The sequence below is a fragment of the Hirundo rustica genome, chromosome 3 (assembly GCF_015227805.2).
Source record: "Hirundo rustica isolate bHirRus1 chromosome 3, bHirRus1.pri.v3, whole genome shotgun sequence".
Taxonomy (NCBI): Eukaryota; Metazoa; Chordata; class Aves; order Passeriformes; family Hirundinidae; genus Hirundo; species Hirundo rustica.
In genome coordinates this window covers 107,868,644-108,012,822 of record NC_053452.1, presented here as the reverse complement: position 1 = coordinate 108,012,822, position 144,179 = coordinate 107,868,644, and the positions used below count along the sequence as shown (strand labels likewise).

Here is a 144,179-nt window from a genome sequence, read left to right as displayed (position 1 = left end):
CTCTTTATATAAGCCAAATTTACAGGACAAAGTTTTTCAAATGCATTCAGTAAAATTCAGACTTCTTCAGAGTTCTGTACCTGTTTGGTCCTCAGACGGCATTTTTCCTGCTTAAGGAAAAGCTTTACTTTAAGGACAGCAACTGTTACTTTTTAAAATACTGGTAGTAAGAATCTGAGTTTAAAAAAAAAAAAAAAAAAATTTAGAAGATTTGCAACCTACAAAATACTTAAAACAAGACGGCATTTCCTCAAACTCAATCAGCCATGATTAGAACCCCTTTTGCCTGTTTAGATGCATATCTCTTTGTAGAACCATGAACCATGACCCATCACCATTTGAAAATTCTTATGATTTCACTGTTCAACTTTTGAAGAGTTTCTCCTGGCCTCTTTCCACACAGTACACCTGCAAATTAGTTTAGCAACATTTTACCACAGTAGAAAATCGACTAATTCTGTTTGATTTGTATTTGTATACAATTCTGCAAACTTATAAGCTATATGCTTATATGTTAAGTCAGATACAGATAGAAAGACATTCATTAAACAAATATTGACTGATTCTCATGAAGTGTAATTTAGGAAAGGGATCTGTGCTGGTGCTCTGAGGATACATTTAGTTTAATAGATAAACCAAAAAAATTCACATTAGCTCTCTACATATATCTTCAGAATATTCCACTGTATTCAAAAATTTGAGAACATATTTAATGCTATTCAAAAAATACTGAGGAAATCTAATAATTATTAAGATAATGACAACAAAAATAATTATTAAAATTATTTTTTAAATCCTTATATATTTTAATTTCAACTATTATAGTTCAATTCTGACTATATGTTCTGAATTATTTTCCTCCAGGAAGTGTCTTTGATCAAGGCAATTATTTATTTGGTTTTTTAAGTGTCTAAAATTATTTTACCTCCCTACTTATACCTGTAATATGATTATATATGGAAATCACTAAATAAGCTCCCTGAACACTTTCATATTTTTATGATAGTATTACATACTAATATAGTTATTAAGATAGTAGCCAAGAAAGAGTAGTGACCTCAGTTATTGAATACCATAAGTAATATCTCATACAAATATTATTCATGGTGTTACTATGTTAGAATCAGAAGGGCATATCTAAATACTAAAAGTTCTGTGATCTAAATACTTTTTTGTTTTTAAATAATTATGTATAGACACATGCAGGCTATGATATCTCTCACCTAATTCTAATACTAATGGATATGAGGAGTTTGTTTCAGCCATGTAAATTTAGATGTTATATACTTGGGTCAAGGGGCTGAACACAAAAAGGACAGTAAGGGACCCACAGAACTGGCAGCTCTGATGTACCACCAACAATTTTTTAGAGCTGAAGGTCAGTCAGGAAACAATAATATTCCCATTATAATCTGAATTTCTAGTTTAAGCAGTACAGTCAGTGGCACTGAAACAGCAATTCAACTCACCTGGCACACTTAGGGTAGGATTTGGTTACTTAAACAAAGGTATCTGCTGCCATTGGGAAGCATGAGAATCCTCAGGGCATAATATCCATTCATCTCATCCTAACAGACATATGCACCATAGGAGAGAGAAGGTAATCTTTACTCTTCATTGAAAATAAAGACGGTCATAAAGCTGAATTACATGGTCACTTTTGGGATTTCCTCCATTTGCCCATGTGGATCTAGGTTCATATTAGGTTTGTTGTGTCTGAGATGACCACACAGTGATGGATGCTCTGCAGCAGCAGCAGCAGCAGCTGTGAGGAAAATGAACCAAGATCCTCTGGTGAAATCCAGGCATCAGGAGCCTCTTAGATGCCATTTTAGATATCTGAAACTTCTGACAGGTATTAAACAGAACCTACAGAAAAGTCACACCCTTCACCAACTGAAAGTCAGGTGGGATCACACATATGGTGTCTCATGAATCCCATTTATACAATCTATCACCACTGTTCCACCCCTACTCTGCAATCTGAACTATAGATCAAAGTTTCTACCAAAGTAGAAGCTGTTGGTGAGAGCTCAGCTATGTGGGAATTTGCTAAATTGACTAATGAAGCCTTTCACCTCCTCCTTCATCTCCTCTGTGCTCTCTCTGGTATCTTTCCTTTTTCTAGCAGAATTTTGTCCCCAACTTTATGGAGTATGACCGGTCACTTTACATGTACTGCTGCTTTCCTGAACATCAGTCTCATTAGATGACATTCTGCAATATTTTCCTCTTATGAACAAGATCTAATAAGTAATGCTGTTAGAAATATATTAATTTTGTCTAGTTTCACCTCTAAGTCCCATAAACACTGAGTCCAGGATTTGATTTTGTGGTTCTTTTCCCTGCGTTTCCAAGGCTTCAACATTTTTACATAAGACAATTAAGCACCATTCCAAGCCTAAAAATGTTACAGAAATGGGTAAAGAGAGCAAACCTTTAGGCTTAGCCCAGTGAGGTAAAGAGAAGGAAATCCTATGAGTATTTTTTCTACATTTGAATATGTATCTAATATTTGAATCAAAATAATTTCTACTTAAAGAAGAATTACATTACAAATACTTCTAATAAAGCTGCATACAGCATCACAAAACACAAATGCCTTCATGATGCTTTGGAAAACCAACAGGAATTTAAACAAGATACAAACCAGGCATCTTCTAATCCTTCTTCAAGTTTTGTTCCTTCTTTTCTTCTTGTTCACAACATGACTCAGAAGGGCAGATCCTACCTGATATAAAACAGTCCATCCAGCTTTATCAAAGTCAAAGTAGTTACAGTCACACGAAAGGAAAATCTGGCATGATGCATCTAAAGTCCAGATTTAACATTAACTGTGACTAATTGTGAATGTTGTAGAAGTTTCTTCCTACGCAGAGTTATGTCTTTACCTGAACATCTTTCTGCTTTTTATTATTAAGCCTAAATAGGACATCAAAGGTTATTTCTTTTTTTAATCTTCATGGAAAAATGTCTCTCATTTCCATACAACTTCTTCTTCTTACTTTAATTTGCTTCTGAGGACTTCAAAACATCTTACTGTCCACAGCAGAAGAAACATCTGTTGAAGTCATACATAGTTTATTGGCTGGAATCAGTGATAAAAGACAGCATAGAGACCTACCAAAGCATTTCATTGCTATCAATGTAAAACAAAATATTACAAAAAAACAAGCTTTTTTTTTGCCTTTTTCTTTTTTAATAAGAGAAACATGGGGAAAATTTTGCAAGCCAAATAGACAAAAAAACTGATTTTAATTCATTAAGCCTCACATGACTGAATTTTGTATCCCAGCCAGCTGAGGCCTAACCACACTACAAAAGCTGGTATTTAATTAGCTAAGAAGGAGAAACAATTTATGAACAATGGTACTTCTCTCCACAGGATTTCCTGTTTAGAGAAATTGCTTTCCACACTAGAATTGATTTTTGCTCTTTCTACCTACTGATCAGTTTTACCACTTGCCTAGTGCAGCCTGATATTAATTACTGCTCTTCTTTTTTTTTTTTTTTTTTGGCATAAAACACCAACAAGGCCCCAGCCTCACACTTCAGATCTAAGCCAGCCTCCTAGGAGGTGAGGTGGGAAGTATATGCAATGAAAATAAAACTGCTATATTTTTTCCCTTTTTTATTAGTCTTCACCAGTTCAACAACTCTGCCTTAGACACAGAAAATTTGAGAAAGGAGACCACCTGGCAGATTTACAGAAATCTGACTGTCTTATTGGCATGACAATACAAAGGCAAATAACTTGAATAAAGCTTCTGGTGATGGGGAGGAAGAATTACAAGATAGTACACTGGAAACCTCGTTCCACAAAATACACTTCTTGTGTAGGAGCAAGGAAGATTGCATCATCAGAAGGAACTGATACTTAACAAGTATGGTCCCCTGCAGATATTTTGGCAATTTGATACAATTTTCTATTCAATTTCCATCTATTTGCAGGTCTACAAGCAGGTTCTAGTGCTTCTGCTCAATTATTCTTTACTCTTGTCTATTTTGCTATTCCATTCTCTGTTTAATAGTGCCCTATCTAGTTTTTCCTTTATGTTTTGGGTTGGGTTTTTTTTCTCCCTTATACCCTATAAAATTAGGATTTGGCCATTTTATCAGTAACTAGTTTCATCTTTCCCTTTGGCAGATTCTCTCTACTTTCCACCATTTTCTTTACCCTTATGCATAGTTCTGGGTGAATAATCTTTTCTCCCTCCTGATTCCTACTTGTCTTCTTTTCCTATTAGTGCTACCAATACCATTTTCTTTTACTTCACGTCCAGTTTCGTCTAGTTTATCTTATTTTTCTTTTCCTTTCTAGTTGTTGTTGTTGTGGTGGTGTTTTTTTTTTCCCCCCGGTTCTCCGCTGTACCTCAGTTTCTGTTGTACACATACATTGGCATTAGAGAGCCTTGAAAAAGGCCACAAATGAAACAAAGTCAGCTGAGGAAAGCACGGAGGTCTGGTTGTCACTTACACATTTCTTTTCTGCATTTCTTTTTTGCCTTGTCTGCATTTGCCTCAAGCTTGACGATCGTTTTATTCCTCAATGTCCTTCACACTTTTCTAATAGCATCAGTTGTTTTTGCTTGAGGTAAGCATTGTTTATTCAACAAAACTTGCTTTTCTTCTGCATATACAATTGTGAAAAAGGCGTAACTGCTAACTATGGATGAACAGATAGGTTTTGCCTTTTTGAGCCAGATTTCTTAATTCCAAGGTCCAGAGGTTTATGACTTGTTTTTCGTAGTTCCAGATCTGCGGTCAGGATGCCCTAGTACTCAGCTGGAAGCATCTATGGCTTCTTTAAATATTTTTTGTGTTTTGTTATTTTATAAAACTCTGTAACATTTACGTCAAACATCAATATTTTTTAAAAAACCATAGTACCCATAAGGATATTCCTCATAATTTTCTTAAAGCAGGTAAGCATTTGGTCTCCATTGAGGAAGCTGCGGACTATTAGAAGGATATTAAACATATTGGGATAAATTAATGATTCAGAGAAGAATCTTTATAATATATTTATATTTTAAGAACTTAAAAAGTAATATGTTATAGATACCTACAAAGTCCAAAGCAAAATGTGTAGTGAGGAGTTATTGCTACTTGTTCCTACTCAGAAAAGTTGGTTACTGCACGTGGCTGCCTTTAGAGAGGGCAGAAACAGCATAGAGCTGCTTTGTTTCTGTGCCTGAGTTTCTAATCTCTTTCCGTATTTGTGAAAAAGGAAAAAAAGTCTTAGGATATTACAGATTTAAACATAAGAGGATTATATTCCTCCTCAGAGGTGCACACTATGATGGATCTTGTGTTTCAACATACTTATGGGTACTTCTGTATTACGTAATGAGCAAAACTATCAAGATTCATAGAGTCAGAGAATTATAACCTGTATTATAACCTTACAGGGAATTTTACACTATTGTTTTTTCTTCTCAAAAAAAAAAAAAAAGTTTACCAAGTAAAGCTTGACATCATAAGCAGTATGTCATGTTTTCCAGTGAAAGTTGTTGAATTTCTGTAGATGAACTACATACAGCTGTACTTGCTAAACTGGGCAGCCACAAATTCTTCTTTCTATGACATTAGTCTTGCATATTGGAAGTTCCTAAGAATACACACCTACTATATTTATGGCTGTTATGGTGATTATCAACCACACAATGAGCAACAGCAGATAGATCAGGTCAGCAATTAAAAGATAAAATAATGCAACCCATCCACTTGCTGCTGCAAAGAGAGAAAGTTTTGCTGAAGAAATTGAATCTTGAAGGGGTTGTATGATCATAATGGTAATGGGAGGAGTTATTATGAAAAGTTAATATATAATTAAATGAAAAATATACTGGCCCTGCAAAATTCCTTACTGGTACTCCTAGGGCTCTGTAATCCTTTCTGATCCTCCTCAGCCTGCTCCTGCCTGTATCACTGCTTCCCATACAAAACAACAGCAGCAGATAATGCTTCATGGATTATACAAGCCTTGGAAGTCTGTGATCCCCAATACCAGCCTCCAGTAAGCAGCACACCTCTCCAGAGAGCCCGTCAGGCCAGGAAATGGGTGCTGCTGTACCTCCCAGAGGGGAGTTACCTATTACTGCAACCCATCACCTTCCCATATTTACACTGGTTTTTTGTACAGGGAGCAAATTTATGTTTCATTGCATCGCACAATGCTTGACCAAAGAATTAATAATGCTATGTTTGATCCAGGGCTTGTAGCCAAAAGGAAGACTTGTTTATGTTATGTTCTTATATTAATCTCATGATATTTAAATTGTTTAAATTATTAATTTTTTAAAAATAATTGAAATTAAATATTTAAATTATTTAATTATTTAAATTAATAAATCATTGAGCCTTCTGGGGTCAGAATTATTGTTCTGTTCATGAGGATTTGCTGTTGGTGTTTCCTTGATTATTGATGGGTGCCTGCAACAATCAAAATATCACAGGTAGAGTAGTTATTTCTGCATGTAAAGAAGTTGACAATTCCAGTGCCTTATACAATACCATGCAACAATGTTCTAATATTTGTCTTTTCAGGTAATCACTGAATTCAAGGAAGTCAGAAAATTACAGATATTCACATTAATTTTGTCTTCTCAATTGACATGGACTTCAAATTCCTACAAGGAACACTAATAAGGTGTTGGAGGCTTATCTGTCAAATGTCTCCGTAGTCATTAACCTCACAAATAGCCACTGCAATATTCAGAGCTGAGTAAATACAGAATACATACGCAATTCACTGAGTTTACCTCTCTGCTTTTATCAGTATGGATCTGCTTTAAAGAATACCCTGAACTGATCAGCCACGTTATCAGGATTATTTGCTTTCTGGAAATGTTAGAGATCAATGAGGACTGAAATCCCCTTACAGCAGGCACTGTGCCTTCTTTCCTTTAATAGCCAATCTCTGCCGCAGTGCTTCCAGATTTAAAAGGCAAAATGAGCTAACTCTGCTTGTAAAATGGGTCAAAGTCTACCCAGAGAGTGCAAAAACCTGTAAAATTGGATACAAACTGACAAGGCCTTCAGATGTACTGTACATAGTGAAAGAACTCTGAAAACCTGAAGTATGTGTCTGAGGTTGAAGCCTGTAAAATTGCTGCAGTTTTGCTAACAAAATATTCTCCTACAGACTTGGAAACACAAAAGAAACTTAAACATTATAGAAGAAAGATAAAATTAACAAAAAACCCCACAGATTTTACACACTTTATGGTGAATTATATTTTTAGGATCAATCCAAATGATACATTTCATAGATTATTATTATACAATGAAAAGACTCTTACTCAGTTCAAGCAATTAATTAGCCAAGATGGTGGGTTGGCCCTGGCTAGCTGCCAAACACCCACCCAGCCACTCACTCACTCACTCCACTCCTCTCTCCCCTGGGACAGAGAGAAAGTAGGATGGTGAGAAGACTCACAGACATTTTAACAGAGATAACTGGTTGCACATGCAAGAAAAACAAAGTAAATAATGAATTCATTACTTCCTGTAGGCCAGCAGATATCCAGCCTCTTCCTGGGCAGCAGGGGCCCTGAACACACAAATAGTTACTTGGCAAGACAATCGACATAACTTCCCCTTCCTCCTCTTTCTGCCAGTTTTTATTTCTGGGCACAATGACATAGGATATGGGATATCCCTCTGGTCAGTGGGGATCAGCTGTCCCAGATGTGTCTCCCTGAAATATTTTTGCCCTACCCCAGCCTTCTCACTGGGGGTAAGCAAGGGTAGAGAAACCTTCATGCTATGCAAGCACTGTTTAGCAAAAGCCAAAACACTGACGCGTTACCTACACTGTTTCAGCCACAAATCTAAAGCATAGCACCACACAGGCTGCTGTGATGAAAATTAACTCCACCCCAAGCAGAGCCAAAGGGAAATTAGAATTTGTCTGAGTGGCTGAATAGTAAATACATAATAAAGACTAACTAAAACATAACTGGGTTGATGAAGTGAGGATGGAAGAAGCAGGTAGAAGAGTCACCAACTACCCCAAACAGGGACTTGACCAAGGATCCCATTGTCCTTAAAACCACGCAGAATCATAGAAAGGCTTGTGTTGGAAGGGACCTTAAAGATCACCCAGTTCTAACCCCCCTGCCATGGGCAAGGACACCTTTCACTAGACCAGGTCTCTCAGAGTCCCATCCAACCTGGCCTTAAACAGTTTGCAAGAGTTTCAGTGAACCCACACAAAGGGCAAAAAGGGGAAAGCAAAATGTTTCACGAAGGTAGAGGATCTCATCCTCATGCAATATTACAGAACCAGCACAACGCCCATCCTGTGGGGAGAAAAGAAGAGGATGTAATGCAAGAAGTAGAAGTCAAAACATTTTCTTGAAAAAACTGCTATGTTAATAGTATGTGCAAATTCTTTCTTCTGATGAAAAGGTTTTATCAAGCCAGCAAGACGGGCAAGTTATTTCAATGTTCTTTCAGTTTTGAGCAGTTTCCATACATGTAGGCACAGTCCCTGCTTTTTGCACTGTTTTATGAGAGAAAGTGGTGATATTCTTTACATTAGCATTTCTTACAAACCCAGCCACAAGTAAGTTCACTCACCTGCTTGTGCAAATGGAAGTTGGTTTTCAAACCTGGTGTTTTACACAAAAAAAGTTTTGGAACTCTGCTCTGGCCTTGAATCCATTCAACTGTCACTGAGAACAAAATTTTTCCAGTAAAAAAAAAAAAAAAGACAAAAATATCATTTTTTTCTTTGACACTACCTTAGATCATTTTCTTCAAGAACTTGGCTCACCCTGTTGTCAATACACATTGTTTAGTCACTGTTTTGGATTTCTTGCTATGAACAAGAAGTTTTCTCACTATCTTTTGAAAACTCTTCCAAGAATTAATCTGGCAGGGTGCTGACCATTCTGGCCTGATCCAGAAAAACACTTAAGGCTGTCTTTAAGCACCCGAGTAGTTCTAACCAGACTGAGCTCATAATACTATTGTTTTACAAGATGGTGAAATATCTGTTTACTCATTAAAGTCTGAATATTAACATTCAAGATTGCTTGTTCTATCCATTACAGATGTTTTCTCCTCATAAATGACAATCAAAATTTCATTTGTTTGATGTTTATATCTTTGTTCAGTTTTCTACTCTATTGAATAACTCTCAGTGAAAAATTCCAGGCTCTTCTCAAACAATTTATTGTTATTTTCTTTTTCTTCATTATTATTAATGGGAAATTCCAAACTTTGTAGATAAGATTTATATACACTTTCAAATAGGTCAGAAAAAGAGAATATGAGAAAGGCTTAAAAAGCCTGTTTTACAATTTATGGCTTTGTTGAAAAAAATCAAAACAAAAACCCCAAACCAAAAAACAATCCCAAAAGCTTCAACTTCTTTAGAAAGTATAAAATTGCCAAAACCTCTGTGACTGATGCACCACAAAGGAATCTGTCTTGCAAACATTTATGTGCCAAATTAATTTAAAGACATGAGTAGCTTGTACACCTCACTGTATGCTTTCATTAATGACCTAAATAATAGGAGACAGAACATGACTATTAAACTTTCAGATGACACTAAGAGAGGAGAAATAACAATGCCCTGTTGCAAAAAGAGTTAGGCTTTATATTTGCTACATAATATTAGATTTACTTGCTTTCAAAGGGATTTTTCTTTAGTTTAACTAACTTTTTCTTCTTTGGTAATCACTCTCTTAATATAGATAGAAAAAAACACTAACACTGTTTTCCAAGTAATCTGTCTAGATTCTCCTGTAATTGATTACCTTCTCATCATATTACCATGACTATGTTCCAGATTGTCCTTTTTTTCCCCTAAGCACACGTAACTTGAAACATAGTTTTTCAAGCAAGTCAAGCATTTTCTTTTTTCTATGACTTTTGATTCTCCCTGCCTTGGGGATGCTTACTATCTTTGTGTCAGTGGATTTTAGTGGAAATATCCGTATATTTCTTCTGCACTCATGAATATATTTTGCTTTGGAGAGTCCATTTACTCAAGGGGAAATTCTTTCAATTTTTTTTATCCTGGATCTTCAGGCTTATTTTTGTCTCTGGAAGGAACTGAGGGTGATGGCTTCTGGATAAAAAACATCGTGATTTGGTCAGGTAACACTGATAGATATCACCTCTCTTTATGGTGCATTAAAAATGCAGCTTACTTGCATGGCCTGACATTAGATCATACAGATTAAAACATTAAGGACTATAATAGTGTGGTATTCTCAGTGATACTTTTTTGTTCTAGGATACTCATCTCTTTTTACTCACTTTTGAGAAAAGGTATGAGTTTTTGTAAAACTGCTTAAGATTTTTCTAAATCTTTTGGCTGAGTCTTTTTGAAAAGATGATTGTATTTGAACAGAACTACAATAATTTTTATCTAAGTGTGCTGTACTGTCTACAATACTGAAAGCTTCCAGCATTTGCTAGTTCAAAGAGTTCAGATGGGAAGGACTGAAAAAGATGGGGCCAGACTCCTTACATTGTCACCAGGTGACAGGAAGAGATGCATTGAAACACAAAAAATTCCATTTCAGAAGAAGAAAAAGCTTTTTTCTTTTTCTTTACTGAGATCATAAACACTTGAACAGTGGTCAAGAAAGCTTGACCACTCCCATCCTGGGAGATGCTGAAAATCCAACTGGACACAAAGCTCTGTGCAAGCGGCTCTAATTCATCCTACTTTGAGCAGGTGGATTGGACTAAAGAACCTCCAGAGATTTTTGACAGCCTCAGCCCCACTATGAGTGTATGGCTCTTCACTACTGACACTGAAATACACATTGAGGATGTGGACAGCTGTCTTTCAAAAACTACAGCAGTAGAACATTTGGTCATCTTAAAATCTGAAGTCACCCTAACAAGAAAGATTGATAATGAAACCCAAAAGCAAAGAGGAAAGAGCACTCTGCTGGGATAATAGATGCTGATGACACTGGGTTTGTTATTTATCTTAGTCACTGGACAGTGTAAAGCCAGCTTCCATAGAGTGAGCAGTGAAAACAGAGTAAATTTCAAAATCAGGGTTCCTGGTGCTTCCTCTCCTTCCAGACACCATTACTTTCTCATTCATAGAAACACAATATCTTAACTTCAACAAGAGATGTAAGGCATTAACCATCTTACTGCATTTTTTCTGTTTTCAGCTGACATTTTCACAGTTAGCAAACTTCCTTTGACTATGGGATAACTTTTCAGTCCCAATCCCAACCTTTTTTGTTAGGTACATATATTAACTATGAAACTGTGAAACTTCTATACAAAAGACATTGCTGCTGCTCTGTGGGTTGATGGATAGAGGCTTAAGATATTAAAATCTAATTGTGTGCCGACTAAGGAAGTCTTTAGTCAACCATGACTACATGTTTAATATCATAGCCAAGTGCTCTTGAGCGTTGTTCTGATAAGCACAAACGCTTAAAAATTAGTTAAGATTGGGGCTTTTTTTAAATTATTCTTTACTAAGCGAATATAATCCAGCAAAGAATTTAAGAGTTCAAACACCAGTCATAGGTAAATGAGATATAGGAGGCATGTGTATGCATAATTACAGTTTGTGTTCTGTAAAGATAATCTTTCTTATGGAACAATGAAAACAAACACAGAATCAAACCCACAAAAAATAGGAAAGAAAGATTAGACAGGAAAAGATAACAAGAAAGATTAATGTAACGTGTAGTATATTAGTCTGCTATCTGATACTCAACCTAAGAGTGTGCTCTGTAACACTGAACTATGACTTGATTGATCATATTGGAATAAAGGAGTCAATCAGTCAGTTTTTGATGAAGTGCAAGTCTTATACATTCAACCTATTTATACTAGGCAGGTCTTCTGTACAAAGCTTTTAAATTCTGGTAGAAAATGTTAACATTGCATCATAAACCAGTTCTAATAATATTAAAGGGCATTATTTTGGTCACTTTTGTAAATAATATGTAGTACACTTTTATAAATAATATGAAGTACACTTTTGCAGAGTGTGCTTCATATTATTTACAAAAAGGAAAGTAAAATAAAAAGAATATTCAATTTCTGTTTTGCAGGCATCACTAGTATTATTGTAGCATAGCATTTTTCAGAAAATATTTACCTCTCCAGGTTGTTAACTCTTCCTTATTTGTGGTGGTGCAAGTTTTCTTATTCTGCTTAATATGTTTTATATGAACTTTTATAATGGACTGTTCCTATGTACCCCCCGGTTTTCCCTAACGGTTTCTTCCCCACCTGTTGTTTGTTATATAACTAGTCATTATTTGGCAATCATCCCCACCCTCACTTGCCCCTCTCAATCCTCTCTCTCCCCTCCTGGGCACCCTGTCTGTCACTCTGGGGCTCTTCCCTGAGGTCTGGAAAGTTCCAGAGAGGGCGTCGAGCGATAGGCTGGGACCCGAGAGACACCCCTCCCACATCTTGTGATTTGTCCCTAGTTATGAAGCTGACTCCCGCATTACGCCCCTCTGACACCCCCATTGGCTGACCTGTTGTCACCACCCCTTGGTCCTCCCCCGGTTATAAGCTTGGGTCTGAGCCCCAATCGGGGCTCTCTTGAGTGGGTGTGGAAAGGTGCGGAGCTCCTTGCTGGACTCCCCCTCAATAAAAAACCAGCTATTTTCCCTCAAGAGAGTCGACTATTTTCTGGTTGCTGCAGTCATCTGGAATACCACCTAGTCCCGTTGCCGGTGTGGGGATCCAAAGTCCCACAGGGAAGAGGCTTGCTTGCCCGGTCCTGCAGCCCTGACCTTAGACACGTCAGCTGCAGTGGAACAACGGAGCTCGCCTGCGGTCTGCGCCTCATCAGCGATTCAGGGACACTGCAACACTTATTCAAGCATATTTCTCAAAATGTGTCTGGCTAAAATCACAAGACCCTGGGTATCAGTTGTCATAAGACCTGTGCTGTATGTCCTTCCAGCTTGTTTGGAAACCACTCAATAATCTCTAGTAGGACGCTGTTTAACAACTGCAAAACCCTCAACCTAAAAGTATTATGTCATCTTTGAAAATAGGACTGAACTCACTTGGTTGGTGCCACTAGAGCCTCTACTGGGATTTTTTTATATTGTAAAATTGTAGCTCAGATAGAGAATTCTGTGGCTGAGAGCCCTGTTATTCTCCTGGAGAAACAGTGGAATTTCACAGCTTTAGTATAACAGTCTAATGTCACAGTCTAAATGGTATCATCATGACATGCTCTCCTGAGGATCTCAATATATTTCCCTTCATGCAGGACTCTTCACCACTGCCACCTCTCCAGCTGGGCAAAGAGCTCCCACAGATCTTCCATCACATCTGCATCAGATCCAGATGTCTCAGAAGTCCAGGGGCATCTCAGGTGCCAGCAGAGATTCAAATGTAGATAACTGGATCAAGGCCATATAGTTTGTTCACTTATCTACGTAATTCATAGATGGCTGTACTGCAGACAACCCAACTTAGAGGCCTGCATCTGAATCTGAATCTAAATCCCAGAGTTTTGACTTTGCATCTAATATTAAGCATAAATTTCCATAACCTGAAAGAAAGTATTTTCCAAGTCAGCATACTGACCAGAATTCTACTACAGAAAGCTTAAAGGAAGTCAGGGGTAAAATCCCTAATTTTTAACTATGTACATAGAACTAGACACTTAGAAGCTTTGCAAATTCTGGTGCTGCATATCTATGCACTTCAGTATACTAAGTGACCATCAAATGACCTGATATGTGAGCATTTGCAAGCACAGGACTTCAGAAAATCTTCTGCATTCTTTTGAAAAAAAATAATTTTACAGTAAATATATTGGCCACAGTAGATGCTTTTGGTGAAATACTTCAGAATTTATAAGCAAGAATACTGACATGATGATTGCACTTTACCATTACAATATTGCAATTACATGCAAAACAGGGTTTGTGGATCTCAGTCATTATTTTAAATTGTCGCATTTATCCTTAGCTTGATTTAACATGTTTATAAAAAATTATTAACACTTTCTTATAGTACATTAAATTATCCCAGAAAAGACATGTTCATATTTCAAAGCATCAAATATATTTTGAAAAATTGGTTTCACATTTTAAGAAAAAAAATTAATTTTTCTTATCACATTTTAGAGACGTACACTGCAATAAGAACACTGGGATTCTTCTTCACATGTCAGTGGCATCAGCCATAAGTTTTCAAAACAGAAAAGCTCTAATTAAGAAACAAGCATGCACTTATAAGTGACGGATAAAAGCTTGCAGGAAAACTGAAAAGGCAGCCCACTGGGTTTCTTGGATTTTTCTTAGCAGATTTCTTTGAGGATTTTTCATTCTGGAAGTTCATCACTTCATCTGTTTTTTCATCACACATACTTTAAAGAAAATCAGCATGATTTTCTACAGTCTATTTATTGTGCTACACATCACAATTGGTAATTTAGAAAAATTAACAGTTTCTCTAGAACACATTCTCAAAGAACATGTGTTATCAAAGAACTCTTGTGTACCAGAAAAACTTTTTCTCCCACAAAATCCACTGATGCACATCCAAGAAACCCCTGGACAGAGCCTGCTGAAGATCTTTTGCACTTAATGTATAAGACTACTCAATTCAAATAATGTATGCAACGCTGAACCTAAGAGGCATTAATGCCAGAAACAACAACTGCACCATATCAAGCCCAGGAAAAAGTAATGGGAATAGAAAGGGAGATTTTCCAAAAATCAGAGTTTTTATTTCATCTGTAATATCGTTGATAAATGGAAACGCTACCATGCAAAATCTCAGCACTTTTTTGGCCGGAAAGGCACTCATGCTAATATAATGAGTCTGGATTACAGAGGTTTGCCAAGCTTAGATCATGTATAGATTAGTAATGATGCCTTTTAATGTCTTAATGACCTCTTAATGAAACACATTTATAATGCTACAATTTGGTGAGGACTCCCTTAACATTTTTCATATCAGAACATGATGTTCAAAGCTAAGTTCTTAATAATAATTAACACATGTATTGTGCTTTTACTCTTCAAAGTGCTTTAAGAACATTAGTAATTAGTTAAAAACCCGTGTGCTGGGTGCATGTTATCTGTTTAGGCTCGAAGAGGCCCACAACAATCAAACTGGAGCTAGCCAGTAAAGTCTAAGCAGAAAATAGTCACTTCTTCTGTGTTCTAAAGAATTTTAGATCAAGGCAGGAAAGACCTGTCACAAGACAAATTAAATGCAGGTGGTGGCCACTTAATACAAATAGCATTAGACAAATAATATAAACATAGACTATACTTTTTAAAAATGTACCCAGAATATTAAAACTTAATTTAAAAAAAAAAAAAAAAAAAAGCAGAGAAAGAAAAGGTAATCTCTGAAACAGAAAACTCCCCCAAACCATCTGAAACCTCATTTTGCTAATTTATGTTCTCAGTATCCAAAGTGAGCAATTTTAGCATAAGCAATGGGAGACTTGTAATGCTGATTCAAAACTTGCTAATACTCACTATCTGTGGGCTACAACAAATCCCATGTAAATCACACCCATTTGCTCCTGTGACTGATATGTGGCAGGGCAGCGGTTAACTGATCAAAGGAGGGACTGCAGCTGGCTAATTTGCAGGGGCTCATCATCTGCCAGACCAGTACAGATAGGAAAAGAAATCAGAGGTAGTTGTAGCCAAGCAAGACTCATCTTGAGCACCCAGGGAACATGGTTGCTTGGGAAGAGAGGTTTCCCTTCTCAGGTTGACAGGAATATGTCCCCCAAACCAGGGAAAACTTTAATCTGAGAACTTTTCCTCAGTGCTCGAGGAAAATGATTTTTTTGCACCATTGTACTGCTTCAGATGGAACGATTAACATGACACTAATGCATAACAATGTGAATTCAGAGACTTTGCTTTCTATCTATCATTATTATAGAATTTTGATTTAAAAAAAACCAATTCAAACACTTTTCTGAAAACTCATGCAAGAATCCAGCTATACATGAAAATCTTGTTCTAGTTAGGCTAGTTTTTAAATTGTTTTAATATCTAACGTAACTGATGTGTTTGTTTTCTAAGGAGAGACAACAGAGAGACAATTCCTAAATTCACAGGGATATCGTGAAGATAAACATATAAAAGATTCATCAGCAATGGCATTATGTGCTTAAAATAAATCTGAGACTAGATTTAGTCAGTTGAAGTTAGGAAAGATTTGGCTGTCTGCTTATGATCTCAGTTTTAAGGAGAAAAAAATGTTTATATTTAGTTGAATCTGAATTTCAGCAGTGAAAAAAAGTGTTACTTTTTATTTGCCATTTTTTGCAATGTAAGATTTAAAATAAAAAGGTACTCCAAGCTTATTTAATTTGAAGCACTATGAAAAAAAAAAAAATCTGAAATAAATCCAGTATGTTTAAGCAAAACATACACATTTTTAAATTTTATTTGAGAAAGGAAGAAATTAGGAATAGAGAAGTTGGTGATTAAAAGAATGGTACAACATATTCAAATAATAAAGAACTGATTGTAACAAAGGAAACACCTTTAGCGAAAGAGTAGAAGCTGAAAGTCTGATTATTTACATATTGCACTCACTTGGATTTCTTCCAGCCATAGGCTGGAATTTCACTTTACCTTATGTTAATTTTTTGGCAAATGGCAGTGTGATGCTTGTTAGGTCTTCAGAAATATGACCTAGGAAAATCCAATAGCAAATTCTTGAACACACTTGTTGGACTTAAATTATACAGACAGCACAAGAAACGAAGGGGAGAAGGTTCAAAAATGCTATGGGATCTCAAGCTGCTGCCTTCTGAGTCTGAAGAAAAAGTGACCAATTTCCATTCTTTTTCTTGGAAGGCGTAGCAAGGCCAAGTTTTATGGAGCAAGCCTTGCCCTACCGTAGGCACCTCCCTCCTGCCTGCTGAAGAGTCAGTCTCCCCAGTAAGGCAATTCCAATAGATCTCTGAAATCTAAGGCAGGAAATTCCTTTCAGCACTGATTTCAGCAATGAAAAGGACTGTCAAAACACCTTCCTAGAGGATTACAGGGCTCCTGCCCAGGAACTAGGGGAGAAAGTTCAGCACTTACATGAGTACAATGCCCCGAGCTCCAATTCATGTGTAACAAGAGCAGCTTTAATGCACATTTATATTAAGGCCAGTTAATACTTTCAAACTCAGTGCAAGAATGTCACTTTTGTAACATAGACTGTTAAGAACTTCTTAAAATACATTAAATGTTTTCTTCTTTAAGAGTGCATACTTTTGAGTTTGAAAAATGGAATTGTTTTCTTAACTAAATACTGTCTTTTTTATTTTGTATCTGAATAATACATAATTTTATTAAAGATCTTTTTATAGTCTTCCCTTCAACCCACTGCATATGCAATCACATTCCACATGTGCAGGTATAAGTATGAATACATGTTTCTTCTGCTCTCTTTCAGGCACAGTAACTATGAATTTACTGGTAAACTTGGAAATGTTGCTAATTTCAGAAGCTTTTTAAATACAATTGGTACAGTGGTGCTGCTCACTCCATGATGGAATTCACTCCTGACTGCCAGGACAGGATTGGGTTGCGCAAACACCTGAAAGTCTCAGCCAAGATGTCCTAGTGGAATGTCGCTTTGTCCTGAGATGTTCAGACCAGGTGCCAGACAAGAAAGTAAGTGCCTGATAGGTCCTATCTCTTGTGTGCCAGACCCCTACATATGTTTTAGGTGCACAAAAACTTGTCAAATAGCACTAGATTGCTACATGTAGGCAGCTGAATCCAGTTTCCAATGGCTTTCTAAGTAGAGTGAACAGCAAAACTGGCCACAACAGTGAAACAGCTGAGCTCTGTAGCTCCAGTAATAGTCTAATCCCACCATTGTGCTATTAAAAAAATAATTGTATTGGAAATAACAACTACTTGAAATGTTACACCCCCCCGCCAAAAAAAAAAAAAAAAAATAAACCCAAGAAAACCAAAACCCCAAAATAATAGGTTCCCATAGACTGGAAACCTATTTTCCATACAATGGAAAATAGCCACAGAACATTACAGAGTATTTCTCAAATGGAATTGTCTGGGTTTGTTATTTTACCTTGTAATTTAGCAGGAATTTGTTGTTAGTCATTGAATCACTGAATCCTAGAGTATTATGGGTTGAAAGTTCCTCTAAAGGTCATCTAGTCCAACCCCTCTGTAATGTGCAGGAACACTTTCAACTAGATCAGGTTGCTCAGACCACTGTCCAGCCTGACCTAGAACGTTTCCAGGGATGGGGCATACAGCTCCTCTTTCAGCAATCTGATCAAGTGTTTCACCAAGCTCATCAATAATTTTGTCCTTAAATGTAATCTACCCTTTTTTTTTTTTTTGTCATGTGCCAGCAATCCACAGTCTAATATTTGTATCATTGATATATTTTTATATTTTTAAACAGATAAGTATTTCAGAGCAACAGGCAAAGACCACAACTTTGGCCTCCTCCTCACCCTTTCCCCAATTATCTAGTAACTGAACCTGCCTTGGACCCAAATGATAAAACCAGTAGACACCGGAGGGATGTGTCTGTCTATAATCTAGAAGAAAAGTTCTCCATCTTTTAGAAGTTTGCAGAGAAAAAAATGGAGTAATGTTACAGAAAGAAAGAGGGAGACTCTCTGCACAGTCTGTGCCCATGCAGCATTCTGGAGAGAGGCACACAGGAAAAGCTTCTTCACTACTGCTAATTGATTGAAAATATAGTAAGCCAGAATGAGGTTCCCTTCTTCTCTGCAGGAGAAAATTATGTCCCATGAAGTCAGAAACACAAGTACAATATGAAAAGGCAGAAGAATTTATCTGAGAATAGTGGATGAGCCATTATACGTTCTTTCACAAAAAAAAGTAAGAAAATCTCATGTGCTGCAAATTGGGAAACTGACAGAAATCATGGCAAAATATCAACAACTGCTGGGTTCAAAGGGCTGTAATCAGTGGCCCCAAGCTCAGTTGAAGGCCACTCACTAACAGCACGGCCAGGGGTCGATAGTGGAACCAGTACAGTCTAACCTCCGCGTTCATGACCTGGACAATGGGCCAGACCCTCAGCAAAACTGGGAGGAGTGGGGTGAAGGAACTTCCGTGCAGAGTAACCTCGGCGGTTTGCAGAGATGGCCATGGAGGAACATCACACCTTTCCACAAAGCAAATTATGAAGCTCTGGACCAGGAAAAGAAATAATCCCACACACCCAAAGCAGGCTGGGGACCAACTAGCTGGAAAACAGCTCTGCAGAGAAGGACCTGGGGGTTCTGATGGACAACAGTTTTACTGTAAGCCAGAATTGAGTACTTGCAACAAGGAAGGCCAGCAGTGTCCTGGGGCTGTGTCAGGAGCATTGCTAGGAGGCAGACAGCAGTGATCATTGTCTTCCACTCAGCAGTGGTGAGTGGAGTGACATGTCCAGTCATAGGATCCCAATGCAAGAGAGACATGGACTTACATGGGCAAGTCTAGCAAAGGGCTACAAAGATCACCGAGGGATAGAAGCAAGAGAAGGCTTAGAGAGCTGGGACTGTTCAACCTGGAGAAATCTCAGGGAGCTCCTATCAATGTTTAGGGGAGTAAAGATACCTGATGTAGGGAAGTGAAGAAGTGGGAGCCAGTGACATAATAAGAAGAAGTGGGCACAAACAGAAATACAGGAAATAAAAATAAAAATTAAAATACCTGTCTTTCTTATGATGAGCCTGGTCAAACACTGGAAGAGGTTTCCCAGAAAACCTGTGAAATCTTTATCCCTGGGGAGATCCAAACTCAAATGGTCACAGAGCTCTGAGCAACCTGCTGCAGATGACCATGCTTTGAGCAGGGGAGTCTAGAAAATGTCCAGAGTCCCTTCCTCTGTTATCCTTCCTGTGAGTCTGTATATCAGTAAGTGTCATTTAAAAGGGCAGACAAAAAAGCAGAAAAATAACATTTTGGTTTGTCTTTCCTATGCTTAACTTCTAGAGTGAAATTATAACTACATAGGTTACATTTGTCCATGTCCTCCATTCACCATTTGTGCTAGACTCAGGAGCAGATGGGTTGACCTCTCTTTCATTTGATGTCTAAACCTCGCATTTGTTTTGGAACTACATTTCTTTCCAAAATTAAAGAAGTGAATAGAAAAATCAGTCACCTACTCTGCCCTATAAAGTACTATAACAATAGAATGGTGGGATGGAAAGGAGAACAATTGTTCTAAAACTTTCCTGTAACACATAAATTAAATGAAAATTATAATATATCATTAAGTTAAAATTCAGTCTCAGATTTTACTTCACCAAAAATATAGTTTTAGAGTATAAAGAATAATGCATTATTATCAAAGGTACAGACAAAACACTCATGACATTTTACAGGATTTAATGTAGCTGAACTTATGCAAAAGCTGTTGTAAAAAAGAAAAATTTGATATATTTAAAATGGCTGAAGCAGAAATAATTTTAATTTATTATCTGCATCGGGACTAAAACCAAAGCATTACCACAGCAGGTTTTGCATATTGACCTCAAGGGCAAAGTAGTTGGTCTCATCACTAACAAGAAAGAAATAGTGTAGAAAGGTGTTTGGAAAGTTCACCACTTCCTGGTGCTTTGTATTTCATTGTCACCCTTTAACTCTGCATATGGGTCTATTATTGCTTAAAGGAAAACCTCATACAAGTAATCATAAATAACAGTTAAGAATAAAATTCAATATTCTGCAAAAGCTAAGCAAAAATGTGATCCATGTTGATGAGGAAAAAAGTAGGACTAGAACTGACTTTTTATAAGAGTTTAAGTTCTGTACCTGAGCTGAAGCCTGTACCCTCTGAAACACCAGAAAATCTCTGATGAAGACTCTTACCCAAACACAGCTGTGACTCACAACTAACAGTTGTCATGGTCAGTTTTAGATAGCAACAGGGGAAGGCAAGAGAAAAAAAAAAAGAAACCACAACTTATTTGACTATTTCTCAAATGTACTTATAAATGGAATTTATTTTCTTGAAATTCAATGTGTTATTTCATTTACAGTTTGCAGCTATTAAATATGAGGCAGTTGCTGTGTGAGTTGTTCCAGCACACACAGCTGCATTAACAGCTAGCTACAAACACATTTTACACTAGTGGGTACTTTCAAGAACCAAATGTCTCTTCAGGAAGTTTTAGCAGCAACTTTTCCTCATGTGCTTATGCTGTTTCAGTGAATTCTGGATGTTACTTTCCCCATACATGCTTTCTTTTCTGTCTCTGCTGCCTTAAAACCGATTTCCACTCATCTGTGGGGCAACACTAACAAAGACACTTCCATCTGTTCCTCGACAGGATTTGCTATCCTGTAACTGTTGACATGTAAAGGGCATTTTCTATTTTGATTGGACATCAATTGTGCTTTCTTTGGATTACGCATTTTAAACTGAACTATGAAATAGACTTAAGTATATAGGTCATAGCAATTATTGTGTTATTTATATTACTACAAGTTTGCAGCAGATGGCCTCCAGAGGTCTGGCCAGAAGAACCTATCTCCTGCAGATTTATTTGGTGCTTAGAGATACTACCAACTAACTTCTCAAACCTGCTTGAATGCCATTGTGCCTCACATTTGATGCCAGCATAAATATTCCAGGCTTATATGTTTCAGCACCAATACTCCTCAAGGCCTTCCTGGTACCTGGCTAAATAAAATGTTCTTACTTGGGCCTTGTCAGAAGTCATGCCCCTGCTGTTAAATGAAGTAGCAGTAGAGACCCTTAGCCAGCCAAGGGGTGCAGCCTGGCCACATCTACACTTGTTAGTACTTCACTCAGTTCTCCTTTTGGAGCTGGGTGGTACCACTGTGGCCATTAGACAAAATTGTTATATTGTGTAGGGTTTTTTTCATTCATAAGTGCCTAAAAAAATACAAAGATTGTACTGCAGCCCTCCAGGGTGACTTCTCCATTTCACAAAATGTGGGCTGGATGCAGTGTGATAGTATGGGCTGGGTGAGAGTGCAAAGGCTGCTAGGACAGCTCTGGAAGACCACACGAGGCGGAGACCATCATGCTTGGTGGAGGCTTTTTCATCCTGACTACTGAGCAAGGCTTCTGGTGCAAGTCCATGCCCTGGAATGCACCCAGTACTGTTCATCAGAGTGTTCACAGGCCCAGAACATGGCAATGCTTGACCAATATGAACAACCAGTGGTTCAGCACTGAAGGACACTCACTGGTCCTGTTCATGTAGCATTAAACACATAAGCAGGGAAGTAATGCCAAATACTCATGAAAATCTGGCCTTATAAAGAACTACCCCAAGCTTTCATAACATAATTTTTTTTCCCCTATGCCTGAATAAAATGAGCCCTTAAATGTATTTTTTGTATGCCACTCTGCTCTAGAAAAAATTTTTATGCACGTGAGCCACTTTAAGATCACTGTTTTCCAGGATGCTGTTTTTTCAAGCAAGCCTATGTTTGTCCAGAAACTCTTGGGACCATTGCTCTATGTTAGATCATTCACACGCTCAAAGTTTTGTGATTGCTGTACTGTGGCTTTGTATATTTAAAAAACAGAAGCACATTAGAACAAAAAACTTTGTAGTTGTCTTTTTTAATCTCATAATACAGGAATACCTACTGAAATGTTATTACTGCCATTTATGGTAGAACCGTAACTCAAAGGCAGAAGGTCTGTATATACTCACACAATACAGCACAATAAGATAGTCAACACTATGTCAAGTTCATTTTTTTCCAAGGAGATGTGGAATAATGACATTTTCCTACTTCAAATTTCCCTTTGCCCACAGACCAGGGCAAAGTGTCTCTTTTTCAAAGTGAAAGAGCTCTTTGTGACTTCACTACAGTAACTTACCAACTCCATATCAAATGAAATACATGCATTCATTATTCTCATACCACACGTGAGCTAACCTGCCACTGACAAACCAATTTTATAAGCAGTTTAATAAAATGTACTCTGATCAGCAGTACCTCAAGCACCTTAGGTGGTTCTTCTATATATTCAGCGCACATTAGACAAACTGAGTTCTGGAATAAGAAATTACCTGAAGGATTTGATGTGAATCTCAGAAAAAAAACAATGTTAGCTGCAAATAGGAATATGAAAACTGTATTAGATCAGGCCAAAAGTCCATTCTGTCTTTGACAGCCTCCAACAGTTGTGCCAAGGAAAGGACAAGCACATTGGGCTGCTTCCCTGAAACAAGCTCTGGCAGAGTGACAGCTCCCAGGGCAACCTGAGTCTTTACAGAGTATTCTCACGTTTAACAGTCCCTGATAGGTTTTCTTTCCATGAATCTTATTTATGGAAAATCATATCATTTTGCAAATTCCTGTGAAATTTTAGGAATCTCTGACATTTCCAATTAAGTTTAAGACTACTTAAAATACTTTTTGCTTTGAAACTGCTGCCTAATAGCTTGTTTTCCAAAGGTTTTGCATTAGAAATTACAATGAGGAGCCACTGTCCATTCAACTTGGTTTCACAAATCATTGCCATTATTTCCCATTATTTCTGTTTTTCTCATTAGCTTGTCTTCCAACTTCCATTTTACTTTCTATTTTATTTTACTGTGTGGAGGAATTTCAGATCTGCGAAAAATTTTATCACAATTTCTATATCATTTGTAGATTTATTGTACTCTTTCTGAGAGATAGGAACTGCAGTCCCCATCCAAGCAGAGAACACATCATCATCACACAGAGTAAGAATCATGCCATTCAATTCCCAATACTAAATATTACCTGATTTTGAAAGCACAAGGCTTTCCATCTAAATACTCAGCTTTATCTCACATGTTCATCATTAAGAATCAAGAGGTCCTTCTTCGATCTGACGTTTTTCCTTAAATCTAAATAACTCAATGTGAACAAGATTTTACTACTCCACTGTCTGCCCCTTTTTCCAGACTATTTATGCCTATGTTGAACAGTGTTAACCTTCAGAAAAATTCCTTTTAAGTCCTACCTGTTACACAATCCATTGAAAAAGATGATAATCAATCCCTAATCTTTTCCTACCCTATCTTTCTACCAAGTATCCACCCACCTCAAGGTTGTAATCTTTATCTCACTGAGCTTGCTCACCAGCGCACATCACCAATTCACACACTGAGCTGAAATATTCCAATTTTTGTTTTGAATTTGTGCAAAGTAGGGAGCTTGGTGCTAAGACACAAAAGGCTGGCTCCCCAGCCATCAAAACTTTTCACTATATGTTTTAGACAACAATGCCACTAGTATTACACATTTTTTTCATTAATTAGTGCTCAAGCCCCCATATGCTAGTTATAGCTCTTGTTTCTCATGATAATTAGTCCACATTCTCAGTTCTTTCCTCCATTTGAGCTGGGGGTCTGTTTAGAGTAGGAGGTCAATGAGTTCATGGTCATGATCTCCTACTGCTGGACTTACCTTTCTCTCAGTTACTGCTCAGTTCTGCTGACTTCACTCCTGGTGGCTGTCATCCAGACAACTCATTCATCTTGGAATTGTCTTCCCTTTTCCTTAAAACAACAGATTAGCCAAGCATGCAAGATTCACAATGCAATTGCTTAATCATAACTGTCTAGTTATAGCAACTCATTAAAAACTAAAACAAATTGCAGTTTCAGTCAAATCCTGAGGAGCTCAAATCTTGAGTGGCTCAATAAAACATGACTGCTGAATCTTCAAAAAACCTCTAGTGAAAATTCTTGCCCAAACTAAGAGGGCCAGCCATGCCTAGTGCACCACAAGTATCGCCAGCTGGTAAATGGAGGTGATTGTCCTGCTCTGCTCTGCAGTGGTATGGCCTCATCTTGAGTCCTGTGTGCAGTTTTGGATATCACAATATAAAAAAGATATAAAGGTATTAGAAAGTGTCCAAAAGAGAGCTACAAATACGGTGAAGTTCTATAGGGAAAGCCATATGAGAGCAACTGAGGTCACTGGGCTTGTTCAGCCTGGAGAAGAGACTGAGGGATGATTTCATTTGTCTTCAACATCATCACAAGGGGAAGCCAAGACGCAGGCACCAATCTTTCTTTCTCTTGTGACCAGTGACAGAACCTGAGGGAATGGCAGGAAGCTGCATCACGGGAAGTTTAGGTTAGATGTCAGGAAAAGGTTTTTCACCCAGAGAATGGTTGGGCACTGGAACAGACTCCCTAGAGCAGTGCTCACAGCACTACTCCTGACACCGTTCAAGAAGTGTTTGGACAGTGCTCTAAGGCACAGGGTGGGATTCTTGGAGTGTCCTGTCCAAGGCCAGGAATTGGAGAGGATGATAAATATGTGTCCCTTCCAACTCAGGGTATTCTATGATTCTATGTTTCTATAATTCCATGATTCTGTGATTGTATGGTTCTACGATTCTGTGTTCATTAGCCTAGTTTGCCCTGGCAGATGAGGTCACTTTGCTTTTCCAAAGAGTCCCACAGATTTCTGAGCCACCATATCCTCCCTCCACACAAAATAAAGCTGATGGTTCTCAAGTGCATCATATCTATTCCTATTCCACTTCCTCTTGTGTTTGTTATTCTTCCCACCGATTTGATCAACATACAAAACCAACCTTAGGAACTCCTTTTGAAGCTGCTCAGGTTTTGGCTAGAGGTGGTACTCTCCAGTCCTCCAGCACCACCTGTAGCAAGTGAGCACACAGTCCAGCTGCTTCATGCCTGGATACCTGTGTAATTCCTGAATAAACACCATCCAATCTTGACAGTTTCCTACTATTCAATTTATTTCTTTTTACCTGCTACTTTGGCTTCAACTGGAAACATCTCTTCCAACCCTTCTACCCAAAAAGCAGAATTTTAGCATGAAAATCTCCCTGATAAGCATGGGGTTTCATTTATTCATTATATCTTCCCTGAGTTTCTTCACACCTTACCCAACAGGCATGCAGTCTGTCAGGTTCCTGGTGCTTAGGGAAAAAGTTTACTGCTACTTTTTTTTACCTTCACAAAATCACAGTGGGAATAGACCTCTGAGATCGTTGAGTCCAACCTATGACCTAACAGCAGCGTGTCAACTAAATCATGGCAAAGAGTACAGTCTTTCCTTAAACACCTCCAGGGATGGTGACTCCATCACCTCTCTGGGCAGCCCATTCCAAGGTCTAATCATCCCTTCTGTGAAAAATTTTTTTCTAATGTCCAACCTAAACTTCCCCTGCCTTGACTTCAGACTATGTCCTGTCCTGTCCTGTTGCTAGCTGCATGGAGTTCTTTTACAAGTTGATTCTCAACTTTTTTTTTTTTTTTTTTTTTTTTTTTTTTGATCAGGGAGGAATGTGTGTGCTTTAGTGTGTTGCTACAGTCCAGGTGCTCTGGTCCAGTTTCCTGCAGCACCCTTGGGGGTGCTGGATGACTGCTGGCTCAATATGAGCCAGGAACATGCCCAGGTGGCCAAGAAGGCCAATGGCATCTTGGCCCATATCAAGAAAAATATTGCCAGCAGGACTAGGCCCTGGTGAGACTGCACCCCCAGTAGTGCACTCAGTTTTGTGCCCCTCATTTCAAAAAGATCATTGACGTACTGGAGCATTTCCAGTGAAGAGCAACAAGGCTCATAGAATGTCCAGAAAACATTATGGGGAACAGCTGAGGGAGCTGGGCTTGTTTAGTCTCCAGAGGGCTCACCGGGAACCTCTTTGCCCTCTAAAACCACCTGACAGGAGATGGTAGTGCGGAAGGGGGTGGTCTCTTCTACCATGCTTACAGTGAGAGGACCAGAGGAAATGGCCTTAAACAGACTGGTGAGATTCAGATTAGATACTAGGGGAAAAAAAAAAAAAAAAAAAAAAAAAAAAAAAAAAAAAAAAAAAAAAAAAAAAAAAAAATCACTGTTGGAGTGGTCAGGCATTGGATTAGGCTGCCCAGGGAGGTGGTAGAGTCATCATCATTGGAGGTGTTTAAGAGGCGTCTGGATCTGGAGCCGGGTTGATGTGGGTTAGTGGTTTTGGGGTGGCAGAGGCAGCGCTGGGCTGATCATTGGATCGGATGATTCTGAGTCATTGAAAACCGATATAGTCATGGACAAAGACCCTCTAACTAGTTAAAGTTAGAAAGTGATATGTTTATTCACTTGCGGGCGGCACGGGAGTCCTCTCTGAAAGGCGTGGCCGCCCCGAACAAGGCTCTTTGCTCTCTATTTTCCAAGATCTTACATACAATACATATGCACAACCCCAGCACCTCCCATCCCCGCTCTCTATTAAAATGAGGCTCTCAGTCCTTCACACGTGCGCAGTTCTTCTCTTGAATTGGGTCGGTGGTCTCGAATTGGGTCAGTGGTCTCAAAGGATGAAGTCAGGAGAGTCTTCATCAGGTCTCTGTGACCCTCTGGCACGATCCAAGGTCCCCTGCTTCGTGATTGATTGATACCAAGTCCAGGTGCTGGCCATTGTTCTTAGTGGTTTCAATCTGTTCTTATGACGGTTCCCTTACTCCACTTTTTTCTATAAACAAGCTCATAATATAACAGTTAGCTCTAGCTTAGGCTAATCTAATAATCATTAACCTGTCATTTACTGATCTAACTTACATCTTGATCACTGTAAACTGCTTCTAACCCTTAGCTAAAATCTTAACTCTTTAAAATCATGTTTCAATTCAACCTCGGTGATTCTACAGTTCTAGCCGTCAAACATGCTGAAGATAAGCCCGCACTTCGCTGCTCCTTTATCTGCCATTTTTAAGGCAACCCAGCTCGTTCTGCTCTTTTAAAATTACCTATTCCTTTTCTCCTCTGCCAGAATTCCCAAAGAAACTGTGAGGTCTGAGAAAGAGTGAATGACAGAAGGAAACCCCAACACGCGCGTCCCGGGATGTTCTCCCCTTTGGCTCCTGCCGTTCCCAAGCGGGCGGCGGGCGCCTGACGCCGGCTGGGCAGGGCTGGGTCGGAAGGGCTGGGTCGGAAGGGCGGTCCCCTCCCTCACGGGGGTCGCAGCCACCGCCCTCACGGCGCGGGCGCGTCGGGCCCGCCCTCAGCGCGCCCCGCGGTCCCGGCGGAAGGAGCGGCCCGGCCGCCCCCGCCCCTCCTCGCTGGCTGCTTCCGCCCGGTGTCGGCAGAGACAGCGCCGGCCGCCGCCGTGCCGGGAGCCTGCGAGCGGGGAAGGTACGTGCCGCAGCGGCCCTGCCCTGCCTCCCCTGCCTCCCCTGTCCCTGTGGCGGGTCCGAGAGCCGCTCCGAGCCCGCGGGCGGTCTCCCCCCGCCGCCGTGTGCGGCTGACCCGGAGCCTCGCCCAGCAGGGAGGTGCAGCCAGCCCGGCTGTGTTGGGTGTCAGGTCTGTAAGAAACCTGTTCCGCCGAATAACGCTAGTGATCTCTAGGCAGGGTTGAGTGTGGACTGACACATCCCATGTAGAAAGAAGAGCTCCGTATGTGCTCCCTTGACTTGTTTTGTCATGGAGGAGACTTCATGAAACAAGTCCTAAGTGGTGTCCCCTTTTCTAGAAAATAACTGAGGTGATGCGGCTTGTAGTGTTTTTTCAGTGTTTCTAGCGCTTGTTCCTGTGAAGCATCCCTCGCAGCTGAGAGATGCTTGTTATCTTGGTGGTGTGTTATAAAACAAGAAATGAAGGAAAATCTGTGACCTGAAGGGCCTATAAATAGGAAGAGGGGAAAATAAGATTATAAATTCTTAAAAGTTAGAAGTGAGATGAGATTTTTTTAATTGGAAGGAGGCATATTTTAGTGGAGGAGCTACTGGTTTGGAAAAGCAGGGAGTCCTGCAGGCTCACACCCTCCTCCGGAACCTGCTGTCTGTCGGGTTTGCTGTCACTGCTGGTGCTGGGGCATCATCACTGTCAGCACCTACCTTCACGCCTGGATTTACAACACAGGAGAAGAGGTGTCTGTGCCAGGTGGGGTGAGCAGCAGGTTCAGCAAGCAAGTAAATGCTGGCATGGAAACGTGCAGTGAAAGAAATTAGGATAATGATGAATGGCTGTTTGGGGCATGACAGTTGTTGAGAGCTTTCTTAGCAGTAAGTTTTTTTGTTGTCTTGCAAAAACGAAGAAACAGATTATTTTCTTGCAACTTAACTTGAATTAAAACCTTGAATGGCTTGAATGATGCAGACTCTTATTTTTTTAGGTGTGGTATACTTGTGGCCGTCTGGGACTCTATGCTGCCCAGTTAAGGCCTGAGAGTCTATCCACATGGGCCTGTGTCAGAATCTGGATATGAATCTGTTATTGTGTGTTTCAGAGACTAGAAGCCTTCAATTACTAATTGTGATTATTGCAACTTCCTATTTTCATGTGACGTTTGCTTATGATGTCAATGAGGGAAGTGGTCACACGTTTACAGACCTGGGTAAGCGATGACACTAAGACTTTATATTTTCCATCATGGAATTACTGCACGATTTATATCAAAGCAGTCAAAGTCAGTGATTTTTTATGAATCTTAGACAGTACCCTAAGCAGATGCCTGTGAAAAAGGCAAGCATGTATGATTGTACTTTACCTAGTCCCGCTCTGTGAGTATCCACTCAGCTTGCAGCAAAGTGCAGCCCAGGAACTTTCTGGAACAGATCTTAAAGATCCGCTGTGGATTTCTTCATCAACTCATCCTTGCCTTTGACGCATAGGTAGCTCTGGTTTTCCAAACATCCAGCCGCAAGTAGTTCCGTGGGTCAAAAATCCACTAACTCACTAATGTCTGTTGGTTTTCGACACACTTTCTGCTACTTCTACATAGTATTATCTGCTTCATTTTATTCACAAGGACAATTGCAATAAACTGTGTATGGGTAATGGTAAAACAAAATCTCCAGTATGACTGCCAAGCCAAAGAACTTACCAGTAAATTTGACAAGATTTACTCTAAAGCTTCTTACTTGTACTGCTTTCAGTGCTGTTTTTTTGTTGTTGTGTTTGTTTGTTTGTTTGTTTTTAATTGATAGCTTTGATTTCTTTTAAATAAAAAATTATTTTTCCATTCTTGTGGTTTGTTATAATGGGGGCACCTTGTCTTGAAAAAGGGTTGGTCCTGATTTTGGATGATGTCTAGGTTATTTTTACTGAGTATTAGAATCAGAATTCCAAGGTTTCATCTTTAGAGCATGCATTTGTACAGAAAACACATTTCCAGGATATGAAGGACAGGTAATTTTTGCTTACTTTAAATCAGGCATGCTCTTAATAGCAATGTGACTGTATTTTTTCTGCTCCTGACAAACCACTGCGTAGATGCTGAATTCCCAGTGAAATGTTTGACAACATTGGATTCCAGCTTACATGTTGAATGATGACATTTAGATGTTTTGTGAGGCTTGTAAACAGGTTATATTGGGGGCAGTAAATTATTCATAATTTAAAAGATTATTCATAATAGGAAAAAAATGTGTAATATGAAATGTCTGAGCTTAAAGAACAACTAAGTATGAAACAAATCAAAGTTTTCACACTGAATGCAAGCTTGACTACATAGTCACTGGTGAAATGAATGAGAACTGCTTGTTTAGCTGGCTGGGGTTGCACAACCATGTCATGTAGTGTGACAGTGCTTTGTTGCCATACGTTAGGTAACCCTGATATGCCAGAACAATGTCTAACCAGTGATGCTACAACTTCAAGTTTGGCAGGGTTTCTTTGATCATTATCTTTGTTTTTCTCTTCAGTATCTTTGCTTCCTCCAGTTGCTACCATGCTGTTCTCTTGGTTATTTCCTTTTTCCATCTCATCCCCAGCTTCTCTTTAGATTCTGTTCCCATTGTCCTTCATTTAGACCAATTCTTTATTCAAATCTTTAGTTTAAAGAAGACCCGAAAACACATGTGATACAAGTGTTTTTGCAGAAGTCTGACTCCTCAAATTTTACCTCCTGAAAGAAATTGTAGCACCAATTGGGAATGATAACTGGGTTCTTACTTGAAACTGTGATGAGCATAGGCTTTGTTCCTGTATGTATTTGTTCTTAGTCATGAGTTATCAGGATTTAGCAGAGTTAACTTGATGGGAGGAGCTGGGCCCTTGTGCAAAATGCTGTAATTGAGTAACTTCAGGGGTTACTTGTGTGGTAAGGAGCAAGCTGCAGTTTTCCCAGTATGGTGAATTGTCTGTATCCTCTTGTGACTGGAATTGTAGGTCTGTCTGTCAGAGCACTGGTATGTGCAGGCTTTCCTGCAGCTCTGCTTCTGGAGAAACCTTCTGGCTCCTGCACCACGGTGTCCAGCCTGGCTGTTCAATTCCCTGTGCTGTCCTGTCCTCATGATGAGCAGAGCCAGTGCTTCTCACTGGGACTCCAGGCCTCATGTTAGTAGTACAGACTATTATATTGCTGTAGTGACTCAGAAAGGGATCTAATGCTATCTGGTGTTATTCATGTCTCCTGTCATTGATTCTCCTGTTTGACTTCTTTGTCCTTTGCACAGCGCTCCATACAGGCTGCTTTGGTTTGTTTCATGTCTCTGCTTGCAGTGCCTTCCCAACCTATGTAGGTGAGTGGATGAGTATCAGAATGTACAGCTGCTGCAGGAAACATAAGGTGAAGGTGGTAAGCAGCCAGCACAGGCTGAGGGGTTACTGGAGAATGCAGCTGTGACTAGTAAGTTGGTCTACTGTAAGCAGGTGGGATTTTGACTAATAATTTTATTCTCTCATTAGAAAGCAAAAAAGCCAGCAGCAGCTGGAGAGCTAAGCCTAAGGTGGGGTAAAAGTTGATGTTAGAACATATGTAAGTTGAAATAATAAAATGAAAAAAAAAAAAGGTGTTTTGAATTTGGAGCATATTTTAGGTTAAAGGAGAATAACTAGCATGGAAATACAGAAGAAACAAAGAAATAAAGGTTAGTTCTGTGGGAGATTTATGCTGAACAGCATAGGAAAGGACAGGGGAAGCCAAATCAAGGGCAGTGTGATGCTAATTGTACTTGTGGACTTTTTTCTTTTAAATTTGATATCTGCTTCTTGCTAGTATTCATTATGCTCTTTGAACTTTGCATTACTTGACAAGACAATGAACAGTTCTTTCCATGAGGTAGTGGATCTTATTCTGATAGGAGGTGGAAAAGGAGTTATTGAACATAAGGTGAAATAGATTTGCTTTTTTCTGCTTTTGCCTCTTATTATTGCTGCTGAGATGGATGTTTCTTCAAATGCTTGACTTCTGGGAGCTATGGTGTAAGTGGCTATGTAGGTTGCTGTTCCTTTAAATTACTGCGTTTTTATGTTTCACTGAATGTTGGGCAGATTACCTGTATTACTTAAAACAGCTGTCCAACAGAAATGTGGGACCTGTAGTTCTTTTGATGCAGGAGAAAAAATAAGAGTATAGAACATGTGGTTGAAGAGCCAAATCATTTTTGGGGAGTCCTTTTGTTATTATTATTATTATTTTTCCCTTTCCTTTTGTAAAGTTCTCATTTTCTCTAGGGGTAGTAGCAACCACATGGTAAAGAAGCATCATCTTTGTTTAGTGAGCAAGTGGGGTTTTTCCAATCTCTTAGACCACAAGCAGGCTTGTTTGCATTGGTATGTTTCCTCTCAATGCTATTTTCAATTTCTTCTTGTCCATGTGTCCTTGATGACTTGTTCCTTCACTCTTTTTTTTTCCCCCCCAGTATATTTTGATATTTCTCTCTCTCCTTTGAAGCAATACTCTGTGAAAGACCATGTCTTCTCCCCCATGATTCATGTAACTGTTCACTTTTGAATATGCTTTGGTTTGTGTGGTGACTTGTGCTGAAGTTTAAAGACCGGAGATGTTTCTTCTCTCTCTATCCAAACATAAGCATGATGAGGTCTTGTTCATGAAGTATAATATTCCCACCTCTAACTTCAGCCAGGCTTTAACCCTGTCTGTAATCATGGTGTTACATTTCAGTTTTGCCCAGTGCCTCCCAAAATACTGATGTTCAACATAACTCAAGTAAACAAATTGCATACTTTACAAACTTTACTGTATTTTTGGCAATTTTCTCATGTTAACCATTCCAAAGTGATTTATTCTCCCTTTGACTTTCTAATGCAATGGGCAGCTGGGAAAGTTTATTTACAAGATTCTCTTGACATGAGTCTTCTGTGTCTTTGAAATTTGTTGGTCAGACTAGACCTGGCATAGTGTTTTTTCCCTGGAAACCTTGCTTACCATGTAGACATTGTACTTCAGCAGCAACTTTTTATGTTCTTTCACAGAGATACTCTATTTGACTGAGGTTTTGCTAACGTTGCAGTTTAGTCTCAGGATATAAAGTATATTTATTATACCCGCATTTTATTCATGCCTACCACCTTCTGTTTATTCCCTTGTGAGATTTCAGTTTTAAAAGTCCTGTTTTTTCTCTGGATCCAGTACTTCAATATACTGTTTGGAGGGAAAGCTGTCTTTGAAAGTTACTTTAATTCACCAGTAAATTTCAGTAGTGTGTACGAATGAATGACTTTTTCTTCCTTTGAGACTAAAAGGTTTCCCAAAATCCCACTTTCTCTTCTGGAAAATGCTTCATATTAACACCAAATTAAGTCATCCTATTTGCTTTCATGCAAATAAAACCATCATTACTTCCTTGAGTAGATTTGTTTCTTTAAGCAACAACTTTTTTGCTCATTTCATTTTAGGTCGTACATTCTTAGTTTTATCATTAGGCCTGCATATTGACTGGGAAATTGGGAATTTGTTGGGAGAATAGCTACCACTTTCTTGTAATCTCTGGGATTCCCAACCTTAATTATGCTTATGAAGTTACTTTAAGAAAAAAACAAACCAAGACAAAAAATTTTTACTCATTTAGCGTCATTTTCATATTGATAGCTCTCAACAGTTCACAAACAGTTCACTTTTGAGCAAAGTGAGAGTTGCCATCTCCGTGTGATTAAATCGAATGGCATCAATTCAATCAATGTGATATGTAGGACCTCTTCCACTGTATCCCGAAATGTATTTGTTAAAGCATACTCCTCTTTTAGAACATCATGTCTTTATTATTTTGGATACATTCATAGTGGCTGGTATAGTGTCAAGCCTCAAGGACCCTTGGCCACAGAAGGGTAACTTCTCAGGGTTTCCTTTGTGTTTGCTCTCAGTCCAGTGCTCTGTATTTCTAACTAAGTGTTAAACTGTGACAGCAAATGGAGGAGCTTTGATATAGCTGGTGACAGAGGACATGGACTCTGCTCTTGGAGCACTGGGCAAGCATAATGGGTTTTGTGACCTCTGTTAAACTGGAGGTCTGTGCCAAAGGAGAAGGAGATCAGGCATCAGACTTAGTGTTGTTGCCAGAACTGGAGTGAAACATAAGATCTGCTTGCTAAAAGAAGCTTTTTTTTTTTTTTTTTTAGTCATTAGTACATGCTGAACTTCTCAAAGCTAAAACACACAGTGACCTATAAAGATTGGTTAAAAGTTATGGTGGGCCTTCCTAATCCATTTCCCCAGGGTTTTGATCATCCTATCTGTTGAATAATTTTGTGCCAGACTGATGTATCATTGTGGGATCTGAAAATGTTTTCCGATTTCTTGATTCCCTAACTCCAAACTGTTTCAAATTATTCACTTCAGAGCAAAGCACCTTTTTGGAATAAAGTTGGTGGGGAATCCATCTGTTCTTGATTTGAGTCCTCAAATGTACCTTTCCAGTCTAACAATTTTTTTATTTGTGAGGTCTGCCCTGCTTTGATGAATAGCTGTCTCAGTAATTGCTTTTATAATGTTTGGCAGTGACAAGGGACCACTTGTCTGGTAAAAAACAGATACCCAGAAGTTATTTTCCCTGCATCCCTAACACCAGGACGGTACACACTTTCTTGGTCATTGCTACAAGATTATTGATGATAATATGATGTTAAAAGATCTTGCAGGTAGGTCTAGTTCTTAAAACTAGGTTTTTCTCTCCTTAGGTCTTTGCACAGTCCCCCATATGTTGTCTTTGAACAAGGTTCTGACTTGAGGAGTGATTCCAGTTTTCGTTCTGCTCTTCATCTTCTTATCATTACAACCTTAAACATGAGAAAGCTGTACCCCATTTCCACATGTGTCACTGATATTTTTATAGTCATCAGTGAAATTCTCCTGGCTGTTTTACTCCTTGAGGGAGGGTCATGGAGGACATGACACAGGAACAAAACCAGTTGAGGACATCATATTGCTAGCTCACCAAGTGATCACTAAAAACAAGGCCTCCTAATCACTTTGTTGGTTTTAGAGGAAAGCAGTGTTATTTTTTATAACTACGTTACATTGTTTGATGTGTCCATAGTGTTAACTTTTTAGCTTTGTTCATTTTTACAAATAATGCCTAGCAGTTTTTATTTCCTAATTCAGAGCTAGAGTGAAAGGGACTTGTATATGACTTTGACAGAGAATTGTACTGGAAAGTACAATGAAGAAATGTTTCATTTTTATGTGCTACTGGCTGCTGCCACTGCTTTTCTTACACAAAATTGGTCAAGATTTGTTACTGATGTCACAACAGCTTGCAAAGGCTTTGGCCTGTGTTTATTGTTTTCCCTGGCATTCATTGTTTGTTGTTTGTCCAGATCAATCTTTGATGAGGTCTGGGCATTGTGTGTCATGTCGTACCTCATCTCTCACATCATGTAATCCCCCCTCTGTTGTTCCTCTTTGCAGTTTTCTTACCAGGTCGGTCAGTCTGTCCCTTTCTAGTTCCCAGCTATGGGCATGTAAGTTCGGCAGATCAAAGAGTTTATGTCAGGTCTGGATGATTCTTCTGTGGGAATAATGTTGTAGAAATTGTCAGAGCCTTAGAGTAGAAGGTGGCTGAAGGAATCTTGCTATTTTTTTTCAGTTATTCTTTTTCATTCTAGTGTTGAATTCTGTCACATAAAATAACCTATTAGGGCAGGGTTTCTTTATTTCTTTAAGCTGGTATATCTAATCAATAGAATACATCTACTGGAGCTTCCTATATTTTTGGGGGACTGGTCTAGTTTAGATTCCTTTTCTCTGACATAAATACTTAATTACGGTCATGTACTGTGTTCATGAAACTGCATCTGCCACGGTACTAGAAAACTTGTTTGAGATCCTTGTTGTACCTCCGGCTTTATTTTTTTCTGCTGTTTTAGGGCCATAAGAATTATAAACTGTTGATTTGTGGAAAACTCTGGAGAAAACTTAGTCCATCCTTCTGTTGAGATCAAAATTACTCTTTTGTCCAGCTGAGTCTTAAAAACCTCCAGGAGAGGTTCCGCTGCCTTCCTAGCAATCATCCGTTGCCTTCTTAGCAACTAGTTTATGATGCCTTGTAGTGACAAGACACAGCTTTGTGGCTGTTGCCTCTTGTTTTACCATCTTCCATTGCAAAGAAAGATTTGGCAATGCTGCTTTTGTTTCTCAGGTCTCCTTCAAGGGATTCTAGGTTGCCATTTGATGGGGGCATAGGAGAGTGAAAAAGCACTGTTAGTAAAGCTTTTCCTCTAGCCTAGTTATTTACTTGACCCACCCAAGTTTCCTTGTGCTCTTGACATAATGGAGTTGAACAGAGCTGGGCTCAGTGTTGCAGGTAAGTTTCTAATGAAAATCCGGAGTTTTGTAGGCTCCAGGATTCACCCAAGATTTCTTGACAGCTGGCAGACAGTAGTTGATTATCTTTTATGTTTGTTCAGTTACTTTTCAAGCTATGCAAGTCAGTTTATTCAGCCTGCATTTCCTTGGCCTAAAAGGGGAATGCAGGGGGACACAGTGCCAAAATTCTTAATAAGGCAGTGTGCATTTACATATTATCTTTCATTCTTGTAGCCAGGTATTTTATAATTGAGAGCAATTGCATTGCTTGAGCATGCTCTTGCCTATAGTGCCTTGGGCGCTCTTTCTTACCTTTTCTGATGGAAGATGGCTCTGATTTTAAATACCTTTTTATCCTTAGCCATCAAGACCTCTGCTGATTTACACTGTTTTTTGATAAACAGCATTCTTGAAATTGGCACTTCATGGTGTATCTTGTCCAGTCTCATGAATTTGTTACATGGATCCAACTTTATAGGTTATCCCAAAGATGTAGTCCAGGTTCTTTCTCAAAAAGGTCAAAACAAGTCAGATTGCTGAAAGTATTGTCCAGTTGGAGATTGTCCTACCTTTCAGGGCAACTTTCATGATTTGGTAATTGTACATGTGGAGGAAATCTTTGTTATTGGAATTTCCTTCATTTCAACTTTTGACTGTTTTTCCTTGTCCTTTGGACATATGTCACGTGCTTCAGCATCCATATCATCTAATTGGCTTTTTCCAGTATATTGATGTCTTGCTTGTCTGAGGAGTCCAAAAGTGGACACTGTTCTCCAGATGCAGTCTTTCCAGTGCCAAGCAGCAGAAGATAAACACATACCAAGATTGCAGGGTATTTCTTGTGCAGCCTTGTATACACTTGAGCTTGATGATTAAAAAGGCTCATTACTGACTCATTTTCAGCTTGTTAATCATTTGTGTCTCTTTTGGAAAGCCACTTCCTCGCTTTTGAGCCTGCAGCCTGTGCTACTGTATCGGGTTGTTGAACTCTAGTTGCAGGACTTTCCATTTGCCCTTGGCTTTCATGTAGTTTCCACCTGTCCAGCCTGGCAGGATCCCTTTGGATAGCAGCCTTGCCCTCCAAGTGTTTCAGTTGGTTTGTCTTCCTCCTCTTGACATCTTGCACAACCCTTCTGAGAGGAAGCTCCTGTCCTCTGTGCAGGTGTTCAGTGGAGGCATTGAACATTATTGCCCAGTACTGATCCTTGAAAGACATCACTGGTACGTTAGTGGTGGTTTCATGTTCCTGGGTATGGCTTCGAGCGGATTTTTTTTTAACTTTCTGTGAACTGAGATGAGGTTGGCCTAGAGCTCCCTGGACATTCTAACATGGGCATGGTGATTGCCTTTTTTTGCAGTTTTCAGACACGTTTCCCAATCATGGAATTGTTAAGGTTGAAAAAGAGCTCTAACATCATCGAGTCTTCCGGAGAACCCAGCACTTCCATGTTCATCACTAAACTGTGTCCCCAAGGACCACGTCTACACATTTTTTGAATGCTTCTGCCACTCTCCTGGGTAGCTTTTTCCAATGTCATTGTGACTTACCAGAAAGGATATAGAGTGGCCTTGCAGTAGCCTTGGCCATGGACACCTTGGGGTGTGTCTCTTACACCTCTGTGGAACCTTCTATGTCAAATCTGCTGCAGTGCTTCTTTATCCTTTATTTTGGTTTCAGCATTGTTTTATGCAGCCTTTGCCTTTGTGGCTACCATTGCATCTTTCATTGCAGCATCACGGTTCAGAATAGGTACACCAACCTGTTTGTCTTGTCTAGTGATCAAATAGTTTATATGTCAGATATCGATTTACTTACTCTGATTACATTATATGGTGCTAGTCTGAGTTTGTGATAACTCTTTCAGAATATTCTTTAAGTGTAGATCAAATTTTGCTATTTCCAAGTTTTCTTTGAAATAAAATGTCAAGTCCAAGTAATATTCTAGGCTGGAGCAGTTAAAATATGCTGTCAGTTAACATGCATAAATAATTAGCCCGATGTTCAAAGTTCATTTAACTTTACTATCAGCATTTTACATTGGGGTCAATGGAACCAAAGATAAAAAGAATTGGTCCTATGGCAGAGGTAATCTGCCCTTTGTGGATGACTCTGTTTCCAGATATTCCTGTCTGAAGAAATGACTGTTGGTGGCTTCTGGATCAGTAGTGAAACACCTAGATATATGTGTTGGTTTGCAGGTGCGAGTGTGTCTTCTTATGTTTTTACTATAAGCTTTACTTACCAGGAAAGGATTTTTCTAATCCTGAGGTGGCAACCAAGAAGCTGATCCCATGATTATTCACCTTAATCAGTTCATTGATTGGCACCCAAAGCTTTGTATCCTGTAATAGGAGTTTGTTTTCTGGTAGACACCTACATTAAGGGTGTGTTAATCTAGAGCTAAAGCCATGGGAATTGAAACCTGTATTTCGGTATGCTAACAGGAATTTTTATACTAGATTAAGCACTCTTGACAGAAACTGAATTTCTTGTAATAATCTACCTGCATATGGTTAGAGAATTTGTGTGCAGGGGTTGGAGAAAAGGAAGGAAATACAGCTTGGGATATAATAAGGTCTGATTCCCTAGGTAGTTGCATCTCTTTGAGTCTTGTTAACTTTCTCCATGATAACTTGTGAAACTCCCACCAGGCAAGTTCGTCCTTCTTGTCTCCTCAACATTCTTGGAGCTGCTGTAGCACAAACTGTGCTCTCTCTGTGGGCTGACAGAGCCAGTAGGAACCTTATCTCTCAAGACCTCTGCCTGTTAAGTATTTGGAAATTGTTAGACCATCTTAAGATATTTCATGGGGAAATGCAGGTAATTTGTGCCAAAGATGGATGCTTGTAATAGAAATACTGTTATAAAAGCTTCATTTAGGAAGAAGGAAGGAGATCCACAGGTATTTTTGGCTGTTACTGATGTCATCTTGAAAGAGATGGTCTGAATAGTATTCTGGGAGTATATCCACTATCTTTTTCTGGGTTTTCTCTTCTGTCCATTTTTATTCCCAATGGTCATAAAGTCACAAATTAAAAACTTGGATATTACATAGATATTACATAGAGCTTAGATATTAAGTAGGACTGGTACAGAGAAGCCATTTGGGATTATCTCAGGCACTTTCAGATAACTATTTCTTCTCTAGTGTGCAGTCTTCCTTTCAGGTGCTACAACACTGTGTTTTTGAAATCAGAAGTAAAGTTAAAGACTGGACCAAAGCTACAACAGTCTCTGTGAACCTGAAAATCTTCCCACACCAGTCCAAAATGTATTGCTGAGTTTTCTGTTCTCATTGCTTAACTTCTGACCTTAACATTGCAAATACTTCTTTGGAATTAGGGTTGTCGGTGGTGTTTTCATTTAGATTTGTTATGTGAAATCAATTCAGAATGAAAATATGTAACAGATTTTATTGGTTCAAGATTGGAAACTTTGTCCAAATCCTACTTTCTTGGGTAAGAACTTGTTACTTTTGCTTCTTGGATTGTAAACACCTCAGGAAAGGGGTGACAACTTATGTTTACTGTGGTTGTTGATGTAACTGGATTTCTTTGTTGAAACTGCTCTTGGCTTCTTTCAGCTTTAAATAATGAAGAAGTAAAAGCAAGGATAATGCATTAAAAATGTACCTCTTTATAGTTTGGCAAAATTCATTTTACTTACATTTCAATCACTACAAGTTGGATAATAACATGGCAAACAATGAAGTAAAGGTGTCTGCATTATTAAAAGAACTTTTTGGGGGTGCTGGGGTGAAATTGGCAGATGGGGGTACAAGGTTTCATCCAGAGAATTGTGCTGTAATTGACAGTATTAAGGAACACTTCTCCCTTCCTTCCAGAAGTGTTTTTCATTTGTACTATATTCAGTTTTTTTCCAAGGTGGTACTTGTTAGTTCAAAACAAAACATTTTCTGTCTTTTCTACCTTTTCTGCCTTGGTTGTTCTTTATCTTAGACCTTTTAAAACCCATATTAAAACTGGAGAAAGTAAGGAAATGTTGTTTCTTCAAGTGTACTTTCCCAATGTTGTCAAGTGTCATTATTTTAAATTTCAGTCAGTGATCAAAGATCAATGTAGCACTGAGAATTTTCCAGTGACTATTAGTGAAGGTATAGCCTTCCCCTTAATAGAGAGGCAGACCTTGTAGATCTTTCAGGCTTTGATTTACATGCCTGAAATTTCACAAACTGACTAGGAAATAGGAGTTGTGTCCTTGTACTGAAAAATGAATGGTCCTTTTTCACTAAGCAAAAATATTTGACAGGCATAATGTTATTTTTAACTATGCTTTTGATGGTTAAAGGTCATGGTGTTATGCTGAAATATGCAGTTTTATTACAAGGCACACAGAACTTGCAAAGACATTCATGCACTTGTTTTGTTTGGTATTTTTTCGTATGTTTGCCTTCAAACAGGTTTCAGATGAATCTTTTCAGTGGACAGTATGAACAAGAAATTAAAAATTATTTGCCTTTAAGGTAGAGTAGAGCTTATTGTCCAGTTTATCATTGTGTATTTCTGTGACAGAAACTGAAAGACGCTTTCTCTCACATAGTAGTAACATGTATCAACTTCACAGCTCCTTCAGACATCAAATACTGAGCTGGACCTCAGATTACTTGGGGGTGGGAAGGTTTGGCTGAGTTTTTTTGCAATTATCCTGGTGGAAGGCATAACAGCAAAGATACAACTCTGTAAGTATTGACCTATTATAACAGTATCTTATTCTGCTTAACAGCAAACATGAGGGCGGTGTCAGAAGAGCCAGTCCCCTTACATGAAGAATTTATCTACTGTTGTGGAGCTGCTACCCATGTCTTAAAGTGTGGGCCCTGGAAAGACCTCTCAAAAGATGAAAGTAAAAATCTACCCAGGCTCTTGTTCATGATTATTCCTGGTAAGGGACTTTTTTTGTTTAAGCCCAGAAGTTTGTTGATTGAAATGGGTATGTCCAGTTTAATTTTCTAAAATATCACTATGTAAGTGATAGATTTTGGCTCGTGCACATGGCCAAAAGATCAATAATATTGCAGTTGTAAAATTTCTTTGTTACATTCAATTGCTACTGCTACCTTTATTTTTAGGAGTGCTAGAAGGCAGTACTTAGAAATTAGGATGTCTTACTCATTTTCTTCATTGGTGGTGGTTTACTGAGAGCATTGTGGATTTTTGTTTATCTTCATTGCTCTTCTTCTATTTATCTCTTGCACCTTGATGTGCTACGGCAATGTCAGCTGTGTGCCAACTGATGATGAAAGTTACAGTATTTGAGGAAAAATTCTAAATCCAATTGTTTCTTTGGTTTTTTTAAATAGTAAAAGTTTTTTAACTTAGATTTTTGCACTTGAGTTCAAGAGGGTCAACATAAAAATTCAATAAGTATTGTACAGTTCTGCATTATATTTAAGTGTGGCTGGCTTAAAATGAGAGCTCTAAACTTGCTTTTGGCATATGTTAAAATTAATGGAGAAGTCCTAATTTCCTTAACGTCTAAATGAACTGTAGGAGTTTTGTCTTTAGCAAAAGCAGAGCTTGAGCGCACTCAGGCACAGATACTGTGACTCTTTCACTGCCTTACAGCTTGCAGATTTCTAATGCTTTCTGTAGCTTATTTGAATGCACTGAATATTATCATCATTTCCGCCAGAATGAGTGGTGCAAATAATGACTTTTCTGAGTATCCACAACTTGGTTCACTGTTACTGTACCTAGTTGCTGTTTATGGGACTGTGTGTGGCTTGGTCTTTACTTAGTGAAGAAAGAGAATGCAGGTGCAATTTTTCAGGTGGTTTTTTTTTTTTTTTTTTTTTTTTTTCCCCAGTGTTTTGGAAGGTCCATGGAATATTTTATGTTAGTTTCCTTGGACATGGTTTTATGCCTTTACCTCCAGGAGTTGAATAGTAACTTTCTAAGCCAGTGACAGTGAAGTTTAGATTCTTTCCTTAACTGAAAAGAAGAAGCCTTCTCTGAGTGTATCTTGTTCCTGTTTTGTGGGGAATAACATTTTAAGCCAAATACACTATGCAGTATCCCTTTGGTACCTCTCTGGATGTACAAGCCTGGTTTCATGCTTTTCAATTGCTGCTTTCCCTCAGTTAAGGCATTTGTGGAAGGTTTAATTGAACAGCTAAGTTTAGAGTTTCTTTTTCCCAGAAGTTATGGAGCATTCACCTGTTTTCAGGCTGATACCTTCTGTTTGGGGTGATAATAGAGGCTGTAACACGGGTAAATCTGTAAAGCTAGATTGTACAGTAGACAGATATGTAGGGGAAAAGCACAAAAGTCAAACATTAGCATCCAAGGCATGGTACCTCTAAGGGGCATGTAAGTTATTCTGTTCAAAATGCATCAAGTCACATGCATTGCATGGTCTCCATAATTATCACAGGAAACTTCTAATGCAAGAAAACGTAGTGGCAGGGCTACATGGAGCTGATTTCCTGCAGAACAGTTCTGTGAAGACTCCTTAATAACATCTTAACTAGATAAATGTTCAGAATTAGTTATCAGTGAAATGTTCACTGTGTTTCTGTCATGGTCTTCAGGCTTTTGCAAGCAGCTGATTTATAGTTTTTCCCTTATTTCAGAATTATGTTGCTAACAAGCAGGAATTTCTCTCCCTGCAAAAACAATCTAAAACCTCAGCAATCGCTATAATGCTATCTTCAGTTTGGGTGCCCAAAATCAGCAGTGACTTAAGTTACCCAAGCTTCTTGCTGTAGCTGGCAGGGAGCTTAGTGGGACCTGACATAAACAAAGTGCAGTTTTGCTTCTCATAAAACAAATGGTGGGGATTTTTGCTACTGTTACATGCCTCATTTTAGCCTTCAAGGGAAGGCTTACTGGCAGTGCAAAAAACACAGCCTTAGGAAGATCCAGACATTTGGATCACCTGGCAGCATAGCATGTTCGTGTACCTAAACAGTCAGGATTATATTCCCCTTGAGCTTTTGTAACTTCCCAAGTATGAAACGTGGAGCCCTTCTGGAGTCCAGCAATTTTCACGCTTGAAAGGCATGTATTCCTGGTTGAGATTCTTTATGGAATGAGGGAAAGAGGGGGGAAAGGACAGCTTGGTACACAAGTCAAGGAAAGCAATATCCAGACAAGGGCAGCTCTGGCTTTAAAAAGGAGAGTATTCACAGCCAAGTGTTGAGTGATCTGACTGAGGGTGGTTAGTCCAGCTGCATGTGTTACTCTGTTCTGTATAATAAACTGCTCTGATACATACTTTTCCAATCCTAATGAAATTCAGGCATATGATTTTTGTTTACATGTAGTCAAACCAAACAGAGTTGTGGGTGGATATTGAGAAAGATGGTAGAATTCTCAGCTTCTGCTGGAATCAAATGGTTGCAGGAGGTTTGAGAATAAATCCTGTATATTTATTTTCATTTTGTGTTTTAATCATGTTACTTTAGAACAGGGAGGATTCCTCTCTGGAATTAGTCTGACTTAGCCTTTTCCCACTCCCCACTTTAAAAAAAACACATAGCTCCTAAACATTCTCCTAGTTTGCAATCAATGGCAAAATTCCCATTGACTTGAAATGAGGTAGGATTCTGCCTCCTGAGCTTGAAGCAGTTGAAAAACAGAACATGCAGAGTTTAATCTCATTTAACTGCAACAAGCTAATGTTTTTATATTAGTGGCAGAGTGTGTGAACTTGTAATTTTAAAAAAGCTTTACTGTATTAGTTGAAATGTTTAATACATACTTTTTTGTTTCATGACTTTTTTTGTGTCCACAAAACCTCTAAATAGGAGTAATAATGTGTTTACTAAAGTAGTTACTATATAGAAGATCCAGGTTTTCCTCAATCCAGAATATATGCATATACTTATTTGACTTTCTTAATATGTGTTCTTTTCTATTAAAATTGATGATTTACTCATGAGAATAACATTAAATGTGTACAGTTGAAGGATCAGGTCCATGATTTTCTGGAAATGTAGGTGTCATGGAAAGGACAGCAATTACTGTTGTTCCTTCTGCATCCTAAGGGACTGTTTTCACCTTTACAGTGTTTGTTTAGTGTAAAATTAGCAGTGAATTACAAAATATTTTTTGTACAGCAATATTTAACGTTGCTTGTGATCATTGAAAACCAGAATCCACAAAGTGTAATGGAATTTATTTTCTGTTTTAATAGTATCTGTCTATTTGTTCCTGTATTTTTATGAAACATTTAGTCTTGTAAATAAATACAAATTTTAAAACCACCGTGCTGCTTAATTCATGACATTTTGCTTTTTGTCAGAGTTTTTCTTGCATTTCATTGCAGGAGTACATTGGGATACCTTTGTTCCTGGCTTCCTAATTTGTGTTACCATTGCTGTAAACAAGGCAGTTTTGCAATTTACAATCTTGTACTTGGGAAGCATATATAATGTAAATAATATTTTCTGTGGTAGTTCATGTTACACAAATTTCATTCATTAATATACAGAAATAATTTCAGAATATGGTTCTTTAGCCTGCATACAGAGTACTCCGTGTGCTTTGCCAAGTTTCTTAATCTGCCACTTTGCAGTTGGATCACCACTGGGGTTTTGCATCATCTTATTGTTTTACTGACTCATGCTATCACTTGATGTTTAAGGGCTATGAGGACTTAGAGACACATTTTTCAAGTATAAAGATCTTTCTTATGAGCTAATTCTCTGAGTCGAGAATTGCTTATGCACAACAAAAATTGCGGATTTGGACTCTCATCTTCTCTGAGGAGTAGTTACATGTACTTACATTGACAACATTGTTTCACTTGAAGACTACTGAACTATTTTTCAGCAGTGAAAACAGTGCAAACAATTTGCCTGGGTTATGACAAGTCTTTAATATATTCTCTCTTGAGATGAGAGTTTCTGTTAGTTTTTAAATCTTTAAAGTGTTGGTTTTGACTGTAACATGGGGACTCCAAAAAGCTTTCTTTGTGTTATCTGGCTTTGTCTTCACTGCTGTTTTACTTACAGTCATCAGCCTCAACACTTGCATAATAAGAATCACTATGTTATAATACTTTGCAATAAAACTAATTGTATAGCCCTGAAGCTTAGTTTCTTTGTATTTTGTTTATTTGGCTCCCACCAAAACAGCTTTTTGAAAGTTAGTAATCTTTCACTCTGCTCAGCAGTTTCTGGAATGAATTGTTCTTCAGAGGGTCTACTGTCACCACCAAAACCAAGGCTTTAAAGAATCCATTTCCTCATTCAGCGAACTGTGTAAAGCACGTTTAATTCTCTTCAGTTTAGTTTTAGAACGGGTGTTGATTTATACAAAATTTATGTGAATAAATGCCCTTGTTGGTACAAAAATCTTTCTGTTATAATTTGGTCTGCAACAGCTGAATTAGATCTAGTAAGGACTCTCAGTATCAGCAGATGAGCTTGCAGTGTGTAGCTCCTGGCACAGGATATAATTTGGAAACCTGTATGGAATCTTGGCACCTTGTGGATGGATCAGAACTGGTTATGTGAAGCAAAATCTGATTTTGGAGTCAAGACCACTGAGTTACTTGGGGAAGGTACTTTGTCTTCTCAGACACTACTTTCCAAGTCAGCAGCCAGGATCTCTTCCCCCAGGACATAGCAGTGTTCACGATTTGCCTTTGAAATGCAACTGGAGGAAAGGGAATGTTGCTGGCAATGGACACATATTAAGGGGAAAACAGTTTTCTTACCTCCTGGACGAGGGGAGTTCTGAGTTCTGGGTCATGTATGTTTTGTGCCTAAAGTCACTGAATGAGCTCCAGCAGCAATTCTGTGAATGAAGCCGAGAACCTGTTCTGTCTGAATGAATTAGGAAGTTTTTTCCTCTTTCTAGTCTTACTGTTGGTTGTTTTTATTTGGTGGTTTGTTTTTGTTTCTTTTTGTTGTGGATTTTTTTTTTTTTGAAGAATAGTACCAGAGCATCATCCAGAAAAAAGTCTGTCCTGTTCTCTGCAGTTTTGTCACTAACATCAGGATTATGAGAGCTCTTACTAAGTTTGGTCTGTTGTGTTTTCTTATTTGTTTGTTTTGTTTGTTTGCTTGCTTTTTGCTTGGCGGTTTGTTGATTTGGGGGTGTGAGGATGGGGGGAAGGTGGGGGTGGTCAGGCTGAGACCATGATGTGGCGCCCGCTTCATAAAGCAACTCTAAGGCCCAATTTCATCCAGCCTGATACTAAACAACTAATTCAGATGCTGAAGAAAGGAGCATAAATTTCTGGGTAGTTTGTAGAACCAGTAGGTAGGGATGGCACTACCATGAGCATTTCTGCCTACTGAGGCGTTAGGTTGCCCTCAGATGTGAAATCTCCAGCTGTGGAGGTAATTAAAACTTGACTGTGTGTGCAGCCTGTTCTGACTCTGAGCAGGGAGAGGCTGGGCTCAGAGATCTTAGATGATCACTTCCAAATTCAATGATCCTGCAGAAGTGACCCCTGAAGTGACCCCAGGCTTGTAGTCTTTGTGTGGATTCTGGTCTTGGTTGATATTGGGATACTTTCAAAAGGTAGTGAAATTTGTGGATATTCTTAGAGAAATACTTGATAAGAATTAAGCATCCTTTCAAAAGCTGTAGTTTTTCTTCACAGCTGTACTGAACAGTGAGAGCCTTAACAATGAAACTGGGTTTGTTAAGTGTTGGGAACCAAACAGAACTAAAAAAATTGGTAAGGAATGAGGCATGCTGCTTAAATACAGTATAAGCAGAGTGTGCCAGAAGAGGGAGCTGTTCTAAAGATAAGAAAAAAAAATAGTGTGTTTTGGCAAAGTTATTGCTACAATAGCCAGATGTACCATATTACAGGCTTCAGGCTCTCCTCTGAATGCAGAGAGGTAAGGTCAGCATTGATTGATTCTCTACTGTATTCTTATCAGAAAAAAAAAAATTAGTGGTTTTATAAGACCATGTGACAGTGATTAGCCAGTTATGGTAGTTGTTGACGGTCATATGAATGCCTTTTGTTTGCATTAGGAGGAGTGAGATAAAGCAAGTTAAATTAGAGCAGTGAATATAAGATTGGGTGTGCTGGGGCTTTCCATTGGGTTGCTTCTCAGTAGATGGCCAGTCATCCTCATAAATTGTGTCCCAAGGCACCAAACAAATCTTCATTCATATTTACAGTATTTGTAATTATACAATAACCTAAGCTTCTAAGCTAGCGTTCACTTATGATCAGCTAACACCAAGTAAATAACACAGAAGCACAGCTGCATAGAGTGAGACAATAAATACTTTCTCTCCTGGAATGTTTAAATCACTGACTAGCTCCATGGGCAGCTCCACTCTTGCTCACTGTGAAAAATTCTTGTGCCAGGGCAGGCATCACCTTCCAATGTATAGCACTATATACCCAAAGGATATTAAGGAAAATAACTCATCACAGGTCTCTTTTTAAAGGAATCGTTCATTTAACTTTGGATTTTGGGGGTTGAATTAAGTAATCTTCTACATGCAGTGAGAATTCTTAAGTGAAATTCTGAAAGTGTAACTATGCTAGTACTTACGTTGAAAAAAAGCTAGAGGTCCCCTGTTCATACACTAACTTACACTATACTTTTCTTAATCCTGTATCATGTAGTTCTGGTGACCTAAAGCTGTGGTTGTTTCCTATGTGGATGTTTTCCATCATATTAACATTGTGCTTTGTTTATCTTCACATACCTCTGCTAGTATAAGATACAAGGTTTCATGAGTCCTATTGCCTTTGCTTATTTTGATCGTACCATCCTAAGGAGAGCAGTGCTTTTGTTGTCTATCCTCAGCTGAAGCAATGGAGCGGAGAAAAAGAAAATTTTAGACGTTCAAAAGTGAGGATGTTATTTACCACATCTGGTCCAGGGAATCAACTTAAAAATCTTGGTTGATTGGAGTCTTGGCTGTCTTTGACAAGGCATGTGGAGGGTTATGGAACTCAGAATGGCATCTAGTCCAGCTGGCACACTTGAGTCACATGTGGCTAATCAGCAGGAACTAAAAACAGTCTGAATTTTGCATCTGATTTTTGTCTTGATTATATGCTGTTCATATCCAAACAGCTGAGCAGAATTCCTTCTGTGTGTGCACAGATACTTTATTTATTTAGGAATTATTTCTCTTTTACATTTTATCTCAGCAGCAGCATTCATCCATTCTGTGATATTTGCAGTGCTTGAAATTAAACTTAGTTCTGCAGATAAATCCAGTTCTACAGATGACTGGATTATTTACTATAAAACATTGTTCCTTACTGTGTGGAGAGAATGGCTGTGAATCTGCAGCCCTTTCCTGCAGAGAGGAGGAGAAATGCTGTGCTCTTTTATTGTGGCCTCACCTGCAGCATAGGGATTGAAGCAACCTCTTGATCTTTGAATGCATTTTTGCCTGCTGGGCTGCTCATCGCACTGGCACAGAGAAAACTACCTGGTGTTCCTTAAATTTTTTAAGGGTGTCTTTCCCCGTATTCCACCTCTCTGTGTTATGATCTTATGTGATCAGCATAACATAATGAGAGTTTTCCTGGAAAGTCTCTACCGTTTACCTGCTTTTATTAGCAAGTAACACCTAAGTAATTGAGCCTCTTCTTGGATATGGGCAGCCAGTGAGGAGACTGGGCCGTTCATACTGCTCTTGCCTTCACACAGCTGTTAGAACCATGATGTTAGGTATGAATCAGATGTTCCTGAGTGTAAAGCAGTGTGGAAGTTAGAAACTGTAGAGTGTTCATTTAGACTCACCAGACAATGGAAATCCAAGAGATTAGTGCTTAGAGCGCTTAAAAAACTTCCTAAGGCTGTTATTTCACAATTCAAAATGTTTGTCAACAATACTGGCATAAGGTATTCCTTTTCCCACCATGCTATGCCAGTCTACCCCTCAGTTCTGCCAGAACAATACTTTGAGAGATCGTGCTGTGAATTAAATAAATACATACATTTATTTATGGGGTCTTTTTAGAGCTGGAACAGTTCCCTGTTTGGATTCACAGCAGGCCCCCCCCAGAGTTGTGCTAGTGTAATTCAGGGGCTGGTGAGCCATGGTAGGAGGGTGGGAATGATAGACAAGGGGGAAGGTGGGAGTTCCTTCAGCTGGATTTGCCACAGAACTTTCTGCTGATAAATTATGGTGTCATTCCACAGCACTCAAGCACGTACATGAGTTCACATACTCTGTCTGGAGACTTCTTTGGCAGGAGCTGGTGCCTCACCAGCCTCTCCAGGTGGTAGTGATTCACTGAGAATGCCTCTCCCTTGAGGCTTCTGCTTTTGTTGCCATTGCAGCTCCAGCTGAAGCTGCCAGCTCATTGCATTTGACCCTGAGTTCTCAGATTCTGATGTGGAGAATTTGTATTTTACCTTGCGATGATATTTTTCTGAGTAAAAAAATTGGCTTTCCTACTCTCCAGTAACTGGTATGTGGGATGCAAAAGTCATCACTGAGAACAGACTACACTGGAGAGTTAAACGTTTGTGCAGCATAATCCAGGTAGAAGTATATAGAGTGAGATAAAATGTTTTTCCCTTTCCCTATGACTGTTCTTATCAGCAGGTAAGGAAGTAAGAGGGCAGTTTTCTATTTCAGTGAGACGTAAACCCTGCAAAGCAGTTTTCATTCTTATGCTTGTATGGGATGTGTGTCACCATATTTTGTGTATTTGCAGTTTGAACAGAAGCAAAAGCATACACAAAAACACACCCAAACCAAAAAACAACCATCCATATCTTCCTGATATTTCCAAAGCCACTCCTCCCAGCTTTTCCAGACTTTCTTTATCTCTAGTACAAATACTTGTGACTTAATTACAAGATCAGCCTTGTTTCCTCAGGTGGTCATGCATGTAAGGTACTGTAAGCTGGAGTTCTTTGTGTGTGAAAATTAAAGTATTATTAGCCACTGATTATTTAGTCTAGTTCTTATTTATAAAATGTGAATAAATAGCAAATTACCCTCCCCTTTACTTACTGAGGTAAATTGTTTGAATTCCTGAGGACATTATTTGTACCAGATAGTACTAATTTGTCTGTACGTATTACATTTTTGGTTTTTGAATCCACATAAAACTTTGAATATGTCAGTGAATTTTCCTCAGTTTTTTTTCTGAGACATAGTGGATGCCAAAGGATACCAAATATAAGTTTGTCTAGAAGACATACATGCTCGTAGAGTACCAGTACATGCCCACTGAGGGAAAAAGGTGTGTTCTATCCCACATTATATATTAAAAAATTCAGTTCTTAGGACACTGTTCTCCATTATTTTTGCTGCTTATGGACTACTTGTTTGTGACTAATATTTTAAAATATGCTGACAGTTGAGCTTTGTTTACTAGGTCAGCCAACGAGCTTCCATTGTCTTTAGAACAGAAAAAAACATAGTCTTTCATTAAAAATAAAAACTTCCTCATGCAGAGAGGAGCCTGTATGTCAGATCCAGGCTTGAAATATGCCATTTTTGTTGAATTTCCCAGTGCTCCAGAAGTACCTCTGATGGGGGCTTGGCACAGTTGAGCTTGTTAAGTTTGAGAAGGCAGGGTAATGACAGGATGGCTGAACGTCCAACTGTGCTTGACAGTGTTTCCCTCCACTAAATCTGGGTGGCAGATGTGACTTACTGAAGTGACTTACTGAGATTTCTCAATCCACAGTCTTCTTTGGGTGTCCTCTCCCTACTAATGAGGCGTTTTCAGCATGGATTCTTCCTGCCTGGCTGTGTGAGCAGCATCAGGGGAGGAAGTGATCCCTCTCCTGCAGCATGCAGTGGCTTGAGTTGGCCAGAGTTATGGAAAAGTTGTGTTCTAGGGTATTTTGCTTGATTTGAAAATTTTAAAAAGGATCTGTTTCTCTTCATGGGTTTCTCTTCTCTTCTCTTGAGGTGGGAGAGAAGAAGAAACTGCTTCATGAAGGACCTACCTATTGTGTAAATCCAGTGTTTGTATGTGCATCATGTACAAATAAAGCATTTAAAGTGTTTAAATTTACAGCAGTAATGTATACATAATGTATACATTATACAGCAGTAGTGTATAATGTACTTTCTTTCTGGGAGCTGATACCAGAAATAACCTGAGCTACTGTGAATTTTCCTTGTTATTTAATATTTTGACTTAGTTGTATCTGAAAGGAATTAAAAATAAAAATCCTCTTTCAGATTCTAGTTAACGCATGGCCTTATTTCTATCCAATAGTAACTCTTACAGATCACTGAATCTATAATAGAAATAAATATGACCTATTATGTTCAATATCTGGATTATGGAGAACAGTACGACCAGAAACTCGGTCATAACTCTTGCTCTTGTTTTCCTATTATGAGCATGATGGAAGAATTTGATCATTGTCCTGATTTCAGTTTTGAAAACAAACCTTGATTATCCTTTTTTGGATTAAAAACTCTCATAAGAATAAGTAAATACATAGTGACACATAAATACTGTCTTTCATCTTTAAGTTTTATATATTTTATATCCATTATCACAGCCTTCTCTTAAGAGGCAGAAACTCTTCACAATAGATCTTGAATGGGTGAATGAATGTGCTTGTGAAGTGACTTGTATTTTGTGTTTTCCTGAAAAAAGTGTTTCAGTTAAAGTCTTCATGGCCACGTCTATTTAGGACCAGTATTAATACCCCAACTACAAGGCCTTTTTCCTCAGTCAGGAATACAGTGGTGTCAATGCAAAGAGTCTTTGCCTAAGGTTGTGAATTGTTAAATCTTTGTTTATTTGTGTTCAGAACAGTCTGTTCTTTTATCTTGCATTTCTGAAGACTCAAGGCAGATGCAAATGCAAAATTCATTTACAAAATCAGCTTAGACTGTAGGTTTCAAATGCAACTTTCTTGAAATTTCAGTATACAAAAATTGCAGAAATACATTTTCAGCCTTTTTATCTGAAATTAACTGTCTTGGTGTTCTTTGTTGCTATTTATTTCCTGTCTCTTACTACCTTGATAAAAACAAAACAAGCAATAGCCAAACTTAATAACCTGAAAGCACCCAAACATGTCTATTTTTTAATTTTTTTTTAATTCTTGCCAGTAGTACAGCATAGGAAAATCTGATACAGATTTTAAAATATTCTTTCTGGTGCCTTTTGAGTGTATTGTTTGTTTTCTCCTTGTATATTATTCAAAAGTGATCAAATTTTCAGAGCTGTGTATCTGCATAAAACAAATAAATTGTGGTTATCTTGGGTTTGAATTACTTATTTTCCTGTCTTTGTCTTTTTCCTGCTGCTGTTTTCTCATCAGGGTTGTGTTATTCAGATATTTCGTAGGCTTTCTTGTGTAACCATTTGACATCAAGTCTCATGTTCCTCTTCATGCACTTCCTTTGTTCTCTCTCTTAATTTCAGAAGGAGGTTTGTTTTCTTCTGGTCCAGTGCTGCTTCAGACCACGAAGCTGGCTGAAAAATTCCCGCTGGGACTTCTAGACCCAGCACAGATCTCGCAGTTGCCTCTCTGCCAGCATTTGTTGTAGGATGGATTGGATCAGACCAACCACCTTTGGGATGTTAAAAGTAGTTACGTCTGTTTTCGTCTGCTTAAGAGACTTAAGTGTATGTGTAGGTGTGTACTAGGAGATCTAACTGACTGTTTTAATTTTTCATTTACTATGGGGAAAATGGCACAACAATTGTTTAATTGTAAGCACTAGGAAATCCTCGGTTCTACCATTGAAGTGTTAAAAATTAGGTATTCCCTTGGGAACTCAATTATTTCAGTTTTATGTCTCAGTTTTAACTCCATTCCAAGAAACATCAATTTACAGACACATTAAAAAAAAAATTAAAATCTAGGCTTCTTTTGTATTTATGTACCTCTTTTGGTTGAGCTAGCAGAAGTAACTACTGAAATACATTTGTGAACTTCATAACTCTTGCAATAGTGCTTAATTACAAAGTCCAGTAGGTTTGCAGTGGATGAAATCAGCATTTTGGACTTCATATCTTAACTGCCTGGATTGATGCTGTTAATTATTCCCATAGGAAAACCAGCATATACTGTCACAATTTTTAGCCAGTAATTTTAATTCACAGGCTTCAGGCACTCTTGTCACGTGGGCAAAAACAGCTGTATTAGGTTAATTCAGGTTTATCAGACTGTCTGTGGGATTTCTTTAGAGGTGAATAAACCTACGTTTATCCTAAAGGTGAAACAGCATTAGAGAACAACAGACAAGCTTGTTGGCTTTGCAAAATATATACTAAGAATGCAAATGATAAAATCCCATATGTAAATTTTATAGCTGTGTCAAACTAATAACAGTATATGTGTGTATGTATATGTAGGGAAAAAATGTGAAATGTTCTTGAAAAACCTCTCTAATAAGCTGTGTTACAGACACCTGGCTGAGTCCTTCTGAGATTGCCTATTTTCACAACCCAAGCAAGTATCTTAAGGTGCTTTCCAGCCAAATTCATGATTCCAGAGTTAGAGAGGATCAAACAGAGATTTCACATGTATTTCTGTATAATGTCCTTGTAATGTTTTGCTCCTTGGCTGATGCTGCTCCCCTAGAGTTGGGACTATAAAGGGATACAGGACAAAGAATGCCAGTCCCTGAGACGTGCAGACAGGTGAAAGCTTCATTGACGTGAGTTTATGATGGTCACTCAAATGTTATTTGACATGTTTTATATGAAATCCCTCGACCTTGCGTGTCAGAGAGACCTGTGTGTTGCCTTTTAAGGCCTGATCACCAGCCACGGTGTCAGATTCTGCAGTTTTCTCCCAAGTGTGAGAACATCATTGTGTTTTTTGCATGCACCATTTAAATTCTTCTGACATCTGCGTGGGCTGCTTTCCATTCATTAACATAGGGGAGTTGCATCTTCTTCCATGGTGGCTGGTCAGATGCCAAAGGCAGATTAAGTTTCCTTGAGCAAGGAACTTGCCACTGAGGCTCTTGAAGCTGGAGCTGGGAGCTTTGGCAAGCTCTGTGAAGAGGCAGTGAGAATCATCGCCACAAAAATGATTTTTATGTGTCCTGCTGTGCACCCCTGGATTTCAAATTTGATTTATGGCTGCTCTTTTTTTTTGGGGGGGGGTGTTGTTTTTGTTTTGTTTTGTCTTTCTGTTTTTAGAAGCTGCATTTGTTTTATAGGCGACTATAATGTAAATACTGCGGCATACATTTAATTCTGAAACTGTGAATTATTTCTAAAATTATACTTATGGCAATTGCTGGCATATTTTCCAGTTCCTCAAAGTTCTCTGTAAACCCACTGCTGGCTGTGTATTTCCCTTCTCGTATTCATGCCTTTATTCTTTATGGTCCTGCTGAGGTCCCAGAGCAAGCAAAAAGCATCTGCTGGAGAAGTGCATAAAGCACCACGGCTCAGTGCCAGCTCCTTCTCCCATAGATGGTCAAGCTCCTGGAGACACAAGTGGAATCACTGGAGAATGTCTCACAGGATAGTGCGTGGAACCCAAACGCTTGTTTCAAAGAAACCTTGTCATTGTCTGGGATGACTTAGTTACCTGTCAATTTTTTATTGACTCCCCACCACTCCTGGCTTTTACAATATACTGCTTAAATAAATCTTTCTCAATTCAGCTATCCCTTCCAGAACTGCTAAAAAATACGTAATTTCATGTTTGGGTCACAATTTCTTTTGAGTAAGCTGTATATGTTTTTGACTTATATTTTTCTGGACAGAAGGCTTCTTTCCTGTTTTGTTGAATATCTTCACTTCTAACCTGGAACATTTTTTGCATGGGGTTATCTAATGCTAGTGTTCTCTCAATTATGGTTTCCATTTGACATGAATGTGTTCTGTTGCTGAAGAATTCAAAATGCTTGACAATTTGTAAGCCATAAAAGCTGTCATTGTTTGTGAGGAGTGGCTATGGTCTGTGACTTTTTAAGTGAGCATGATGTGTTTGTCATTTTCCATTCATAATTAAACTGATTGAGTTGCACTGATGATGTGCTGTATATAAGTTTAAATTTATCAAGTCTGAATAATTTCTCTTGTGGAAGGGCAGCATCTCAAATACTAGTATTTAATTTTAAGACAGGCCAAGTTTGACTTTATGATGTATTGTATAGGAAATCATGTGAAATCAGGATAAAGGTTATTCTTTAGCAGTGATATCCTGGGGTAAATATTCTGTTTGTACAAGTTGTTCTGTCTTCACTGCTTAAGTGTCTTACTGAGGAAGCAGATGGCATTTAAAATCTTGATTTGATGGAAAAAGCATTAACAGGAAAATGTTTGAAAGTGAAAGGTAGGCAAATGCATCTTTATAAGTAACGTTCATATCTCTACTTATACGGATGACTAAATAGTAGTAGTTCTAGTTCTTAGAAGCCTGTATCTGCAGTATATAGAAGTGGATAATATTTACCTCCTAAAATAGCTCCAAGTTCCACCTCTGCACTCTAGGTTGTTCTGTACCATGTTGTGTTAGTTGTGGGTGGAACAGATCAGAAAAAGAGGCAGTGGATTCCCATCTTCAAATTAAAAGTGGAAAGAATTTGAGCTTAATGTAGAATAGCTGGGTGAAATGTCATGTATTACTGAGAAAAACAGGGAGTGTGGTAGGAGTCCTTTGGTTATTGCACCTTATGGGTACATCAGACATAGTGTTCTCATTCACTGTATAAATTGTCCCTTTGACACACTCTTTCCATGAAATGCTTAGAAATCTTTTTCAAATTAGACAAATCTGCAGTGTATTACAGTCTTGTGTCTTTTTCTGTTATGGTCACCATTTACAGCTATTGTTTAAAAGACTTCTGTTAGCAACATAAATGCTGTTGAAAATTAAGCACAGTTGAGAGTAACTGCTTAAGATGTGCTTCATGGTTTGGATGACTGCAATTTGAGATTTGTTGGCATGCATGAATGATTCAGCTGCCCTGAGGTGTCTAAGGATTGATGTGGTATTCAAATAATTGGAGTAACCTTCAAATCATGGAGGTTAATGCTGCATTTACTTATGGTTTCCATTTTTTGACACTTAGTTGCTGAGTGATAGAGCATGGGCAGCTCTGGTTTACTGTACTGGGAAATCCTTAAAAAGCACAATTGAGCACTCTGTTGCCTGGGTGCCCTTGTGATTAACCTGGTAGTTCTTTATCTATAAAATGAAATAATTTAATTTAACACATTTCAGTACAAAGATCAGTTTAAAACGTTATTGATCATAGACTGCTTTACTTACTAAGTCCCAGTTATTTCTGTTAGTTGTTACTATTACTCTGTTGTATGAAAAAAAAAATTAAATCAGTCCAGATTTTTTTGTTTCCTCCCCATAAAGTATTTTGACAGATAGCAGCTCAATTAAAAACATATAAAATTACTTTGAAGACGTGAGATATACATTCTTTGCTCATAAATATTGTAGATGCCAGCTTTCAAGAGCAGGGACTGCATTTACTTAAGTCAGGACAAATCTGGAATAACTGCATTGGAACTACAAGTTCAATAAAGAATAAATTTATAGCTGCTTTACACGTGGTGATTTCTCTGTAGAAATTTTTGCTGTTAAAATTCTTGTTGATTTTCATTCCCCTGTGTGCCAGCAGTTCTCATTCATACCCCTTGAAGGCATTTTGAAATGCCAGTAGCAGTTCTAACAGCTCAGACCTCTCATCATATCTCTTACCATGGGCATATGCTTATGAGGACTGGGGAAATGAGGTTTCTTTTGCATTTATGGATTTTCTCTTTTGCCTGCCTAAAATACACACCACATATATCATAGGATAAAAGTCCCCTTTCACTGAAACAAGTATTAGTTTCTTAGGCTTTGTATAATATTTAATGCAAAGCCTCACTGTTCTTAAACAGGTCTTACCTGACTGTTCTTCAGCTGGTGACCAAATCCTGAGCAGATTTTGTGTGTCAGGTTCACCTGGCTGATGATGGGAAAGAGCACCAAAATGTCTAAGCTTCTGTCATTTCTCCTCCATCTTGTTCTGCATTATTAAAGGAGGGAAAGGTGTAAAGAAAAAATGCTGTGATTGAGATTAATTTTGTGATTCCTTGATCTCAAAACTCTTGATGGTGTTACATTCCAGGGTAAAACATAAGGCAAGACATTGTGATAATTTGTACTACAAAAGACACAGTTGATTTTGGATTGCTGCTACTTTTTACTTCAGCCTTGCTGAAAGACAGATTTCGTCTATGTAACATCAATCGAATGAACTTGACAGATGATGTCAAGATTATGTATTATTGTCTCTGGGGCCTTTATGTTATATATGATATATGAAACTGTGATGCAATTGTATGGATGTGTGACTTTAAATTGTTTTCCTGGAAGTCAACTTGCACAAATTCAGTCATGTGTTCTGGAGTTTTTACAAAACAACAGTTTCTTTTTTTAAAGTTTCCTTTAATGACAAGCTTACAAAGAGATGCTTAGAAATATGTAAAAGCTGATGGTGATGTTTTGAGTTTGGGGATTTCCCCCCCCCCCGCCCCCCATCTGTGTAGTACAGTAAAAATAATGTTTTTCTAAGATCACTAGTTTTATTAAGATTTAAACCCCCCCAGAGACACTTACTACATGTAAGTGAGGGATGAAGTGTGTGAGATGCATTAACCTGGAAGGAAAGGCTCCTTTCCTGTGCTCATGCATCATCCCAGAGTGAGCCATGGTATCACCTTCCTCACACGTGGCTCTGCTCTGGGTGGCTGTGGGTGCCTTGGTGGCACTGGGCTGAGGGATCCTCTTGGGAGAGCAGTGAACTTACTGTGTGCTACCTGAAGAGCAAAAGGGTGGAAGTAAAAGAAGAAAATACAAAAATACCCACTACAGAAAGAGGGGAGGTGGAATTACCCTTGTTTTTGTTTCCATGCACCGTTTTCTTAGGTACTGTTTTGATTATAGGTCTAATTCTTCTCTGTCATTATCAGTACTTACACAGCTCAGCCTCTGTTATTACAATCAGACTGATACAGAGGAGTTGATAAAATTTTAATGAAGGCTTTTTTGTTTTTTGATACACTGGTGTTATTTTGGAATGTCTTTGTCTTAAAAAATGACAGCCTTTTTGCACAATACTGCTCCTGCTGCCTTTTGCTGTTGATGATATCCAAACTAAGAATTGCGTGATGTGGGAGTTGAAAGACACATAACTGAGCAGTCCCAACTGTGATGGTGAGCTTTGCTGGTGTCTAAATGATAATAAAAAATAGGTGTAACTACTCTGGAAAGTCAATAAATCAATAGGAATTATATGTTCTTATGTCTGTGTGGAATTTTTATGCATCGTATAAATTGAAATTAGGAAAGTTCTGCTTCATCTTCATATGGATGTCCTCTCCAATTTATATCACTAGTGGTATCCAAAAGAGAAAAAAGGAGGAACAGAGTATAGCGTTTTGTTTGGCAATACAGGGATCTCTTTCACAGATGTACTTTTATCTTTGAGACAGTATTTCAGTTTCCACTTCAGCGATGGTATATGACTGTTGATATTTTCAATGTTTAACAGTGGATTTTAGAGCAGGGTGGTCTGAATTCCCAGGGCAATCCATGTCCATTCAGACACCAGCCTTTTCTGAGAAGTCCTCAAATCTGCTGGGACACAAGGAGGGAGGACAGATTCTCCCGTGGCTCTAGAGCACAGGAATTGAAAAGGAAAGAGCTTCTCCATTGAAGCTCTTGAAGAAAATGAAATTGCAAGCAGGAGAAGATTCATTTGGTCCAATTTGTTTTAAATAAATTCATCCTTTCTTTTAGGGTCAGGACAGCCTTTTTGTATAGTAGGAATTTCACATACCTATTTTGAAGTGGTAACACTGAGATATTTGGAGAGCAGACATCTGGATCAAGTGATACGTGCTGTATACTTTGTGATGCTTTAATATCACATTCTCGTAACTTGATGGGATAGATAAGCAAGCTAGTTGACTTCTGATGGAAGATGTTTTCACTTGCGTTTGACTTCAATTTTAGGTTTTGCAATTTCAAAGTAAATCTGTAAAATGTTTCCCATGAGTGCCATTGGTCAGTGGAATTAAACAAGTTGAATAGCATAGCCCATAACATTGGGGAAATAAAAACTAGGAATGTACTAGAGAAAACACATTAACAAATTGCTGTGTAATGCTCTTTAGTTTGTTTTGAAGCAGATTGCTTGCTGTTGGAAGGTGAATATTGACTGGGCTTGTATGTTTTGTTTTTTTGGCAGGTAATCCTGGACTGGCAGGTTATTACAGGACCTTTATACAGGCCCTTTATTGTGGACTGAACCAGCAATATCCTGTCTGGGTTGTGAGCCATGCTGGACACTGTAAACCTCCGAGTGGGATGGAAATGATAGAAGGTACGATACTGTAACTCGTGCATGCAATTGTTTGTACCCTTCTGGTTTCAATGGCAAAACTTGTGCCTATTGAAAACAGTTTGATATGAATTTTAAATGTCTCCATTGTATTTCCACAGAACAATTTTCACAGCTGTATGAGATGAGAAGTTAATGAAGTATTTTAGGTAAATTAGATTTGCCAGACAAATATGTGCTATTAAGAGAATAAGAGAGTTTACTGTTGGCAGTCGTTAGAGACACGTTGCAGTGAAGATCTAGAATGTGTTTATGTTGAGAAGAGTAGATTAGAAAAGTACATTTTTAAACTGAATGTCCAATTCAGAGATTGAGGATGTTAGGAGAGATTTATGTATCCCCGAATTTAAAAATAGCTGTACTAAATCAGTGAATTTCCTGGAAACAAGTACGTCTTTCTGAGACTGGGGGATGGGATGTTTGCAGGGGAGAGGTTGCTTGTGTATCTGTTAGCAGTCTTTTGACATGCATATCTCCAGCAAGAGATGGTGCTCCAAGCATTGTCACATGGGAGGAGCCAGCAGTGAATCCTGTCCTGAAAGCTGATTAATGTTGGCAATCCTCTGGGCTTGGTCAAGCTGCAGTGATGTAGCAGTAAATCAGTGGTTTTGATATTTTCTTCCCCTATCACACTGTGTAAACACCCCACTTTAGAGACCACTGATTTAGAGTGCAAGCATTTAAATTGTACACTTGACTTATGAATGATGCTGCTGTAAAAGGGTCTAAAATGTAGCAAACTACTTAGGAATAATATGCCTGATTACATTTAGTTCAAGTAGATTTTGAAAGTCTCATAAAGACTAAAGCAAGTTTTCCAACAGCAGCCATCAATCACAGACCAGTTCCTAATTGACTGGAGGGATATTACTTAGCAATTTGGAAACTGAACAAAGCTACACCCTTCATTTCTACTTCTGTGTGATATCCTTCTATTTAGAGAACTATTGCAATCTCTGCTCCACAGAGACACACACCATTAATTGAACATTTCACTGCTGTAATTCTGCTCCCAGTAATCAATCCACTGTGCAAAACTATTTGAAACTTAATTTTACTCACTGAATACAATACAAAAGCCTCAATTTCAATGTACTTCTCCTCAGCTTTTAAAAAGACATTTGAACACTGCTGTGTTGAACACTGTGAATGTAAAAGAGGACAACAGCAATCCTTAGATGTAGGCAAAATTACAAAAAGGAGAGCAGATTTTTAGTTCTCTCTTATTTTGTTTAAAATTAGCATAAAACATATGCATGGATAGCAGGTGTACATACATAGCCATGTTTTAAAGTGTTTTAATTCTGTAGGCATCTGCAGTGGCTTGATGAGAAATAAGAAATAGACCATCTCAGACAGAAATAAATGTAGCATTATGGAATCATTATGTTTGAAAAAGACCATCAAGATCAAGTCCAAGGCAACCAAAACCCCCATACCAACTAAACTATATCACGTGCCACATCTGCTTGTTTTTTGAGCACTTTGAAGGATGATGGTTCCGCCACTTCCCTGGGCAGCCTGTTCCAATGCTTAAACATTCTCAGGGAAGAAATTTTTCCCAGTGTCCAACCTGAACCTTTCTTGGCACAATTGGAGGTCATTTCCCTTGTTGTATCTTGTTACCTGGAAGAGACCAACCCCTGACTGGCTACAGCCTCTTTTCAGGTAGTTGTAGAGAGCAATAACGTCTTCCCTGAACTTCTTTTTTTGAAGCTGAACAGCCCCAGCTCCCTAAGCTGCTCCTCATCAGATGTGCTCTTGACCCTTCCCTAGCTCATTGCTTTTCTCTGGACACACTCCCAACACCTCAATGTGCTTTAAGAAGATTGAAGGCCTGCTTTTGTTTGTCCTTAGAGCTGCCAATAAAATGCTTTTGGTAGCAAAGTAATACTGAGAGTAAAGAAAAATGAAATCAGAATTAAATTATTATTTTATTTGTCCTAATAGTCTGTGTTTGCCAAGTGCTACAGAAGTACGGAATCCTGTGATTCATATCTTAATCAACTACAGAGACACAATTGATATATTAAAATATCATATACCTAATAAGTAGCTAGTTAGCATTCATGACTTAATGATACAGTATTTCATCAAATGATGAATTATATTCAAGATTAATCTCTAGAATTTTATAAACTGTACAGGTGAGTATTGAGCTATACACAGTCAAATCAGCAAGGCATGTTTTTCCTTCTGAATGACAGGAAATTTTGAGTGGTATTCTTAATAATCAATTTACAAAATAAATTTCTGATTTGATCTTTTACGTTCTGTGGACTGTAAAAGATAACACCGTGTCCTTGAAATCTGATAAACTAGCCTTAGTTTACGGTTGTTGGTGAAAAAAGATAGATAATGATGGATTTCTAGTTCGTCAAAAGAGTGTTTACACTGCTTTTTCTTTACACAGGGGGAGTAGGGCCTTCAGACCATTTTGAAACTGAATTACATCCTAAGAAGCAGTATGGGAAAAGCAGGGAAGTGGTGAAGGAATAATAAATTATCTGTGAAAACATTGATTATGTGAACCCAAAATGTTAATGTACCATCAGCATGAAGTTTTGAACTGAAATGAAGTTGTGCATTAAAAAAAAATAAATTCTAGCATTACAGGAAAATTTGGAAGTGGTGTGTAGCTTAAATTTATTTGATATATTGCTTCTTGGCTGTTACAATTCACCTGAATGGAGTTTGCTTTTGCAGCCCTCTGGCTTCTAATGAAACTGCAGAACTGGCTATGAGTGAAGAGTCTGCCTCTAGCTCAAGCGATATAAATCCAGCAAAAATGACTGAAGTTGTTTGGGTAAAATTGATTTTATACTTCAGCAAGTTAATAATCTTGTTAATTGCTGGGTAGTTGTCCACCAAATGACAGACAGAAGTGTGGGCATGATTAGCAGATGTGAGCCATAAGTTTTTACCATCATGATATACTATGCAGGAAGGAGCCTAAAATAGTAGCCTGATCAAGACAAAGAGTGTGGTGTTCTATAATAGGAGGGTTACAAGTTATTTAGGACAGCGAATACCAAACTGTGATCTGGCTGATCAAATGCAGTTGGCACTCTCACTGCTTTCCACTTACAAAGTGGATGAATAGTAACTAAGAATTCTTTTCCAATAACACTTCTGTGTAGGCATTTGCTGCAGTGCCCTTGGAGATGTTGTGCCACCTTGAATGTGTGGTGCTGGCAAGGAGTGGGACTGTGGTCTGCACTGCTGCAAACAGGAGAGGAGATGGTCATGGAAGTTGGGTGTTCAAGGATGTCCTAAAAACAGGGATTTCTCCTTATTGTTGTGTATCACAGAATTACAGAATGGCCTGGGTTGGAAGGAAGCTTAAATATAATTTATTTCCAACCCCCCTGTCGTGGACACAGACACCTTTCATTAGACCAGGTTGTTCACAGTTCCATCCAGCCTGGCCTGGAAGTTAAATAGACACAGGTACTCCATGCGTTTGGTGATTTTTGCTGACTAGTGACTCATTTATTTTAAGTAGAATAGATGGCCTTAGCAATTGCTGCTGATGAAAAATACCTACATTGCTGAATCAGGTGGATCATAGATACTGGCAGTCGCCTTGGTCAGTACAAAAACACTTCCGAATTAATCTCTGTCATACTCAGAAGTTTTTTGACCAGCAAATCCTTATCTGTGCTTCAGCCCTGTATGATTGGTTATAACAGCAGATATGTGGCCACACTGAAGTATGCAGTGATAGCTGTGTTTTAAAAGCATTTTTGTCTTGCATATTTATATATACATTGGGAGAAAAACAGTAGGAAGGCAGCTGGGCTGGCATCTCACATGCATACTTTAAGCTTATGCATATACACATTTAATTCACATTACACACATTTAATTCACATTAATTTCTGTAAAATAATTTCAATTTAAACAACATTCTCTGCTTCCTAGGCATTTAAGTTAAAATATCTGAGAGTCACTGAAAGATGAATTATCTTTAATATAAGTCCCTTTGAGGTTTAATCAGTTATATTTCTATATTACATGCCTAGAGAACTCTGTAGTCATGTTTATGGCCCAGAACACATTAAAATTCTGCTTAACTTTAATGCTGATTTATGTGACACGATGTGTCCCAGTCTAGTGATAACACACTGTAGATGCAATAAAAAACCCCAAGTTTTGAGCCTGCCATCCTGGTAGAATTACGCTGGTTTCACAAGTAATTCATACCAAGTGTAGTTTTTTTAATGTATAGGGAGGGGAAGGTCCCTGTTTGCAGAGCTGGCTTTGGCACTGATTAATCAGATGGAGCTCCTTGCATGGTGTTTGTCAGCAGTGGGGGATCCCAGGTCAGGGTGTGCACAGAGGGTCTGGTTGTTTTCACAGGACAGGACAGGAGCTGTCAGCTCACTGCAGTACAGTCCTGCTGCCCCTTGTGATCCAGCAACTGCTGCTGCCCTGAAACCTTATTCCTTCCTTGTCTTGGAAAAGGCAACCTAAGGAAGGAAGCGTGTGTGCATGTGTAAAAGTTATTATGGCCCATTTAAATGTTTTTTGTCTTAGCCTGGTAAGATCTGAATTTTACTGTATAGCTTTAATGCTAAGTGTCTATTTTAAGGAAACAAATGGTCATTTCATGTTACGAACCCACTGGAATGCTTGAAACCTAGATGTGTGAAAAGTAAGCAGCCCTAGGGATGCTGCACTACTCCGTTTACTTCTTTCCTTTAAACCACATTCAGTTAATTATTCATGGAGGTCCCGTAATCATGCCCATAATTATGCAAATACATCCTTAGAGTGAAATCTTGGCATTTGGCATTGACTTTATCAGTCCTGCTTAATTTTAAGCATGTGTTTAAAAGTCTTATTCCATTCAAAATCAAAACTAAGAAAAATAAAATTTTGCCATATATGAAGTATTCCTAAGTTGCTCTGTTTTCTTTTCTGGCCATTCAAAATGTTAACCATTTTAAGTGTTTATATTATCATACTTTAGCAGCCATGTATTTATTTGTAAAGATCACTGAAACACTATTGAGCTCATTTTGGTACCACTTAATGTATCTCTATATCCCCTTGAGTTTGATGGAGTAGTGACTAATTTTTGCTGACATTACAAGGAATGGGACTTTGTCTTTACATTTCTTATGGCTATATAAAATACAGGTTCTCTGCATTCTCTATTTCTTTCAAGATTTTCCACTAATTCTGTTGACATAATATCTATTGGAATATTATTAAAAAATGTCCATATGGAGTGCTTTTTAATCCATTCTAGTACTTTATTCAACTAACTCCTTGGTTAAAAGAATCAGATTTTTTCATCCATACCTACAAATAAGAGTAATATAATTCTGTTTTGAAAGGTTTTGAAAACTTATACAATCTTCTGGATCTTTATACATGAAACAAAACAACAACAACAAAAAATAAAACCAAGAATTTATCCATTAGAGATCACAATGTCTTTACTGCATTCCAGGAAACTTTGGATGTAGGTTTTGAAATTGTTTATGGGTTGTTTTCTGCATTTCATCCCATGACGTAGGTGTGTTCTCCAGCTGATACCACCATTTCTGTTTAGATGCAGGTGGCTTTTAGTGGGGATAAAAAAGTGTTCAAGAATGTGAACTGGATGAAAAGGTAACAGTTACATCTGGTGTCTGAAGGCAGGTCACAGTTCCTTGAGATGAGCAGTGCTGTGATGTTTCAGAGTAGCTTGTTTAAATGTTTACCATACTGTTAAAGGGAAAGTTAAAACATAACATAATTTAATAAACACAGTTATTTACACAATCATGTTATTTTCCCCAGGGAGAATACTTAGGAATCTTTTAATGCAACTCAGTTTCAAACATATTCTTGCATCTGCTAACAGAGTGACAATGAAGTAACCCCCCAGCAGAGAGTAATTGTCAATCGACAAGGTGTAATAGGTCTGGATTTGTTTTTATAGTTGAGTCAAAAATTTGGCTGCAGGAAGGAAAGATGATCAATAGTTTCATTTAGCAATTCTAATTTATAATAGAGAGCTTTGATTTAATTTTAATACCCACAAAACTTGCAACAAATGGTGCAGATTGGTATGGGATCAGTCTAGTGTTTAATGACATTTTTATTTTTAATTGATAGTGATCTATAGTTGTGAGTGAGAAAGAGTGAGAAACCGACAGTAATGCACAACATCATTCCAGATTCTGAAAATAATCAGGTTTGGAACATGGTCCGTTTCTGGTTTTGTTTCAGTTTTAGGAATTTCCATTGCTGTGAGAAGCAGGGTTGGCATTTCAGGGAAATACAGGAAACTGTAAGGCAGAGCGTGCAGAAGCTCTCATATGGCCTCATTCTTAAATAATCAGTAATGAATTACTGTTACTTCTAGTGTATCTTAATCTGTAAGATCTGAGTAGGGGCAGAGTGCTTGGAGAAATTATAAAGAACAAAATGATGTGGTACTGTAGATTCAGGTTGAATGAGGGAATCTCATTGCTGCTTGCTGGATGAAGTTTTTCTTTTTTCTAGTTTTGATACCACATGACTCTACTGTCTTTCTTTAAGATAGTCATATTCTTACCTTTCTAAAGGCTGAATTTGAGGTTTTGTCAGTTAATACATATATTAAAATAATCTAATTTACTACAGTTATTGAATTACTGTTGTGGTTGTGTGACTATTTAGTTGCCAAATAATTTCCCACTGGGTTAAACATTGTAGTAGTTAATTAAAATTCTTGGGGATTTCCATTGTACTGTCACTTTTTTCAGAACAGAACTATGTCTTCAAGCATATTACTACTGAGTTTGCTGTCAGAGACTCCACTGAATTCTGTGCTATAGTTTACATGATTTGGGTGATTTTTCAGGTAATCACAAAGAGGGCAGTATCAGTGGTCCTGAATAAACTTCAGTATGAAACTGCTTGATCATATTTGGAGCTGTTTATGTTTAGAGTGCAGGTAAAACCCATTTGATGTCTTTTTGTATAAATTATACTGTAAAGCCTCAGGCAATTTGAAAGTGTTTAGACTGAGCTGTTGCTTCAATGTCTGCTAATGTAAATGAGTGAGGAAACCAAACTTTTTACAACTGTGACTCTAGAACTGCTTGTGGTGAACTGATTTACTTTCTATGTAGGACCTCTCACATGTGCAAAATGAAGACCAAAAATCCCTTATTCTTCCCCTGCCATGGGCAGAGACACCTTCCATGAGATAAGGCTGCTCAAAGCCCAGTCCAGGCTGTCCTTGAGGGATGGGACATCCACAACTTCTTGGGGCAACACCTGTTCAGTGTCTCACGATCCTCACAGTAAAGAATTTCTTCCTTACACCTGAACTAAACCTTTCCCTCTTCCAGTTTAAAGCCATTTCCCTTTGTCTTATCACTCCATGCCATTGTAAAAGTCCCTCTCCAGCCTCCTTGTAGCCCCTTTAAGTACTCAGTTTTGTACTAGTGACACTTTAGTCTCAATTTCACCTATCAGGTAAAACTCCAAGTAGAATAAAGCCATCACAGTAGTACCTTGGGCAGGTTTCCATGGTTGTGTGCTGGGCAGTTCAGGTAGGTGGCTAAGAAAGAGACCTTTACCATTTTCTTCAGAAAGGTTAAAAAGGAAACTGCCATCTTGGTAACAGAGAATTAATTTTTAAACAGTGTAACAGGACACTGGAGAAGAAAAGATATAAATCAGAATTTAAAGTAGTCATTTCACAAAAATGTGTTTCCTCCCCAAAGATACAAAATTTGCACTGCACAGCATATGCAAATGGTTATTTTAAGCATCAGCAACTGATAAAGAAACCTGCTACATTTATACAAAGTACAAGGTGAAATTCCATTTTCTCTCCTCAGTTTTACCATTGATTTTCATAAATTCGGACTTTTGCATGTTGCTCTTTTGTCCGTTTCTCTTTTGCCAGTGGGGATCAGCGCTGGGAGTCACTGAGCTGTTGTTGGTTCCCTTTGCTGTCAGGTCACACTCCTTGTGTGAAGAGGACCCTAGGCAGAGACTACAAGGCTTTTCAAGGCAGATAGCATTGGCAGTGTTGACTGAGTCCTATGAGGTAGCATTGCAGAATATTTTGCAGACATGCTGTGCTACAGCCCTCAGCACTGCTGGCAGGGGGTTGTGTTCTCTGCTGGCATAAACTGACATAGCTCTTCACAGTCAGTGCTTTGCCGCCAATTTACAGAAGCAGGGATTAGAGAATAATAATTTGAAGGCTTCTTATGATCCATCGGTTTTGAGGGATGCAGAGGAAAGATGGAAAAATGTTAATGCTTGCCTAAGTATATAGTTTACTCCATAAAAAGGATGCTTTTTGTAATTTAGATCTGGGTATTTAGCATTTCTGTGGACAAATGAACATAGAAACCTACGCTTCTCTTTATACTTCTATTGAAACAATGTCATCCAAGATGAATATACACAAGGACAAAGAAAAAGACTAAGTTTGCTGAATGCCATCCTAATGCCTATTATAGGAGCTGGTGAAACAGAAAGTGCATTACAGTTACTTTGGTATTACTCTGAAGAGTCATACTTAGTTGAACATGTCAATTTTGGTTGATAACACGGTACTGATTAAAATTTTGGGATGTATTTTCAAGAAAAAATTGGACTGGCCTAGCAAATTAAAACTTACAGCTTGAATTCAGTAGAAGTGTCAACTCCTTTAGAAAATGTCACCCATCAGTCTGTTCAATCACTGTGAAGTACAGATTCTGTATTGTAACTTGGGCTGTTGTATAGCTGCCTCTCTCAATTCCCTGCTTTTTCCCTTTTCCTTCTCTTAACATCATGGTGTGCACCTTCTCATTTTCTCTTACTTTGAAAATAATTCTTTTTATTTCCTGCCTGTGAAATAACATGGGTTGTCTTCCTTGGCCAGCTGTATTACTCTGCTCCAAACTCTGGCTGGCTCTCCCTTGTTTGCTCTCAGTTCTTCTTTCTCTATTTGTATCTGTTTAAACCTCCCAAAGCCTTGAAGTGCTGTTTTCAATAGGTGTGACTGTTGGACTTGCCTACTGTGGTGCAGCACCTCAGTTGTCATAACCGATGGAATCAATGCCTGTGAAGTGATATTCATCTATTTTTGTTCCCTTCAATACTCACACAATTTCTGCTGTCTTTTCCTTACCATCTATGCTGCATCTACCCATTCTTGGTGATGTGCAGAACATCATTATTCTGGTTTTATTTTGTTGTTAATCTGTATAAAAGCAAGTTTTGTTGAAGTGTGCAGTTTTGTTTGTGTGGACAATTGGAGGGACATTGACTCAGCCTTGCACTTGGCTTCAGTGTGTCCAGAAACATAGCATGGACAATCACCTTCCCATGGACTCAGTCTCTTTGCTTTGCTTTGCTTTGCTCCTTGAGGTCATTTTATGTTGGAAATTCAGATCTGCCCCTATACAGTGATGGGTCTCTTGCCTGTACCCTGCAAAGTGTGGGAAGTTTTAGTAAGTTTGCTTTATAGTTTGTTTTCTCTCTTTATAATTCAATGCTGAGAATTCTTACAGATTGCACTTCCTGCAGTTATTCAGCTTACTGATTGCAAAACGCAGTCATTCAAATACAGAAGTTTTTACCATATACATTATGTAAAACACCCATATGGCATTTGGGCTTTATGCCCAAGTGCTTGGAATGGAGATGTTGATTGGGGTAGAACTGTGTAATAAAACATTTTTAATGGTGTTTGCCTTGCCAAAATTGGAGACAACCAACAAAATTCTGCTTCAGAGTTTGTTCTGTAATTTCATAATTGCTTGTTACTCTGAACAGAGGGAAGCAAGACTGGGAATGTAAAATAAAATAAGTTTCTAAGAGATAATTTTAAAAGTTCGCAGTGCTCCTGTATGCTTTTAATAAAAATCTGGGGTTTAGTACTTGTCATGTTTATTAGTTCATTCTGTCAGACTACACTTGTACTAATTTAATTATAATACAGCTTCCTTTGAAAAACATATTAGGTGTTAAACAAGTGTCCCAGCAATAGGTATGTAGAAAGCAAAGGAAATCAGTAGTTCAATTTGTAAAATAAGGCCTTGTTATTTTTCTAGTAAAGAAAATAATACATATGACCACTTCAGTATCTTGAGTAAATGGTAATTTATTTGTGGAGGATACCTTTACAAAAAGTAATTGCTCCAATAAACACTAATGAGTGGTGTGTTTATCTTAAAAGATGCATGAACAGTTCCTGAGGGTGCTAGGGCCAGACTAAGGTCTAAGGGTTAATCTAAAACACAATACTTTAAGACCTGGTTCTTGGTGTCAGGCGGAGTTCTTCAATATTTAGTTAACATTCTTTCAGGGTTTCCATCCTATTTCTTTGGCATTTTACTGCTTGCTGATACAAATTATCCATGGTTCACTAATCAAATGAAAGACTGAGTGAAACATTCAGGCTTTGAGCACTATGTCTTTAGGAGATGCCCATACCTTAGACCCAGAAACCTTAAGTCTCAATTTTTAAGCTTACAGTCCTATTTAAACACTTTCAAATGACATGGTTCAGTTTTGAGGAATTATTGTCTTTTGCTATGAGAAAAAAAAAAAAAAAGCAATCAAATTATTTATTTAATTTCCAGAATTAGACTTCATATTATGCACTCCATTTTAACAGCTAATCTAAGTAAATCAGTTGTAATTTCTGCCTGTCACTACTTGAAGGAAAAGATAAAAACTTTCCAGGTGTTGCTTCATCTAAACACAACTGACTCAGTCAAAACTACTACTCCTCCCACCAGTGTCTGTCCATGTGTTTGTGGTGTAAAAAGGAGGTGGTATGTAAAGTCTAAAACACTTGCCCCAATATGTTGGTTTTACTTGGGGTATTTGGTGGGGATGCAGAGGAATTTATGTCCCTGAGCTACCCCACTAGTTCAGTGTCCAGGCACTTACTTGTCCTTACCCTGCAAAAGGTCCAGTTCTGAAAATTCTTGACCACACAAGTTTATGGAGGTGCTTGATTGAAGTTTGTCTTTAGATATCCTGCTACCACTTCTTAGAGTCAGTGGTCCATGGAAGAGGAAGATACAGTGCAGATAGACCAGTGGTTTTTACCTCCCTTTCCTTCATACTCAGTCACCTGTTGTGATCAGGGCAGTTCAGTTTGGACATGTAAAACTGTGAAATTTGGGAAGAACAAAGGTGTGCGGAAATTTGAAAGTCCTGTTAGAAAGTCAGGCCTCCAGTATCTTTTTGAATCTTCCAGTAAAAAGAAGTCTATGATTCAGCAGACTTTTTAATGAAAGGCCAACTTTTATGAATTGGCAGCCTAAAGTCTGCTCATATAACTGCTGTGCTTTTTTCCTGCGTAAGAATTTCCCTTGCATACAGAGCAGAAAAACAAACAAACACAATTCTCTGTTATTTCCCTGAAAACCAAAGTCCGCTTTCCTAGCAAGATTAACCTGTCAAGTAATCTTAGAGCAAACACTTTTTTTTGATCTATCATTGTTTTTTGCCTGTAGTTTTAGCAGAGGTTAGAAAAAGAGATTCATTAAAGTGATGGTGCGTTTGTTTTTCCAAAAGCACATCAGAAAATTAATGCTTTGCCAAAAAAAATAAAGAAAATACAGTATTTCTTTTAATACACCAGTTAAATAAAGTCTTAAAATCATGTCTTGGCCCAGATAGGATGTTTGTAGCATAAGTACAAGTCATATAATTTCTACTATCTGAAAACTGCTTAAATGAGCTCTCCTTCAGCCATGGCATGTATTCCACACCTGAAGTGAAGTCACTCTGGTCCCTTCTTTGATGTAGAGCCATTGGAGTGCTGACTGCCAGTGTGTTTGTGCAAGTCTGTTTGCTTATACAAAGAACCCATTTAAGCTTCTCCACCCAAGAAGTTCGTGTTGATTTTGGATAATCCCTGGGCAATTTTATTCTCTAAAATAAGTAAATAAATCTTTCAGACATGTGATGCAGCTCAGCTCTCGCACATTTTGGACTATTAGAAGTGTAGCATTTGTGTTGGGGAGATATGAAGTGACACGAGGCGTGGGCAATTTTATATTTGTCCAGATGTCAAATAGGATTTCTAATTCAGTAGAGGGTTACGTGACACTGGAGCTTCACCTGAGGACTGTGGGGTTGGTCCATGATGAGAATTCTCTATGGGGATTACCAGACCCCACACTGCATGCTCCTTCCCCAGTGTGACTTCTCTAGGAATAGTGCCAAGGTGATTGGGTTTGGCAATAAACCACTATTTCAGAAGAAAAGGAAAAATTGTACTAAACAGCTGAAACAATTCTCTGGGGTCAGCCCCAGCTGTCAGGACTCGCTTGCAGGCTCAGAGAGGTTCTCTGTGTGTGCAACACAGGCCAGTAGCTGAAGGAATCAGAGCATCCTTGCTCTGAGTGTGTGAGCAGGGCTGCACTGAGGCTGATTTGGCCCACAGCAGAACGACTGTCCGTGATCATCATCAATCACAACTGACCCGTCCAATTAAAAATCGCTTCTGCAGGCTCAACTCTCCCTGGCTCCCTTAAGGAAACACTGGTGCACAGGCTTCAGTTGAGTGTTCTCAAGTCTGGCCAAATGCAAGGGGAAAAAGCCATTGTTTTCACTTTATTCTCAATCCCCAGCCATGTCCTTCCTCAGGGTTATTGCTCTGGCAACACAGCTGGTTCTGAACATTTCTACTGAAGTCAATAGCTTTGGGTATGTTGGCCAGAATGTCTAAACTGCTATTTATTAGGTAAACAAACATTAAATTAGGTATTTAATGTCTTAACTAATTAACTGTATTTGTCTAACGTAGTTATCTAGACTTGGAAAATATTGAGATGGGCCTAGACTGTCTCTGCTGTGCTATTTATTAATTTCATGGCAGCAGTCTTCAGCAGCTCTTTTAGCAGATGCTGAATTCATGTATGGAAAAACCATTGACCACATGAGACTGAATAATACAAATAAAAATTGGTCTTGTTTCCTGCTTGGTTTCTGGGGTCTTGTGAACCACAAAATGTTCTCTAGAAGACTTATACAGCTACTTTGTCTCCTTTTCCCTTGCTCTAACTGGAAAAATAAGCTGAAAACACTTATTTTCAAGAATTGAAATGAAATGTAAAACATTAAAAGATGTGCCGATAAGCTACTGAGATGGCAGTGCCTGAGTAAAACAGTACAGAAGTTATAGCAAATGTTTACAGGGGACAATTGACTCACTCAACCCAACACTATATATGTTACCAACACATATATATTATAACATATGTTGTAATACATATTTACCCAATATAACTTACTCTTTCACTTGTTGCCATATCCAGTGGGCCATCATATTTCTACTATGCTGGTGGGTTTTAGAGTAATTAGAGTTGGGATGTAGACAACCTATTCCTGCATAAGGCTGAACTGCTATGTAATTTAACATAGGAAAGGCAATTATGCTAAAAATAGAAACTAAATTTAAAAACAATGTTTTTGCCTTAGGCTTTTTTTAGCGTTTTGGAAAATAGAACAAACTCTTTGTTTTCTATTACATGTAGAAAGCCTAATAAACAAAATATCATTTCTCATCTAATTTTGCATTCCTTGGGTGTGTTTTGGTAAACCCTTTTTCGTTCTGAGTAAATTGCTCTAGATTACGCTGGGAGAGGATCATTGGTAGTTTTAGCAGAAATATTAGTTTAACTGAAAAACAACTTTTTTGGACTTTGATAGTAACTATTTAAACTCAGAAAAGATCCATCTTAAACAATTATTTTGCTTCTAAAGGTTATATTTCATACAGATAATCAAAAAAGTATTGTAGTGCCACTTGGGCTACCAATTAATTCTGTTACTATCAACTTCCCAGTAACTTCACTACAGCAGTGTTAATAATCTATAGTATTTGAAGTTGCTGTCCAGTTGCCACAAAATTTACTGTGTGCGAATTAAAACACTGACAGCCATAATTTAATAAATGCTGTTCACAGTCATATGTGGTTTACTCAGTTACCTCTTTCCTCAAGCAGGTGCAGAACAATCTGAAACAACTACGATTCTGACTTTCTCTTGCAGTCTCTTTCAATGCATTTCAGTGTTTTTAATGTATTTATCTTTACAGTGTCTTTGCCTGATGGACACTTTTTTCCACATTATTTTTCACACAGGGAACAGTTGCAGAGCTCATCAAAAGATACAAAGTGAGAAGTTAAACGCCTCACTGGATCAGTTAGGCCTGTGTGTGCACTCTGTTAGCTGCTCCTGAGTTGTTAGAGGTGGGTGGCTTTTGCCAGGAACCTAGGAGCCATTTGAAGGACCATGGCTCAGTAACGAGCTGGTCCCTATTGTGTAGCCAAATTCTGCTGCCAGGAGGTTTGGCTTACTTAAGGCTAAAACTGCACTGCAAGTAAGCCTGTAAGGAGCATGAAAGATCAGAGGTTTAATCTGTGGTATGAAACTGAATCCTGAGATAATAGCACAGATTTAAGAGATTAAGTGATAATAGTACTACTCCATCTCATCTAGATAAGCTAGGGACATGCATTATTTCATTCTTTATTTTATTTTTCTTTTTAGAATTTCTTCTTAAAATCATGTCAGTAGAGTAGTCCAGCATACACTGGAGTGGTATATCCTTAACTTAGTGTTTAGTTTAGTGGGTAAAGCACTTTTCTAGTAAATGAAAGAGCTGTGAACCCTGTTAGACTGGGGAACTTCAGATACACATCACCCTTGTAATAAGGAAGTTAAAGATGCCTGAATTGCTGTATATTCTTACAGACACCAGTTCAGTTTTGTCTTGTTGACTGACCGGGGAGCAAAGAGCCAAGCCCTCATCATAAGGGATTGCCCAAGCTCCTTTAGAAGGTCCCTGGCAAAACAGGAATGAAACTGTACAGTAATCTAGAATCATGAAGCTCTAACTTAATTTTCTTCTTTGCAGCTGAATTAACAATGATAAGAACCTACATTAACAGGGATATTTTATGCAGGTACTAGTGTTCTGTGTTGATACATAGGCATTTCCTATTTTTCCTCCTTCCATGGGTCATTTTTCTGCATCTTTAAGACGGGAGATTTTTAATATCTGAAGGTTGCTAGTGCATGATGACATATGTTGTCATGATGTCATGATGACAGCTTGTCTGCTGTGAGGAGGGACTCATTCCTGGGCAGTATTGCTGTTGTAGGTCCTGATCTCTCAATGTAAAGCTGGATTGATTTAAGCTGATCCGATGCCCTGAGTTTGGTCTTGTTCTTAATGATGTGCTACAAAATCTCCATGTGTTTATGTATTCTATGCTGGTTCCCAAGCTACACATAAGGCTTTACATGCCGATATGATTTATCAGTCAATATTTTCCAGTGTTGGTAACTGAAAATTAATTTTTTAAGCCTGGTGAGGGGTTTTTTTGTGTGTTTGGTTTATTTGGGTTTTTTAAAATTAATACATGTTTTGATTTCAGTTTTTTACAAAGAAGTGGGGGAAAAAAAAGACATGCCTGAAATATCTTTCACTGAACCAAAGGACTTGCTTTCTTTTATGTTTCAGACACAGATATTAAGGAGCTAGAGGATGTTTTTGGACTTAACGGACAGGTAGAGCATAAGCTGAACTTCCTCAAAAAGAATGTATCGAAAGATATAAAGCTGGTACTGATTGCTCATTCTATTGGTTGCTACATCACCCTGGAGATGATGAAACGAGCATCAGAACTTCAGGTACATGAACCTTCTTGAATGGGAGTTGCTTAATTTGCAAAACAGTGCATGTGCTCAGCCTATGGGTAATGCTATGTATTTCCTGTGGAAACTTTATTCTGTTATACACGAACAAAAAAAAATGGCTTGATCCTAGTAACATGTAATAAAGCAGATTGATGTAATTCTGAGTCTGAATTTGGATCTTTAATGCCTTTGGAATATAAATAATTAATAATGGTGAGAAATATATTTATGACTTCCTTGTTCTCACCTTTAAATAATTTATAGGGAAATCACTACATATTTGGCAGTTCCATTATGTATTACACCAAAAACTAAGACTGGTTGTGATTTTTATAGTGGTTTCTTATCTTGAGGCGAACAGATTTCTGGTTAAACATGGGAAAATGTAAGGGAATGAACAGCATTATAAATTGTGAGGAGTACTACTACGAAAGACATTAATATTAAAATTCAATACAACTATCACTGCTTCTGCAACTCAGTCTTGGTTTGTGTAACTCAATTGAGTGTGGGAGCTGTTACTGCATGTTGTCTATGTCTGAATGTTTTTCTTTGTCACAGTGAAGCAGTAAGAAGGTTGAAGCAGGACCATATCCTTGCCCTCTGTAAATGGCAAACTGTGCCCAGTAATAACTCAGTCTGTTAGTGGCTGATAAGTGGAGAATAGGGAATTTTTATTCTTAAACATTCACCCTTACTAAATCATTGTTTCTTCCTTTACTTTATAAAATCTTCAATGGAAGGAAATGCCATGTTAGCTGTGACAAGAAATCTGGGGTTAATATATGCATGTGGTTAATAAATGTAATGTATGTGGTTAATATATGCATATCTACTGCTTCATAACCATTTCCACTGCACCTCTAACTTTATTCTTCCTTTAAAGGGAAAAGGAACTGAAAATGTGAAACTTGAGGATAACCTGATCTATTTCTACAGGCATATTTCACTTTGTGGTTATAAACAAGAACATTTTTTGAGAGAAATCTTACATATTTTCAGAAAGGAGCATTCTAGAAAATACGTGCTTTAATTTGTCAAAAAGTGCTAACTTTTTTGGAGACAAAATATGTCTTTATTGCTCAATGATTTTATCTGCTTTCAATTTAACTATAAATTGTTGAGTAACATTTTTACACCTGGCTCTCTAGATGCTGGCAGCTTTTTGTCAGTATTTTGAAATGTAGGGATCTTTGGGACACTCTTAGACCTCATGGTGCATTGTGTGCATAAAATTAATATATGACAAGCTACATTTAAGATGCATTCAACAATAGAAAATATTTGTGTAAGCCAGGGTATTGTGCAATCTTTGTCCCTTTGCCAAAAATAAGTTAACTCTTAGGTTTTGTAACATATGAAGTGTGATAATAAGAAACTTGTGTTTCCATCTCTCCCTTTATTTTTACTGGAATATTTGATTCCCACAAGATTTTGAGCACATATGTGTATTTTAGTAGCTATATCATTTTATATTTGTGTAGTTCTTGGTGATATTTTTTCATTATAAGAATTTTGGGTTTGGTCTTAAAATTCTCTGCTTCAAGAGCCTTTCATTGTTTACAGTTCATTATTCTCAGCTAGAGGATAATTTGTTGTATTTTTTATTCAAATAATCCAGTAAACATTTATATTTGGAATTTATGTTTAGCAGATTTGAGTTTTTGTTAAGTTTGAGAAAGATCTCTAAGGTCATTGTGTCCAGTTGTTAATGCAGCACTGCTGTGTTCAGCACTAAACCATGTTCCCACAGTGCCACATCCACATGTTTCTTGGACACTTCCAGGGATGGTGATTCAACCACTTCTCTGTGCAGTCTGTTCCAGTGCCTGACCCCGCTTCATTGAAGAAATTTTTGTTTCACAATTTAAAGCTCTCCTGTAGTCGAACCATATACAGACTAGATTGTCGCTCTGTTAGCAAGCATGAAAAGGAGAAAGTACATCCCCTTCTCTCTCCTCCTTGCCTTCTTGGTTCCTCTTCAGCTGTCAGTTTTCAGAGAATCACAGAATCATCAAGGTTGGAAGAGACCTTCAAGATCATGAAGTCCAGTCATCAACCCAATACCACCATATCCACCCCTAACCCATATCCCCAGGTGCCTTATCCAGTGTGCCTTTTCCATAGACAGTACCTCCACCACCTCCCAGGGCAACTTACTTATATGCCTGATCACTCATTCAGTAAAAAAAAAGATTTCTAATAATCTAATCTGAATCTCCCTTGGTGCAATTTAAGGCCATTTCCTCTTATGTTTTCACTTGAGACAGGGCAAAAGAGACTGACCCCCACATCACTGCAGCATCCTTTCAGTTGTAGAGGTCTCCTCTGAGCCTTCTTCTCTCCAGACTAAGAAACCCCAGCTCCCTCAGCCACTTCTCTAAGATTTGTTACCTAGACCCTTTATCAGCTTTATTGCCCTTCTTTGGACACAAATGCTGCTGCTATGTAGGCTCCCTGAGCTCTGCAAGTAAATGAGGTACTGCATTTTTTCCTTAAACTTGTGAGAAATAATGCTTTCCTCTTTAATTATGAGAAATGGAACAGGAATTGCTAGTTTATTACAGCATGATTTCAGTTTTGGAGCCCATTCCTATTTTCCCATTGACTCTCAGGGAGGCTTCCATTGAGGGTTCCTTCAGGAGACCTATTAACACAAACTTAGCTTAATGCCTTTAACCAAGTCTGATTAAGTAGAGAAGGGCACACAGGTTGCATCCCTATTAAGTAGGGCTTAGGCGCAGATTTTAGCACTGTGACAGCAATGTTTTAAACTTGTCTTTAAGTGACTTTTTGGCCCAAAGGAGCCAGCAACTCCCAGCCACACCCCTGCATGGTTCCAAGCTTGGCAGAGGTCCAGGACCATTCCCAGTAGTTAGTTTGGATGCTGACATCCTGTTTGGGGGCAGGAGGAGATTCATCCATGTGAGCACGCATCATCCCATGCCCTCCTGTTCAGTGGCACAGCTGCAGAATAATTCCTGGCTGGTCTTTTTTCTGGCTCATGAGTAACCACAAACACTTTCCAGTTGTCATGGTGGGCTTCAAGTCTTAACAACATTCACCTCTTAGTGAGAAGTAGAGCATCCAGATTTTGCCAGACTGCTAAAAAATTTTGGCACCGGGAAGGGAAAAAAATCAGCCTCACTTTGTGGAAAACTGCAATAATGTACAGCTTCCTTGATACTTGCTGTTAACCTCATAATCTTCTTCGCCCTTTATTCAGACAACAGAACTGAAAAATGAGGGTCAGTGACAAAATTATTTTCTCATTTGTTGGAACATGCCTCTGACTCATAAATACGATACATCCTCCAGGCATTCTCTTCTAAAATGCAAATCCTTACTTGGAGGGTTTCCTTGTACTTTACTGGTGACACTATTGAATGTTTCCTAAAACACTCCATTTGATCATTAATTTAATCAAAGATTGACAAGTTCCCTTGCTAGTGAAATTCAATCTCTTACAGCATTAGTCTTTCATTTGCAATGGTGCTTTTGAAATTGAAGCACCTTTGTGGTACTCAATTAACTCTTGTTGATGAATACAATGTAAATATTCCTCTTCCTGTAAAACTCATTGAAGAGGAAGAGTTTAAAACCTCTGAGTAATATCATTTTAAGCAAATTAATTTTCTGTAATATGTAAATTAAATCCTTGCTTTGCTACTTTGTGTCAGTGGTGTGAAGGAATATTGGGTATTGCTGGAATTTGTTGATTTCATAAATGATAGCTAAAACCACAGAACTTGGAATAGTTGTGCATAAGCCACATTCCTAACTTGGAAACCCTGACACATAATCTCTGCGCACATACTGATTATTTAGTTTCAGTTGTTGAACACTTGATTGTGAGTATGGGAAGCACTTTCATGATGTTAGGAAAGAGAAGACTGCTGTGTTTATATATGTAGGTATCTCTACAAGAAAACAAAGTTCTTTACTGTGGAACTACTGGAAATCCACAGGATCTGTGAGATTAAAAGAGAGATTTTTTTTTTAACAGCACAGGAACTGCTAAGCACCTTTGAGATAATAGGGAATATTTTCAGCAGGATTAAAGGAAGAGGGAAAGAATATAAGAAAGCAGTGACATTGATTCAGTTTCTTTTTTATTGAGATTAGACCCTAAATATGTAATCCAATACTCGTGGTGTCACCATTCCAGAAAACATCTTCTGAAAGGATGGCAATGTAGCAGGTTCTGACTAGAAGTTCTGGTGCTTTTTGGACAGAGGGAAAGATGAAAATACAACAACCTCATGAGATGAAAAAGGAATATAAATTTTTATTCCATATTTGAAAGTTTCATTTGATATAATAGCATCTAATTTCAATGTTGATTACCTGAATTAGATGTCATGGTACTGTAAACAAAGTTGGTTTATATAGCTGTTGTCTAGGTAAATTAACTTCCAATGGTGTCAGTGTCCATTATAAAATATGCTTAGCAAAGCATATTTTTAACCACCTTGAATGCTCCCTTTCAAAAGTAAGCTTATCTCAGATGTTTTGAAAAGTACAGTGAGACTGCAAAAAAATAGAGAAATATAGAAATAGATATTGAGAGAGATAGAGGGAGCAATAAATACATTAATTTCTTCTTAGTTGCAGGCTTATGAAAATGTGCAAAAAAATCAGCATAAAAATTAAAATGGGTAAAAGGCTTACAGTAGCACAATCTCAGTGACAATATCTGTAAAATTATTATGCACTGAAAAAACCAGATGGCTATGCTTAGCAGACTTCACAAGGGAATTAGTGAACATTTCAGATAAATGTGTGTCAGCTATGAATTTCTAGCCATGATATAAAACTGAGTCTGGTGTAGTTTTCTTCTTCAGGCCATCTATCGATATAAAACTAAGCAAATGGCACTGGGCTCGTATACAGCCACCTTCATCCCCCTGTGTTGAGGAAGCAAGAAAAGACATACTCTGACACAATTTTGCACAGATTTAAACATGAATCTAAGTTCAGCCTTCAGTGAGATGAGTGTGTTAATTTAACTTTTTGGATGTTTTAAGTTGGTCTCTGAGTTGGATTATTTTTATGAGAGAGAGAGAGATTTGGACGTTCTATCAGTTCTTGGTATATCAAGTCATTGGAAGCATGTACAAGGAAGCCCAGGTGGTCTGAGATAGCAATTGGAATAAAATTTTCTTTAGTTGACAGCTTACACATTACAGAGTTGGCAAAATCCACCTCACAACTCTGGATGATGCTTCAGGCAGTATCAGTCATGATGGAATGGGCAGTAAAGCAGCAATAGAAACATGGAGCATATGCAAGTGTTCTGCAGCTCACTCAGCTGGAAAAAGAGAGAAGTAGTGCAGATGATTAATTAAATCTAAATAAATAAAATAAATAAGATACTGTGCCTTTGAAGCATTGAAGAAGTTGCTATAAAGATTTGTAGAAAGATTTAGGAAAGATTTTTCCTAAAAAAGAAAATATGAAAAAGCCTTCGCATGGAAACTTAAGGCAGATATAAAATATCCTCTCTGTTCAGGTGAGAGGCTGCAAAGTAGAGATGAGTTCATGGCAAATAAAGGCTTTTGAGGGAAACACTAATGTTGGAGTCCAGGGCATTCCTTTGGCTGCCCTGGAGGGTCAGAGACCTGGACGGGGGGTCTGGGACCCTGGCCCAGAGCCCAGAGGGACATTGGCTTTGATCTCAGTCCGTGGGAAAGGCTTCCTGCACTGCGGGAAGGATTGCAAGCCACAAGAGTGTGAAAGATAGTAGTTTAGCTTATCACAAGGTGAGAAAACAGTAGATATGTGTTTTTAGTATTGAAGTGAATGGGGGCAAGATGGAGGATTTGGGGCGTTGTCTCCTGCTTCTTCTGTCTTCTTCCCTCACTCCATTTCGGCAGTGACGGTGGCACAAAGTAGTTTAAAGAGATTAGGTCAAAGTAGAGATAACCTCTTTAGTATAAGTAATAGATATTGGCAAGTAATGATAAATAAAGAATACGTAGCAATTAGTATAAAAGATAGCGACAGCCCCGCGCGAGAGGAGTCGAAGAGTCACCAAATGCCCGAGCAGTTGCACAGACCTTTGTAGGGCACTGAGAAAATTGTAAGATAAGAAATAATAAACGAAGCGCGCAACCTTGAAAAATCAGAACCTGAAGACTCTGTCTCTTTCTTGCGTTTAGCTCAAAGCTTTGTAAAAGGCAAAAAGACTCTAAAACCACCTAAATCTCGAGGAAAAAATCCAAGACACTAACTTTTGACCGAGATGCTCATAAAAGGCTTGGATTTAGAATTTCAGCAAACCTTGAAAACACCATCAGTGAAAGGCTGATAACTGTGGAATGAGGTTGAAAGTGTCAGCTCACCCAAGAGACTGCTAGCAACCGTTATTTTCACTGACTTGATGACAGACCCTAACCCTGAGGGATCCAGTTATATTCTCTTCTACCTTCCCCCTTAAAAAAAAAAAAAAAAAGCTTTAAAAATTATAAACAGTAAGAGAATGCAGCAGTCAACAGGCAGACAGGCTCTTTTGTATAGCCTTCAATGGACACTGCCTTTGTCAGTAGGAACAGGCACTGTCCTTCGCCATTGCTGTGTGGGTCTGCCAGAAATTATTTCACAACCCCACCTTGTAATATAGCAAACAAATGAATGTCAAGTGTCTCAAGGATGCAAAAAAGTAAGTTTAGGAAACTTAAAATGGAATAAGATAAACCCTGTTGAAGGTAATGGGACTTAAGATGTGACATGCCTGAGGGAAGTTTAAATTTTGAAGAATTTGCCATCCAGTGTATCCATTGGGTACCTTGTGTGGTTTTTGAAGTAGGGAAGCAGGTAGTTATCACCTGCTCACTCTTAGATCTTTATGGGCAATAATAAATTACATATAGTTCAGTACTCTCCTGAGTCAAGAAAATTTGCAGTCCAAAAATGTTGAAGGTGAGATGGGATTGGTAGAGTAACAGTTTTTGCAATTAAAAGACAGGCTTGACAGAATCAGCAAGACTGTATCTGTCAGCTTGTAATTACCAAGCAGATGAATAATAGCTTGTGTTTTTAACACTGATCACATTTTTAGGAGTGAGGATTCAGAGTTAATAACAGCATTGCCCTGATATCCTTGTTTGGATCATAAGCCTGTGATCAGAAGGCCTGAGATAAAGCTTAATTCCCAAAATTTTCTGTGAAAAATTGTGTTTTGTTCATAATGTTCACTGAAACTTCTCTCACCTTGTTTAATATACTGGTTTACTGCTCGATTAAATATAGAAACAATATGAAAAGCAGGATTTTGATCCATGATGATTAAAAGAAGTAAAACTTAAGAACAACCATTTTGATTTCAAGAGACTTGATTTTTTTCGTAACATTGTGTTTATTTCACTGCTAATGAAACATCTGATTTCAAGTGTATGTAGTCAAAATTCTAATATACCTATAAAAATTATTTTTTCTAGGAAGTTAAAAGACATTAAAGTAGCCAAATGTACAAACAGAAAAGAAAGAAAAATAAACTGAAAAGTGGAATCTGTGATCATTCATCAGAAATCCAAAGTAAAACATGAGAATGAGGCGGAAATGAAGCACTAAAAATAAAAATACGGTTAAAATGTTAAATTGCAGAATAACAGGATTTACTAAGTACTGTGAATTTTTACAGATTTTTTTAATAAAATATTATTTTGAATCCCCAGAAATTTACATTCATATTGTAACAACTGAAATGATTGTATAAAAAATGAGGGAATTGAAAGCAAGAAGTGAGTTTGAAAAACAAATAGGATTTATGGCATGTTTTAAGAAGAGCTCAACTCAACACCCTTCCATAAGCAAGATTTCCCAAAGAACATTTTATGCTGGGAGGTGAGACCTTTTGAAATTCTGCAGATGTATGTGCATAGCTCTTGAAAATCAGTCATCTCTTTGGAGAATTGGACCAAATGATTGGAATTCAGTATATGTTGCACATAGCTTGAAATTTTTTAATGTTTTTATACTGCAGTTAATGTGCTTACAGAAGACAACAGAGCCAAAAGTCTAGCAGTTCTCATGCTGTTTTAATAGTAGGCAAAGGAGAGCACAGCCAGTTAGGACATTAAAGAGTTGTTCATGAAAGGAGCAGGTGAAGGGACATTGTGAAGTTTTTGAACATAAACTTTGCAAATGTAGTTACACTTTGAGCTTGGCTTTAGCTCTAGCTCTGTTCCTAAAAGCTCTATATTAAAATGGAATTTCACTGCCAATCTAGAACCCTCAGCAAAGATCTTGGGTTACTTTGTCAGCTCTTGCCTGATGTAATATGTGATACAGTTGCTCAAGCAGTGAGGAAGGACTTGGCTTGGGACTTTATAAAAGAGGTTACTGAGGATGGACGGGGTTGGAATTGCAAATATTTCCTACTCTGCCATACTGTTCGTTTGTTCATTCTGCATGATTCGTGGTGAAGTCTAGGGGTGCTTCTGCTGCATTGGTTTCTACCCAAGAATGGTTTGTCCTTTTGAGGAGTTCACTGCAGGAGTGAAAGGAATAGGAAGAAGACACAAGCTTTATACAAAACAGTTATAACATTTCTGAGCTGAGATAGCACATCCACTGCATGGAGGCCATTTCTAATACCCTATTGAATTAAGTTCAGGCAAATACTGGAGATTTTTTTTCTGTATCTTTTTACTGTTTGATTGCTGATTATTTTATGGGAGTTTTTGCCAATTCACCATTGATCTTTTCAGATACCTGAGAATGTGTTCAATGACTATAAGCCTGTGTTTAGGGGACTAAATCAAGCCCTAGATTTCTTCTTAGGAAGCCCCATCTGTACCCTTGTGACTAAGGTTATCTTCAAAATCAAATGTAATAGAAGTCCGCTTCCTTTCCTATTTGTTTCAATGTGTAAGTGTTTGAAATACTTGATTTCTGGTGTTTGGATGCAAATCTACTTAACTGTGGTATTTTGTGGGAAAAACTCATTGAAGTTTGCTCTTTCATGTGGAATTGAGTGTTAAGTATTCATTTAAGTGGAAGTCCAGGAAGGACAATGCATTTAATAAACTTACTACCTTTGAAATCCTATAAGGAATTTCAATTGATGTTAATGAAAATATGCTTTTAATAACTTTGTTACAACATTTCTAGTCACTGGAAAATTTTAAGAACATTCCGCTCCATTTCAAATTCCAAAACAAAGCATAGTTTTGTATAAGGAGTAGAATTCACTGAATCCTAATTGTTCTTGAAAACACTGAATTTCTGCTCCTCAATTTTAAAAAAGTAGTATGACTACTGCAAGTGTATTTTACTGAGATGGAAGGTACAAATCCCAGTTCTCAATAAATATTATTTAAATTGTGACCTTTTGGTACAGTTCAAACTTTTTACCTGCCATTGGCAATTGAAAGATATTCTGCAAATCCCTGTTCTCCATTGCACTAAAACCCTTACTTACCTGATGACCAGTTTTATTTGTGTGATAAACTAGATACGATAATTTTTCTCTCTTAGCAGATTCCTGCATATATTCAATTTGTTAGAATAATTAAGGCCAGCAGTAGTCTGTAGTATTGCAAAAGAAGGAATTTCCTATTTTTCTCTTACTATTTAAAATGTGTACAATTCTGGAAAGATGAAAGCAAGGATGGAAAAACAAGCTGAGAGAATTCCTAACTCCCTTCTCTCTCTTCTTACCTTCTTCTGATACCCTGAGAAGAATCTGGGATATAAGTTCTCTCTCAAACCTCAAATATTCATGGTTTCTTTCCATTCTTTGACAAAAATACAAAGTTTATACTTTCTGACTCACTTGTCCTGTTTTTCACTGATATCACAAGGCAGAACCTTACTGTTCTTCATCATTAAGCCGCTAAGCCACTTTAATTTGTTAAAATGATAGGAGCCTGAACTCCTTGCAATTTTTAGTGCTAACTTAGCTTATCTAACTCCTAACCCTTTGAGCTGAGAAGGGCTACGGGTCTGATTTGACTGGATGCCTTTTTGAGGGTTGACTTAAGTGAGTGATAAAATAAACCCCTTCCAAATGTCTTGAGTGGAGCACTTAAAAATAGAAGTCTGGAGATCTCAAGGCACTGATGGAAAATCATGGCCTTTCCTTTTCATCAGCAGAATGAGATTATAGTTATAAAGCTGGTTTCTCAGTTACTTTGTTCAGCCCCATTTCCTTAAACGGAATGGATTGTCAATGAGATATATTGGTAGGTATGGCTGTACATTGATGACTGTGAAAGCAGTTGGTTCAAGACAACACAAGGTCTGACTCTTAATCCTTTCTTTTGGTTGAGCCACCTTTCCCCTTTAAGGGCATATTGCTGCTTAATCTCCCAGAGTGGCAAGTGGTAAATGTCCAGAGCATGTGTACCAAAGTCACATTTGGCCAGTCCCTGTGCCATAAGGGTACCTGCAGATGCAATGTGGTGATCTCATGGGAGTGCTACACTGAAAAAAAAAAACACACCCTGTACTTCCAAACTGAAAATGGAAAGAATTTCTGCTGGAAAGTGGCAGCTGCATTCTGACATTCATGTAATGGGAGCAACTGAAAGCTTTATGGTGTGTAACTGCGACACTGCATTCCAACATAAGCTTCTCCCTGCCCTTCTTCCAACCAATAAACTATTCTTCCTCTCTTTTCACTCTCACCCCTCCTAATCTTCTTCTGTTTATATGTTTTAATCATAATAGCAACAAATCCATCCCTGCTGGTATTATCACACCGTTGCAAATTTTGGCTGTCTCCTTTGGCACTTCCCTTGTAGATGGAATGACATTGCCCACTTTGATGGGGCTTAATTCTCTATGTAAAATACTGCCCTGTCAATGAATATTTTCTTTATTAAACTATTTTCAGTCCAACAATAAGATACAGATTTTTGGGAGAACAGTTTTCTCGTTATTACCTTAACCCATAAAGAGGCTTTTCTATTTTTTTTTTTTTTTTTTTTCTCTTTTTTTTTTTTTTATTTGAAACATTTTGTTCAAGTTTTCAGTTACCCAAATATTTGTAGTACAGAGTAATTTGCATTTCAGCCCTGTGAGACTTGTAAATGTAATGAAGAGCCTGTGTGTTTAATATTTTTTATATTTTTAATAATTTGCAAATAGTTCAGTATATAGAGCTGACCTGTTGAAAAATAGTTTGCAGTCTCTGTAGAGAACACTTCTGAGACTTTTGTATATTTAGCAGAATTCTGGGTTTCAGCTGGAAAAATTCTAAGAGTACTTCTTACTGGAAAATATTTCAAGTAATGTGAAACAACAGATAATTTTTTCCTGTGCCATGACCCAGTTGTAAGGTGAGGTATGGAAAGTCTCTCTCCTGTTACTGTTAAACAGGTTTCAGCATTGGAAGTCAAGTACACAGAAAATACTGACACCTGCTGAAGGGTGTGATTTGGAAGTATATTGATTTCAAAGGAAATTGTCAAAGGTCTCAATTTACTTGTCAATCCAAGAGATTAATCTCTACCTACCATGATCAATGTTTTATGGCAGCCATGGTCGTCATCTGTCTGTCCAAGAATAGATAAGAGAGTCTTGGTTTCTAGAGCTGGGAATTGTGTCTTTGGTGATATCTACATGGAGTGTAGGCTGTTACATTTAATATCTGGGAAATAATCCTTTGATCAGAATTTTTTCACAGGGCAGAATTAAGACATATTAAATTTATGAAGATTTTGCCACTATTTTCAACAGGAGATCACACACCCACCTGTACTGTAGGTGCAATCACAGAGGACCAGGGATACTCAAAGGGACATTGGCCACAGTCTCATTAGGACTTTTCCTTTTTGGCTGCTGTACTTGTGATCACTGTTGTCAAAGATGATTTCTTATTCTCAGCAGCTGAAGCTGGATACTTCTGAGATTTCCATGCCTCTCACTTGCTTATCCTCCGTTACCTTTGTCCCATTTCAGTTCTTTCGTAATTAAACTTTGCAGAGCAACTTCTAGTATTCTCCTAATAATACAGCACAAAGTTAATACTGTAGAAGCCTGATGGTGATTCATGTTTTAACAGGACTCTTCATATGGAGAGCCCAGTGAGTTTGGATGCAGGATTCCAATGTATAAGCTCAGAAGCAAATTTATGCTAAGTCAGTGGAAAGTGGCCTTAAAGTAGACATAAATTTAGTCACACCTCACCTTGGTGCAAATGACACACAGGTCCACATACCTAAGGATGTAATCATTGTATCCAGCACTGTATTTGTCATTACACTGGAGATCACAGTTTGAAATACAGATACATTAACAAAAATGCTGGTCCTTAAATTTTGTTTCCATCCAAGTGGAGCTGCCAGGAAGCACTGGAGGCTTGGGGTCTTATAGGTGTACTTCAAATAAAGTTGGATAATGTATGTTAAATAATGAAGGTGCCAGGACATGGAAAAACCATGTGATCACTGTAGAGTATTTTAAACAGATGCAAATTTTCCCTGCTATATATATCATCAGGTAGAAGCTGAAAGAAAATAGTTAAAAAAAAAAAAAAAAGTTTTAATCAATTGAAAATAATGTGTGGATTATATATATTTGAAAATAGTTGGTCAAATTCAGATGTTGAAGGAGGTATCATTTGTATGGTAATATTGGATATATTGAATGTAAGAAACAATAAGTTAAATAACTTAATAAAAATCAGTTTGTTATGATCCGTTGTATTACATTTGACCACTTCAAAAGGAAGATACAAAAACCCCTTATGGTCAGGAAATATGAACCAGCTTACCCAAAAAGGAATTTTCCCTTAGATTTACTTAACTGTTGCTTGGCTTACATTTGTGCCATTTACAAATAGTGACTTTGCCTGATATCACTGAGGTCAGCATTGCCCATACAAATTGATTCCTTAAAAAAAAAAAAAAAAAAAAAAATCTAAGTATGATCTTATCTTTTGTAACAGTTGGTACCATTACAGAACATTGTGAAGTTGTGAGAATTATGCCCAGCTTCACAAGATGGGTCTCAGTGTCGCCTGTATTTTTCATTAACTGTATCTTTCAGCTTGAAGGAAGTTAATGCTATTGAAATATTTGGAAACAACACATTTCTGAGGTTTTCAGGAAGATTTATATGTATGTTGTTCCTTAGAGAAACCTTCCAGGAAGTATGTATCTATGTACACTGTTTCCAGAAGAGCTGATATAGCTGCATAGGTCCCGGTAGGAATAGCTAAAACCATGGGATATGTGGTTATTTGAATTTGTGTTGTCCTGAAGCCTGTTGTAGTCTCTGAAGTTCTCTCTTTTTTAAATCAGAATGATGGAGACCTGTCTAGGTTGACCAGCTCCCTTAAGGTCAGTAACAGTGATGAAGTTTTTTAGAGGTAAGAGGGGTCTGCATGGGCTATACATGATGACAGAGAAACAAGAGTCGTCTCAGACTGAATTGAATATCCCAATCTATTAGAGTATGCTATAAATAATTTTAATTATAAAGACATAAAGTTAACTATGAAAAAGGAGAGTGCATCAGACACCAAGAGGCAAAGACATCCTTGACATCAAAGGTAAATGGAGAACAGCACTTGGACAGGAAACAGCCCTTGTCACACAGCCAGCCTGAGCTTAGGATGTGAATAGTTAATGGAAAGAGCTGTAAAGAAAGCTAAGAGAGTACATCTAGTATGGTGGCTGTAGTTTTTGCACCATGTAAATACTATAAATGTCATATCTATGTGTGTGTGTGTATATATATATATATATATATATATGTTTATGAAATTTATTTATTATTATAATACCTAAGCTCCTGTATATGGACTTTTCCATAGTCCAACAAATATGTTTTGTCCTGATGTGAAGTTTAGCTTCTGTGCCCCCATTTGCCTTCCTTGGAAGTGGTAAAGAATGACCACAGGTAGAGAGTATATGCAGTGTTTCCCATAACACTGTAAACCTTGTTTACATGCTCACAGTAAAAGTCATCAAATATTTCAAATCACAATAGAATTCTCCATCGATGCTGATCTCTGTGTTTTGTTTCAGTAGCATTTTCTGTTGGCTAAAAAAGTAAATCCTGGGCTTTTAAAAATATTTTAATTTAATGAGTTCCATATCAGAAAAGGGGGCCCATGAGAATGATAGTGTTGTGAGTCTGCCATCTTCTCATCCTGTGCTGTATCATCAGTTTGAGCATTTGGATCTTTTTCCAAAGCATCATAAAATATGTCATTGGGTGCTGGAGGGATTTCTTACGGCTTGGTGGGAAGGAAATGCAGAATGGTTGTGGACTAGGTTTAATGATCAGTCTTGTGCTGGAGTGTTGAAAAGTTCATCTTATTAACAGAATGCTTTGAATTATAAGTATTTTTTTCCATGGTGTTTTTAACTTCACTTTTTTCCTGGTGTTTTTTTTTTTTTTTTTTTTTTTTTTTTTTTTTTTTTTTTTTTTTTTTTTTTTTTTTGGAAGGGTAAAAGCTTTGGGAATAATGTATGATTGGTTTTCTCCTTCTGAGGGGGTATATTTCTTTCCTGAGTGTAACCACTATGCAGATATTCTGCCAGCTTGCTCTATAACTGAAACATAAATACATTTTAATTTTTGAATGTGTTAAACATCTCCACAAAAGAAGGAATAGAGGGGAAAAAATCTTCACATTTTAAGTCAATGCATTTGTTTTTCATCATTCATTTAGTCAGCATCTGTAATATGCAGTTCCAGGACAGTGTACTTGCCTGACTAAAGTTGAATATATAAGTAACATCATCAGGCTTTATGTTAACTATTTTTTTACAGCTCTCTGACACAATGTTCTGGTTTGGGAAGTCAAGGCTGTCTGTACGTCTGTGTAAGGGCACATTTCTCTTTCTTTTACCATTCCTGCTGGTAACAGTTCTGCAGCTGGGACGCTATACCCTGGTGCAGCATAAAAATTTGTGTCAATACAGACTCCTGATACCTGCTTTGGCATTTTAGATTTTTCTTTTTTTTTCCATCACATTACTTATGTTACTTGTTTCACCTAGATTATTATTGACCATCCTTTGCATTTATAGCCCTTAAATAAAAGTGTCATTTTTCTCCACCCCATTACCTTTTCACTACCATTTTGCCACAGAATTCATGTTTTTCTCTCTATGTATAAACTCCTCCAAAATTTTTATCATCCAGGCCCCTTGTTAATTTAGGTTGTCTTTGTGGCTCACTCTTGGTTGAAATCTTTCCATTTAGGATGTAGAGCACAGGATGCAATCTGCCTTGTCTCCCAGAGACAGAGCTTCCTCTGGCATTTGGAATGTGTTTCCTCACTGCGTGTAACATGAAGTTGCAGACCTTCTCTCTTGTTTGCTTTCTGCACCATATCATATTGCAAACTTGCATCTCCCACATGTCTTTACCACTGTATTACTTGCCAGGATTTTTGCTACTCATTCATGCTTTAGATTATTTTTACTTGGCATATTTAAAAATAGTAGTAGCTTCTGAGTTTGTTCTGTGAGCTGAATAATTAAAATACCAAATTTAACTTAACCTCATTATTATACTACTGCTTTCCAGTTCAGGAGTGGGGTGAAGGTGGGTGTTGTTTTGGGGGTTTTGTTGGTGGGTGGGTATTTTCTGAACCTCTGCTCAGGAAAATTACCTTAAACATTGTAAAGCAGACACCCAAGTGTACCCCATCTCAGAAAGGTGGTTTGGCATGTACTGAGGCACCATGTCCATGGATACCGCACTCTAGTTACAGAAGAGGTAGTGACAGTATGAAATATCTCTAGCTTTTTGTCTTATACTGCCTATCTGAAATTTGAAGATCAGGTCTTCAAACATTTACCTAATATCATAATTACTGCTTATTTTCAGTTGTTAATAAAGTAAAGAGTAGATTCTGGGTTTTTTACATTGCCATGTTAAGGGGCACCAGTGTATTTACAATGTTTTCAGTGCTGGAGATCATACACTGCTGTGGGCCTCTTTAGAGAGCAATTACTCAGATACTGCTTAATGGTAGCATTTGTTTCTCTCAAAATATTGTTTAGAAGTGTGCCCTGCTGCTTCTCCCTGGAGGAGGGGTCTCATTTTGTTCTATATGATGAAGCTCCCAGTTAGAAGGCATAGATCCTCTCTAATTGGTGGGAAGCAGATAATTCTACTAGAAAGCGGTTTTAGATCGCTTGATATTTTCTGAGGATCTCTGTCTGTGACTGCCTTCAGCTGGGAGTCTTGGGTGATTTAATTCCTAACTCAGACACCTCAGTTTAGAACCAGTAGTGAGCTTGGATAACACTGAGCCAAGAGAGACTCTGAAAAGAGCAAAGGTTTTTCTCAGTTATTTTCTCACCATTTCATGGTGCAATTTCAGCAGATACCTTTAACATCTATGTATGTGAACACATAGAGAGTTAGTGATGGGCTGTTCTTTCCTTGCTGAGCATCTGATTAATGATCCCTTGATAACAGAGGGGAGATCTGTTTATACTTGAGGTATACCCCACAGATTGACCCACAATGTGTTTAGAATCTCATGTAAACAAAACTGGCTATTAAATATCACTGAACAGATCCAAGTATTTCTGATTGATTGAGATAAATATGCTAAGAATTGTATTTAAATTCTTTTTTTGTATAAAACATGCCAGGGCCCACCCTGTGGCTCCTGACAGCAAGTGGCAAAATACAGTTTAGATTCCAGGCGTGAAGCCTTCCAAGACCCAACTTGATTACTTCACAGACGTCCTGTATTTAGAAGAATCCCCAGTCTACACTGTTTTCTAACCTGTGCCCAGATGTCCAGCTGCCTTTGGCCAAAATCCTGCCAGAGAACGTACTAAAAAGTGTTGGTCTTGGAACCTAGGCCCTAGCCTAGTTTTGCTTACCAGTACTGAGTTTACGATGCAGATTGGAAAATGGGGTTTATCACATATTAGGAGATAACCTTTTTTGTACTGATTTCACCTCTTTCTATTTACAGAAGACATACAAGGGGAAAAAAACACGTTGGATAGTCAGTAATGAGTGTCTCTGCTATGATAAAGCTCAGATTATTGCTGTACTGACAGAGAGAACTGTTTGTCATGCTGCTGTTGTGGCACAGCTCAGCTCTGTGCACGTATGCATACTTTACTGTATTTATGAATTTGCTCTTTTAGTGTAAGATGTCATTAATATTCATGTAACCAGAATGCTGGATGGGGATCTATCTCTAGGTATTGCTATATTTATTCAGTGAAGAATTAGAAACATGTACCTGGGTATGTGCACGTGTGTGTATGCATGTGTGCATGTGTTGGCCTTGGCACATGCCCAAGGGCACCTGCCTGTTATGCCTAACGCCTTAGAGGTAAAGGCACTGAAGCTGTCAAGGAAAATTCCATCCAAAGTTTATGTGGTAAATGGATCTATGGACTGCTTGCATGCTTTTATGCTCAGTCCTTAAAAGTGCATTTGATTTTATATAATACTCGGGTTTTATATCTTTGGCGCTATTGTTTGGGTGCATATGTGTCTATATAAAAGGAAAATAGCATCCTGACCTTGTAAATCATGTTCATCCTTAGGATCATTGCTCTCTGCTGTTGTCCTGTTGCATTTACACTGCTGTAAAACTTACATGAAAACACTAACTGGGTCATTGTATGTTTAAAGATGGCATCAGGTAGTTCTGCTGAACAGTAGTTTCTTCAGACACTGTGAGAGAATTTCTGCCTCTGTGAGTGTCTGTGCATCCTCCAAGTGCCTTCATATGTGTTGAATCCCTTAAAGAACTCAATCCCTCAGTGTGGCCATGGAAATTCTACCAGAAGGTCCTGTGATGAATCCTGGATTCTTAATCCAGTTTGTTCTCAAACTATGAAAATTCAAATACCCTTAGTGAAGTTGAGCTGACAAATATGAACATGATGCTGTTGGTGGCACTCAGAAAGTCTGTTTTTCCTAGGGAGTAAGAATTCCTTCAGCCCGTCAAAGTGTTTTAGAATGTTTCTTAGTTTTACCAGCATGTTCACAGAGTTGCATATACTAACTGCATTTGTTTGAAAAACAAATTCAGCTTTTCAGGGAGCACATTATGCTCCTCATAGAATATGACTTTCTGTAGAAAATTTAAAAATCTTTCCTTCTGTCATGTGGTCTCGCAGATTATATGTAATGAAATTAAAAATCTGGAAAGAAAGAAATAGAAAAAGATAGAATGTGTCTGATACCAAAAGGAAAATTTGGACACTAAAAAATAGGAAATGTAAAAAATTTAAACTGAAACTTTGAAATCAAGTGCACATACCTATGCCTTGTTCTATAGCTCCTGTATGTTGGGAGGGATCCATAGATGATGTTAACAGAAGATTCTCTTGTGCTTAGCAGCCGCTAATGAACTAAGCCACCATGACATTAATTGTAACAAAAAATACAGGCTTTTCTACAGAATGTTTGTTATTCACAAATTCTTACCATTTGTTTTACAGAAACAGTTTGGTTACCCAGAATAGTAAGCTTTGGTTAGAGCCGAGAATTGTAATTTACTATACAGTTATGTAAAATATTCCTGCTTTTGCAATGTATATTTTCATGTGAAGTTATCTAACTTCACAAATTTCAGTTTATTTGTCCATAAAAAGCATGCTAAGACTTCTCTGTGGGGCTGACTTTTTATAAAGCCCTTTGAAATTAACAATTATAAGATCTTCTGTTAACTGTGTTTGAGGTACTTTTGTTGCCTCTTTAATGTGCCAAACACTTGTTTGGAATTACAGGAGGTCCATAGGATGAAGTAGAAGAAAATGCATGCAGTATGTTTTGACTTCACACCAGAAGAAAAAGTGTTTTGTCACTTGTGTCCATTCTTTAGCTCTTTTGTTGTCATGAAATCCTGTGGATTTGTTGATACTGAGCTGTGACAGAGTTCACTGGTACAAAAGCCAAATGACATCTTAAACAGACAAAGAATAAATTATTCAAGATTTTAAAGTAGAACTCTATATTTTACATATTCTATTCTATTCTATTCTATTCTATTCTATTCTATGTAATTCATGAGTGAGCAAAGTGAATGGGCAAGCCCAGCAAATCCTGCTGTGGGGAGAGAACAGCCCAAGCCAACACTGTCTGGTTTGTCCTGTGCATTTTCTTGGAAATCTGCTCAGCACAGCTGTGGCAATAAAGCACAGAATACTTCCCTGATCCTTGTTGTTTTGCCTGCAGGTTTCTGCATACTGAGTAGAAGAAATTGTGTGATTAATGTGGCATTCCGTGTCAAGGGTAGACTGTAGATTACCTTTAAGTGCATCATTATGTTATCTTTGAGGAATTTACTGGGTTTCACCTGACAGATAGTAGCTTTTCCTCTGCCAACACAAGAGAGGCATAACAAACTAATACATGGGGTGACCTAATATATATCAAAAGAAGTGCTGCTTTTAACAGAGAAGCAGCTTTTCCTTTTTGTAGGGTTTTGAAGGAATTTTAAATTAAACTTCCTCACTTGTTTTCTTTCCAGAGCTGGGTGAGTGGGTGCAGTGCCATGCTTGGGGGCTCCATTACTGAGCACCGGTCAGGGCAGTGACTCCGATGTAACACATCATGGATTGTTTCCTTGCTTCTGCCCCCTGATTTGAAGTCTTAGTTCCCTGTGGGCTCTGACATGCATAACTGGTTTGGGATCTGAGCCTTGTGATCTTTTTGGGGGTGGTTATTGTATTAACCATTTCTGCCACCCCTGTGATCAAGCACAGGTTATTCAGCAGGAGCAAGTGCTTTCCAAAAACTTCCTTGCTCAAAAGCCAGTGAAAACCAGCAACCACTGCTTCTGTCATTAAAACAGAGTGAACCAGGGGTTTATTTCTGGGGAAGTTTCACTTTCTGGTATTTTCTTCAGTGGACCAGAGTGTTTTTATTCTATGGCTGTGATAGAGTTATCTGAGAATACCTGCGGTCTGTCATGGGCAGGAGTGGTCTGTTCACTGAAAGCCAAGGGACAGGACTGAGAAAGCCTGGCTGTAATTATTGTATTCACCTACTTGGAGTCTCCTCTGAAAAAAAAGCTTTGAAATGGCTCCTGATCCCTTCTGTTGGTTAGTGTCTGCCTTTTCACATCCTGACTGCTTTTCTCTCCCATTTTATTTCTCTTAGCAAAATGTCTCTGTATTAAGAGCGGGTGGCACGGTGTGACAGCCCTCTCCAGACCCTCGGCTGTGTGAGCTCAGAAGGCACACACCTGGGGGGCCTGAGTCTGCAACCAGCATTTCTTGTGTAATCAAAACTGGCTAATTTCAAAAGCATTGACCTCCTGCTGTTGGCACTGAAGAACTTAACTGCTCTGAATATTGAATCACTTCTTTGAGTACTGGTTGTAAGTGGCATCCAGGTTTTAAGCATGATTTTGCGTCCTCAGCACTGTCATTTACCAGTCCCTTAAAAAAGTATTACCCAATCAAACTTCAAATTGTAGCTGAAGAATATATTTCAATTCATTCAATAGAAGACACTAGTGGAAAATATTACTGTGAGAGTGTTTTTAACTTTATCCAATTTGCATACTTGTAGTGTTTTTTTAAGGAAACCATTTAAAGGTTTTACAAAAATCCTTTGCTGGTGTGGTTGAGACTATTAAATTGTGCAGTGTTATACAGCAACTTATTGTAAATTTCATGGTTTGGCTTTTTGTAGTCTGTTCTCATTTTATTCAAAACAAAACAACTTCAAACTTTTACTGTAAGTCCAAACCCAAGTTGACATAACCACTATGCAGTGAAGCTGTGAAGGTACTCAGTTGTCATTTGGTCATCTTGCTTTGAATCATTTTAGATAAAAGCTCAATTGAAAGCCTGGATGTACAGGAATGTATATGTTCTCTATGTAGGTAGCTTGCTGGAAGCCTGTGCTTTAGTATTTATATGGACCAGTGATCATGGGAAGTGAATCATAGTCATTGGGGATCCTTCCTAAACAAAGTACCTTGGTCAATACCATGCTTTTACGGAATGTGTATTTAATATTCTTTGCTTTGAGAGCTCACTTTTCCTGTAAAATAAGTAGTTTCTCTTCCCTCTGTGTTCTAAAACTTACTGTTCAGGTCATAACATTCCTGGAGTTAATGGACTGATTGCTCTAGATACCGAAATACATAAACAGTGTCAAAAGGGAAACTCCTGAAGTTCCCATGCCTTCCTCCTGTGGTGTGTGTTGAAACAATCAAGGGCAGAACATTCTAGGCTGGTTTGTTCTCTGGACACATGCTCAGGCCATGCCCCATTTCATTTTCTTTGTGACACATATTCACTGCTAGACGAGGGAGCAGGAGCTGCCTTGGCACCCACGTGAGTTATGTGAAGAGTTTGCAGGTAATGATAGCCTTTGGTTCTTAACAAAATGTAGAACTTTCTGAGACACTGCATCAGATTGTAGGCCCTTTAACCATTCAAGGCTTGAGCCCAGTGAAATGTAGAGTTAAAAATTAATGATGAAATAGAAGCAGCTGCACTGGTGACTAACTGAAAGAGCATCTGTGCCTTGAATAGTGAACTTTAGTGTATGTGCCATCCTGAGTGTTGAAATTTCTCAGTTCAATAGCACGGTAAGTTAATGACTGGTAAATAAATTTAATACTGTTGTACAAATACTGTTGATTGTCACAATCATCAACAGTGACAATTCCAGTATAATTTAAGAGTACTTGTACTATATTTAGTGGGTTGACCAAAGCAGAGTCAAGGATAGTGGACTCCTGGACACGAGCTGTGTTTGCCTTCAGTGGAGTCACTGGCCAAATTTCTGTAGTCCCTGGATCCACTCAAGTCTCTGTTTCCAGAGTCTCTGCTTGCTCAGCTCTCAGCCTTTCCATGTGCTTAACACATAAATATTACTGGACTTTGAATTGGGGGTAGTTTAAACTAGGTGAATCTGAATTTTACTCTTTAATATTTTTAATATTTGTGCATTATATCTAAACTTACATATATGTATGGATATACTTTTTATTGTATAAATAAATATTTGTAATACTTTTTGTGTTTTGACTGATGGGTTTCTCAAGAAACTTCATTAATTATGAGAAGGGTTTCCATAAATAAGATCATTAACCTTTGCATGTTATTTAATGGTATTTATGTGTAATTCATAGTTGTGACAATACCTGGTGTTTATGACAAGCAATGTCCTCCATTTTCAGAATAATTGGTCTAATAATAATTCTGAAAATTTTAATTTGAATATAATTATGTGCCATCTACCTGATTTCATCTAGTATAAACTGTGTATAGATAGGATCCAGGCATTTGAAAAGTAAAAACAAAAAATTAACTGATGTTGAGCATTTCAATCTTACTCATTTCCTTAATTTTACCTATTTCTACTTCACTTATTTCAAGACACAAATATGACATACTTTTTTTTTTTAATCATTATATGTGTCATTATAACAAAATCGGTTAAATCTGTCACATCTATGCTTCTGTTGCAAAGAAGTTAAACTAAATCTTTTAAGAAGTTCTGCAGCCAAATGCACATTTCAAGATTCTGGTTTGGGAATCCAGCAATAAAATAAGAGATACTGGATAAATGTTAAAAAAATATGAATTTTACATTTTTCTGTTATTGTCTGCAAAAGGTTAAAAAAAATTACATAAAATTATCCTCCATCTTTTAATTTGTGGGCCATTACAAAATGCAGGAATGTACAGGACAGGATAACAGCTTTCTTGGTTTGTCCTTTTTCTGCCAAGGTTTAGCAGCTTTCTCCATGGTTAGAACAGCCATCCAAGGAACTAATCCTATATCTATAAACTGCAATGTCAAAGGATTAAAGTGTGCCTGGGAATGCAGGTCAAATCTGCTTTAGATCACAACAGTTTGGGTTCAGCTCCTAGCTGAAATATCACAAAACTACCATGTAATTTAGTAAAAGTTTTGCATTCCTGTGCTTCAGTTGCTGGTTGCCTTTAATAAAAAGAGGCCCAGGCCCAGGATTGATTTCCCTGAAAAGGTATTTTTCTTTGTCTCAAACCAAAGTAGTATCAGCTGGAAAGTAGAAGGATTTCTTAAAATAGTTCTATATTTTATATAAATAACTCTTTCAAAGTCTGCTTTTAAAATTCTGTAGGAAGCACAGTTTCTGATGATGGATGCGTGACACAGAGGTTTCCCTGCCCTCTCTCTGTCTGGCTGAACACAGTAATTTCAGGGACAGGGGGAAATGGTGGCAAGTTCCTGCCTGGCACAGCCATTGTGTCTCCTCTGGGACTTCTCCATCTCTTCAGCTGCCCCGGAGTGACATGTGTGAGGCTCTGCAAGAACAGTAACCAGAACAATGGCTCACCTGGCTTGGAGGTGTTGCTTAGGTTGTCAGTCTACAACCTGCTTCCATTAAAAAAAAAAAAAAAAAAGAAAAATCGTCATTTTCATAGGAGACTATTTCTGAAGGAAACATCATAAGAACCCACTTTTTACGGAAACCTCCTGCCTCCCTGAGCTGGGTTAAAGATGTTAAGAGAAAGCCTCCCATCTTCCCACCCTGGTACTGCTCTTGGATTATTAGCCATTATTGATTCTTTAGGCAGATAGCAATGAAATTGCAACAAGCAGCCCAGAGACAATCAAGAGAGACTTCAGGGCCTTGGGACAACTGGTTAAGGAGTCGAAAGCATAGATAGTATTCTCTGTCCTTCCAGCTGCAAGGAATGATGAGGGAAGAAACAGGAAGAGCCAGCAGATCAGTACCTGACTCTGACCAGTTGTTCTCTGAGTATCCAGACATGGAAAGTGAGCAGAATGAAGCCCTCATAATCTGAGGGGAAATGGTTGGTGACCTGCTACACAGCACAGACACACAGCTGTCCGTGGGCAGCAGGACGAGGACAGTGATTGTCAGCATGTACTGGGAAATGTCGAGGCCATGCCTCAAGTGCTGTGTTCAGTTTTGGGCCCCTCATGACAAGAAAGACATTGAGGTGTTGGAATGCGTCCAGAGAAGGACAAGAGGGAAGGGCTCTGGAGCACAAGTCTGATGAGGAGTGGCTGAAGATGAGTGGAGAAAAGGAGTTTCAGGGGGACCATAGGCTCTACAACTACCGGAAAGAAGGTTGTAGCCAGGTGGGGATCAGTCTCTTCTTCCAAGGAACAAACGATAATACAAGAGGAAACAGCTTGAAGTTGTGCCAGGGGAGGTGTAGATTGGATATTAGGAAAAAATGCTTCACAGAAAGGGTTGCCAAGTGCTGAATAGGCTGCCCAAGGGAAGTGGTTGATTCACCATCCCTGAAGGTATTTAAATGATGTGTAGATGTAGCATTTTGGAACATGCTTTATTTGTGAATGTGGCAGTGCTAGGTTAACAGTTGGACTCAGTGATCTTAAAGACCTTCTCCAATATAAAGATTTCTGTGATTTTATTATATTTCCTGAATGTTTGCTGTTCTATTACAATGCCCAGATTTTGTAAGCATCTCTTGGTGGCATTCCCTGCCTTCCATTGGAGGGCTGCTGGGACCAGGAGTGCTGTGCACAGGTGCAGTGGCATACATTAGCTGTGTTTCATCTGGGAATAAAGAAACTTACCATAAAATATATTTTACAAAAATAATAATCTAATTTGCACAACATGTAAAATGATGTGCACTAAGCAGACATGTAACTACATTTATTGATATTGAGTCACCAAGAAAGCCCAGCTGTTTATACCTTATTATCTGCCAATGCAATATCCAAATCCTCTCTTACTTTTTTAACTGGTACTTCTGTTAGGTAGGGCTGTGTCTCTTTGAGGGTTATTATAAGTTATTGCAATACATTTTTACTTCCACAAAAAAAGTGGCAGTTATTCTTTTAGAATATTTGCTTGATATTAGCTTTGAAATATAACTAAGAGTAGATGTATTAACTCACTTTTGATTAGTATGGGTGGGTGTGATTTTAATTAATTTCTTTGTAATTGAAGGCTATAGTATATTTTTATAACATAAACTAATTACCAACTTTGGAACATCTCTTGTTATAAGATAAAAGCAATATTTTATGCCAGTGTACACAGTGAAGAGGCTGTGTTCTTCTTGTTCTGACCAAGTTTATCTGTATTGAGCTGCAAATTGAAAACCCTGTGTGTTATCAATTTTCAAAGTTGTCGACAGAGCAGCTGACATTTTTTAATTTGGTTGGTTGGTTTACTTACAGAAAACAGTTAACCAGGTGAAATGAAAAGCGGAGTACTTTTCCTGACAGAAAAAGCCCGCCGGGACTGAGCTGAGGGCTCCTGCCTGCTGCCCTCTGCTGGGGTTACTCCTGCTGGTGCTTCTCGGTTCGTCATGCTCTCCAAAGGCCACTCACCTCTTGAGTTATTCCCTGTCTTACATTAAAACATAATTCCATGTACTTGTTTGCTTCATATTTTAAAAGACTGAATCTGGGCCCACCGCACAGCGCGATGGGCAGCGTGCCTGGACGCTGGGTCTCGGTGCGATGGAGACTCATTTGAGGACTGGCTCTGCCCGGCTGGGCTGTGGTGCTGACGGTGGTTTCTCGTGCTCTGACAGGTGCTGCGCTCCGTGCTGCTGTTCCCGACGATCGAGCGCATGGCTCAGTCCCCCCAGGGGAAGCTCATGACGCCCTTGCTGTGCAAGCTCCGCTACGCTCTGTACATGCCCGTGTACCTGCTGTCCTTCCTCCCCGAGGGAGTCAAGGCCTCCCTGGTGAGGTTTGCGCTGCGGGGGATGAAGACCTGTGATGAGTCTTCAATAACAACCTCCATAAATCTCTTCAGTGTCGACTGCATTGGTGAGCACCTTTTCTGTGTTAAACCGTCTTTTGTATTTTTCTCATTTAGTAACTGTTGATTTAGTTCTTAATATTAAAGCATGAGTTTTGAAGAATAGCAGGTCCGGTCTTTTCTAAAATCAAGACCATGGATACAGGAAAATCTCATTAAATTAATAAAAAAAATTCTTAAAGGCAAAAAAATAAAATATTTTCCCAAAGAATATATATTTCTTAAGCAAACTGACCTACACTACTGACATGATTTCTCATGTGATTAAAACACTCTTTTTACAGTCTACTTTATGTGACTTATATCTGCTTACTTTTTGCATTTCATTCGTATTGGATGGTGAATGTTGATCAGTAATCAGTTTCACAAAGGGTTCTTTGCATCTGTTTTTTTTAAGCTGTTTTAGCCAGCTGTATAGACTCTGTCATCTGAATTGGAATATTGGTAAATTCAGAAAAGGACCTTCAGCCTACAAAGACACATAGAAGTTACTTTATGCACTGAATTTCAGCACTTTTTTGGGCATAAAGAGAAAGATTAACGTTCCTCCAGTGCATATTATACACATATTTTGCACAGTCTAGCAAGAGAAACAACTTTAAGAAGCAGAATAACTTCAGATAAATTATGTTAAGTTTAGAATGAAAACCAGAACGTGAACTGTGTTATACTCCAGGTATTTTGGTAAGTTAACGGTTTAAAACAATTTGGAATGGAATTGACGTGCTAACGCAGTAATAGTAGCAAGAAGGAAGTTTTGATTGCATTAATAGTAGTAAAAACACATTCCTACATTTCCAGTTGGGCTCTGTCTTCTATCAGTTAAATTTTACTTATTAATCATCCAAACAGATGTGCCAGAGTAGCTGGGATTGCAGTGAGGGGGGCTGTACCTTTCTTGGATCTGTGTGTGTGTTGCTGTGTGTGGGAGGCTCACTGTAGGACTGTACACACACAGAAAGCAGGATGAGCAGTGGGGGGTTTGTGCTGCCAGCCTGGACAGCCCCACTTTTGTACAAACCGGACATAATGACAGTCACTCCCTTGCAGTTCCCTGTGCCTGACAAAATCAGGCTCCTGGTTGATAATACGCATTTCTGATTGAACTCCTGTAGTTTGTTTCTTGAGTTCCTATTAATTTGTCTCAGTTTCCTGGTGACCAAGGAGAAAGCAAGCATGAAGTCATACCTACATGAGGTGTTCAAGTGTCTTCCTTTTTGATAGTTTTGTCTCAGAAAAAGGTATGTGGAGGTCTGTGAGGTCACATCTCCACAAGCCGGGAATCCTTCTCTGGCCCCCACAGATAAACTTTTACCTCTAAAAAACAGGTTATACACAGCCAGGGCTGTATTGGAAATGGTCCTTGGCCTGTGTTAACCTCCAAAAAAACATGGCCAGCCATTGTTTGTATGTGTTGTTTGGCCCAGGCCACAGCATCGGCAGGAATAATTTAGTGGAATGGATTTTGTGTGCTGCTGTTGGAGGCTGACCCTCTGAGCTTTTTAGTCCCCAGGTGAATGAGCCTGGTTGATGTGTACCTGTCAGCCTGTTGTAATTTCCTGTGTGTGCCAGTGTCTGACCTGTGTCCTAGCTGTAAGGTAAATTGAGGCAAGAAACCAGGCTGAAGGCTGTTCACTCATAGGATGTGTTCTCTGCCTACGTTCAGTTTATTGCCTGAATTAATTCTGCCAGAATGAAAACCCCTGGGAGCCAACGTCTTGTAAAACTTGCATAAATAGGCCTTATTGATGCAACTAGTTCCTTTGGGCTTGTGATAGCATCTCTCTTAAGCAGAATTCCCCTTTGGTTTGCATCTTTGGAAACTGATGATGTTTTACAGCCCAGTGACTAAGGACCACCTGCGTGGATTAATAATCTTTGAGCATCCGGATATTGCCTGTTAACCTTCTCTTTTATTGTTTGAGGACAATAGAAAATGTTACCATTCAGCAAAAATTTGCTAAATCTAGCACAACAACTGAGTCTGTCTTACAAGACTGTTCATCTGTGAGTTGCTGAAGCCTCTGGATTTGTGGTAGATGCTTTTCTGAACGTTTCCCTTAATAAATTGCTAGATGTGGTTCAGAAACATTCAGCAAATGAAGTTGTTTCTTCTCTCCAGGAAGGTTGCATGTCAACTCATTAAAAATATACATATTGCCTTTGGCATGTACCTCTGTTGCATTACTGTAATTGTAATAAAAGCTGTAATTAAGGGCAGAAAAGATGGTAAAAGTTTCCTTAAATCTAATACGTCCATTAAAACAAACCAACCTGCCAGGGATTTGTTACCACATCCAAAGTTTAGTCACAACAATGTTTTCTCTCCTCTGAAAGGAAATGAGATTTGAAAACTTAATTAGAGCAGAACTCCAAGACCAAGTGCTTCTCCCATTGGCACTGAGAGTGAAAAGCTCTATTGAGTTGCTGCAGACTCAGACCCTTGGCTGAAAGAATCAGTGAAGGAAGAATTACATTACCTCTCTGTCCCACTGTTCCAAAATATGTTTGTTCCTGCTTCTTATCCAAACACATCTTTCTGTTGTCCTAACTTCATAGCTGATGATATATAGAAGCCCGAGTTACACAGCAAGAGGAATTGTGATGACACTGTCCAGAAAAGGGACATAATAGAATGTCTTGTCCCAAAGGGGAAACAGTACAGAAGGAGAAGAGACAGCAGGGACTTTAAAGAAGATGGATTGTAAGGAAGAATGGGAACATACAGTGTATAAATAATAAAGGACCAATAAGAAATAAGCAAAAGGGGCTAAAGGGACTTTGCTTACTGGGTTAACTTCTAGCAAAGATATCTTAGGGCAGAAAAAGCATTACAATGAACAAACAAGCATTTGGGTATTTGTATTTATGAATTTAGGAGATGAATAGACAGAAATATTGAATATTAGTGTCCCTGACTTATCTGAAACATTGTCACTCTGTTTATTCAGGCCAGCAAAACAAGGCTACCTCTATCTAGTACAGCAGTGGTGGTTCTACAAATCATGTACAGCCCTGCAATGCTGGAATACTTTGGCACTCCAGTGCCCTGAAATTTGCAAACATTTCTTCAGTGACAGATGCCAGTAGCAGACTTACAGTGACAGTAAACCATTCTATCTACATGGGACAGGATTTATTGTCCAGCCGTTTGACTGGCAAACTTCCTCCATTTGTTTCTGTAAAATTTCCACAAAAGCACAGACATTACATAATGGGTAAACACTGCACAGCTTTTTCGAGAGGCGGGCTCACAGGTCAGAGGTTAATGTCTGGATGACAGGGAAGATACAGATAAGCACAATAGCAAGAAAAACCTCCAACTGGCCCAAATGAGGTGGGTCCTTTGTGATCTTGAACCTGTGACTTCCCTGGAGGAATCTCCCTGTTTGTTTAACCTGGTCGGGGAGCAGGGGAGCACTGCAGCCTGGGGCAGGGGGAGGTCTGCTTTGTACTGTTGGGGCAGGTTGGAAAGAAGGGGTCTCAGAAGCTTGAAACAAAGCTTTCAGATTCATTTGGGCTGTCACATGAGTGAAAGCTGGAAACAAGAGATGCCTAGTTAATTTAAGCATCAAAGAGAAGTTATAAAACGAAGAATTAAGATAAAACTCCAGAGCTGTGATTCAAATTTTATCTTGTTCCAAGTCTGGAGACATTCAGATTTCATGTGGAGTTTTTACATTTCCCTTGTTTTACAGAGGAAAAAGGGGCTATGGCAATTTCAGGCACTCCACAAGACTGTATAGGAAGTGAGTCCCAGCTGAGGTACTGAGGCTTGTCTCCCAGCAGTAGCTGCTTCTCCCTGTCAGATGTAGAGGATAACAAAATTAAATCCCCGAGGTGCTAGAGAATAAAAGGTTTTATTGTGGGATAAATTTTGCACAACTGTCAAATAGCATCTGGGAGATAAATTTACATCAAAAGCTGGGGAAATGTAAGCTTCCAGTTGCTACGAAAATGGAACAGAAGCTTTTACATTGACTCGAGTTATTTTAAAAGTTTATCTCCAGGAAGCCAACTAGGAGGCTGCATTCTGGATTTGAATTATCCCAGCCTCAGGAGTTATCATGACATGAGATCTGTTTCTATTCCAATTCTTTTTATTCATCAGAGAATTTAAATGTGACATTATGGGTGGTCTTCTTATGATCACCGTGGACGTCATTCTGTCAGAATAGCTGATATTAAAGGACAGTCAGATATCTCTTACTTTGGCTGCATTAGAATTTACAGCTGCTGATTTCTAGTGAGAGTCCTGTTGTTTGTTTCCTGCCTTCTTTTAAAACTCATTTTATGTTTTCACCTCGATTTCCTGACAAGTAAGATGGGAAATTTTTTGGAGTTCTTTTTCTGGGACTGAAGTGCTGTGGAAATACCCATCTAACCAAAATACTTGGGTAAGGACAGTGCATTGTGTTGTGTTCTTGGGACTCAGTAGCACCTCCACCTATTCTGCTTGTATTTTTAGAGATAAAAAACAATGCTCAAGGTATGAGGTAAACACTTTATAAAAATCTTCACATGAAATGGTGAAATAAGAGTTTTTTCCCCGAAAAAATATTTTTAAAAGCTGTATAATTGCACAGCTAAAATTTAATTTTCTTTCTTACTTTGCTTTTTTAAATTAAAATGCAACAGAAGTTATGATGAGCAGATATAAGTTCAACACAGAAGGCATAGTTCTTTAGATTTTTATTTAGTTTTATGGAACAAAATCAGAAGACCTTTGCCTTCCATGCTGAATGGAACAAAACCTGTCCAGTGAGGCATGCACAGCCAAAGGGGATATGCACATTATATACTCATCTAGGTTTTATTATTTCAAATGCTGTACTAGCATGTTGAAAAAAGAACCCAGTGTTCAAGACAAGGGATGAGCTATTGGCCAGCATTACATTGCTGGTCAGCAGCAGAACTGTACATAGACCTCATCCCAGGCCAGCAGTTGATCTACTGAACCTGCTAGCCACTAGATTAACCTAAAAATATGTCTATGTATGTTAGTCATGAGCAGCTTCACCAAACCACAGTGGGCCAGACAGGCTGGTGCATGCAGTGCATTTTAAAATAGAGAAACTAAAGATAGTAAAAGGATTTCAGGTAGCACCTATGCAATATCACACCTACATCTTTCATAGTGGGCAGGAGAATAAAAGCTTTCCCTACACTCAGGGCGCTGGGTAACTGTGCAGTCTTTGAACCCAGACCAGAACATTTTCAAGTTGGTTTTCCAGGCTGATGCAAATCCAAGCCCTGTTAGTAAAAAGTGATTGCTTTGTTTATTCTGATGAATGTACGTTTTAGATAACTTCTGGCTAGAATGCAAAAACCATTTCAAGGATGTTTTATAATATGTGTAGAATTTCAGACGTGATGGATAGCCAGACAAAACTTCATGGTGAACAGAAATTACTGACATAGTACATAAATTCCATCTACATAAACTAAACCATGTTACATTTGTGCAGCGCAGTGCAGTATATCACAGGTGGGCAGAAACAGTGGAGCTCAGCAGGTCTCCTCTCTTCCTGTGTAAATTCTTTGATGCTCAGTGGGACAGAAAGAGGTCAAAAATGATACAGCAGATACTCTCTCCCTCTCACTAACATCTGATTAATTAGGCTTCAAGAGAAGGGTGTCCTGAAATCAGTTAACTCTAAAGCTGTCTCCTGCAAGGTATTTTTTTCCTCTCTGGATTTGCTCTGCCAGAAGGCTGCTTTAGGTAGCCCAGCAGCCTGGCCCAGTGTGTGAAATCCTCTGGTCCTGCAGCGTTTCTCAGCAGCCTCCTGTGTGCTGTCACAGTTGAGTCCTGTCCACTTCTGACATTTTAAGTGATGATCGTAATATGTATTTCTGCAAAGTGTTTAAGAGCGTGTTTCCTTACCTGTGGAAACACAGTAATATTTTATCACCTGCTTTGCAGGAAAAGGGGCCAAAGAATAACAGTCTTTAATATTTTCATGTTTCCTTTGCTACTGTTTATTTTCCTGTGTGATGCCTGACTAAAATGTTTGTTTAATGTAGTCGGACAACTCACCTTACCAAGGCAGCACTTAAGGAGATGGAAAAACCTCACATCTGCTCTATTCTTTGAGTGAATAAACTTTTCCTTATTTCAGAGTAGGATGCTCATATTAAATTACTGAAGGAAGGCAATGACTTTTATGTATTTATAGTCCTATTTATTTATTAAAGTCAATCTGCTTCATAATTTACCCCATTTCCAAAAGAAAGAAATATGTTTAATGAGAACTTTTATTACTTGCAAAAGCTTTTACTGTCCTGTGAAAGCCTTATGAAAATAATGGTAATAATGTGGAAATTTCTCATTCCTGTTAATTATTCCTCTTTTTCTTCTTGGGGGGAAAACCCAACATAAAAAACTCCCATCATAAATATTACTCATAAGGCGTGAATGTTTTGATAGTGGAACTGCTGATCATTTCCATGAAATGTGAGGCACAGTTGGGATTTGTTTGGGGAAGGGGAGATTGTTTATTCACCCCTGGTGAGGTTTCATCCCCAGGGACACAATTTACGCCCACAAATTTGCAGTGAGTCTAATGATGTGTTGCAAATGGCATGAAAAAGGAAGAGGTAACATCAACAAGGCAGAAAGGATGTTGAAAATAAGTATATGCAAGTCAAGTGCTACCAGCTACAGTTGCTTTGTGTTAAACTATGCCAGACATATGCGAATTGGCACTTTATTTTTCCTAGGCCAATACAAACCCCCCTGAATTCAGGGGAAGGACTCTCTTCTGCAGTAGCCTTATGAATTTTGAGTCAGTGGTGTCTGCTGAAACTACCCCAAGGAATATCTGAACTAAAACTCCTGTCTCTGTCATAACTTGTGTTTACTGGTTAGAAATTTAGCTTGATTCATCAAACTTCTTCATCATGCAGTACCAGCAAAGCACTTAAACACATGATAAATCCATACCCATGGGAAACCTCTGGACATTTGTGTCTTGGAATAAGTTGTTTTCTCTTTAAATGACATTTACAAAGCTGGTAATTAATGCAGTACCTGTTATTCCATGTGACTGAAGGGGACACTGGTTTGTATGCAATTCCTATGATCAGCTAAGACAATATGGCAATCCCCTTTGCTGCTGCTCCTTGTAATGAAGATGACCAGCAGCGTGCACTAATTCTTTAGTGTGACAATAGTGACAAGGAGACAATTCCTACAGAATCTTCATGGATTGTGGAAGAAAATGCTGGCTTTTTTAAGCAAACCCAGTGGCACAAGAGATTGCTTGCTGCTTAGTGCAAAGGTCAGGTCTATTTAAAATGAGCTTTAAAAGTAGTGGATTATGTTTATGAAGTATAAAGTGGTATAAAGTCCACCTTTCTTATGAATCATAGCCACTGCAGTTGAAAGAAGGTTTACCTTTTTCAAAGGATGGGTGGTCCAGATGTTGAATTTCATGAGGCTTCCTCAAGAAAGAATTAGTGCCAGGTCCTGGTCCAGAAGGGCACTTAAACTGAGCTCCATGTACCTATTCACAGGCTAGACCCCTGTCTAGCCTGGCAGGGTAATTCCATAGAGCTCAGGCAGGAACCACAGGGTGAAGATGCTGAATTGCTGAATTGCTGGAGACAGTGTCTATGGACTGAGCACCACCTACAGCAGACCCTTCTGTGCCCCTCTTGCAGGGTAAGAGCAGACACTTTCCATGACCAGAGTCTGGATACTGGCAGAAGTCCCAGCATCACAGCAATCTGCCACGGTATGTGAGAGCTTAAGCTGGAGATGAATTTTTCTACCTAAGGGACAGTTCTGTCATTTGAAGATGGTGGGAGTCGTTCCAAAGTAACTTTGGGCAGGATTAAGCCCATGAACATTTCAGTTTTCCATCACACACGCCACTTCATCTGCACATGCTTCATCACACAGAGTAAATGAATGTTTTTCACACTCCCTAACAAAGCATCTATTGTTCGTAAAGCACCTGGGTATAATTGTTGAATAACTTTTTATATTTGCCTTTAGCCTCTGCTCTGCTTTCTCAAGCAAAGCTGACTGATTTTCTTGCATAGTTCTGATCTTCCTGCAACTGTAGTACCAAGCAGATTGGAGAAGCCCATCCGTAACAATTGCAGCTGTTTCTGCCTATTCATGTCCATCATGGTTAGACATTAACTGCTATGTTTGCATTCTAAATTCAAGTGTAAACTTAAGCAGACCCCAAAGTCAATGTTTATATCTTGTAAACCTCTAAACATCAACATTTTATCTAATGTGTCTGTGCTTGTGTGGAAGCACATGTTCCTGCATTAGTCATCCTTGATACAAAGCAGTTCCTTCTGTTTGATGTTTTAAACAATAAGTTATACGATATTTCCAAGATAGCCGTTGGCAATAATTACCGGTAGAAAATATGTTTTCCCCATAGGAAATTACAGTACTGTTTGGTATTATTAGTTCTTACCACTGTTTTCTGACTCCTTCAGAGGAATTACAGAGATTGCTTCCTCAAGAGCAAAGGATAAACTGGAAATGAAACTAATGTTACACTTCACTGAAGAACCTTACAGTAAGACAGGCAACTTGCCAGGAAAAAAAAGTGATCAGATAGTAGTATATTTCTTGAGGTAAACTTATTTCCAAAAATTCAGTCAACTTTTTGCAGGTCATTTTGATACAAATGTAGCATTTATTCTTTACACTGCAATTTAAGCAACTTTGCTTTAGAGTTAGAGGACTTTTCAAAGAGTTGTATTGCAGCATGTCAAAGTATAGATGAGCTCTGCAGCACATGAAGATCACAGACTCACAGAATGGTTTGTTTTGGAAAGGTCTCTAAAGATGATTCAATTCCAACCCCCCTGCCATGGGCAGGAACACCTTTCATTAGAAAAGGTTGTTCAAAGCCCCATCCCACCTGGCCTTGAACTCTTAGAGGGATGGGACACCCACAGCTTCCTTGGGCAACCTGTTCCAGTGTCTCACCACCCTCACAGTAAAGAATTGTTCCTAATATCTAATCTAAACTTGCTGTCTGTAGATTTAAAGCTATTCCATTTTCTCCTACCACTCCATGCCCTTGTAAAAGTCCCTTTCAGCTCTCTTACAGCCCCTTTAGGTATTGGAAGGTGACATAAGGCCTCCCAGAGCCTTTTCTTCTCCAGTCTGAGCAGTTCCAACTCTCTCAGCTTATCTTCATAGGAGAGACTTTGGCAATAATCATCCTATTGAAGTCAAATTATTTTACTCTTGTACCCTCTGCTTGTAGTCCCTCAGAAGGACAAGCAAAACCCTGTGTGCATATCTGCAACTCGATGTTCAGCAGTAATGCATTTAGAAATAAACTGTAAAATCTGTGGAGCAGAAATAGTATTTTTCCTGATAGCCTAAGTAGCCTCTGAGATGCTGAAGCCAACTTGACTGGGACCTTCAGCACTCCCATGCAGTATAACTCTTTCCTAGATTAAAAAAAAAAAAGAAAAAATCCAAATAGGCACTTGAGACTCCTTTCTTTGGCTACAATTACTGGAAAATTATCAATTTAATTTTATATTGTCCAGTTTACCTTTACAGAGGCCAGGAGTGGGCATTTAAAGTTGTCATTTTGCATATTTAAAAATATTTCTGAAGCATTTTGTGATAACACATTATTGTGAAATTATCCTGCTATGAGGCAAATTTGCTAATGGAGGCATCACTGAAATGTTCTGGAAGAAAGAGACTAAGAATTTCTGGAAGTCTCTTGTGTGACAGAAGAAAGCATCACTTCAGGCTTTTCCATATCAGTACTTCCAGTACCTGACAAAAGATGTCCCCAGTGTCTGCTGTGGTCCTTAGCCAACACAAACGAGAGTCTAAAGTAACAACAGTAATAGAAATTAAATGGCAAATGGTGAAATAGCAGATTCATTCTGTGAAAAAAATTGACAGTAAATGATAGTTTTGTAAGGCAGAGCATCAGAAGTGTCCTGGAAAGCTGCAATGTCAATATGGGAAAGTAAGATGTATGGAAACAAACTAGAGAGTGAGAGATTAATGACAGGGTAATGAGGTTGCTTGTTTTTCACAGGGCATAAGACTTGGCTATTAAAGCCACTCTGCTTCCTCAAAAGAATATTTTCAGATATGCACAGAGGTTGGAACACTTTCAATAGGACCAGTGTCATGGGAGCTTTGTTTTCCTTAGCCATGAAAAGGTGATTAACAGTGAAGCATTTAGTAAAGGAGGCTTGGTGATGAATTCAAGGGAAAAAATAAAAAACCTCTCCGTGTCACTATGAGCAAATTTGTGCTCATGAATGATCTGAAATTATGGTGGAGAAAGAAAATCATAAGAGACAAAAGGACTACTGGAAAATGATAGATGTGGCAGGTGATGTGCAGGTCATGTAAATTTCTAAATTATGAAAAATAAAAGAGCATTGCAAACCTTTAAAAACCATCAAAATTATTAGTTAATTATCTTAACAGACACAGATGAGAGAACTGACAGAGCTGGAATATTGATGTGAAAGGACCTAACACTCTTGGGAAAGAAGAGCAGGGAGAAAAGATGAGGATGGATGGGCTTGTCTTTGAATCCACATATTAAAGACAAGAGACCTGTTGAATATTATGTCCATCAGATGGATTTAAGGTACTTCTAAGAAAATTTGGTGTTATCCAAAATGCAATATGTAACGTACTTGATGGTTGTAGAGGAGGGATTCCACAATATAGACTGTTTAGCTTCTTCTCACAGTGCATTGTTTTACATATATATATATGTATGTAAAATATTTATGTGATAAGCAGAGAAAGAAATTGGCAGAGAATATATGGCAATCTGATACAGAGCATTTGAAGACAAGAGGCACATTGGCTGCATATTTTCACAAAAGGGTAACACCTGTGCTAGAACAGAAATACTTCACACCTTTACAACATAAAGCTCTATTCATTCATTAATCCCCTTAAGATCCTGCCATAATCAGTGGAGAAATAGGTAACATTTGTCTAATCTATCTAGGTCAGTACTTAAGGATGAGATGAACTGTGTACTTTCCTCTGACTGTGAAAAAAATTAGCTTTAGATAGCCACATTTAATCAGGTGAATCTTATGGCAGGTATAGAGTTGTTTAGACTGAACAGGAGACAACTAAAGAACATAGAAAGAGTTTTCAAGTAAAGGGAAATCAGTAATTTAACTTACATGTCCATGGCAGATGAGATAATATATAATGGAGTACATGGCAACAAAAGTGATTCAGATTAGATTTTAGTTAATGATATGAGCAGAATTCTAGATGGGATTTCCTATGAAGATAATAAAACTTTCATTGCATGTGCTACCTAATGACAGGATGCCTAAGTATCTGCTGAAAATAACAATAGTATCATTGATTCACCTTAAGCAAAAGACACCAATGGAGGTGCCTTCCAGCCCTGTAATGTCACACACACTGATTAAACATACAAGAGTTGCATTGAGAATTTCAGAACCCTTAATGAGGGACAGTTTGCCATAGAAGAACCAAGCAAAGGAGGTGAACAGATGCAACATAGAATGATTGAGGAAATCCAAATACAGGTAAAACATGCCTTTTAATTAATGTCTGCATTAGTTAAAAGTAAATCTAAAAGTTCATAAAATGTAGTCTGATTGAATGTCCAAATGAATCTGCATTCTGCAGAGTGAATGCAGGATATAGAAATGTTATGAAAGGACCTGCAAAGTTAGATAATTTACCTCTAGAATAATCAGCTGAGTATAGGACTCATGTTAGCACTGAAGTATGATCATCCTAACTGCTAAATTATTAATGAATTCTGGTATGGTTTTAGCCTTCTCCAGTTAGCATTCTCCTAGTATTCCAGCTCAGTTGAGTTAGCACTGCTAGCTCCCTATAAGCAGTTTGGGTAGGGGAAGAATCTATTGTTGTGGAAACAAGCCATTCTAGTCCACTTTCCCTCAGGGCCTCAGAATAGTTTCTGGCTCTGTTTCATACAGTGGTGCAGATATAGCCTATATTTGTACCTGCAAAAGCAACAACAGTTCCTCTGAAATTATCCACTCTAGAAACTCTTACAGTATGTTCTCCCAAGGTTGAATATAACTGTACTATCTGGTTGAATATAACTGTACTATCTGGACCTTGAAGTAAAAATTTGGCTTCGTGTTTATTCCTGTATCCATTCCAGAGCATAGCTCCTGCTAAGTTATGAAACAGAACAATATTTTGATGTGTAGGACTTAATAAATTTACACCTACAGCCACAATCTTGTTGACAGAGTCAATATAATCTAAAGGCAGCAGCAGTAGGGAAATGAAGTGAGATTGGGTAACCCTGTGTTGTCCTATGTTTGTCTGATGAACAAGCTATTAAAGAATGTGTGTGTGTATCTATTAAATGGTCTAGATTGGGGCTATCTTCACAACCACTCATTTTTGTTGGAAAAGGAACTATTTGGATGATTTCCTGAAAATCATTAGCCAATGAAGTAGAAAAGGATTTTTTTTCCTTTGTTATTGTCCCTTGTTTCATTAGTATGGCATCTCTTTCTGTCTGTTCTTTCTATCACAGTAAATTCATTTCCTTAGCCCAGCAAAGAACACAGTATCATTTTAATGTAATTAATATACCGACTACAGAGCAAACCACACAGAATGAGCTCTAGTCACAGCACTACAACACAGAGCTATTTTTAAATTAATCAAGAGCATGTATATCTCCAAAAGTTTATCAGGATTAAGTCAGAAATACATAAGCTTTTATATTTTATGGCTATGTGCGCCATTTGTAAGTAATTTTTTTCAAGGGTTCTTTCCATAAAAACATAGTTCCAAATCATCTTGAACAACGTAGTGTGACCCATCAATTTTCAGTGTGAGTTTTTGATTAATTTAGCCCTAATCTAATACTTTTCTTGCAAATAAGCAGGCAGATCTTCTTTGGATATTCAATAATAAGGCAAGAGTTTTCAAGACTTGAGGAAAAACACATATTTCATTTCCAGTACAGGAAATCTCTGTATTGCTTCAAGAATGAAGTATAAAGTTTATCTGTCCTGAATTAGAAATATGTTTCTTCCCTGAAATTTGCATAGCTTCCCAAGTTCTAGCATAGATATTTTGATACTCATAGAGTCAGCAGACAAGATTTTGGTTTAGAATATAGTTATAAAATCTTTAGAAAACAATAATAATTGTGCTGGGCATGCATTTTTTAAAAATCAGGACATTTTCTATTTCACACATTGTTTGCTTGGCTACATTGTGGCTGTATCAATGTGTTTGAAGTTTAGCTCAATAGATACAGGTATTCATCTAACATCTGGCTGCTTGAATTGGTCATTAAATAACCCAAAGCACTGAAAAGATTGATTGATTTCAGTCATTATTGTTCACGAAAACTAATAATTTAACTGAAGGATATTAAGTCCTTGCTGTGACACTTTGAGTTAAAGAGCTACCAGTGATATAAAGCACTCTATTCTTTTCTGGATCATTGATTTGAGTCCAATCAGGGTTCTTCTATCACAAAAACCCCACAAATAAATCAAACACATTTTGGCACAGTATGTTGTCTCTGCTTAGCAAATGTATGAGACTCAACTGACACTGATCCTTAATCACCTTTAATCCATGGAGAGGGAATGATCCTTCCAGGGCAGGAAAAAGGTCACTGGCAGGATCATGGAGAGTAGATAAGTTGGCTGTAAATTTCATAAGCCTGACCTGGGAATAAATGAGGAGCTTCCATTTTCAAGGTAATATGTGTATATAAAAGATTTGGATGTAAGAAGTTACAGCATTTTAAAAAGGTATTTATGTGTTAATAGCACAATAAACATGGTATTTGTTTAAACTTTGATTCACTTTTAAGCTCTAAGGCCTAAGTGTTTTTGATAGTTAACACTAGCTTATTTTGTTATTAAATCTTGGTGACCTGGTTATGAATTACAAGCCATATCATCAACTTGAGATGGAATAGAATGTAATAAATACACTTTGAGGTTCTACAGCTGTCACCAGGTACCTTGGCCAGTTTCTGTTGGTTTGCAACCACTTTTTTTTTTCTTTTTTTTTTTGCTGTTTTGTGATAAATAAACCCACATGAAGGACTATTTACAAAGGTCATGATACTGGAAAAATTCATGTTGTAAGCTTCACTTTCTGTGCTTTGGATTATCCCACTAACTCAGGCTGACTCATCATGCATCAGTCCACTATATGCAAAAGTGGATTTGCATATACAGATTTGAAGGAATGTCATTATACCTTGAAAATTAAGAACAAAGCCCACTCAAATTTGCTTCAGACTGTTAAACCAGATCAACATATTGAATAAGCAAAAATATGTCTACAGGAAAAGCTAAAGAGCTTCTATATGTTCTTTTCCTAGAAATCCTTGGTTGGTATAATGCCAGGTTGTTAGGAGCCTATTTCCTAGATAGGAATTGAGAGTGCAGGGCACTGGACTTTGCCTTCCAGGCAAAGGATAAGAAGAAATAATTTTCGTTCCTTTCTTCCAGTCTTTTCAGGACTGCAGTGTACATACCCTCAGTGGGTAGAGAGATGGCTTCATAAGTCACATCCCTGCGAGACAGGGTTTAGGCTTTTACTCCAGCTTTGATACTGCAAATCCCCCCTGCCCAGTAAGGAGCTTTCAAGCCACGGTGTGTGCCTGTGACTGGAGCAGTGGAGCACTCACATTCTCCATGAAAATGCCCTCCTCATTTCAGGGTCTGAATATCCAGGTTGCCGATGTAAGTGGTGTTCATCTCATTTCCACATCCCATCGTAGCTGTGCTGTGGTGGGGTTCCCCAGACACTGAATGTTCTCATGGTTTATCACTGGTGAAGTCCCTCCTTCAGCAGGGTAGAAATGGCTTGCTTTTGGGAGGAAGTTCTACAAGTGCACAACTTCCCATTAAGCTCAGGCAACCACTGCTTCTTACCTTCATTTTATGGCAGGATCAGCTTGTTTCAGTTGAACTAAATACCAGTTGAGGACTGATGGAAGACACAGCAGTTTCAAACTACAGGACAGTTCTTATCCCTCAAATATTTAACAGTGTCACTTCAAATATTCCTGCTAAAAGCAGAGACAGCACATCATATGCAGAAGTGGGTGGGTTGCATTATTAGATCCTCCAAGCCTTTTGTGTTGGCTTCACTGAGCCAGTTCGGAGAAAGATTTTAAGTTCAGCAAGCACAGTTTTCTCTTGACTTTGGGTACTTTCAGGCTAACCCTTGGCTCTGTTTTTGAGGTTTTCTTCATCAGATAGCTGTGAAGATTTTGTTACTTGATCACTGTAAAATGCAACGTTCAAGGTAGGGGTGGGCAGTTCTAAGGGAACATGATAAATTTGGTTCTGTAAATTTCATTATTGATAAAGAAATATATTTTTCAAGGACTAATTAATAGACATTTTTACACAATGTTTTTCACTTGCAAGTATTTTTAAGACAGTCTACAAAACACACTTCATTGTCATAGCAGCCTGAAGCATGTTTTTAAAATGAGAAAACTGAGACATAGAGATTTTGTAATTTGCACAGGGTCTCAGAGGATTTCAGTGATAGTTCAGAAAAATTCCAGGCCTCTTGACCTTTTGTCCCACAGTCTTATCTTTCACATGTAATGATTTTTCAGAATACTAATTTCAGTCTTCTTTTAGCTTTACTGAACCCTGGATATTTCTCTCTTTGGTGAGAAGTGAGAGACTATGGTGGATGCCAAAGAGATTGAAACTACACACTCACCCTAATCCAGCATGGGCACTGAGGTCACAGCTCCAGCAGAGCTTCCACACAGCCCATTATGTGCATTTCCTATGTTTGCATTTTGAGCCACAGTCCTGCAGGTTGCTGGATGTGCTTTATTTTGTGCAGTGACTGGTTCGGCAGGTTTGGGTGAAACAGCTTCACACAGGAAGTTCAGCATGTGGGCTCTACATTGCATTTTATATTCTACTTGAAATCATGACAATAAAACTCAATAAATATATTTTTCCAGGACTCTTGGTAATGATTCTGGGAGTCTCTAGAAATTTCCTGCTAAAGCAAGCATCTGCACAGGTTGGAAATATTTCCAGAGACTGTGACACCAGGTAGAAGGTGATGAAAAAGTGATGTCACAAGACAACCTTCCTCTTCAAACCTACTAAGAATTCAGAGGCCATTCATTTTTTAAGTGTCAGCTTCTGTTTGTGCCCAGTTCACAACCTGATTTTCAGAGCTGCTGCAAAGCTCAAAGTAACAGTCCTTGAGAGCCTTTCGAGATGACTTTCTAATTGCACACAAAAGAAGTTCTGAGTTATTTCCTTAGAAAAAGCCACTTGGTATTTGTGAAATAAGGAAACAAAACAAGGTTTTTTGAAAAGGAAAGAACTAAATATTCAAAAAATGCCAAGGTTAGCAAAGTATAGCATTAGGAAATAGCAGAGAGATTTCTCCCTGAACTTGTGACTTAGCTTTTGAGAAAAATAGCTTTTCTGAAGAAACCCAGATTGAAATTCCATAGCAGCAAGAGAGAAGGTTACTGTTCCTCCATTATAATGGTATATCTTTAAATATAGCTTTCCACAGACATTAACATATTACAGTAATGTGGATTAGAGGGAAGCAGTAGATTAAGGGCATTTTGACCTTAATAAAAATGTTTACAGTGTCTCCCGTTATGTCCTTCTAACAAAGTCAGGGAAATATGGCATACCTGAAGCACCTACTAGACAGATGTATGACTGCCTGAAAAATGGGATTCAGTAAGATTTTTGAAACTGGAAAGATGTATCCAGTAAGGTTTTGTAACAGTCTTATCTTCATTCCTTTAGTATTCAGTAGCTGTCAGGGATGTGACCAGCAGAATACAGTGTGTATGTTTGCTGAGGTTACAGAAAGCACCATGCTGGAATACGCTGCAGATGTGCTGGAGAGGGACAGGATCAAAGTGACCTTCACAAGCTAAGAGAAGTGCTGGGGGCAAGGAGAAGAGAATACTGTCATTCCTTAAAGAGCCAAGTTGTTCTGTACATAAATTTCTTACAAGGATTGTAAATTACTGGTTAAGGAATTGTTCCACAAGAAAATATCGTGGGAATATTGTGACTCACAAGTTCAGGTGGGTTAACATGTTGTAAAATGAGGCATGATTCTCATACATATGAAGAGGTACAAGGGCTGAAAGAGGTGCAGCTCTGCTGTTGAAGAGAGACGGATGCACTGGCATGAGCTGAAATTCTGCATCAGTAAAATTCAAGAGAGAGATGAGCCACTGGACATGTCCATAGGAAACCAAGAAAGAGTAGCAGATGTAGAGAATGGTGCCTAAAAGCCAAGATTGATGTAAGTATAAGGTGTCTGGCCTTTGTAGAGATTTGCCCTAAAATTAATTTTATTAACTGTGTTTACAATTAGAGGAGCTCAGGGCAACACACTTTAAATGAATGCGTCAAATATGTGTGTGGATCAGTTTCCTGTGGCAGCAAGATTCATAATTAATAGCATATGACATTAAAAAGTATTTCCTTTTATTGTTTTGTATTTAATATATTATTCTCTAAGAGAGGGAAAACCAGTGTGTCATGAAGTATCATGAATGGCAACAGATCCTTAATTGTACTTCTTTGATTGTTTTCCCCACCATACTTAGTTTTGCAGTGTCCCTCAGGGGTTGTGGCTGTCGGCATACAGAATACAGTTCTTCAGGTGTGGTCACATGGTGTGATTTCTGTAGTGGCAATGCACAATTCTGTAACATCCTCCTCTTACTATTTATGAAACTTGGTATATGGTCTGATTGGATTGCTGAGTTATTGCAGATAGTGAACACCAGTCATCCTGGGGATCTCTGGATTCTGATTACATTCTTTGCACTGATTTATAAGCTTCTAATGGAAAAAAATACTCTGTTTTCTTTCATTTGAACTTCATTAGAACATTGATTTTTTTTCTCTTCTCTTTGGATCTCTCACATTCTCACTGCCTATTCCTCACAAACTGACTAACATCATGTCCTGCGTAAATGCTGTCAATAAAGTACTTATCCATTCACCAGATCATTAAGAAATAAGATACCCATTTGTTTTAATATCGAGCTGGACTAGAATCTTAGGCCAGGATTCATTCCATCTCAGTTTAGGAATTTAACTCAGATTATGTTCTAAAGATGTTATCACTGAAAATAGAGTCATTGAGAAGTGATTTAATCTATAGCAGAAATTATCAGTTTGCTAGGTGTGTTCAGTGATTATTTAGAGATTTTAAAGCAAAATTTCAAATTTTATTATTTTATTTTTATTTATTTGATTTTTATTATTATAAATTTATTATTTTTTAAATTGTGATGAATCTAGACCTTCCTTATTATTTTACAGATATTTAATTCCAGCCAAAGTTTGTTGTGTCATATGTGAGAGAGTTTTTAAAAGACCTAATTTAAAAAGTAATTTTTATCACCTATGCATACTGAAGAATTTCAAGATCACTAAAGTCCTATTTTCCTTTGTAAAATCAGTAGCAATTAAATAGTATTTTCTACTCCCAAAGCTATAGGACTAGATGATTCTTGTGTAGCAATATTGTTATTAACTCAGCAATTCTCTGTTTACAAACCCTTAAATATACCTTCTACCCCGATGTATTCTGTGTTCTCTCTCCTCTGTTGCTATTTCTCAATATCTCACTACTCAAAGAGAATTTGTTATTGCCAGAAAAAGAATATAGAGAGCAGAAACCTCCTAAATGTATTGAACAAGAAAGCTGGATGCCATAAAAGAAAGTCATTTATCTTCCAATCAGCATCGTTATCTTCTTTAGCTGCTCCCTTAGCCTGTGCAAATTCTGTTGTAGGCCTCTTGTTTCTGATATACCTAAGGAATATTTTATTGTTTATTTTTAAATCCTTTAATGTTTGTTCTTGAAAACCCACTTCTGCTCTTTGCAATTTCCTCTTACTTAACGCCTGCTGAAGTTTAAGTTCCTGTTTATTGGTTTCCCTAGGATCATGTTTCCAAAATTTGAAGGATTCCTGTTTGGTTGAAACAGACTCTTGAAGCTTGCTGTTCATCCGGTTTAGCTTAATCCTGCCTTCCTGGTTCTCTTTCTTGCACAGTACCCAAACCTTCAGAGACATTTCCTCTTGAAGTACTGCCCTTATGGCCTTTTCTGTTTTACAGTTTTACTTTTAGTACCTCTGTGACTAATCTCAGTTTACTACTTGTGTGAATTGCGCTTCAATTCTTATTATTTACTGAAAAAAAACCACAAAAGCCACCCAGAACTATGAGCAGACCTCACTGAGAACAGGAGGCAGGACAGAGGAACCATGAAGATGGGAGAAGGGGAGCAGGACACTACTCAGTGTTCCCACTGTGTGACTGAACTGGGGGTGGGAGCTGCCTGCAGAGTCCCAGTACTGTTGAGTCTGTCAGGTTCTGCACTGAGGGCCACTGGTATTGTCATCCCTGGCCTCCATCCACTGCAGGTACTGCAAGGTAATGCAGACGCTCTGACTGCCTGTGTGCTATCTGCTGTGGCCTGCTTACAAGAACTGCATTCTGGGCTGGAAAGTAGAAGTCTGGACATACTTAGATCCTCATATTGGGCATTTGGTACAAGTCTTGTTGCCACAGCTACCTTGCCAAATCCAGGCACTTGCACTTAGTGCTTTGTGAAATCATCTAAATCCAGTGAGCCACCTTGGTCACCTGAAGCACCAGCACTTAGAGTAGCAAGGGCTGGTCTCCACATCCTGCCTTCTGACACAGAGCAGGGCTTTTGGCAAACAGCTTCAGTTATAGGTAATAGTTCTGAACACTAAAGTTACTAGACTTACCACATTAGAAACAGAACTCAATCAGAAATGAATTAGATACCTATGGAATTCCTCATTATGGACCCACAGAATGGTTTGGATTGGAAAGGACCTTAAAGATCATCCAGTTCTAACTCCCCTGCCATGGGTAGGGACACCTTTCACTAGACTTGGTTGTTCAAAGACCCATCCAACCTGGCCTCGAACACTTCCAGGGATGGGACAACCATGGCTTCTCTAAGCAATCTGTGCCAGGGCCTCACCACCCTCACAGTAAAGAATTTCTTCCTAATATTCAATCTAAACCTGCCCTCTTTGAGCTTAAGGCCATTCCCCCTTGTCCTGTCACTCTGTGCCCCTGTGTGTGAGAGAGAGTGGGGACGGCGATAAGAGATCTCTGGAGTCCAGGACAGCTCTTGAAACATGTGGTTTATTGCATAGTTCGTTAGTACAAGAGCTTTGCTTAAGCTGCCAGCCACAACTAAAAGCTTGCCCAAGCAAAAGAGACCTCAGTTCTTGTTACAATACATTATATCTCCTTCTGTGTTGAATATTCTAGTTTACACTGACCAACCAGTACAAGATACAAATGCTACAGAATTTACATACAGCCTATAGGAACTACTACATTACCATACTGTGTCACATTCCAAACCCTAAAAGCTAGTTTCTAGACTCCTTTTCCCTGCCACCTTGGCAGGGCCCCTCCCCCTTGGACCTTTGGCATCCTTTTGTCTGTTAGGGGTGTTGCTCAATCAAGAGGGATCTTGTCTTCAGCTAACTCAATCACTGTCTTCCCGCTTGGCATCCTACATCTCAAAGCTTGCTTTCATTTCTATTTTACTCATAGGTTTCATGCAGTTAGAATCTTTTGCCAAGCAATCATATTTGTAAGGTTTTGCTGTTTCATTCTCTCCAACACTTGTGAGAATTCTTTCTCCATCTCTGTTGAAGCCCATTTGGATACTGGAAAGTGCTATAAAGCTTCCCCAAATCCTGCTCTAATCCAGGCTGAGCATCCCCAACTCTCTCAGCCTGTCTTCACAGGAGATGTGCTCCGGCCCTTTGGTCAGTTTACTGACCCTCCCTTGGACTTGTTCCAGTTGTCTTTCCTATCTCTTACTTAAGTTTTTCATAGATGGTTTTTGAAGATGCATTCAAAGATGTGCATCCTTCTAAAAACAAGGTATGTCATTCATCAGTTTGGAGCTGGATTGAGAAGACACCAATGTCAGGATATGAACTTGATGCTGTAGATGCACACTTTTGCCTACTTTTGCCAGCACCACAGGATTGGATGACTGGGTTGCTAGACATGAAACTGCACAGAGACTCCTTTTCCCAGCAAAGTAGGATGGCACCACCAAATTTGTTGGATTGTCTATGGCAACCCTTTCATCTTGTTATGGAAAGGAAGAACTTGCATGAGCTGCATTCAATGTTTAATTGAAGAAGGCAGAGCTCTGCAGGCCTATAACTGAATTACATCTGCTTTGGCTGGCTCAGAAGTAGGTAGTACTTTCTAGGATTTTTTTTTTTTTTTTTTTTTTTTTTTTTTAATTTGAGCACACTGGCTTTGTCTATTAACATTTGATCTCCAGTGCCATCACCTACCTCTCCGGTGGCATTCTGTTTCTTTGGAATTCATCTAGAATTCAGCCAGCTCCATGTTTTGGTCACCACCACCAAGGACCTATGTTACTGCCATTTCTCCCCCTATCTCACAGTGTGAGAATGTTTTACAAAGCAGCATCAGATCTCACACTATTATTAACTACTTGTGCACAAAACTTCATTGGTTCAGATTTTTAAAACTGTCAGAATCTTTCCATTTTCTCCTGTTTTTCAGGAGAAGATTTAGTATCTTAAAATACTTTCAGTCATTCTGAGACCTAGAAATTGAAATGCTTTTGGATAATTTAGACACATTGGTTTTACAAACTGGTGAGAAAGTAGAATATTGTTACTTATTCCCACATATAGGTTATGAATGTCTCCGTGATCAGAGGCCAGGAGAGGCTTGGCCATTTTATTAGCCCAGTAAGATAACTGGTCCAAAAAAGAGATAAAAGAAGTGCTAATTCTTTGGCTAGCTTCATGTTTCTTCACTACAGCATGACGATGGCAGAAATGGATAGCCCTTATTAAAACATCCTTTGAAGATACTCTCATATTCTGGAAACATAATGCATGGAGCAACTCCTGATTCTTGCAGCTGAATAGGTGAGGTTTATTCTAGCAGCAGAATTCACAATCTACAATGCTTGTTCAAAGCCAGGTTTTGGATTATACACTGAGCTTCTGTAGGTTCTGTTGTATGAGATAGGTGGACACAGTGTGATCCTTCTGTGTCAGAATGTTTAAATTGGTGAATATTTAGGCATCCAGACAAACCAACTCATTTTCCAGAAGTGCTTAGTTCCCATTGCTGTGTAACATACATGGGACATGCCAGAACTCAAGACTTCATAAAATTAATTAGGTGTCTGAATGTTAGACCGAATCATTTATGTCTCTGAGACAGTATCTTGCAGATGAGCTCAAAATAAATACACTAAGCCATTTTTAATACTTTACATTCCAGAAAGCTAAGGCTTAGACATTTGGGGTCCGTCCAGTCCTCACTGGACAGGTACCATCAATTTTATGGAGAACAACCACATATTTGTAGTTGCCATTGTTTTTTATTATTTGTTGTGTTGAATGTTTGAATGACTTGCATATTGAGATGTCAATAATTTAATCATCTGCTAATTAATAATGCCTTGTAATGTATGCTTTGTATGTAAAGCCATGTCTTGAAAACCCTTCATAGGGGATTTTCATACTGACCTTTACCTTTCTAAAAGCATGTAGTGAAAGCTTATCATTAGAGTTCTTTCTCTGGTCACGAGAGAGAGTCATCACCATGGGCTGATCTAGAAGTCTGTAGGGTAGATGGATAGCGTTACAATCCAAAGATCCTTTCCCTTTCCATTAATTATGGAATTAATTAATAGGTGACTTAATTCAGTGTGTATTCCCTTCAATCATTTAGTTAGGTGAGATGAACTCTGCTTTCTCTCAGTGGCATTCTTTTCCATGGGATTGTCAAGATGATGACTGCTCTAGTAGCTCTCCGTTTTTGCAGAGTTGTTTCTGTGTTGTTCTTTCTAACAGTTTTGCTATGTATTTACATTATTGCCTGTTTGTTTTGTTTTTTGGTTTTTTTTCTTGCAGCCAACATCTTGTACATGGCAAGCCAAGAAATGATGAAGGTGGTGGAGAGAGACAGTACAACCATAAAGCAAAATTTGAAGAAGGTAACTGTTTAATCCTCAGTTTTCAAAGGAATGCATGCATGAGGAGATGTTACACCCAGTTATATTTGTGCAGAACCAGAATTCCTGCAGGCTTGATTCTGCTTTTTTGTGAGTGTCATTCCATTAACTTTGGAGAAGCCAAAGGGGTCACTGATCCTTAAAATGTGTTGATCCACACCTTTGCAGATGTAGCATTCATCACTATCAGATGTACTAGCCCATCTGGTTTGTTTTCCTTGCTGGAGAAGAAGCAGTCTGTGTTCTGACTGGGCATGAGGTGTGGTTCCCAGTGGGGCCTGTAGTTACCTGGGTTCTGATCACTCAGGCAGGTGGCCAGCCAGGACATGAGGGACTGATGGATCAAATCCTCTGACATTGCTGCTGGACAGGTCAAGAAGCTGGGCTGTGGGGTGTCAGTTATTATCAGGGGATTCTGCAGGCTTAATCTTCCATGGCTTCAAAATGGAACAGAGAGGAGTCACCAAAATTATGGCGCTACTGTTTCAGCCATTGGACTGTAGTGTAAGAGAAATTCCTGAGGGGCTGGAGCTACTGCTCTACAGATGAGTTAATTCATTTCAGGGACCTTTCTCACACTCAGCTTTCTTGTCTGTATGGATTTATTGTTGAAAGAGATTCTGTAAAGTACTTATCTGGACCAGTTGCATTTTCCCAGTCACGGTTCAGGGGCTGGCACAGGCCGGGAACTGTTCAAATTGGAGTTCTGATGTGGTCACCCTGTGGTCACCATGTTTTGGAGGCTGAGATAATTTAATAGTGTGACCATGGTCAGACAATTCCAGATGGCTTATGAGCCAGAAAACTGTCACATTTCATAAACTTCTACTGAGATAGCCTCTGTGTGAGTAGGTAATCAGTATAACACATTCTACCGTGTCCCCTTCCTCTCTCCATTTTTTTGTATCATCCCTGACTTTTTTGATGGAAGAATGATTCTAGCACTGCACTGGAAGAGGATTTTCCTCAGAGAATGGAGATTTCTAGGACAGAGGTCCTATATCCCTGTAAAATTACTCTGTGCCTTTTAAATAGAAATGGTATAAAGTTCATTTCTTAAAACAGTCTTTCTTTTTGTGGCTGAAAATAGACTTATGTTTTATTTAGCCCATCTGCTTTCTCTGTACTTTGAAAGGCACATTCATATTTTAAAGGAGTTGAAGTAGCACACATTAACAGGGATCCCTGGGCTGTACCTGGCATGCCTGGGCTTTCTTATTTTTGTTGCTGAGCACTGAAAGTTCTGCACTTGGTGGGGAATCTCAGTGAAGAGACTGAAGGGCTCATCTTGCAGACTGAAGATACTCCCATTGTCTTAAACAAAACATTCCATGGGTTGATCAAAATCCCAGTGAATTCAAGGAAATGGTTGATTTTATTGACTAAATCACCCCTCCGAGTGTCAGGGAACTCAAGGGTCTGCCTGTTCCCTGAACCATGAGCCAAGGCCTACCCCACACAGGCAGTGCCCTCTCCAAGCAGGGTGCAGTCCCACAGCACCTGAGCAGAGCACGGGAGCAGGGTCTGTTGACTGTCCCAGAAAAGGCAAAGCAGTGAAACACATCCAGCATCCCTCCAGAAAATCCAGTCAGGAGGAAAAGAGGACAGGTGCAGAGACAGGAGTGGAGACAAGGCTACAGCATGGGTCCAAAGTCTTATCCAGGAGGGATTGCCAAAGACATGGTGGAAGAGAAGCTGCAAGGTGGGATCCATCCAGGTGTCAAGCTGTGTACAGTGTAGATCTGGTGTTGGTCTGGGACACGGGGCCAGGGCTGGAGTCACTCCACAATGTAGCTTGGGAGGCTGAGACTCCTTCCTGAGAAGGACAGAGCTGCAGACCCTGGAGCCCTGTGCAGGGAGTGTGGGCTGGGGGCCAGGCAAGGCTGGTGAGGGCTGTCAGTGCCCTGAAGGGTGGGACTGCAGGTCCCTGTGTTGGCCAGGGGACAAAGTGAAGAGTGCAGGAGCAGGACTCCAGGTGATTGTAGAAATATTAAGCACATGTGCTTGAAGTGAAGCAGAAATGCTTTGTTGGGTGGGACAGTAGTAGTGACAATCAACTGCAGCTCCAGTGATTTCAGGTGGTCTGTCAGATGCTTCACATTACAAAAATTATGATTTCTTGTACTGAGTGAAGGCCCATAGCCAACAGTAAGAGTTTGCAGGTGTCCTAGCCTGCTCCATCTGTGCTTTTGTTTACTCTGTCAATCTAAGCATGGCCTTGGCAGGCAGGAGCTGTTTCAAACCTGTGTTAACTTTCTTTTATTGATTCTTCTATGTCCTCATACATGTGTGGCAAATATACTCAAGAAAACAAAAAGCTGAAGCAAGCTTATAAGAGTTAGAAAACTGAAGAAAAAGCAGGTCTAAAAGTGAAGCTAAATACTTCTCTTTTTTAATCTTCTAGTAATTTCTGGGAATGTAAGAATTAAGGGAAAAAAATTCAGTTGGCATCATGTTAAATTTGAAGAGTATTGACAATAAAAGTGGACTTAACTTATAAAGGTTGGAAGTTTATAAAAACAGGAACTATAGTCCAAGTTGCTATAGAACTGGCAAGCTGTTACTTCAAAAAATTTATACTGTTTAGTAGTCACTGTGATCATATGGTAAAAGCCAATCTTAACATCTGACTTTGCCAGCTGCTGTGGAATTGAAAAGTTATTTCTGGATCTTATTTGCTTTCTGTGATCTGAAAGAAGACACAAAATTATTCTAATCTTTCCATGTCCAGGTTTAGCTGTAATTAATACTAGCTAGGGACCAGGAGAAATTTTATCACCAGACTGCAGATTCTTAGTCTAACAAGGTTAATTGCTTGGATTTATGTTGAAAGAATCAGAGCTGGAATATTGTTTGGATAATTAAGTGAGGTTTCCACTTTTAAAATCAGGAGTTGTGCACATAAAATAGCAGTGAAACTGTTTGAGGAGGATGGAGACCTGTCTTCTAACAAAGTAATATGTGATAGAGCCTGAGAAATATTGTGTAAAACTATTTGTCCGGATCAAGCAGTACATTGAACAGGAATTTGAGCTTCATATTGCAGTGACATGGGGGGTTGTGATAAACCAGAAAATCCAAACAAATAAGGTAAGGGATACTGATAAAATATTTCCTCAGCTCTGGAGGTTAATTATTAGCTGATCATGTCTAAAGCAGCTGAGCTACCTACTTTCTTTCACTGTAATAACACCAACTCCCTTTCCTAACAGAAGCTGGAGGCAAAGATACTACTGAACTAGAGGAAGTTTATTGTAATTCCTGCACAAAAGGAAGTGGGTGTAATTCCACGTTCTTAAAAGATGGATCAGCACTGAGCATCATGGAGCTTTTACAAACAGAATTAAAAAAATGTAAAAGGCACAGGAAAATGGATGTGCTGGGCATTCACTAGCATGGCTGGAATGGACAATGATATTTCCTTACAGAGATTCTCTACACCACTTAGCTTTTTAAGTTTGCATCATGCCCTGTTTATTGCTCTCTTTTAAGACTTTGCCTTATTGACTCTTTTTCTAAGCGTATAAACCTATTAAAATAATCTTATATAAATCAAGAAGATAATTGCATGAAAGGGTAAAACTAGGGTGCTTACAGAGGAGAGGCTCTTAAAATAATCACCCCTCAGATTTTGCATTTATTGAGAGATATATCTGGTTCATTAGTCCATGTGTAATACACATATTTTGAAATGTAGGATCTGCTCCAAAGCCCTTTTAAATACATTGAAGAGCTTCCACAGGCTTCAGGACTTCTTGAATCAGTGAACTTTTATAGTGGTTCATAATTTTTTAAGATCATAAACCACCTCCTCCAACTGCAAAACAGGATTCTTTTGGTTGGCATGTTAAACCAAAAGCATTTATATGTTTCTGGAGGTTTTTTGCCAGTGGTCTGGTGTAGCAGTTGCATTGATTGCATAAGGAAAAAGACAGGAAACATCTGAAGTAGAGATACAAAGATGAAAAAAAAAGCAACCTGTTGTCTGAGAAGAAAGGTTTAAACTGGAAATGTATCAACATGTTAACCTATTTTCACTCAAACTGGAAATTTGTATTGCAGGTGGCTTATAACCACCCATGTATAGATGGTAAAGTGGGGAAGAAATACAGTTTTGAAAAAAATTGAATTAATGAAGTTTATGTTTACTACTTCATGCTTATTCCAATGGTGTATTTAGAATTTAAAGCAGTGCAAGTTTATATCACACCAATGATACCATAGATAGCCTGTTCTCCAAGAGTATCAACTAAACAGTGGCATGCAGAGATTTAGAATAAAGGCTGAAGAATGAAGTATTTCCTTTCCACAGGGAAGTGCTAGGCTTTTCCTTTGCAACACTGTCCTTGCTAGAATTTTTTTTTTTTTTAAACCATGCAAGCAAGAACTATTTTGACCCCTGAAGCAGCTGTTTTTATGTTCCCCAGTGGTTTTGTTTGAGTCTCTGTAGACATCCATGGGGGTTAGTAATTATTCCCAGTGACAAGAGCATGATCTGAAGATACTGCGCTTGAAAGAATGCTACAAATACTTTGCCTGCCCACAGCCTGAGTGAGGTGCTTGCCTACATCTGTGAAAAACCTTCCAAACACTCTTTCTGAATAGGTGCAAAGTGTTCTCTCATGCCAAGAACACCTCTTTTTTTGGCTGGTCTCACATCCTTTTTGGCCTGCACTCCCTGGAGGTGCAGAGTTGAAGCCAGGGAAGTTGCACATATGCTTGGGGATTTTGGTGGCTGTGTCATTTAACCACAAGAACAACCTTCTCTTTGAAGTGCCCAGAATGCCTAATCAGGGATCAGCAGCTTCTCTCCTTGGTGGAAAAGGATCCCAGTGAGCATTTTAAAAAATCAGTGTACCACAATATACTTACCTGTGATGTTTCATTTACTCTGTAACTGAGTGCCTGTTACCATCATTTGTCCTGTGTGGTATTCTAGTAAAGAATTGATGACAAGAATTTCCAAAAAATTTAGAGTGTGCTGCACACAATTGTGTGTGCTGTACACAATGAGCAAAGACAGCAATATTTTCCCCAAGCTTCTGAAGAATATTTAAAAGTTACCACTGACCCCTTATTGCCCCTTTATTTCTTACCTCCTACTGTGCACACCACTGGGGAACATTGCCTTTTACAGCCAGATGCTAATCCTGCTGTTGCAAGAGAGATTTGACTGGTTTACCTTACATAAAGTCCCACTGAATGTAGACAGTGTTAGGGTGATAATCAGGGAAAAACTGTTTGCTGTGAACACAGTTGGGAGAATCTGTCCCAGTAGTAGTATCGCTGAATTGTGGTTTCAGGTCTGTTTGTTTTTATTTTGGTATTTATACAGACTTGGCTTCTGAAATATTCGTGTTCCTGACACATCTAAATATAAACCCTCAAAATGCTTTAAAGTCTTTAAAAGTAACATAGATAATATAAATAAGTTAAGCACCCTGATTTGTTGATAAATCCTGTGCATCTTTTTTTAAAGCACAGTTTTACATTACATTGAGTTTCTCTGCCTCCTTTCCAGACAGGGAAGCTGGTTTTGGTTTTTATTTATGCTGGTTTAACAACACTGGCCCCCATTATGTTAAATAAACTCAAGCACTTGAACTACCTATTACACCTTTGCTACAAGTCCTCCAGGTCAGTATTTAAAAAGTGCATTGTGGACCCCAGATTGTCAACTGCCTCTTACCAAAACAGTCCATCTGAAAACATTTGGTTTCACACTGCTCTTGGAAAGCTGAGAAAACGCAGTTCTGGTAAAACAAGCTGAGAAGCAAGTTCCCAGGACCTTACCATCAGACTGGCTGATCTCAACCACAGCAGGATCATGAGGGAAAGAGATGGTATCTCAGAGAACCATATCCCAAAGCATTTAGGGCTTCCTAGGGCAATGCCAACTCTTTGAATTCCCAGAACCCAGAGTACGACTGAAGCAAATTTAAAAAAAGTATGTCCCAAACTACTCTGTTCCCATGTCATTTATCCTATTCTTTTGGCAGGATAAGGTGGAGACACTTTCGTAATTCCAGAGAAGCTAAGTCAGTTTCTATAAACTTTGGTTGAAATTAAAATTAATTCTGGGATAATGCCTTTTAAACTAGTTTTCATCCAAGCACAAATAAAATTGCTGGCTGGTTACTGTCAAGAGATGTCACCCAGAGAGAAGCTGCTGGGGCAGCCAGTGAATGTATGTGGGAGTAAGACTGATAAAATGTGAGTGTATCAGAGACAAGGATTTCAGCAAGGACACTGGTGCAGTCCTGCTATTGCACGTGTGCCACTCCTTTATGCCCACAGAGATCAGTCCTTCACTTTCGGCCATCAGCTGGAGTGGTGCCTGCCCATGTAATAAGATCCTAAAGTTGTTGTAACATGTACCGAATTCCAGAGAGATGGAAAAAATTCAATTAATATATTTTAACTTTTTTTATTTGTTTTTCAGTGCTGGTCTATGACAGTTACAGAAGAGGCAGAAAAGAAATCTCTCTGTAATTTGTACTTCTGTGAACTGTCATACTTACTATAACAAGTGCCAATGGAGTCAACTGCAGGAAATCTTTATTATTTTCTTAGAAACTCTTTAAAATGTAAACATCCTGTTGATACAAATCTCAGATTCTTTTGATGTTTACTTAGCAGCTGCCATTATTGTGCAGTGTCAGAGTACACATACCATATTACAGGGTACAGAGCTGACAGAGCCCTATTTGGACTTGTGTTTTATTTTACAGAAGCTAAGGCTGAAAATACTACTGAGCCATTGAATGGTAAATCATCATCTAGGAATACTGCTGTTATTTTTAAGCTATTTGAAGTTTAGAAATGGCATAACTATTTCAAATGCAGCATTGAAATGGCTGGCAAAGACAGCCCACATCCCCTTCACTGTGCCCTCAACTGCAGATACTGAAGGAGGACATGTTTCAGTCACTCATAGCAAGCAGGATATTGCATCAGGAATCATAAAGTCTTTGTCATGTCCAGTGGTAGCTGCCATTTCCCTTCTGAGTCAGGAATATCTGGAAGTCTCACCATTCAATATTGCAAAAGAATAAAAGATAATCCTTTCACCCTCATGGCAGAAAAGTTTAAAAAAATTCGAATATTGGAAAGTTTAAGCCCACAGCAAAACCAGAAAGAACTTCCTATTTATTGTTTTGCAAATCTGTTTATTTTTAAGATAGTGTAATTATTTGGGGGGCTTGACTCGTCATTTCTGAATGTTTAGATTGGCAGCAGCTTTCCATTGCTGGTGCAGTGGTTGTGCTGACTCAGGATGTCTTTACAGCCGTCCACCATCCACAGGAAAATATTCACTTTACAGATTCATGCAGGCTGTACAGTGCATGCCAGTGTTCGCTACATTAATGGAGATCCCATGTGCCTCTGGTTACACATGGTTTGTTAATTATTCCTGCCTGCCTGCTGCAATAGCAAAGCTCCTGATGTTAAAATTAAGATGGGAAGATGGATTCTGGAAACTTTTCTTTAAATATATCTAAAATTATGCTGTTTAAATGTGTTAGGAAATAGGATGACATTTTAAAGTCTGTATATTTCATGTCTGTGTGTGACACAGGCAAAGAGCAGATACATTTTGTCATTCAAAAGGAGATCCTCAATTTCACAAACGGCAGTCAAGTAGCTGTCAGGTTTCCTAGGCCCTGTACTAACATCTAGATCACTGAAGATTTATACCTGGATTGCAGTCTTGCTTTTTTCTCATAATCCAGCAGTAATACAGCATTTTGAAAACAATTCTGCACTTAACAATTCTGTTAAAGTTTTGGATGTGCAGGCATGGGCACATGGACAGAATGCACAAACCAACACCTACACATAAAATAAGCAGGCAAAATAACTGCAGTATCAAATCAAGCTCCCCAAATCTTCTGTATAAAAACTGTTCTTAGTTGATTATAACAGACCCAAACCTTACTTAGCTGCATATATGACACAAGTGTCATTTATTTCAATCCAAAGGATTTTACAATGTCTACAAATAAAGCTCAGGGAAAATATGTTGTTTTCTCATGGTAGCAATCCTAGCTTGGAGAAGGAAGCCTCTCATTCCAGTGCAGAGGAGACATGTGCTGAGCTAGTAAAGAGGGAACTAGTGAGGAACCAGTAAACAGAGAGGAGGAGGAGGCAGGAAGAACCAAAGGCTCTGTTTGTTTGGCCAGGGGAAGGTTTCTGGTGCTTATGAGGTGGTGCATTTGAGCTACCCAAGCAAGGCCATCTTTCCAGAATGTGTGATGGAAATTGGGACGGCAGGTGCACATGTAAACACCACAATACAGTGACCTGTACATAGATGTTTTGATGCTGAACCGAACCCAACCCTGCTGACAGGCACAACTGATACTCTGAGAGGTGCTTGAGGAGCAGTGCTGGGAGTAGAGGCTCTACAAAAACAACTAGGGTGGGACTTGGGACTCAAAACGAGATGGGGGACCCAGGAGACTAAAATTTGGACTTTGCAGAGCAAGAACATGGGACCAGAACAAGAAGCAGAAGTAATAGGGATTGGAAATAATGACATATGGAAAATAGAACTGAAATAAAGAACTGAAGGGGGTGTAGGGCAGTCTTGAGACCAGAAAGGGACAAGATAATAGAAGTCATTCCTGTAAAGAGTGGACAAATAACTGGACAAGACCAGTAGCTGGTAAAAGTTCTCCCCTCTTCTCCTTGGAATAGCACCTAAATTTCCAAAATCTTATTGTTCCTGTTCTCAGCAGATGCCATTTACTATGTTTACCTTATGAACAGAAGCAAAACAATGGAAGGAAATTTGTAGAGTTGGATAGTAAGTGGTGAGGACCTGGTGTTCCCAGTGGAGTACTTGAGAGGGTTATTACTTTGGCCAACCATTGTCTGGTCCTATGGACTAAATGTCCATTGGTGGCTGGAGCTTTTTAAGTATGATCCTGAAGAGCATCTTTGCTGTAGTTTCAGTTGGAAGGACTCCATGTGGTCCAAAGTGTGGTAACCAAAGTATGGTAAATATGGACAAACTAGACATTTGCTTCAAAAACACACCATAGATTTTCAAACTAAATCATTAATTTCTGTGCTGGATGCCTCCAGTGTGACACCAGCAAGAAGGTGTCCCATGTTCCTCCAACCAGAAGCTGACAGTGCTGCTTCTTTGAATTACACCATGACCTTAAGGAACAGAGGCCTCAAGCAGCAAATCTAGAGGTGTTGACACTCTTGGCAGTGTTTGTAGGTGCTACATGTGAAATACCTGGGGTTTGGTTTACCCCCTCAAAGCCCAGCAGACTGTACACACAAGTTCTGCTAAAACCAGTTGCATTACCAAACATTTCACAGTTGGGGAGCACTGACCTCAATTCAGACACCTTTTGTGCAAGTATTCAGCACTGATCTTTCATTAAAACATCCCTTTTCCTTTTTCTTCTTTCATTAACCAAAAGAGCTGTGTAATGAAAGAGACAGCAGGATGCAGAGCCCCTGTCTCATCTGTAGCAGAAGGGGTAAAATGCCTATGGAAATACAAGTGAATACATTCATGGTAAAGGCACGTAGACTTTAAAGAGAATGGGCTCTTGGTGAAGTCACAGATATTTTTCATAGATAGCCACAGTTTGTTCTCATTTTTCTGCATATCTCACTTAAGACCTTGAAATGTATAGTACAGGCAGATAAACAGTGTTTCAGAACACCTGCAAGTGCAGTCCAGGAGTGCTCTCCTTTGAGTATAGTCAATACTGTGTAATGCTGCACACGCTGGAAAACCAGCTCGAGGTGTTTCACTCTACACTACACGCTTTCAGATTAATAAATGTAGTCTGACATTAATTTCTGTGCTCCCCACCTGCAAAATGAAGATAAAAATTGCCACTAAGGTGTTGCAAAACTAAATTAATAAATGTGAGCCTGTGAATCCTGTAGCAGTGCATGCCAGAGGAATGCAGAGCATAAAGAAAATAAATCCTGTCTGTAAACCATGAAATATGTAGTAAATAAATCCTCAGACTGCACACAGAATTTAAAATGAAAAATACTATAAAATAGCAGCTCATCAGCTGAATATCATCCTGTCAGTGGATTGAGTCAAGGATCCTTTGGATCCTGAAGTGAAAGATTAAACTGTAATGCAAATATACCAAGCTAAGAATGCATATAAATCTTCTACTTAGGCATTTTCAAATCTCTGAGTTCTCCAGTTTACAACTCTACCTGTAGAACACCCCATTTCACAGTCCATGCAGACTAAGCCAAGTATTTTATCCACTTTTCTAAGTGTAAATGGCTTTTCATCTTTTTCTAAATTATCATGTGATAAGTCTCTATGACTTGCCTTTCAGAAAATCTGACCATTTCAAGGACTGCTCCATTAAACTGGAGCTGCTGCACTGCTTTTTCCCCACTCAGTTTCGTAATCTTTATTTCTATTTCTGTCAGTAATAGAGCCCTGGGTTAATCATAATTTGGTCAGGTGTTTCGCTTCCAAAAGGCCTGAATGAATCTGGACATTTTACACTGGCTTTTCTTAAGAACTTTTGCTAGTGTGACATCTTGTGAACGATGAATTGAAGGCAAGATCAAAAGAAATTTTCTGCTAGAGCAAGCAACCCACCTTGTTTTCAGCAAGCAGTGAGTGACAAAGGAAACCAGTAATGTTTGTTAACATGGGATGGTTTATGTTCTATGTTCTGCACATAAACAGAAGTATAACTGGGGTTGGTGTCTGTGCAACTGAGATACTGTATTTTGGATACAGCTAGTAGTCAATAACATACAAGATTTGGGCAAACTTCAGCAAGAGAAAAGTGAGTTAGACAAAACCTTGTAGTAGTTTGTGAAATGCAGTCTGGGCTCCTAGCCCACCTCTACCCCAGTGGGTCCATTTATTTATATTCCACATGGCTACAAAAATGATGGAATTGAGGATATTTGTGATGAAAGGAAAACTTCTTGTCCCCTAATTTATGTTAGCATTGCTCAATTATTCACTGAAGTACAGAAATGAACTATGAAACAAATGCAAATAATGGAATTGGGCCAGGCTGTGTGATGTGTTGAGCAATCAGCATCCTTCTGGTACCTGCATCCAAACATTTTAGTATGAAGAGTGCTCCTCCTTAATCTTCTTGTACAGTCTGAAATCCACGGGTTTTTACTCTCTTCCAGAAAACTACTTTCCCCTCATATATTTTATAGAAATTGTAAAGCATAGCTATAGCATGCAAAGTCAGGATAAAAATGGGGAGAAATTATGTCTTGGGGAAACGTGACATTCACTGTTTCTTACAGAGACAAGACACTTCCCTGAATACGGTATTCATCTGGAATTTATTACTTTTTTGTTTAGGTGGGCTCTAGGGCAGGTAGCACCTGCTTCATGTATGTCATTGGCCGAGGTCAATTGGGCAAGATCAAAACAAAATGGACTTCTGCAGAATTTTACTTCTATGTTGCATCCCAGAAGAAAGTTGTTCATTGATCTCTGGGTGGTGCCTGCACTCCACACAGGCAGCAGTTCACAAGGTTGAGATAGAAAATTGGGACAGTTCAACCTGGAGAAGGGAAGGCCCGCAGGAGACCTTAGAGCACCTTCCAGAACCTAAAGGAGGCCTGTAAGAAAAATGGGATAAAATTTTTAGCAAGGCCTCTAGTAATAGGACAAGGGGCAGTAGTTTTAAACTGAAAGAGGATCAATTCAGACTAGCTGTAAGGAAGGGGTGTTTTTACAATGAGGGTGGTGAGACACTGGCACAGGTTGCCCAGAGAGGTGGTGGATGCCCCATCCCTGAAAACATTTAAGGTCAGGTTGGATGGGGGTTTGAGCAAGCAGATATAGGTGAAGATGTTTCTGGTCATTGCTTTTTTTAAATAGCTGGAAAGCTAACAGAAAACTGCTAACAGCTATGGAAAACACAGCAGCTTGGTGCTTGGGGTGGACTCCATGGACAACTTGATGTTTTGAGCCATAATAAGAAATTTACTAAGTCAGCCAGGCTTTCATCAGCAGATTTCTGTTTTCAGAGTTAAGCCTGTATTGTCCTACAGTTTTGCAAGTGAGGAAACTGAGTTGCAGAGCATTTAATTGTCTTCATCATACCTGAAGACCTGGAAACAACCAAGAAGTACCAGTCTGCTATTCCTCACTGTATATCTCAGGATTTTATGCGTTATTTCCAAATGATTGTATTGGTTGCTCCATCAGTAACTTTCCACAGATTATTTGATATGCTTTTCTTTCTAGCTGATTTTTTACTATGGAACTGGAGACAGCTGGTGTCCACAGCACTACTACGATGAGATCAAAATGGATTTTCCAGACGGGGACATTCGGCTCTGTGAGAAGGGGCTCCGCCATGCCTTCGTGCTCGATGCCAGCAAGGAGATGGCTGCCATGATCACAGACTGGCTTCAGGACGATCTGACCAAATTATAAACACTAATTCAGTGATCAACAAGAAAATGATGTAATTATTTTGTGAACGTGTAAATTTTTTTTTTTTTTTTTTTTTTGGTGAGAGAGTCTGTCTTAATTTTTTTTTGTTTATTATAGGTTATGCTTGTTTTCTATTGAGATGTTTTAGAGAAAGTTAAAGAGAGACTGGCTGGTCCAAAGTATAGTTTTATTGACTCAGTGCTTACGTCGTTTCATCCTGAGTCTTCAAGACTCTGGAAGACTTGGCAAAGGGTGGAATATTTATTGTCTGCTAGACAATGCTGATATATCTGTATCTGAGCTACTACCGCCCCACTCTCTGCTGGAGTGGTGTGGGGATGTGGGTCCTGTCAATGGATCCTGGTACGCTGTGACAGGCCTGGCCCTCTCCTCATGTCTCACCCATCTGTGTAAGCCAGGTGCATGGCAGCCAGAGCAGCCCAAAGCCCTGGACAACCCTGACATTGTCTCCTCTGGGTCAGACGGGGTTGGTGGTCAGCCTGAGCTCGGGATGAGTTCAGGGAAGATGTGTAGATCAGGTGTGCAGTTTCTACAAGTCTCACCATGGGTTTGGCACACTGCCAGGCCTCCACAGGGTGTTAGAAATGCTGTAAGGTATCTGTGGCTGCTCAGCAAGGGAAGACATAAGGATCTCTTGCCTGGAACATGGCAAAGTGTTTCATTTTTCAATTGACTGTAGAGAAGGGAAAGTAAACTGGTCAAAAATACCAGTATTTAAAAGTTAAAATGGATCGTAGAATCCATGTATAACAACTTCTAGGTGGCCTGGCTCTCCTAATGAAGTCCATGAGAACAGTGCTTGCTCAGCAACTTTAAAAAATTAAACCACTTCTGATGCATGTCTAAATTTCAGTTCGTTGCTCTAAGGACTGAAGTATGAAATTTTCTGCCAAGCCACAAATTAGGTAAGTTCACCATCCGAAAACATCTGTTACTGTGCCACGGCTGCACCCATGACATGGCATGAACATTACTGCTGAGAATCAGACCCTTGCATGTTGCTGACAAGTTCCCTGTTCATCACATTTGGTGAACCTTTTCCTTTACAGATGGAAAAAAAAAAAAAAAAATAGAAAAAAAAGCATCCTACCAGTTGTGATAACAAAAGAAGTTACAGGGAATAGCCAGAAATGAAAATATTGCAAGTATGGGGAACAGAGCCAAGTGTAATCAGGAAAAGCTTTCTAGCCATGAACCTGTGAAATAGTCTCCCTGTGGAGTTCATAAAGACATTTATAAATAAGCAAAACACTACAGAGTATAGTCAGGGGAGGTCCTGCCCTTGCAAACAGATGAATTTAGATGATGCATTGAGTATCTTACTAACATGATTTATTACCAGTTTCGATACTGGTAATAAATAGTATTGGGGAATGGTGAGAATGGTATTGGAGAATGTTCTCTGTGATGCAGAAAGATCAGTTAATTGTTTCGTTTTCTTACATGATTATACACACCCCTTCCACTGCTCTCTAAACCCCGCTTGAACCTTTCACTAATATTTAGAACAACTTGTAATAGAGTTCAGTTCCTGGATATTTTGGATTAGTTTTCAAACCTGCAGACTGACACTGGATTTAAGTGACCTTCTCTGTATCAGAAACTTGTTTAGCTTTTGAGACTAACCAGTGGATTTTCCAATTACACTGCCATGTAATGAAATGGTACTGGTAAGTGGAGCAGGAATGTTGGGAACACAGTTTCAGCAGCATGGGGAGGAACCAGACACATTCAAATTGAGAGGATTATGCCCATACAACTGATTCTGCTTATTGGAGAGTCACGGGACTTTCCGTTTTTCTACGGGTCCATATTCTGTCATGATCAGAACAATCCTTGTGCTCACTGTAGAAATCCATAGTTGTGTGATAGAAATCCATGTGTCTGTGTGATAGCCCCCAGGTGTTGGCACCCTCCCAGCTGGATGGCCTTGTGGCAGATGCTCCCTCGTGTGTTGGCTGAGGTGCTCCCTGGGGCGGAGCTGGGGAGGACGTGCACATACCTGGAGATATATTAATGTACACATATATCTACATGTGTACCTCTTTGTATGTCAGCAGCATAAAAACTGCAGTTCGGTTGGTTGTTTTGGTTTGCACATTGATCTGGTTGAACAAAACATTTGTTCTTTGAAGTATGTGGAGTCAGGGAATCGATAGAGACTCAGTTTGTGGGAGTTCAGCTGTTCTAGTGGATCTCCTGAGACCAGACTGAATCTTGCATTAACCAAAGATGACAAGCAACTACTACAGCCTGGAAACTGAAGCACCTACAAGAAGCAGTTGTTTACAGTGCATTATGAGTATACTTTGTATGATGAATTAATTTAGCAATACTTGTACTAGACTTGTGTATGCCTTTATACAAAAGTTAATCCATTATACTGAATCCTAACTGCATTAAGACCTAAACTGAGATTAGGTCTGGCCAGTGATGGCCAGATCTACTGCAGAAGAATGCCTTACAATTTTCTTAAAAGAATTTTCTCTAGTATTGTCAAAACCATAATTGATTCAATTGCTACCTTCCTCCTAGAAGCTGTTACTGTAAGGCTAAGATCTGAAAATTTGCTACTCTATACATTGCTAAAACACACGGGCCTAGTTTCCACAGCTGTATTTCCTAAGAGGAGCAGATCCCACGCAGTGAGAATCCAGCTCCTTGGAAGCCTGTGGTGATCATTGTTGCCCCAGGCAAAGAGTGTCAAAAGCGCTCGTGGTCCAAATGTGCCAATTTACCATGAAAACACGGTGTGGTTTTGCCTGTTCAAGAATTCTTGGAAAACCTATCACAAATATATTGACTGTAAGCTGTAGCACCTACTCACTGTCATTCACATCTGTGCTTGATTCTCACCACACGAGTAACCCTGCTAGTGCAGTGACTTTGATTCATGTGCAAGTGTTTTGCTAGATCGATACCTTTTAATAAAAATACACAACTCCAGTGGTAAAATGTAACTCGATTATTTGTTTTGGTAACTTGTTTAGTCCTAGTTCAGCTCCTTTATTACTTCCTACACACAAAATCTACAAAAATACTTGCCAAACCCCAAATTTCACATACAATGCAGACATCTGCCAAGTGCACAGAAAATCTGTGGGTGGTAGGCACCTGACTTGCTTAAGCATTTTTATCCAGAACCCCTCCAAAACAATCAATCAGTTTCCCCTTGCTGCCTCCAGCTCCATGTTAGCTGCTCTGAATGAGCTATAGAGTGTGTGGATCAGTGAGGTTCGTCCCTTCAGGAAGCTGGATGAGTGCTTGCCCAGTGTTTATGGTGAAGAATTTGGAGTTGGACTCCAAGCTAAACACCAGATTCTTGACTCACGGAGACAGATTGCATACAAGAGCCACAGCAGATAATCTCTTCTCTGCAGCTGAGGTCATTTATGTATTTATTTTACAGAAAATGGGTTTATATGTGCATCCATCCCCCACCCCTTTCTTTGGTCTAGCTAATTGCCAGCAAAGACTTTAAACAAGATGTTCAATGTTAGAATTTTAAAGTCACTCAGACTATTACTGGGTTTGGATAAACTCACTAGACCCAAGAGACTTGTTTTACTCTGTGTCACAGGTCATGCTCAGACTCCCAACTACAATAAGTTTCTGAGGCTCTTCACTTGCAAGCAAATGTTCTCTTTCTTGGCACATTTACAAAATAAGAATCCAGAGAGCATTTGTGAGTGACCAGGAACTATTAAAACAGCATATATTTCTGGAACAGCTGATGGGGGTTGAGCACAAGCAGCAGATCCAGCAGTAACAGCACAAGCAGCTGCCAGGAGCGATCGCTGCTCTCAGTAGCATCACGCAGAAGTTATGGAACAGGCTAACATTCGTGCTCAGATGGGACAGGCAGAGAGGGATTTAATTAAAAACTTTCAGAGTGCTTGAGCTGATAGTCAACAGCCTCGGTTTTGCCTATTGCAGGAATGTGGTTGCAGGATAATAGCTGTGTTGCGGAAGGTAGTTTGCAGCAGCTAATAAAACACAGGGTGTTTTTAAAACATCTGACTGTACCTGACTGCAGGGTTTGCCAGTCAGACACTCAAAGATCTTTTCCATCCTGTTTGAATCAATTCACAATCAAGGAGGAAACGGGGGAGCCTCCTGCTCTCCCCCTTTGAACATCTTCAACAAAGCCCCCAGAGTCCAAAATACTGTGCTTCTTACATTGAGAGGAATCCATGAGATGAGGTAACTTAGAATTAGGAAAAACAGGCTTTCCCAATACCAAGTCTCATCCACTTCTCTTTCCTAACAGGCACCCTTAAAATTTGATAAGTATTCAGCTGTTCCTATCTAACTTGTAGGACACAGGAATACCATTTACAGAACATAAATGTTTTGAAGTGCTAACATGCTCTCATTGTGCGGCGGTACTGCAACACATTGGTGTTTATAGGAAAGAACTTGTCTTTTCACCCACAAAATAAACCCACAGGATTTTAAGCGTCCAGAGCCGTCCAGCCCCAATTCAGATGTCCTGTGTTACCAATGCTTTGCATTTTCTTCTATTGAATTCATGTGTGACCTTGGACATCTCCTCTGTCCTTTGCTGTGCCTTTGCTTTCTCTTCAGTTATAAACTGACTAGTTTATGTTGTCAATCACATGAGCAGTCTGCAGTGCTGTGGAGTAAAAACCCATGTCCATTTAACACAAACCCCACCACTCCCACTGGTTTTGTTGAAGACGTGGTGGGATGCCTGTGAATAACTATTTGCTCTCACCCTGTAATGTTTTGTTGAAAATAGCTTGTTACAGCACATTCCTGTAAAACTGCTCACAGAGTGGGCCAGGGGGCAAGGGGCAAAATGCCATCCTGCCTCCCTCCCCAGAGAACCTTTACCAAAAGATCCCCTCAGCCAGTATCACCATAAAATGGGCATGTGGGCGTGCAGAATACTGACCAAAGGGTGGGTCCTGCTTGGTCTGTCACTCAGTGTGCTCTGGGAATAGACATGACCATGCCTCACTCCAGGTCAGTTCTCCACGTTGCTTTTGGGTCTTGAAAGCTGAGTTTGCTTTGTTATGTCTAAAACACACACCCGAATCCTTGAGGACTTCTTCCATGCCTCCAAATGTGCCTTAATCCACACCTGCATGTTCACAGCAGTGTGTGCTTAGGGATGTAGGAGAGAGTCATAGTGCCTACTACCTTCACTCTGTCTCCAAGGCACTTGGGTGATGTTCATTGCAGGAGCACCTGCTAAAGCCCCTCACTCTCAGTCCAGTCTGTCCTTGAACACTTCCAGGGATGGGGCATCCACAGCTTTTCTGGGCAGCCCATTCCAGTGCCTCACCCCCCTGACAGGAAAGAATTTCCTTCTAATACCCAATCAAGATCTCTCCTCTTTTAGTTTAAAACCATTCCCCTTGTTCTGTCACTATCTGCCTGCGTAAAAAGTTGCTCTCTCTTTTTTATAAGCCCTCCTTTAAGCGCTGAAGTCCACAATGAGGTCTCCATGGAGCCTTCTCTTGTCCAGCCTGATGGAGTCAATGGAGGGAATCCTGTTTGGCTGGCTGGGGCTGGGTAACTACTCACCATGGCAGGCGAGCACTATTCAGAAACACGGGGAAGAAAAAGGATGTACATTTTGATGATAAATCCATCACAAACACTCACTGTTCTGTGACTTTATTTATTGGAAAATGCCTGTGGCTGCCCTGGAAGGCAGTTTAAAATGAATGGGCATTTCATTTTTGGTTTAACACCTTCAGTTGCCCAGGGAATAAAGGTGGTTTACAAAGGCTGCTCTTGACATCTCGTTTTAGGACACAGGCACAAGTCATCAAAAGAAAATCTTGCAGAGGTCTCTTTATCAATAAAATATTTAATAAACTTATCTGTACAAAATATTAAAAAGATTATTGAAGAGTATACAAGAATATTTATTTAACAAATATATACTGCTATATAATATATTCAAGAAAATATAGATTGCTGTTTACAGTTCATTTACAATCCCATATGTACAATCTATTTAAACTTTAGACAAATACAAACAATGCATTTACACCATCACGTACAGAGCTATCTTTAGAGATATTTCACACACCCAGACCTGAAAAAGCTGAACAAATACATGGATAGTTCAGAGGCACACACAGGGATATGAGTATTGCTTCAAAAATCATAGCTACTAGAAATACAGCTATTGGAAACTTTTTCATTTTTTGATATTTTCCTTTCTAATCAAAGAAAAGAACATATAAATAAAACCACGACTGACCAGCAGAGAGGCTCGTTTTGTCAAAGGAACTCCAGAAAGTGTTGACTTGACTCCAGAAACAGAGCACACAGTGATGGGATACAAAGGGACTGAGCAAACTGGATCAACATTGCTCCCTGCTTCATCTGAGACAGGGCACTCCAGGAGCAGAGCAGGTCTGTGCTGCACAGACAAGTGCCCGTTTCCTCTGAGCAGCATCTCCACCAGCTTTTCCAGTGGGAGCTGCAGAGCAAGACAGAGCTGGTGACTCCAGGTGGGCACAGCCCCTGACCTCTCCTCAGGCTGTCAGAGCTCCGTTTGCAAAGGCATTGCACAAATGTGGCTTCAGCTGAAGCGTGTGGAAGCTCTGGACCTTCAGCACCTCAGGAACTCAAACTTTTCTTTAAAAGGTTAATTACTCACAGCAAGTGGGATGAACGTAAGCAGGATGATCACCCCCTCCCTGGGCAAGGAGAGGATGAGCTGCTGCAAAATGCCCCATCCCAGCTGATCACTTCCTACATACCCACTTAACTGCCACTTTCAAGGACCACAGCCTGGCCCTTCCCTGTGTGACCACCCCTTTTCCTGGCCTGTGGATGCTGTTTCACGCTGCTCTGCTGGCTGAGCTCCTGTGAGCCCCTTGGTGCTCAGCAGTTCCTGGCACACAGCTCCCTGGGATGACCAGCTTGGGAGCAAAGCAGCCCTAAACTTTGCCTCCTGTTTATTCTCTACTGTTCTCCTCCCCTCTCCACCAAAGCAAGATGGAGGAAATGAATGAAATACCACAGAGAATGCTATCATCTTCCCAAAAACTGGGATCAAGGCCAGTGCCACAGCTCCCAGGGAGGCCGGGCTTGGCCCAGCCCCTGGGTATCATTCCTCTGATGATGGAGACCAGGTTGGCACCAGCACAGGTGGACATTGTGGCAAAGAGAAGGGGAGGGGAGACTCAAAACACTCCCATGTTCCATCAGAAAGGCACTTGAGTGCATGACCCATTGTGACCAGGTTCCCCTCCTCCCACCAGCTTCAATCCTGCCAGATCTGTCCCCTCTCTGTCCCCTGTCCAAAGGCACGGACTGCACCACAATCTCCTGCTGCTGAGTCTCAGCCTTCCCTTCCTCACCTCCTTCCCCCACCAAACACCACGGCAAGTCTCCACACTCCCCATCCTGAAAACCAAAGCATTGAGCACAAGTAACAAAGCAGAAAAATGAGCTCACAAAATGTAAAACTGAAATATTAAGCGGTGACGACAGAAAAATGGAGAGCAAAATCTGCTGAAAAACCATTGAAAATGTGTGGAGTTCTGGTTTCATCCATGGAATGGATGGGAATGGACCAGGCTTTGGTTTAAGATTTTTCAATACCAGTTCCA

The 144,179-nt window shown here is 38.8% G+C and overlaps 1 protein-coding gene across 3 annotated transcripts; it reads left to right on the top strand.

The window, feature by feature from the left end:
- Nucleotides 1-27,958: 27,958 nt before the first annotated feature.
- On the top strand, nucleotides 27,959-139,524 carry LDAH (lipid droplet associated hydrolase). 3 transcript variants are annotated; one of them, XM_040060208.2, is made up of 7 exons: nucleotides 27,959-28,073; nucleotides 41,171-41,329; nucleotides 59,545-59,679; nucleotides 75,179-75,348; nucleotides 100,803-101,043; nucleotides 124,030-124,112; nucleotides 136,366-139,524. In XM_040060208.2, the coding sequence occupies exons 2-7, from the start codon at nucleotides 41,176-41,178 to the stop codon at nucleotides 136,555-136,557; spliced, it is 975 nt and encodes a 324-aa protein (XP_039916142.1). In that variant the 5' UTR covers nucleotides 27,959-28,073; nucleotides 41,171-41,175; the 3' UTR covers nucleotides 136,558-139,524. The 3 variants fall into 3 exon arrangements, with proteins under 3 accessions (XP_039916142.1, XP_039916143.1, XP_039916144.1); XM_040060209.2 differs by lacking the exon at nucleotides 27,959-28,073 and adding an exon at nucleotides 28,177-28,241; XM_040060210.2 differs by lacking the exon at nucleotides 27,959-28,073 and adding an exon at nucleotides 28,307-28,422.
- The last annotated feature ends 4,655 nt before the right edge of the window (nucleotides 139,525-144,179 follow it).

Excerpts from the sequence above, each read along its gene's own strand:
- LDAH (XM_040060208.2), top strand. The coding sequence starts at position 41,176 with ATGAGGGCGGTGTCAGAAGAGCCAGTCCCCTTACATGAAGAATTTATC. Across the intron at positions 41,330-59,544 it reads CTTGTTCATGATTATTCCTG|GTAATCCTGGACTGGCAGGT; the intron begins GTAAGGGACTTT and ends TTTTTTTGGCAG. Across the intron at positions 75,349-100,802 it reads AACGAGCATCAGAACTTCAG|GTGCTGCGCTCCGTGCTGCT; the intron begins GTACATGAACCT and ends GTGCTCTGACAG.